The sequence below is a fragment of the Eschrichtius robustus genome, chromosome 20 (assembly GCF_028021215.1).
Source record: "Eschrichtius robustus isolate mEscRob2 chromosome 20, mEscRob2.pri, whole genome shotgun sequence".
NCBI lineage: Eukaryota > Metazoa > Chordata > Mammalia > Artiodactyla > Eschrichtiidae > Eschrichtius > Eschrichtius robustus.
Window position 1 is genome coordinate 56,715,013 of NC_090843.1, and position 144,179 is coordinate 56,859,191.

Here is a 144,179-nt window from a genome sequence, read left to right on the forward strand (position 1 = left end):
TGGAGAAACAAATAGCTTGGTATACAGTATATGATTTTGTCTTTTAGCATTAGGTAGTATTTTTATACCTGCCAATGAGTTCTGAAAGGTAATACTGTACCTGCCTAGAAATGGCTGAGTGACTGCCAATTAAAAGCCACATACATGGTAAGGTGGTAGGTTACAGGTAAGAGGTAAATCAGGTTAGACATGCGTGAGAACACGTGTACACAGACTGAATACAAGTGCAGGAACACTCGTGAAACCCAGCTGACCTTTTCTTTTGTCTTGAAGGGCTAAACACTACCTTCTAAATCAGTTTCCCATTTATAAAGAAAACCCAGTTTAAAGAAGTGTTTCATACCAGAAGTAGAGATTGTTAACAAAACCTAGTCTCAGTTTGGGTTTTTCTAGCATATTTTTCTCAAAAAAGTGGGTTCCAACAATTTGCATCTGCCACTGTAGAGAGTGCTAACAGTTTCCTAATCATGAATTTTATGGGCCCAGGACCGTCTTACGGAGAAAAAAAATCAGCATCAGCAAGGTACCCAGTCTCAGCCAAGCAGTTCCCTGGGAGTTGTAGTTCAGTTCGTTCCGGAAGGTTATGAATTATCCATCTTGATTTATGGTGCCAATTTTAATAATCTGAAACAAATTAGCTTGGAGTTGTTTATCCAAGGGACTAGCCTGACACTTATGTAATTTAAAGTGATTGTATTTTTGGAATTAATAAAATTCCCTGTAACTCGAATCAGGATACATGTTTCCTTTAAAGGAAACAGAGTAAGTAGTACTTTATACAAAGGGACTTTAAACCAACTAAAATAATGTTTCATGCATGCAAGCCTATAGCACTATTTCCATAATTAGTGTTTACTTTCAAAATTCATAATCATGAATGTAAGACTACAGCAATAGCCCAAGGAATGAGGTATGTAGGCCTTACCTTGTCCTGTCCTATGGAAGACAGAAATAAAGATCTTTAGGGCTAGTCCATTATGACTTCATTTATAACAAAGACAATTCAAGTTGTAGCTTTATGTGAGCCAAACAATCTACTCAATCCACTTAATTTCCATATGGTTCCTTCAAGTACTCTGCCATTACACAACACCAATCACAAAAATTTGAAAACAACAGTTTTACTTTGGAACCATCTGTATGATGAATCGCACAGTGTAGTCTTCCACTGGCTAACAGTACTGCAGGTAAACAGTGAATATAAATCCATCCTTGTGCTTTCTGCAACACTTCATAAGGCTACGGCAAAGACAACCTGTTCATTGAAGCTTTATCCACACAGGAAAGGAATCTAACCTCATAGAAATGACAAAGCAGATTTCCAAACTGATCAACTAACTGGGTTTTCCCCAACTTCACCACAAGCATTATCACACTCCAGGTCTAAAATATAAAAGAAAAGTACAAAATAGGCATCTGCCAAACCTAGTTATCACCATTTTTGTATTTGACACTTTTGAAACAAGTACGTACTCAGGCCCACTGACTCGAGTTGAAAATAAAATAAGCAGCAGACTTATAAATTTATACCAGATGTTGTCAGACATAGCTTGTTTTATTAATATTTTTTTCCACTGATCCAATAACTAAACTAAAACAGTTTTCAAAAGAGTAGATGGTGCCAGTTCAGCTTGACCCTGGTACCTGTGAGTCCACGAAACTTACCCAGGTAGCAGGAAAAGTGCTTCCAAACAGCTTCTTGTGCTTTTCCTTTAACCTCAACTTCCAATACATATAGCCCCAGCCAAGTTTGCAAATCCTCATAATTAGTTCGGTTCCAATTCAATTGAATTGGTTGTCTGCCACCGTCTTATGGTTCTCAGGCAAGTTTCAGTAGCATTTAAGGTCCTCCAATGCAAGATAAAATGGTTAAAAAAAAAATACACTGAGCTAGGAAATACAGTCACTAGCCAGTGGGCTGCTCTCAAACTTCATATTTTAATATAAAATATTCATACGGCATACTCCACCTCTGTCTGCTAGCTGAATACTGTTACTGATGAACTCTAGACAACAGAAACAAACTCTCTCTTCCAGCAGCTATGAACAGGAAATGCCATTTCAAACACTACTGGGACGGTGCTGTGGGGCAGGGAAATGTTGACTAAAGCAGGCAAGGAAACAGCACTTCCTCCATCACCAAATCTGATCCCACACTCACTGGAATCAGGTCTGGAGTCTGGTTCCCAGTTGAAAGGTCTTTTCTGCTGCAAATTACCCTGGCTGTTTGCTGCTCCTGCGCTGCACAGTCTGCCCACTAGAATTAAGCATTTCTCCAGTCTTCCTTTTTCTGTGTGTGACTTCTTCTTCAGTTAAGAGTTAAATAATAATTAACGTTGCTCTAAAGATGAGTTAAAAACCCAAAGTGCAGGCTAGAGTCCTGCCATGAGGGTGTCATGTCTCAGGGAGCTGGTTAATGTCTGTCAGTTTGGTATCGTTCAGAATTGCCCGGATTCTCTCCAACGAGTCTGCTTGCCGGATCCGCTCTAATTGCACCTAGAGAAATAATGCAGCGAGGTAAGTGCAGACGGCTCCTGCCTAGACCTTCTGGTTCACTCTGGCTGGTTTAGCTGAGATGGAGATTAACTCACCAGAGACTAGTCACTTCAAAGGAAAAAGAGGCAGCAAGAACAATTAAATTCAAAAAACAATTCTCAAAAGCTGCTGTGTAACAGACCCAGTATAAGGTGCTGGGACTATGGAGATGAATGAGACCTGATCCTTGACCTCTGAGAACCCACAGTTCAGTTGGGGGAAAAGAACAAGCTTATATGGAGTTTTAGCACAATATACTAAATGTCACTATACCAGCCTGCGGACCTAGAGAGGGTTCCACAGGGAGGACAAAGCTAAGCAGGGCCCTGGAAGAAAGGAGCAAGGGGGCCATGCTTCCAGAGGGAACACATGCTGTGGGCAAGGAACCACAAGTAGTTTTTAAAAATCAGAACATAGAATATAAAATGTAAGGCAGAGAGATGGACAAAACGCAGGGATAGGCCTGGCTGGGAAGAGTCTTACATGCTATGCTAAGGACTTTATGTTTTACCCTTAAGGGCCAGCAAGGAAGAGGAAACGGGAAAGAAAGGGGGACAAGTCTGAGGTATAAACCAGGTTTCCAGCTTAAATGACCAGGAGCTGGGGCAGGGGCAGCCATAATTTCTAATCCTCTAGCTATTGTCAGTGGGCCAGTCAGGGATTAGCAAATTCTCCTGGGTAACAAGAACCCCAAAAGTGCCTCCTCGGTGTTCTGTCTAGGGGTTCCCCAAACGCCTCACCTGAAGGGTCTGAGAAAGCTTTACAAAGTCTCTCTGGACTTGTTCACTGACATCTAGTTCTGTCTGCAACCTCTGAGCTTTGTTCTTCTCTTCAAACATTAGTTGTTCAACAGTAACCTAAAAAAATACAAGTTTTGAATGAGGATTAATGCTGGAGAGCCACAGGTCAAATCACTCAGGAAGTCTAGGCACTTGTCGTTTCCTACTACTAGAGAGGAAAGGTGGGTGCCCATCACGTTCCTGTATCCTGTGAGTCTCCCTTTGTCTCTGTCTTTACAGGGCAAGGGTGCACATTGCCTAAGCTACTTGCTCTAGGTCCTAAAATGAACTGAGTATGAGAGCCAAATTAAAAATGAATGAAAGTGCTGCGCTCCACCCCTCACCCCCAGCAGCCTGGTGACAATGATTAATCATCAAAAAGCAGCTGCCGTTAAGATCAGTAGCTGTCATAGCAACAGGACAGGATCTTTAGGGATTTCCTCTGACAACCACAGCAGTCAAGCATCTGCCAGGAAAATTCTCAATGAATATGCCTTAGGCAGCCCCAGCTATCCCCAGTCTTCCTTACAGGGAAACTCTTCAGCAGGACTCCCTGTGTGGGAGCCTTTCTAAAAACAGGACTATTAACACATACACAACATTTTTACACTTCAAGGTTAGATCACAGCCCACCAAAACCAAACTTCCCCCACAGTTAGCCCCATGCACTTTTATTCTAACAGGACTAATCAGAATTTAGGCAGCAAATATGGTTCAGTGCAATATTTCATAAATCAGTCAAATGGAATGACACTTCCAAAGCAGTGCTTCTGGCTATGGCAGTGCCAAGTTTGGTTCGTGGCCTTTAGCTCAATGCCTAAAAAGCCAGTTAAGCCTGTGACACAGACCTCCAGAGCTGGCAGTGTGCACATCTGACCCAACTCTGAAGAGAGAAAGTCATTCCATTTTCTTTCTGTGAGTGGAGAGTCTTGCCAACTTTCAGAAGGTGGCACTATTCAAAGCAGCAGGGTTTTTTTTTTTAAACAGTGAAGATGTGATTCTACATTCTTCACACTTTTTTATGAAACTACCAACAAAAATGTCACCTTAGCAGCAGTTTCTTTCTTTAACTGTTCTTCCAAAGTGATCTTCATCTCCTGAAGGCTCTCAAGCTGTTGAGACTTCTCTCTTAATGTGGACTCCAACTGTGAAATTAAAAAGGGAAAAGCTGAAACACACAGAAACTCCCTACAGGTCACAGCACACCTGCCTGGAGGGGCCTGCAGCCTGGAGAAACGCACCCAAGCTCGCATCCTCCTAGGCCCTGGATACTGGCTATGCTTGGAATGCTCTTCTTACCCTTTGCCATCTGTGGATCTTCTATTGATTCTTCAAGACCTATTCTTTCTCTTATTAAACGTTTATTAGGCACCTCCTATGTTCTAAGGCCTGGGGATGGAAAAATCAGGAGAGACAGACATGTAAGTTAACTATGCCATGTGAACATGGATGAAGCAGCACTTAATTCTGCCAGAAAAGTTGGGAAGGGCTTCCTTGAAGAGATGACATCTGACCCTTAAAGGGTGGTAAGGGGGAGAAGGTGGAGAGAGATACTCCAAAAAGAGGAAGTTGACGTATAAAAAAATGAGTTAAAGAACTGAGGTGAGCTCTTGCTACATTACAGCACAGAGTGCTGGGGCCCTGGAGGCGAAGGCCGGAAAGGCAGTGGTGAGGCATGAGATCCCAGCTGGGCTAAGGAATATAGATAAAGGGAACTACAGAAGGGTTTTAAACCAGACTGGCTCACAGTCAAGTTTATAATCACCTTGGTTTCAATATGAAAATGAAATCTGAAGAGGATAAATTTTGGAGGCGGGGAAAGAAGTCAGGCTGTTACAATGAGCCAGGTGAGCACTGAAGTTGACCCAAACAGTGGCAGAGGGAGTGGGAAAGATGGGACACGTTGGAACACTGGCGACTTTTGCCAGTGTAACCTGATAGCACAGTGGGAGCCAAAGCCAGATTGTAGTGGGCTGAGGAGTGACTGGGAGGTCGGGCAGTGGAGATGACTCTTTCAAGAACTCTGGGTATAAAAGGAAGAAGAAGGACTGGTAGCTGGAGAAAGAAGTACAATCCAAAGAGAAACTTTTCCCCTCTTACCGGGAGACCTCTGAGATTGGTTATGCATAATGGAAAAGACAAAGAGGTAGAAGTTCAAGGCCCATACTGGAAGGGGAAGATGGAGAGGATGCCAGGAAAAGATGTGAGGGACTCAGTCAAAGCACATGTGCAGTGACAGAAGACTAGTCAGAAACAGGTCATCCTTTCCTCTGAAGAAGCAAGAAAGAGAAGGCTGGGAAGAAAAATAAGAGAACGTGTAGCTGAGGAGCCAAGAAGCTGAAGGTAGGTCCTGCTTATGACAGGAGTACAAGGCCATCACGTGCCATCATGAGGAGGTGAGGTGAGTGGTGACTGAAACATCCACCGTGAGGAATGGAAAGGAGCGACTAAAAGCAAATGAAAGGCTACGGAGCAGCACCTGGCAGCGGGAGCACGCAGTGTTACTCATTCCAGTGGAACCAGCAGCTGGCGGCAGAGGCACAGAAGGTGGACACCAGGATTAATCCAGGGTTAGGCGGTATCAAGTGAGGGTAGCACAAGAACAAGCAATCAGGGGGCTTGCAGGCGTTAGTGGGAGACTAGTTGAAGAGGCAAGCCATGTCAGATGCAGCTTAGAAGGAAAGAAAGCAAAGCCATGAAGAAGTTGCTAAAACCAACAGAAAAGGAAAAATTTAAGGAACTGAAGGTCTGAATGAGGTACTCAGACAGACGAACCTATGGGATTAAGGGCTGGAAAGATGGTAGACAGGGGTCAGGGGCATGAGCCTGGAGTGAGATGTCAGAAGTGGGGCAAGGTGCAGGCAGGAGTGTGGCAAGGCAGGGCAGCACAGAAGCAAAGGTCATTGAGTCAATGAATAACGAGGCCAGTAAGCTGAATGGGGTCATCTACCAAAAGGTGTTCATGGTGTCTAAGAGAAGGAGACTCTAAGCCAGCTAGAAAACATCACCTCCTGTTTGTAAAAGATTTTGTACTTATTTCCACTGTAGCTTTAAGTATCTATCACGTCAAGGCCACACCTTGCCTGTCCTCCCACCACAGTGGAAGCTCCAGGCTAAGTCACATCTTAGTCTTCCCTGTATCTCCTCCAGTCAACACAGAGCAGGCGCTCATTAAATGGTCTCTACCACCATCACGCCCGTATTCCACTGTATTTTTCCCAGGAGCTGCTTGAAGGCAGGGACTATGTCCTAACTATATTTTATTCCTTGAGTCCAGCACAGTAGGATTCAATAAATAAATACTGGCTGCTGACAGAATCAATTTGAAACTCATGAAACTCACCTGTCCTTTTTCTACTTTTATTCTTTCTAATTCAGCTTTTAGGCTAGAAATGGAAGCTAGGAGGAAAAAAGGAGGAGACATGTTAGCATTTATTCATTATTTTGCATTTAAGTCTTTTCTTAAAACACCCCTTTCCCCCATAAGCTCAATCTCATGCAATGAAAGTCAAATGTTGTACTGAACAGTGGGCAGAATGGGGGTGCGGGACCAACAGCCCTTTCTCAAAATTATCCCCAACCAATCAGCATCATAATCAAGCTCAGGAAAAGTGAGAGTCCACACGAGAACACCATGTCATAAACTGTCTCTGCATCAAATACCTACACCTAACTCGGGGGGCTGTGGGGGGAGCTAACCCCAGCAGGAGTCTGTTAACACTTCTGAGTTCTGCAAGGAAATGCCATCCATCTACCCATATTCCCCAGCGTCTGGGTTCAAGTCCTGAATTTCCTATCTATTAGTAATTGCCAGAGAGGCCACCAGAGCTCCTAAAAAGATGAGTTTTTTGGTTTTTTTTTTTTTTAACTCCTAATCACTGGATATATCAACATCCGGAAGAAGGGACTGAGTCCTTACTTAGTTCTTTCCTATACTTTTTTGTTTTCTACATTCTAAGACTGTTATAACCAGAGAAAAAGTTTTATTTAGTGCCTTCAATTCTAAACTACATCACTTTTATCTTCACCTATTTCTTCCTTGCAGTTTTCTATTTCTAGCTGCAGAGTTTCTTCGAGGTTTTCTTTTAAACATTGTTCTGCTTGAATCTGCTCTTTCAGGAAAAGTATTTCAGCCTTCAGCTTTTCTTCCATGTGATCGGCTGCTGTCCGCACATTAATGATGTTCTCACGGTATTTTAATACCAACTCCCGGAGCGCCTAGATTCAAGAAACAAATGGATATTGGGTTTATAAGGGTGAAAGAAAATAAACAAAAAAAGCTAAAGATTTTTTGCAACCAGAATTTCAGATGTTGTTTTAGACGGTTCAAAATTTAGGACTTTGAACTCCAACCCACTCTTGGCTTCGAGGGGCAGGTGTTATGCCATGTTATTATTCAGTATGTTAAAGAAATAACATTACTAACCAAAAAATGTGTATTGTGAACTACATATTTTTCCCTCAAAACTGTTTCATAAATGGAAAAATTAAAATTTGAAGTGACTTACAATGTGGGATTCACTATGAATAGCTTAGACACTTCCACTATTACCTGCTTAAATTTGAAGGGAGTTAGTGACTGAGGACCAAAAAGACTGAAACTCAGAAGCAAGTATGAACTCCAAGAGGACAGAATGTACTTCCTTATTCATTTACTCATTCAAACAAACACTTGTTGAACACCTACCACAAAAGCAAAGTACTGTTAGGTCAGAGGCAGGTATGGCAAAGAGAGGCTTTCTAAGGTGATCAGCTGTTTTTCTGTAATAAATTCAGTTTAAATCTTAATTTATTTTTTCCCTAAATTGTAGTTGTCTTCTTTTAAAAATCCTCCTCCACCCCCCCCCCAAAAAATCCTCCCAATTATATCCTAAAGCAACTCTAAAGTAAAAACTGGGATTCTTAGATAACTACCAAATGTATGTATAAATCAAAGAACAGCAGGAAAAAAAAAAAAAGGCAGTTTTTCTTGAAAAACTGTATCAAGAAAAATTTCTTAAGATTTATTACAGAATCAAGGTTTATAAGCTAGACTGGTTATAACCTTCAAGGATTCTTGGAATTTTTTTTAAATCTAGGTACAAAAAGTCCTTATAGAACATGGAAGAGAAGAACCTTTCCTGCCAAGTGAAAAGTTTAACAGAGGTGGGAAGTGGTATGCTGACAGCAAAAATAGACAGGTCCCCAACACTTTCTCCTTGATGAGATCAGTCACCAGTTCAGAAAGGAGAGAGAGCTCTCCAGGGTGTCAGTAACCTGAGCTGAGACCACAAGCTGGGGGAGGGCAGGGAAAGGAGAGGGAGAGCAAGGAGCTAATGGCAGGGTAGGCAACAGAGCCTGTGTAAATGAGCAAATAAAAACAAAAACTAAGAGTCATGTTAAAATTTATATGGGAAAAAAGAACGAGGTCCAAACAGTAGGGGTTGAATCTGCAGGGTAGGATTAGGAAAAACTGTTACTTACAAAACTATAAATCTCTGTAATGTCTGACTTTTAAAAATTTAACAATTATAAATTTCTTTAAAAAAAAAAAAAAAAAACAGAAGGATCTTACAGGAAATAGTTTTTCTATTTCATTTTGAGAGTTGCTCTATGAAATCTCATCTTTGCCTATACTGTTTGTAGTGTTTACTTGGGTTTAGCCTAAGATGATATTTTTCATGACGTTGAAAGGTTTTAAAATGTATGAGGGACTTCCCTGGTGGCGCACTGGTTAAGAATCCGCCTGCCAATGCAGGGGACACAGGTTCGAGCCCTGGTCGGGGAAGATCCCACATGCCGCGGAGCAACTAAGCCCGTGAGCCACAACTACTGAGCCTGAGAGCTCTAGAGCCCGCAAGCCACAACTACTGAGCCCACGTGCCACAACTACTGAAGCCCATGTGCCTAGAGCCCGTGCTCTGCAACAAGAGAAGCCACCACAATAAGAAGACCACGCACCGCAACGAGGAGTAGCCCCCACTCGCCGCAACTAGAGAAAGCCCGCGCACAGCAACAAAGGCCCAACGTGGCCAAAGATAAATAAATTTATAAAACTAAAAAAATAAAACATATGAATATAAAGTCTGGAAAAAGTTAAGGAGATACTTATGAATGTCTCAGGAAACTTCTGGTTTTGCAGCCCTGATTCTCCCAACTACAAAAGAATGGAAGTGAGCAAATGCCATAAAAATTATCAGTAGACAGAAGGAGGCTGAGTGTGCTGTGCCCTAAGTGCTATACAGAAAAACAAATATCACAAGGAGCCAGCATGGTGACCCCCTTCAAATATTTAATTTCTGGTGCACTCTCAATCTGGTCCTGCAAGAATAATACAGACCTTCGATTTGGCAAAGGATTCTTAGATATGACACTGAAAGCATGAGCAACAGAAGAAAAAAATAAACTGGACTTTATCAAAATTAAAAATTTTTGTGCTTCAAAGGACACCATCAAGAAAATGAAAAAGACGATCCACAGAATGGGAGAAAATATCTGTAAATCATCTACTTGATAAGGGACTTGTATCTAGAATATATAAAGAACTCTTATAACTCAAAGAAATAAAAAGCAAATAACCCAATTTAAGAGTAAGCAAAGGATCTGAATAGACATTTCTCCAAGGAAGATATAAAAATGGCCAATAAACACATGAAAAGATGCTCAGTATCATTAACCATTAGGGAAATGCAAATCAAAACTACCATAAGATACCATTTCACACCCACCAGGATGGCTATAATCACAATGTGAGATAACGATGAGTGTTAGTGAGGATGTGGAGAGATCCTCAAAGGATAAAACAGGGCTCTCATACCACCCAGCAAGTCCACTCCTAGGTTTCTACCCAAGAGAAATGAAAACGTTATGTCCACACCAAAACCTATACACGAATGTTTATAGCAACATTATTCATAGTCCAAAGTGGAAACAACCCAAATATCTATCAACAGACAAATGGATAAACAAAATATCCATATAGTGGAGTATTATTTGGTCATAAAAAGCAATGAAGTACTTACACATGGTATGACATGGATGAACATTGAAAACACTAAGATATGTGAAAGAAGCCAGACACAAAAGACCACAAATTGTATGATTCCATTCATAGGAAAGAAAGACAGGACAACCTATACACAGAAAGATTAGTAGTTGCTTAAGCCTTGGGGAGGAAGGGCTGAATAAAAGGTAAGGGGTTTCTCCTTGAGGTGATGAAAATACTGTGGTGAGGGCTACACATCTGAGAATATATTAAAAACCATTGAATTGTACACTTTAAATGGCTGAATTATTTGGTATGTGAATTATATCCCAATAAAGCCTGTATGTATGTATGTATTTGTTTGTTTGCTTGCCACGTCATGCGGCTTGCAGGGGTCTTAGTTCCCTGACCAGGGATTGAACCTGAGCCCTCAGCAGTGAAAGTACAGAGTCCTAACCACTGAACTGCCAGGGAATCCTTTTTTTTTTCTTCATCTTTATTGGAGTATAATTGCTTTACAATGTTGTGTTAGTTTCTGCTGTACAACAAAGTGAATCAGCTCTATGTATATACATATATTCCCGTATCCCCACCTTCCTGAGCCTCCCTCCCACCCTCCCTATCCCACCCCTCTAGGTCGTCACAAAGCATGGAGCTGATCTCCTTATGCTTGCCACTAGCCATCCATTTCACATTTGGTAGTGTATGTATATCAGTGCTAATCTCTCACTTCGTCCCAGCTTCCCCTTCCCACCGTGTCCTCAAGTCCGTTCTCTACGTCTGTGTCTTTATTCCTGCCCTGCCACTAGGTTCATCAGTACCATTTTTTTGGATTCCATATATATGCGTTAGCATACAGTATTTGTTTTTCTCTTTCTGACTTACTTCACTCAAATTGAAGTATAGCTGATTTACAATACTGTGTTAATATATGCTGTACAGCAGTGACTCAGTTATACATACATAAACATACATTCTTTTCCATTATGGTTAATCTCAAGATACTGAATATAGTTCCCTGTGCTATACAGTAGATCCTTACTGTTTATCCATTCTATATGTAATAGTTTGCATCTACTAACCCCAAACTCCCAGTCCATCCCTCCGCCACCCTCCCTCCCCCTTGGCAACCACAATTCTGTTCCCTATGTCTGTGAGTCTGTTTCATAAATTTGTGTCATATTTAGATTCCATATAAAAGTGATATCATATGGAATTTCTCTCTTTCTGACTTAACTTCACTGAGTATGATAATCTCTAGTTGCATCCATGTTGCTGCAGATGGCATTATTTTGTTCTTTTTTATGGCTGAGTAGTATTCCATTGTATATTATGTACCACATCTTCTTTATCCATTCATCTTTTTTTTTTTTGGCTGCGTTGGGTCTTCGTTGCTGCACATGGGCTTTCTCTAGTTGTGGTGAGCAGGGGCTACTCCTCGTTACAGTGCATGGTCTTCTCACTGGGGTGGCTTCTCTTGTTGTGGAGCACAGGCTTTAGGCACGCAGGCTTCAGTAGTTGCAGCACACAGGCTCAGTAGTTGTGGCACGTGGGTCCTAGAGCGTGCGGGCTTCAGTAGTTGTGGCACGCAGGCTCTAGAGCACAGGCTCAGTAGTTGTGGCACATGTGCTTAGGTGGTCCACGGCATGCAGGTTTTCCCAGACCAGGGATTGAACCCACATTCCCTGCGTTGGCAGGTGGATTCTTAACCACTGCACCACCAGAGAAGCCCCCAATCATCTGCTGAAGGACATTTGGGTTGTTTCCATGTCTTGGCTATTGTGAATAGTGCTGCTATGAACATAGGGGTGCATGTATCTTTTTGAATTATAGTTTTGTCTGGATATATGCCCAGGAGCGGGACTGCTGGATCATAAGGCAACTCTATTTTTAGTTTTCTGAGGAACCTCCATATTGTTTTCCATAGTGGCTGCACCAACTTACATTCCCAACAACAGTGTAGGAGGGTTCCCTTTTCTCCACACCCTCTCCAGCATTTGTTATTTGTAGACTTTTTAAAAAAGAATTTGTAGCCATTTCAGAAAATGTACTTGTTTACATTTTTGATCTTATAGAAAATAAGTTACCTCTATAGTGTCTGGGAGAATGAAGTCTTCTGCTTGTTGTAATGACACATGCAAGCTATGCTTTCCCTGAAGACTGTCATTATCTTTCTGTAACCTCACCAGCTCTTCTGAAACCTGTTCCCGTGACTGCATCAGCACTGCCTAAAATAGAAACAGACACTAATCACGGCCAGAAAGGTAAATCCTATCTGCTGATAACTGCACCAGAGAAAGACAAAGGCCAAATGAAATAAGGGCTGAGGATGGATGGTACATGATAAAGCTCTGTAAGACTTAAAAAAAAGCAGCTCAGAGATTTATTGATTTACAGCCCTTACATATATTCAAGGGGACAGGAAATGAAGCAAGTATCTGAGCTTATTCCCCACTGTTTCCACCAACAGCTTAAAAGTAATGAATTTCTTCCCCCATATCCCTAGGACCAGCATCTCTAGCTCAATGGAAGAGGTGGACGTAATCAAGACTTGTATTAAAAAAAGTGTGTACTCCAAGACAACTCCTATTTCCTCACAGCATGCGTTCCACAGGAGGCAGGGATAAACAAAAAGCAGTATCTTCACCTTTCATTAAATATACATACGTTCAAGCTCAGGATCACTGGGAATGGCCCAAGGACCCCAAATATTAGACGCCATCAAGAGGCTTTATGCTTAGAAAATGCAGGACATTTGAGCAGCTCATTCTTAAAATGGAACACGTTCCTACTTCTTCCACTTGCTGATGTATACAACAATTTTAGGTATTTCATATGAATTTATATCAATATAAAAGTTAGTCCAGCTAATTTGAGTATAAGATAAAATTCTGCAAAAGTATTTCTGCTAATTTTTACTACTAACCATTGAACATATACATAAGTGTAGATTACTCCACATCCAACATTTGTTCAGCAGCTACTACTCTACACTAGGTGATTTGCTGCCCATGGAGAATACAGGGATAAAAGGTAGACTTTGCCCTAGAGAAGCACATGGTACAGTGGAGGGAAAGATAAGTAAACCAAAAATTACCCAACCATACTATGAGTGCTGTAACAGACAATGGGTACAGCAGTGATAAAAGGACAAAAGGTACCTAATTAGTGGAGAGGGTTCAAGAACATTTCCCACAAAAGGTGACTGCTGCATCCTGAAGGACAAATAGACTGCTGGTAGGCAGGCAAGGTCATGCATAAGTTTTGGTTAATTCTACTGGCTCTTATTTATTTCAGACCAGAATCAATTGTTGCTTTATGCTCACTTTCAACCCATTTACAACAAAATAATAGCACCCCACTACGTTTTGGACATAAAAGAAGGGAAAGAAGAATATGTTTATATTTGTTTATTTTTGTAAAGAGAAAAACAGAAGGATAAACCAAAAATAAATTTAAATGATCATGTACAGGAGTTGGTGGGAACAGGGTGAAAGGGACAGGGAATGGAAGTGAAACTTCTGAGTGTTTATATACTTTCATAGTTCTGACATATGAACCATGTTGCATGTTCAAAAAACAAAAAAGTCAATCAAAAAAGAAGACAATCCAAAAATGTAATACATAGCTCCATTTGTTTCTGTTTGTATCAAATTGATAACACAACCACAGACAGAAAAATCATTTCAAGTAATTTTTGAACACAGCACCCAGACTGTAAACCTTTACCTGGCATAACATTCTAAGGGTAAAAAGAACTACAGGTGTCTCTTGGTATCCGCAGAGGACTGGGTTCCAAGACACGCTCCCATACCAAAAACTGAGATGCTCAAGTCACTTCCAGTCAGCCCTCTGTATCCACAGATGTGGAAACCGTGGATATGGAGGGCCAACAAAGAAATGCTGAACTTCATTTAGTAAGTCTGCTGTTGGTAGTCATTCTAAAACGACTGTGATCACCTTAACCAAGTGATCAAACTTAACATCACCAACAATGGAACTACCCATCATAACATGCCTCTTGTTATGAACTTTCCATTGCATCATTTCATCCATGCAGTATTCTTCCCAAAATGTCTAACTTGAACCATGTGGAAATAATCAGACAAATGCATTCTACAAGGCAAATGGTCTGGACTCTTCAAAAATGTTAATGTCATAAAAGCCAAAAACAAAAAGTGGGTGGCTGTTCTAGATTAAAGGAGACTAAAGTGACATGACAACAAAATACAATATGTGATCCTTGACTAGTTCCTTGATCAAAAAGTAAAACCACCACTAAAAAACAATCAAGGACTTTTAGGGACAATGGTTACATTTTAAGCATATAATAACAGTATTGTGATTATGCAGAAAAACTTCTTTGTTCTTAGGAGATACATACTGAAATATTTAGGAGTGTCATGATGTCTACAACTTATTTGCAAATGGTTCAGAAAAAGAAACAAATACATATGTAATATAATATACATATATATGAAAGAGAGAGACTGAGAAACAATTGCAAGCAGTAAAAATGTGGCAAAATATTAACTGGTAAACCTAAGTGAAGATTTTATGAATGTTCACTCCATAAACAACTCTAAGTTTGAAATTTTTCAAAATAAATAGTTCAGGGGAACTATTAAGATCCCAACCACTACCATAGCTACTCTTCTTTGAAGGGGCATAAGAAATTGAGTTTATCTTTCTCAGTGTAATAACATTTAAAGGTAATTTCAAGAAAATGGTAAGATGTTAAAGTTCACAAGACCTCAACCTTAATTTCAACAATTCTTCAATGTCACCTGCAATATATTCATTTTAAGTGGAATCAACTTGAAAAATGTTTGCAAAAGCAGATGAGTTTTAAAAGATGAGAAGGAAAAGATGAGAGGGGACAGGGGAGTGTAAGGAGGCTAAACACTATGAAACTTTGTCAGCATTTAACAGTGTCCTTGAGATCAACAATGATTATTTCATATTCTCTAATTAATGAAAAGATATGAAACTCTCTGGTCATTGATTAGAGTGAGATGTTTCTCAACAGACCAGGGCTAGTATTTAGGGATCAGCTCAAAGGCCATTCAGATACTGACCCAATGCCAATCAAAAACAAACCATTACCATACAACTTGGAGTTTGTTTGTTTTTCTGTCAACCCTGGAAGAGCTGGACAAGAGGCAACTCTGTAGGATCACCCCAGCAGGACCAACTCTGCTATAGTTTACGAAGGGCCATCAGATGAAGGGTTCCAACTGTGAGAAAAAGGAAGAGCAAGGCAAGTGGAGCCTGACTGGTGAGGAAGAGGCCCAAAGCTGGAGAACAATTCTGCAGACGTTCAAGGCAGCTCTTCTTTAAGAAGCTCTCTGTTCCTATTCCTCTCAAAATTGACAGCCTTCTGGAAGTTTTCCAGTGCCACAGCAGTTATGGTGCATGTTTTATCGTAAATCCTATGAAATTACTGAGGTTGTTTTAAATAAATTAGCTGTCCAGGAAAAGTACAGTGACTGCTCAAAAGCTGTACCTCCTAGGGCTTTGAGAGATTTCAACTTTTAGCTTGTATTTAGAACTAAAAATTAAATGCTGGTCCACAGTTTATTTTGTTTAGGTTTCTCAAATCGAAGAAAAATAAATTAAGTTAAAGGTGATAATTTTTTTGGTCAAGAGGTAGGGTTAGAAAAAGAATAATGTCTTTACATAATCTTGTCCATTACTAACGTTCTATAGGCTCTGGAGAACATAATGGTAACCACTTTGGCCAGGAAGATAAAGTCACATCAAAGATTATTTCAAGATAGAATATATTTAACATAGCTAATGTTTATTTAAATGTTAACTTACCATCTGTTCCTGAACATCCCTCTTTGCCTGGGAAAACCCCTGTTGTAACTCTTCAAGTAAGATCTCAGATGCTTGGGCTCTTAGGACAAGTGCAGAGATCTTGAAAGAAAAAAAAAATTCATACACAGAAAATTTAGTTAGCAATCTGGTTATTCTGAAACTCACTCTTCCATCTCCTGCTTATTGGATGTCCGGAACTGATTTTTTAATTAGTTCATCAAACCCCACTCATCCATCATTCAACAGATATGTGTGCATCTACTGTGTACAAAGCCTCAGCCTTTCAGATGACATAAGGCAGTACCAAAAGTCCCCAGGGGTCATACGCTGCCATACATGAACAACAGCATTATATGGGCCTCCAGACATAGATATTAATCCATGTGACCCAGTTATAAATATTATTCTTAAAGGAGCTTATTAAAAATCAATAAAAATTTTGAAACTCTGTCCACAAAAACAGTTTAAAGGATAAATGAATCTTCTCTGAACTAGCTGCAGTATTCTAAGGTGGTTTACTTAAGAGCAAAAGACACATGATAAACTCCCTTGAATTAGTTGTAGTGTTCCTGATGAGGGGTTTATGTGAAAGTTGATGACTCATATATAAGTTATAAAATAAATCAAAATAAATCTGTTTAGACATTTAAAAAATGATTATTGTCAGAATTTTGTTTCCAGTAGTGGCAGAATAGGTAATGTGAACCAACCTTCCTGCTAATTAAGAAAACCAGACAAAAATATGAAAGACACCTACATGAAGGCATGGGAGAACAAGGCAAAAAAGAATCACAGAGCCAAGGACCAGAATGAAGACACATGGAGAACTGGGTGCAGCATCTGGAACAGCTCTTCTCCAGAAGCACGTGCCAACTCCAAAAGAAACAGATGCAGCACTGAGAAGCTGAGCAACAGATGCAGCACTGAGAAGCTGAGCAGAGCATCTGAAAGCCCCAGCACAGGGTGGCAAAAGTTAAAGAGTCCAAGACCCAATACACAAAGGGATCCATGGTAAACACCCTGCACTTTGGATTGGGTCTCCAAAGGGACACACCCTATAGTAAGGGAATAATTTAAAATAATCCAACCTTCAAAACTTCATATAATCTCAATTCCCATAAATGAATAAAGGTGATCCAGGATTGTTAGTACAACTAGTTGCCTGCCTCTCATAAGAAAAATGGCTTTATTTCAACAATTTTCACATATAATGTCTAGTACTCAAGTTAAGAATGCACAAGGAAAGACTATGATAGGGACTTCCCTGGTGACGCAGTGTTTAAGAATCCCCCTGCCAATGCAGGGGACACAGGTTTGAGCCCTGGTCCGGGAAGATCCCACATGCCGCAGAGCAACTAAGCCCCGTGCGTCACAACTACTGAGCCTGTGCTCTAGAGCCCGCGAGCCACAACTACTGAGTCCACGTGCCGCAACTACTGAAGCCCGCGCACCTAGAGCCCGTGCTCCGCAACAAGAGAAGCCACCGCGATGAGAAACTCGCGCACCACAACGAAGAGGAGCCCCCACTCACCGCAACTAGAGAAAGCCCGTGTGCAGCAACGAAGACCCAACGCAGCCAAAAATAAATAAATAAATAAATTTAAAAAAAAAAAAAAAAAAGAATCCGCCTGCCAATGCAGGGGACACAGGTTTGAGCCCTGGTCCGGGAAGATCCCACATGCCGCGAAGCAACTAAGCCCGTGTGCCACAACTAATGAGCGTGCGCTCTAGAGCCTGCAAGCCACAACTACTGAAGCCCATGCTCCGCAACAAGAAGCCACCGCAATGAGAAGCCTGCGCACCACAACGAAGAGTAGCCCCCACCTGCCGCAACTAGAGAAAGCCCGCGCCCAGCAACGAAGACCCAACACAGCCAAAAATTAATTAATAAAAATAAATAAAAGACTATGATAAAAAACAAAACAGATAACAAAAACAGATCTACAATGAATCCAGATATGTTATTAGAAACAGACTTTAAAATAACTGTATTTGATCTGTTCAGAAATTTAGAACCACCAGAGAAATGGAAACGATGAAAAATAACCAAATGGAAATAAACTAAAAAAATCAATTATCCAAATTAAAAATACAATGGATGAGTTTAATAGATTAGACCTATTTGAAGAGAAAATCAGTGATATGAAGATAATAAACAAAGACAAAAATGATGGGAAATACGGAAGAGAGATTAAAGAAGCCATGTAGATGCAATGCGAACATCTAACATATACAAATATTTGAAGAAGTAACAGCCAATGGAAATAGCTGGTAGAGCTAAAAATATACCTGTGCAAAAACTCAAAAATTCCGTGATTTCACTACTATGTATACTCAAGAGAAATAAGTCCACATGTCCACTAAAAGACATGTACAAGAAAGTTAAAAAATGTATTCATTCACAATAGCCAAAAACCAGAAACAATCCAAATATCTCTCAACTGTAGAATGGATAAATAAATTATGGTATACTCATGTTATAGAATATACATAGCATTAAAATCTAACTACTGAGACACAGAACAATATGGGTAAGTCTCACAGACATAATGACCCAACAGACCAGATGCAAAAGGCTACATACTATATGATTCCATTTATATGAAGTCCAACAACAAGCAATTCTAAAACATAGCGTTAAAAGTTAGAATACTGGCTACCTCTAAGAATAGGCAGGTGGGGTATTTACTTATTGGTAAAGAACATGAGCGTATTAGAAATGTTCAGGATCTTGATGCAGATGATGATTTATTACCCTAGTAAAATTTTTCACACGTTAAAACTCACCAAATTGTACACTTGAGATTTATGCACTTTGTTTATCTCAATAAAAACAAATTTTTAAAGAGACATATGGCTGAGAATATTCCAATCACGATGTAAGACATTAACTCAGAGATCCAAGAAACCCTGTGAACTCCAAACAGCAGAAATATGAAGAAAAACACACCTAGGTATATAGCACAGTAAAACTGTTAATAACAAAAGCCAAAACGAACATCTTTACAACAGCCACGGAAAAAATAACATTTCACCTTCAAAGGAACAACAATAAGACTTACAGCTGACTTCTCATCAGAAACATGTAAGGCAGAAGCAATGGAATAAGAACTTCGAAGTGCTGAAAGAAAATATCATAAATACTCAGAATTCTATACACAGAGTATCCTTCTTGAATGAAGGTGGAAAGAAAAAGATATGTCTAATAAACAAAAATATGAGAGAACGGAGACCTTTGGCACTGTCCAAGATGGATTAAGCCCACCAAGGCCATTCTCTCCCCTTATTACAACTAAAAACCCTGGAAAAAATACAGAAAGCAACTACCTGAGGACTCTAAAAAATAAGCAAAAGCAGACAGTTTAGGGAGGGAAATCAAAACGGGAAGAAACAATTCATACTGCAGTTTACTGCTTATTTGGGTTTTTTTTCCTATTTTCTGCCAGCATGAATCTGAGAGCTGCCCCAGTTGTGAAGCCACAACAGATGCAGCAGCACAGGACAAACAACTGTTTTTCTGATCACAGGGCCAGGACAGGGTCCCCATGAGCTGACGAGTAGAGTGGTACTGAGAGAAGAGAGCTAGGAAAAGGATCCCCTAATTCTGTGCATGAACCAGAACAAGTCTCACACTCACCCCTGAGCTATATACATACATGGACACATCCAAAGGAGCACTGCAAAGGCTTTTAAAAACGAACTGACATTAGAACTACCTACTACAGAAGGCAAGACAGAACTTATGAACTGAACCTAATCAGGTTAACAGAACTGAGAGTCTCACAGTAAAATATTCATAATCTCCAAGATCAATCTAAAAGTATTTGACATAAAAAGAATCAGGAAAATGTGGCCAATTCTCAAGAGGAAAGAAAATCAACACATGCCAACCCCATGATGACCCAGGTTGGACTTATCAAAGACTTTAAAGTAGCTATTGTAACTACGCTGCCTGGTGTAAAGGTAAATACTGTTGAAACGAGTGAAAACATAGTTCTCAGCAGAGAAAAACTTTTATAGTTTTTAGAAACTATATGTTTCTAAACTTTAAAGTTTATAACTTTATGTTTCATTTAAAGAAACAAATGAAAAATTTACTATAAATTACAGCACAGAATCTGGCACAAAAATAGGCAAATAGACTAATCAAATAAAACAGAGTCCTCAAACTGACCCACACATGTACATTCACTTGATAGTTAACAAAGATGATCTTGCAGAGCAGTGAGAAAAAGGTGATCTTTTCACTAAATGGTAAAGGAACTGACTCTCCGTATGAAAAAATAAAATAAAAATTTACCCATATCTACAGCTTATACATAAAAGTCAGTTCTAGATGGATTTTAGATATAAATGTGAGTGGCTATAAACAATGAAGCTTCTACAAAATACATGAAAATATCTTCATATAACCCCAGGGTAAGAAAATATTCTTTTAAAAACCAGGATAAAAATCACTCATCATAAAGAAAAGATCAATAAATTTGACTACATTAAAATTAAGAACTTCTGTTCATCAAAAGACACCATTAAAATAATGAAAATCTAAGGTACTGAGTAGAAGACATTTGGGACACATCACCAAAAGGCTCTAATAAGATTATATAAAGAACTCCTATCAGAAAAATAAGTGGGGAAAAAAAAAAAAGACAACCCAATAAAAAATCAAGCATAGGACTTGAGAAGTAATTTCAAACACACACACACACACACACACCCCACACAATGATATCCCAATGGCTAACAGACATGGAAAATGCTAAATAACCTCAATGGCCATAAGAGAAACGCAAACTAAGCCACCATGAAATACCATTACACACCCACCAAAATGGCTATAATTAAAATAACACAAAATGAAGTCTGTCAAGACTGCAGACCCACAGGAATTCTTCTCATACATTGCTAGGGAAAGTATAAATTCATACAACCACTTTCTGGCACTATTATCTCCAAAAGTTGACATACATTTTGAACATTCTGACCCAGGCATTCCACTCCTAAGCACATACCCAGCGGCAACATGTGCAACAAGCCCTATACAGAAATTTCAAAGTAGAATTATTCATAATATCCCACAATTGGAAACAACCCAAATGCTCATAACATTAAGACAGGTAAATTACAATATATCCATACAATGGTACGAGTATACAACAATGAAAATAACAACTACCACACACATTTGTGAGTAGGAACCTCACAATGTTGAATGGAGGAAGACAAACACAATGAATGACTGTGTCATTCATTGAATATGGACTATATGATTCATTTGTTAAAATAAGAAAGCAGACAAAGCTAATCTAATGGTGTTAGACGTTAGCACTGTAGTTACCTCTAGGGAGGAAGTAGTAAGTGGAGGGGGAAAGTGAGGGCTTCTGGGGTACTAGCTAATTTTCTATTACTCGATCTTGGTGGGTACACAGATATTAGTTCAGATATGTTCGGTATATCTGTATACGGTCACGTTTTTTCCCATGCATGGTATTTTTCAAAAAGTCAAAAAGAAGATAACTAGCATCTTTCTTGTCAGCAGGTTTCTTGTGCAGCAGAAAAACCTAATAAAAATCAAAGGGGAAAAGAGAACCAGAGCCTCCTGATATTTACTAACCAGTTATTTCAAAAGTTACTTTCCTTAAATCTGTAAAACAGACACCAGAGAAAGATCAGTTTGAGATATTCTTATCTGAGGGAAAATAGAACTGCCAGATCTTCAGGGCAAGAAAGAAACCTTACTAGGTTTTCAGAACGCTTTTATTTAAACAACTCAGTCATCTCCCAGGGGCCACATTCTAAAACCCTCACTTACCTGGTGACTTGAATCTTCAGTGCTCTGCTTTATGAAGTCTTCCAGCTCCTGTTTATCTCTCATTGTCTTCTCTAACTGGTCATTTGCTTGCCTTAGCATCACCTGTAGCTTTTTCACCTATGCAATTTTAAACGTCAATTAGAAGGAAGTACCAGAACTTTCATAAATTAAAAAAAAAATCCCTACCTCCAGAAAATTTTTTTAAACCTAATCTTTTTTCCTGAGAAACAAATTTGTCAATTTGGGAAAAAACTGAGATGAATTACCTCATTCGACAACTATACTGTGCTTTACAGTTAACAAAACATTTTTCATATCCATTACCTCATTTGAAAATATCTGCTTTTCCTCCTGGGTCTTCTAGGCTAGGCACTGGCCTCCCTGACTCTATCTTCTGCTGCCAATCTACAATCCACTCTAACACAATAAATATTTCTAAAATGAAAGTCAAATCATATTATTTCCCTACTTAAAATCCTTAAATGCCTCCCAAAGTCTTCAGGGTAAAATTTAAATCCCTTTAGTCATCACACCCCTCCCTCAATGATCTCATCATGGCCTTCCCTTTGTAGCTTCCTCTCCCACTATTTTCCCCCCACTCTCTCTCCACTCTCTCTCTCTCTCACACACACACACCACCCCCCTTATGCCCAGCCACATAAACTATTCATACTTCCTAGAACACACAATTTTCCTTCATAACTGTTCCTTTGTACACATTTCCTCTCCTTGAACACCCTTTCTCCACTTCTTTTCCTAATTAATTTTTACTCTAGCTCTAAAACAAACTTAGCTGAACTGTTACCTTCCCTAGTTAACAGCCCATAGTTAACTTAGATGCCTCTGCTCATCCTCTAGTTCTACTTGTACACGTACAGGAACAAACCATATTGAACTGATGGCTTGGATTGAACACTGAAAGCTCCCTATGGGCAGTACGGTGTTCTATCTGTATCTGAATACTCAGAACCCAGCGAAGTGCCTGCACAGATGAAGCAAGAGTAAAATGTCTATTGACACGACTATGGAATCCAAGATACCCCATTCCTATACCACACTATCAGAGGCCAACTATTGATATAGTAGCTTCACAAATAGCGTTAGAAATTTACCTCTAAGCCATCTTAAAAAAAAAAAAAAAAGCATATATGGAGAAAATTAATGCCAAAGGCATTTGAAAATATTAAACCATCATTCTAACCTGCTTAAGTTTATTTTGAAGACTAGGGTAACACTCTCCATAACAACCAAAGAACAATTTGGAAATATAAGAAAAAGGTTATTTTTTCCTTACATATGCTTTCACAAGTTTACTCTCATGAAGTTCTACATCATTTCCTAAATGTTATCAGGGAACCCATTATTAGGCACTGTATTTGGAAAGGTACTTGTCAGTTTCAGCATACCTAATCTACCAAATCTTAATTTCTGTGACCCTGCAAACTAAACTTACTTCAACAAATTTATGACAAGAATTAGGCAATAAGCAATGAAGAGTACAAATACTGATTAATGTAATATTCAATTAAGTTTTATCCAATTAGAAGCAACAGTCAACCCAACCCCTTATCTCCCTAAATCTCTGTATCATAAAGCACTTTCCGTGTGCATGCATTCCTGACAATAACACTTCTAGGCCTTGGGCAGAAGGAACAGGTTGGGAGAGGAGATATGCCAGCTGAGCTGACCTGTGTGGTATTGGGCAAGCTAATGAAGCAAAGACACACAAAAGCAAAAATTCTATAGTGTGCTCCCACTGGAAATGTAACTGACGTTGCATGTACCAGATTATTTCAGACTTAAGGAGATGAGTATACTTCATAAAGCAAACTGGGAGGGGTGAAGGGCAATTAATTCAGCACCGCCAGTGAGAACTACAACAGCTCACCAACTTCGCACACCCCAAAAGAAACTCACCTGGTCTCTTGTTTCAGCCTCTTGAATCTGAATTCCTTGTAACTGTTTTTCATAATTGGAACACATATCACAACGTCTACCAAGTTTATTTCCAGCATTATGTACCTGAAGGGCACCAAAATTACCTCTTATCAGGCAGAACAAAACAAGTCTACATCACATACTTGAGGAACACATGCAGTCTTACCTATGTTACTCGAAGTAGAAAATGGAGTAAACAATTTATTCAGGGACTTATGGCAAGAAGTTACAATAGAGAGCAGGATTCTAAAAAATCATAAGTCCAATATAAGTATGACAGGAAAACAAGGGACACAACTTTATCATCAAGAGGCTAAGGGCCACAAAACACCACATTTGAGAGAAACACAAGGAAAGCAAAAGGTACCACACCGTGGCACTCACAATTTAAATCAATACTACCCAACAAGGGAGGGGATGGGGGAGGGTGGAGTGCAAATTAACCATTTCACCAGCTCCAAGCACAAAGGAGGTATGAAACAATTAAACAGCACCTTCTCAAACGTTTTGCATGAGACCAAGGAGAACAGTTTCTTTCAGGCTTAATAAGCTGTTCCACTTGCTAATCAACAGCTTCTTTAAAGAGAAGTAGCCCTGAGTAAAAGAAAGCACTGGAAGTCATAAAACCTGTATCCTAACCCAGGTTTGCTACTTAGTCGAAGGGGAAACTTGAGCAACTCATTTGACCTTTCTGAGCCAGTTTCCTCATCTATAAGTTGGAGAAACTCATGCCCTGATTGTCTCATTATTATCAAGAAGCTCAAAGAGAAGAGGTATGTGAAAAGGCTTTGTAATCTGTAAAGCACTATGCAAATACATATTTAAGTTTTTATCTCCTAATCTTACTTCTGAGTTTGCAAATACTATTAGGAGGAAAATTAACCTCATTAAAGGTTGCCTTCTCTTCTCTCCCATATTTTCCACCCCCTCCTTAAACTCATTCTAAGCATCAACTGCTGAAAAGCATTTGTACTTTAGACCTCAAGGAAAGATGAAAGAATATGCATCTTCGAATACACTGAGATTATAGAAAACTGCAAGGAAACCAAATTCGGGCTACACAAAGTTAGCTATGCTATTCAAGCAGATCGCTCCAACTTAAGAGATGTGACTTCAGGTGGAGAAGTTCACACTTAACACAATCAGCTAGTCAGTTCCCTTCTCTGTCATAATCACCAGGAACAGCCAAAGCAGACAATGACAAGGGTCAGACAATATGGGTTAACACCCATTTGCTGGCAACAAGTGCGAGCATTGACTCCAGGGACCATCTCTTGAATGAACAATAAATCCAGAGCTACCCAGTATCCCCCAAAGTGAGCGAGAGGAGAAGTCAGGAAGATAACTCACCTCTTTCTGCAGGAGATTCCATTCTGTCTCACTGACTAAGCGGTAACCACTGGGAGACACATAAGCACTTTCCATACCCTGTGTGACACTAGACAGGAGGGATGCCGTTTCTTCTTGTTCTGGTGTCATCGCCTTGATTGCTCTTTCCTGATCTTTGGTTAACATAAACCCACTTGGCATTTGCAGTGACCCAAGGGAGGCGGTATCAAAGTTCTCAGTCACCGAATCTGCTCCTACCAACGGTCCAAAATCTGATTCGTCCAGGTTCCCAGCAGATTTTGCTTTGTAGTTATAGCCTAAAGCTTTGGATTGCAGTGAGCCTGAGGTTCCCAAGCTGTCTGTAGACTGTGCTCTCCTGAGCCCATCTTTAAACATGTCATTGTCTGATTTACTGAATGGATCCCCGGATGGCAACAGTAAGTCTGCATCTAAAGAATGGACTGAACCATGGTTGCTATCTAAATGCTCCTGAAATGTGAAAATACATTGCCAGTTAGACGATTCCTGATATTTTCAAAGAGAAAAACTACCATATTTTATAAAGTATTTTGCCACACGTTACACATGACAATCTTCAGTGTGCTGCCTTCATATATTAATTGAACAAACATTTATTGTCTTGTATATCCTGGGCACTAAACCAAGCACTCAGGATACAACTGTGAACAATCTCTGACTTCAAAATGCTTAGTTTCATGAAAAAAATAAACAAGTGAACCAAGTAAACAGGCTATTAGAATATCATATTCAATAAAATGACAGGCTACAGCTATGCACTGAATGCTCTGGGAGCTCAAGGAGAGGAATTCAGCCCAGACATAAGAATCAGGGAAGGTCTCCTGAAATTCAGTATTGGGTATATGGAACACGAGGTGCCTGCTGTATATCCAAGTAGAGATGTCCACCCAATAGAGGGACAAAGAAGTCTTTAGATAGAGACTTGGGAGTAACCACTATACAGTAATAATTAAAGCCACGGCAGCAAATCAGAACACTTAGGATGAATCTGTAGGATATGAAGAAAGCCAAGGGCAAGGCCCTGAGAAACATCAATTTTGTCCATTTTGGGGACGGACAGAGGAAGGAGTACCCAGAATAGAAGGGAAATGAGGATAATGTTGTACACTAGAAACTAAGTTTCAAGCAAGGTGTAATCAACATGTTAAATAAGGCTGCATCAAGTGAAAGAAGCCAGACGCGAAAGGTCACACACTGTATGATACCATCTCTATGAAATATCCAGAATAGGTAAATCCCCAGAGACCAAAAACAAATTAGTGGTTGCCAGAGGTTAAAGGGAAAGGAGAGTAGGGAGTGACTCCTTAGTGATATAAGGGGTCTCTTTTGGGGGCGATGACAATCTTCTGAAACTAGACAGGTAATGGTTGCACAACACTGTAAATGTACTAAAGGCCATTGAATTGCACATTTTAAATGGTTAATTTTTTGTTATGTGAATTCCATTTCAATTTTTTTTTTAATGTGGTGCAGCACACTCCCAAAGTCAAAAAAGCACACCAGTACCATTCTAGCACAGTTTGTAGGAAAATCAGAAAGCAAGGAAAATGTAGCAAGTTTTTCTTGAAACTAAATTTATTCAATTTAAAGAACTGGCTTTTATTTTAAGATACTATCCTTTCTACTTTTTGTTGTTAAATGTCCTTCCTTTTATGAACTGGAAAAGACTAAAATACAGATTTTCTTTCAATGTTTTAAAAATATCCTTACTTGGTATAATAAAAAGTTGACAACTTTTATGTTAATTCCTCCATTTATTTCTTTTTAAAGGTTGTGGGGTTTTGTTAAGGTTTTTTAATCTGTGAAATTCCGATGGCTGAGGAACACAAATCTAGTATATACTGAGCTAGCTATGGCAAAGGTCCCAAATAAGCACCCTAATAAAAACTGGAGAGAGCGCATTCTGTTGGCTTATAAAGGAACACGATATCTAACGCTATCATATATTAACACAATGCTACTGTGACACCAGAGAAGGAAGGGGATAGGGACAAGAAAGTTGTGAGGGCCATTTAAAAAACACCAGACTACCAGGCTGATAACAACACTTACAAGGCACATATACTTGTAGGGGTATGTAAACTGTTACACTGTTTCTGAAAGATGATTCAACAATATGTTTGTTCACGCTCTGAAACTCAGCAGTTCTCTTGCCAAGAACGTATATTAAAGGAGTAATCGGATAAGTCCATGACTTTTATACAAAGAAGAATTATATATAATAGCATTATGGCATTACTCATAATAATGAAAATTTTTTTACTAGTGAAAAATGAAATAATTGACTATCTGTTAGTGTGTTAATCATGCTTATTTTCTATATTTTATGATGTTTTTGACCTTTTGAAGGCCTTGCTGGCTGAGGAGAGACTGCCTCTTCCAAACTAGCTAATTCCTAGAAATAATAAACAACTTGCCTATGAATATGTCTTTCACATCTAAATCAACCAATCTCAAGTCGATACTCCCAACCAACTCCTTCATCTAACTCTTACACACCAAGCCAGTATTTCCCCTGCTCTAAATCAACCCAGGGCCAGGTACCAGAAAACTGAAGATAGACTCTATGCCCCAAAGCCCACTGGATTTATTCAAACTAGCCAGTCCTATGCTATTTACCCTGCCCTATCTTTCCCTCGAAAATCCCAATAATGGCTGTGGTCCGTGCTTTCCCCTTGCTCCTGCTTTTGCTTCATGACCAACTCTGGTGCTTCTCCATGTGACTCTGCACAGTGTACCATGACTCTCATTTCTAGAGGGACTGTAACATTAAACTTCTTGTTCAATGGCATTAACCTCTCTATGTCATCACTCGGTCACCTTTATAAATTAAAACCTGGGCACAAATCAATTTGTAGGAGATTAAGGAATTATGGTACATTTACATGCTGAAATACTGTTAGTCATTAAATATCATTTTGGGGGAAAACACTTACTGATGTGCCAAAACCTTTAAAGACAGATTTAAGTGGGGGAAAAAATGTACATAAAACATCATGTACAGCTACAATCTGTATTATGTTTAAAAAGTACAAATAGAAACACACATATGTTACCTTTGGAAATGGAAAAAGAGGGAAAGGAGAGGTACATACCAAAATGTTAGTGGTGGTATCTCTGGCTAGTAGAATTATCAGTTATTTTTATTTTGTATGACTTTCTGTACTTTCCAAATTTTCCATAATGAACACATATTACTTTTGTGGTGAGAAAAGCATATTCTAAGCATTTAGGTTAAAGAAGATATAGGGTCCTACAAATTTTAAGTGGCTTTAGCAATATATCTAAGTCTCCAAAGCATTCCATATTAACTTTAAATCAACAGGCTAAAGTAAACTGTCACTGCCTCTCAATACAAAACAAGTACATTCAACATTCAAACTGCAAAACATCAGATCTGAAAGGCTATAAGATATTTCAATGTCAGAAAATGTTATGCACAATATACAGTATGAATCTGTTAGGACACTATTAAAAAATTTTAAGTGCTTCACTGTAAATCACAACAAATTTCCTTTTCCTGTTTTCCTGCTAAAATATTTTTTTTAAAGTTTGAAACTTTGCCAAACATTCCTGGACACAGGACTGCATGATGCAGAAACCACATAATATTTGGCAGTACGCAAAAATTGAGACATTCTCTTGGAAGTCTATTTTAAAAAAAAGACAAAGCAGAATCAGGGCAAGGTTCTCAGTGTATGAGCCAAGAGAGAGAATGTACAAAAACAATTACATCATACTTTTCAGTGTCCACTAGGATTTTTTAAAGCATTTTTTCAATGTCAAATAATCCATAAACATGGAAATATGAGCCACCAGCAAGTAGATTTTACATGGCTCAGCGTAAATCTGCAAACTAAACAGAAACATAATACCTTTGAAAGTGAGAAAAGACCCTTATCCAATTTACCTGAAACTGGTTCACCAGGCAGGGAAAGGAGGTAGGGGTGGGGGAGTAAGTATGAATCTCTAAACAGCAGGGACAGTATAAACAATGCATATGAGCATGGACAGCTAGTAGAAACGTCTGGCTGTGATGAAGTGGAGAGTATGCTAAGGCTGGAAGGGTCAATTCAACTCCAAAGGCCCTTGTACGGCAAGCTGGGGACCTTAGTTTTTACCCTAAAGTCAATTAACAGAAGCATTTCCTTCCCTGAAGAAGAGATATCAGCTTGAGTCTTGAAGGATGAATAGAAGAATTCCAGAACTCAGAAAGGCAGAGGGAGGTAAGCACTCCAGGTAAAGGAACCAATGTGCAAGGCAGAGAGTATAGCACAACAAGATGAGCAATGTGGCTAAACCAGAGTGCACATTATGAAGGGTCTTGACTGTCTGAGTGAGGAAGTTGCACTTAATTGTGTAGGTAATGGGAGTGAGTGGTGGTTCTGACTAGGGGAGTAGCCTGACTATAGCTGCACTTAAGAAAAATAAATCTGACAGTAATGCTGAGGGTACAGTGGAATGGGACAGGCTGAAGACAGGAAATGTAATGAGGAGGCCCTTGCCACATGTGGGTGAGAGGCGATGAGGCCATAGGAACACCACTTTACACTTTCCACCTCCAAGTCTCTCTACTCTGCCCATTCCCAATACCTGAAATGTTCTACCCTACTCCATCACAATCTGCCAAACCCCATACACTCTTCTCAGGGCTTAAGATCTAATACTTGATAATACTCAAATACAGGCCATAGAGAATTAAGTGTTTCAATACTTTAGATAAAATCTCTTTTAAACAAAAGTTCAAAGTATTAGAAACATTTATTCATATCAAAAATGATTTTGCAGGGGCTTACCTGGTGGCACAGTGGTTAAGAATCCGCCTGCCAATGCAGGGCACACAGGTTAGAGCCCTGGTCAGGGAAGATCCCACATGCCGCGGAGCAACTAAGCCCATGTACCGCAACTACTGAGCCTGAGCTCTAGAGCCCACGAGACACAACTACTGAGCCCACATGCCACAACTACTGAAGCCCGTGAGCCTAGAGCCCGTGCTCTGCAACAAGAGAAGCCACTGCAATGAGAAGCCCACGCACCACAATGAAGAGAAGCCCCTGCTCGCCACAACTAGAGAAAGCCCGCGCCCAGCAACGAAGACCCAACTCAGCCAAAAATAAATAAATAAATTTATTTAAAAAAAAAAAAAAAAGATTTTGCAGATATTACTTAAATTTTCTTCTGATGTTTTAATTTTGGAACTGCTAGAAAAAAGCACATCTAATTGTTTCACAGACCATGAGAGAAACTGCGTGTTTCAAATTGTACTACCTGTAATACTGTGAAAACAGCTGAAAATAAAGTATTATCACTTTATCTAATTTTCAGCTAGTAGCTACTACCCACTTCCCATATGAACAATGTAACTGACTGATGTAAGAGAAGCTAAAAATGGTTAACACTGTGTATATGATGATTTTAATTATAGATTCATTATACCTCCTCATTTGATAACTGGGCTGAAGATTCTTCATGAGTTAAAGCACACACTACTGGTATTTTTACTTCTTCCTCAACATTTGTTTTTTTGTGATCCTTTCTCTTACTAAGTCTTTGTTGTTCATCTTCCTCCTAAAAGTTAGGAAGAAAAAATACATATTACCCAGGTAATCTATACTTAATGATTCCCACAGTTCTTTAACCACTCAAAACAAATATAAAAGTATACTACATGAAAGGCAAAACAAAAGAGAGCAAATCACCCACCTCTTCTTCAAGTGATTTGAGAAAGAAAATTTACATAGAATGTTCCTTCAGCTTATTATGGAAAACAAATAGGAAAAAGTTATGGCATTACACATCCATTTGAAACATGTACAAATTTATATGAAATACAAATGAATGATTGAAGCTGATGTAATAATTCACTCAACAAAGATCAAAGATACCTTCAATGCCCCCCCACAAAACACTCTAGTGGGGAGGGACAAATACACGATTACATCACTATATAAGTATGTACAAGGTCCTGTAGGAGAGAAGACAAAGATTTCATCTGAGGGAGCTAGAAAGGGGGGCCCAAAGAAGGTAACACTTGAGCTGGATCTTGAAGAATCAGTAAGATGAGTTTGCCAATTGTATGAGAGGAGACAAGCAAGGGTTCCAGGGAGAAAAGAAGTATGTAAAACAGAGAGGGGCACGGAAGAGCAGGCATGTGGGGAATACTGAATAATCTCATGTGACTAAAAAGGGGGCAGGCACATGAGTAGTGAGGTACATGGAGAAGGGGGTGGTGATTAAGTGCTTAGACTCTGGAATCAGAGACTGGTCAACCCTCAGATATGCCATTAGTCCCTATCTCATATGGGAATTTTTGTTGTGTGTTTTTCTGTTTTGAGAACCACATGAGATAAAGCTTTACATATAAAGCCTTAGCACAATGCTGGCGCATAGGCCTTAAATGACCAGTTCTGGAATTTAGACTACTCTAATGGGAAGCAGGAAAAGCATGATTGTATCTGTACTTTAGAATCTAAATCCTCAAGTTGACTGTGTCTACACAAAAGATGAATGAATCAATTAAGAGAAAAGAAATTTAAAAAGGAAGAAACTTCTGAAAAACAAAATCTAACCTAAGTTACACAAGATAGTTTAAAATATTTCTTACAGTACCTACAAAAGCTTCTACACAGCTATCCTAGGGAAATATTTGCACACATACACAACACAGTATAGGATATTAGCTGCAAAACTATTTGAAATGACAAAAAAAAAAAAAGAAGAAAGAAAAACCATCTAGATGCCCACTACAAAGAGAAGGATTAAATCAAATATAGTGCATCCATGTCACCAGCTAACAAGAATGAGATAGATCTCTAAAGTGAAAATATATCCAAGATGATGCTTATGAGAAAAATAAGCTACAGAATACTTATACTATGATTTCAGTTGTATGGGGAAAAAAAAAAAAACGTGAATATACACTTATAAACACATAGAAGTGGTGTGGAATACTACCTTCCAAACTGATTATTCCTGATTATAAAAGTGGTTATTTCTGTGAAGGGAAGTATGTGAGATGTCAAGGGAGATTTTCACTTTATCACTTTATTTTTTCACTTTGTATTTAAAACAAAATATTTTAACATGAGAATGTATTTATGTATTACTCATATAATTTAATTGTTTTTTAAGATAAGGAGAAAACAGGATCCTGGGTATGCAGCCCTCTAGATACCTGTCTTTTCATGTCACTCAGCCTCTCCATCCCCACCCATCACTGTCTAATAAGGCTTTCAGAGCAATGTCACAAAAGACATGGCCTGGATTAACACAATTCAGGAGCCCTAGGAGAACTGGACAGAACTGTAGAGAAAGATTTTCTCAGAAATATGCACTACTGCATCCTGCAGACTGAAGAGGATCATTTCTAAATCAGTTCTTCCCCTTCCCCCCAGACAAGGCCATTTCTAAAGTTGAAAAACAAAATCCCTCAAATGCAGCTATTATGTTTTTTGAAATGGCATACATCAACTTTGTTTCAGGCTTAAGTCAATCTATAATATACATAAAGAAATATGATGTGTCGGGGGGGAGTGGTTTATTAACAAGGCAAACAAGTCCTACAAAACTGGTATTCACCTGATCTTTCTTCTTCAGTTCTTCAACTTGTCGGAGCTGTTCTGAAGTTAGCACAATTTCCATTCGCTGCATGTCCCTCATCAGCAAACGCTGAGATTCCAGGAACTGGTCATTGGCCTTCTGCCACGTGTGTTTCAACTGGTTGTGCTGTTGTCGCTCTTGCTCCAAGAGATGGCATACTGTTTAGGAATCCCCCAACCAAAAACACTGAATTTTAATGGTAGGCAATTTCTTTAACATAGGACTAACTAGACTAGACCTGGCCAAAGGTCCATCCGGTCTGGGATTCTGCCTCTGACAAGAACCCAGGGGCAACCTGCCATAGGACAAGGCAGCTGTCCCCACACCACCTGTCTAAGCAGAGTCTCCCAAAGTGTGTTCCTAGGAAGAGCAACGTGTGAAAAAAAGATTTCTGTGCTCAGTGAGTTTCAGAAACCTTGGGTTAAAAACTTTTTTTTAAAGATTTCTTTACTGCAGGACTTTGAACTCAGGGTCTCAAGTATGTCTATGTTCTCTTGTAAGGAGATATATAATACAATACCTCCCAAATTTATTTGACCAAAAAATCCTTTCCACAGTGCCACTCACGTAACAAATGTTCTAGGGAATACAATTTGGGAAACACTGCTCTAAAGGGAAAACACATAGTAACCACTCCTAATTGTCTTTAATACATTCTGAATAAATCTTGTTATCCAGGAATCCTTCTTGAGTCCATTTAGTTTTGACCTCTCAGGATAAGTCAAAGAATCTTTGTAAATGCTTGTTATTGATATTCATCAGCTCAGCCATCTTCTTTGGGAAAAAAAGAATAGATGGTATCATCTATCAACCCATCTACCCAGTTACCCAAGCCAGAAACCTGAGAGAAAACTCATACTTCTGACTTTTCCTCACCCAACACATTCAACTGTGACAGAGGCCTACTAATGCTACTTCCTGTGTGATATGACACTCCATCTTCTGCCTTCTGCCTTAGATTTAGGACTTAGACAACTACAACAGGAGTTTCTTCATAACCCTTCCTGCCATTCGTCTGGCCCCCTCTATTCTATCCTCCACACTGCTGTAAAACTGAACTCTCTAGAAGGTAAAACATTACCACTCTCAAGCTTAAAACCCTTCAGAGAAGCCAGACACAAAAGGCCACATACTGTATAATCCCATTTATACAGAAGTCCAGAATAGGCAAATCTACAGAGACAGAAAGTAGATTAGTGGTAGCCAGGGGCTGGGGGGAAGAAGAGAATAGGGAATGACTGGTAATGGTTACAAAATTTCTTTTTGGAGTAACGAAAATGTTCTGGAAGTAGATAGTGGTGATGGTGTACGACTTTGTGAATATATTAAACATCATTGAACAGGTACCTTATCTCGGTAAAGCTGTTATTTAGGAAAAAAAAAACTTCTAAATCCTTCAGAGCCTCCTTATTACCAACACGATAAAATCCAGAATCCTTAGCATAAGGTCTCCAGGATCTGGCCCATGTCTACCTCTCATGTCTCACATTTTGCCCCACTGCCTCTTGCATTTTAACTTTGCTGAACTGTATTTCTTACAGTTTCGTTACCTTGTTGCACCACATGCAAATGGCCTTGAATGCCATGCTCCTCTCTGACGACCTGACAAACACCTACCTACCTATCTTTCAAAACTCCACTTAACAACCTCTTTTAAGAAGCCTATTCATGGCACCGTTGCCTCCTAACACACTTCCTAGCACATATGATATGCAACTGCACTGCACTTGGTTGCATATCTAATTTCCTCAATTTAGGCTCTAATTTACACTGCTGCTCAATTTTTAACTATCTTCTTTTCATGTAAATACTACTTTTTTGGTGTGAATGTTTCAGTAGAAATTACTCTACCCCCTTACTCATTTTAATGAAACTTCTCAGATACTTCTCCAGGTATATTAGGAAGGTCTGGTAGTCTTGTACTATTTCTGGAAGGGTTGGGACACATAGGTTAAACAGAAAGTCCTATTTCTTCTGGACACCCTTTCAGAGTTTGAGTGTCTTTTTGACTGCAGCAGCACTTTTGAAAAGCATTTCCTGAGAGCCAAAGACTCAAACACTGGATTACTTTAACAACATTTTATAAAATAATTCTGTAGGCTTATATAATTTCAACTTCCCACTATTTGGGATAAAAACCTAACTCCTATGCAAACCTGAATTATTTATGGAAGAGCTATATTTTCCATGACCACAGTCTTAAATTTTCATATTAAAACATGTTGCTAGTATAACCTGCAACGAATATAAGATTTCAAGAGGTCCATGCATTTAGATGAGGTAAAAATTTAACCTTTATTTTCACTAACCTCTAGCTGAAATTTATCATTTCCTTCAATTATAAAATATAGACAACAAACCACAGTAAGTATAACAATACCCATGACTTGGTCACTAACAGGAGTCATAGATACTTTTGTATCTCAGTACAGTTGTTGCAGATATCTTAATATATTATTTATGCTCATCATACTTCAAAATTACAGTAGTTATTAGACCTGGTACTAGAACTTGTTATTTAATGCATTGATAAAATAGCACATTTATTACTATAAGTTTGCAGTTATTTATATTTTGATAACTGTTTTATAATATAATTGATTTCTTTTATAATTCTATGTATTTTATGTATTAAAAACATTATTCTGAGAGGGCTTCACAAGACTGCCAAAGCAGTCTGTGACACAAAAAGGTTATTACGAATCTCAGGTATACAAGATTCACTAAAAGAATTAAAGACAAATATATATTTTAATGGGAAAGGATGAGCCTATTTCCCCTATCCTGAGAAAACAGAGTCAATTTCTGCATCACTCTGCTACCAGACTAGCGAAATCAAAATTATCTCTTATAAACAGGGGTGCTACTTAAGAACACTAGAATATACCATCTGCCCTCTCTGTCCCATTTTCACTTTTGCTAATTCACCTCCACCAAAATAGGTTTGGAGCAAAAGCAGTTTAAGCAGCAACTTCCTATTATCTTTCTGCCCAGAGTTTGTGTCCTATGAATTCTTACTGGGGTCCTGAAGGAAACAGAAACCATTAACAATCCAAATATCTTTTCAAACCAACTGCAAAGCTTAAACTGAATCACTAACATGTTGGATTGGCATTTTGGAATTTGTTACTGTTATTAATCAATATCACTTTTACTTACATAGTTCTCTTACAGACTGAGATTAAAAATGTAAAGAATATATATTTACCTTCATGCAATTCTTTCCGAAGTTTCTCAGCATCTTCCTGTAAAACAGATTTCTGAGTATTCAAAACAGCTACGTACATCTCCAGATCAGTCCTACAAGATTTCTCAGCTTCCAGATAATGATTCAGTTCTTTAACCTGAAAAAGATGCAATTCCATTAAACTAAAATTTCCAACAGTGTCTACCTTAGGTATAATGGTAAGTTCTGGAGGTGCCTCGAAAAAAGCTTACATTTATATTTATGTAAATTTAAATTTACCCCCAAATTAACATTTATAATTTTTAATTACAAAACAAACATATACTTACTAAAGAAAACTGGGAAAATAACACAATTGACAATAATTAATAGTAAGCATTATCCATAATCATCACCAGAGTAAATATACAATTGAGATTACACATAACAGTTTTGTACCTTGCTTTTAAACAGGTGGTTCCAATTTGTATTCCCAGAGCAACATACACATGTGCTCATTTTATCACATACTCAGTGAACCCAGGTTGCTGTTGTTTTTTATTTTTTATTTTTGTTGTTTTTTAAACAGTATTTTCTAAAGATAAAAATGGTATCATACTCTTGTAAGTTTGCTTTTCTTTGATTTCTGGTGAGGTAATTCCAAATGCCTTCAATTTATAAAAAGGAGACATTTTCATAGACATAAATTCATGGAAGGAAAAAAGAGGAAGCCATGATGGAAAAAACAACCTGTCTCATACTGTAATGAACATAAACTTGAAGCCAAGTGCAGAATACTTTTTAAAATCACATCTTCTTTTTTAATGTCTTATTTCTGTTGAACAATTAAACTATAATTTTCAAATATTAACAATATAGTCTAATATCTGAAATAGTTCTAACCAAAATAAAATGCAATCTTGCCCCAGAAAGTGATTAAAGAATCACTTGCTCTACCCTTCCTTACAAACTGCCCATCCTAAATTGTGGCCATTTAAACTAACTTTCAACTTTTTCAAATGGTTATGTCTAATTTCACTTTCAAGATTATATTTATGCCTTTTATCTTCCCATTTCTTCAACTTGAAATAGCTGGCTGATCTGTTTTCAGTTATCTTTACTCCTAATTACCATTAATACATTAGCACTGGTCATGGACTAAAATGATTATTTAAGCTGCCATTTGATGCTTCACTGGAGGCTGTCAGCCAACCAGAAACATACTGTATACTAACCAAGCATGACAAAGTGCTGACTGTTGTCAGGCACTTTCCCTATCACCTGGAGAGGTGGTAATTCAGTTAATGATAAAGGAAAGTCAATATGTCAGATATAAAATGGTGGTATATAACCACTAACTCTATCAGCTATTACTTCTTAGAATAAATATTTGACTCTATTAATAATGAATTAATTTCTAACATTCGAAAGCTACTGAGCAGAACTCTGGGAAGATGGTGACAGTGAATGTGTGGTACATGGATTTTCTTGAATTCCACACACCCTAACAACAGAACTAATAAGATAACAGAACTCAGAATACATGAACATCTACCAAAAAGAAAAAAAAGCGATAATTAGAGGGTGGGGACAAACCACTGAAAGCTACCTATATGGAATTACATGGTATCAGCGTCTGTGCAGGAGAAAGTAAAGGGAAGCAACAAGGTCCGGAGAACTCCCAAAATATTCAACAGGGATTCCAACTTCACAACAGCAGCTGAAAAGTGGGAAGAGTTTCACACACTCCAATAGTGGATAAACACAACAAATTTATGTTGTAAGACTTACAATCTGGTAAGAGTAAAACGGCATTTGATTTTCACTTACATTTCCTTGATTTCTAGTGAGACTGAATATCTTTTCACATTCCTTAACTTCCTCTTTTGTGAACTGCTTGTTCATATTCTTTACTTGTTTCTCTGTTGGGCCATTTGTCACTTATGGACATGGCAATTTTTATTAATTTTGGACACTAATTTTTTGTCAGGTATAGATAACTTTTAACAGTCTATAATTCTCTTTTCAACTTTTTGTGATATCTTTTAATAAGGAAGTTTTATATTCTAATGTAGGCAAATTTGTCAATCTCTTCTTTCATAGTATTTTTACCTTATTTAAGAAATGTTTTTGTATCTCACATAACATATTCTCCTTTTTAAACATCTAAAAGCTTTAAAGATTTACGTTTACTCTTAAGATTTTAATTCACTGAAATTAATTTTTGAAAAGTGTGAGGTAGAAAGCTAACCTCGCTTTAATCCATATTTATAACTATTTGAAAAGCCTATTTTTAAATAATCCATACTTTTCCCACTGACTTGTAATGCCACCTGTCAAATATCAAATTTCCATATATGTATGGATATATTTCTGGGCTCTCTATTCTGTTCCACTGGTCCATTTGTTTATCTTTAAACCAGCAACAAACTATCTTAATTACAGTAGCTACAGAAATAGTAAAGCTACTGTAAGTCTTAATACTGGTAGGTAGGGCAAGTCTCCATACCTTGCCTTCTTCAAAATTTTGCTGGGTGTCGGGGCTTCCCTGGTGGCGCAATGGTTAAGAATCTGCCTGCCAATGCAGGGGACATGGGTTTGAGCCCTGGTCCGGGAAGATCCCACACGCCACGGAGCAACTAAGCCCGTGCGCCACAACTACTGAGCCTGCGCTCTAGAGCCCACAAGCCACAACTACTGAGCCCGCGCGCCACAACTACTGAAGCCCACGCTCCTAGAGCCCGTGCTTCACAACAAGAGAAGCCACCGCAATGAGAAGCCCGCACACCACAACGAAGAGTAGCCCCCGCTCGCCTCAACTAGAGAAAGCCCGCGCGCAGCAATGAAGACCCAACACAGCCAAGAATAAATAAATTTAATTAATTAATTTAAAAAAATTTTTGCTGGGTGTATTTCTGATCCTTCGCTTGTCCATATGAATTCTAGGATCTACTTATCGAGTTCCTTATTAAACCCTGCTGGATTTTGAGGGGAATTTTGAATTTACAGATTAATTTGGGGATATACTGCCTGCTTTACAATACAGTATTTTCCCACTCAGGAGCACATATGTATTCAAATTTTCATTTATAATGTGTTCCATAAAGATCTTACTCATTTTTATTTAGATATATTCTCAGGTAACTAATATAGGTTTTGTTTGTTTGTTTGCTATTGTGAACAGGAATTTTTCCCCATTGCATTTGTAAGTTGGATATTACTGGAGTACACAAACACTACTATTTTTGCATGTTGATCTTGCTGGAAACAACTTTCCTGAACTCTTATTAGGTCTAATTGTATGTCTGAATATTCTCTTGCTTTCCTATACAGAAAATCAGTTTCACCGCTTTCTTTCCAGTTATTATGCCTCATTTCTTTTTCTCGGCTTATCTTACCACCTAGGACCACATAAACAATCTGAACAAAATCACTGAGCACGGGTCTCCTCATATGTTCCCATCATTAATGGTAAGGCTGCTAAACATTCATCATTAAGTATGATGTTTGCTGAAGGTTTGATAAATAGCCCTTTAATAAGTTATTGGGTGTTTAAATTTATCAAATGCCTTTCTGAATCTAAGATGAATTTATTACTCTTCTCCTATAATCTTTTTATGTGGTACATAAAAATAATAGGTTTTCTGGTGATATACCATCCTAAATTCCTGGGAATATCCCTTTTTGATCATGATGTCTTTTTTGCTTTTTCTTTTCCTTTTTTTTTTTTTTTTTTTTAACTACCCAGCTGAAAATTTTTGTTTCTGTATTCCTAAATGAGATAGATCTACAATTTTCTTTTAATACCTTTTTGTGAGTTTGTTTGTAATGAAGTTATGTCTCATAAAATGAGTTGGAGAGCTTTCCCTCTTTTTCTGTTCTCTAACACAGCTTGTAAAATATAAGGATTACCTCTTTCCAGGAGGTTTGGAAAAACTTGTCTGCAAAACTAACCGAGGCTAATGTCTTTTGGAGGATAGGAGACAGGAGAAAAGGAGATTCTGACTATAAATTCACTTTCTTTAATAGTTACTAACTACATCGGCTCTCCTAATTTATCTTGAGACAATATTGGCTAATTATTTCCTATCAGAAATTTTTTCATTTCACCAAACTTACTTCATTTCAAACTTATTGCTGTGACATTGTCCATAGTATTTATTATTTTTAAGTCTCTACTGATTTGTAGTTATTTCCCTCTTTCATTTCTAATGGTTTAAGTCTTTTTTCTTTTTTCCTAATTAGGCTTATCAGGTTTGTCTATCTTACTACTTTTTCCATTTTTTTCATTATATTCACAATTTTCCTCTTGCTTTTCTGTTTCATTAATTTCTGCTCTTATCTGCATTATTTCCTTCCATTCATACTGTTTGTACTATTGTTCTTTTTTTAGATTATTGAGTAAAAAATTCAAATCACTCTAAATATTTTACAATTCTTTTTTCCATATGAGTTAAATTGTTTTCATTTTCCAGACATTTCATCTTAGCTATGTTTTATTGTAAATAATTTAATAACCTGTGGTCAGAGATTTGGATGTGTATAACATCAAATCTTCAAAATCTGATGACATTTCCTTTGTGACATTATGAAAAGTATAATGTACCTAAAAATAACAATATTTATTCCATGCACTATCCTAAGTGCCTTATGTGTTAACTTATATAATCCTCATGACAGCCTTAAGAAGGAGGTAGTATTATCCCCATTTTACAGTTGAGCAAACCAAAGCACAGTAAGATTAATTAATTTGCCCAAGGTCATCCACCTAATAAGTGTTGAGCTCTTAACTACTATGCTCTACTACTGTATAAAATATAGTCTCTTTCTCACTCTCTTAGTGACAGGATTCTATGTCTATTACATCTAAATTATTAATCAAGTTGCTCAAAACCCCTATATCCCTACTAATATGTTTTTTCTGCTTGCACTATCATTTGCTAAAGGACAGTTTAAATCTCCTCCTATAATTGTGAATGTCAATTTCCCCTCATAATTGTCACTTTTTAGTTCACATATTTCAAGGCTATGTAAGATGCAGTCAAGTGCATGACTGTCATATCTTATTGATGAATTATAAATTAGAAGGGGTCCCTCTTTATCTCTATTAATTCTTTTTTCCTTTCATCCTATCTGTTTCATATTACAATTGCTAAACCAAGTTTCTTTTGATTAGAATTTACAAGGCATTGCTTTAAGTCTCTCTCTTTTTTTTTTCCAATCTTACTTTGTAGTTTTATTTTAGGTATATGTCTTATAAGCAATATAAATTTTGATTTTTAAAATCTAGTCTCTTTTAGTAGGTAATTATCAGCTTACTAGGATTATTGATACATGCCCATTTCTACACTCCTATATGTATTTCTACATTCCTATGTTGTGCTTCTGTTTACTACCTCTAAAATTTTTTTTCTTTCTTTCCTACTTTAATTACTAAAATGTTTGACATCCTTTTGTATTTTTTCTGTTGTGTCTTTATAGCCAACAAATCCAGCCACACTATAGCTACGTCATTTCTAAAAGATCAATTCTGGGGCTGATGTCAGAAAACAAAGTCACCTTTGAAAACTTTATTTTCCTTCATAACAAAACAAGAGAGATCAGGTCTCATTTTGCTAAGAAAATAAACACTGACTTTGTAACAAAGCAGCACAAGCATCACTACTGTCATTATTTTAAATATCCATAAGGGCAAAATCATCTCCAAACATTTTCTTGCATTTTCAAGAAAGCAAGAGTCTTAAGATGCATAGTTTAAATTACAGTTTTTACCCCCTTAGTATTCTAATTTTGCTCATGGCATTAGGGCAAAACCTTGGTTTCAAGCAAATGGATTACAATGTTTCACAACCTTTGAGGCCTCCAGCTCTTTAATCTTGTCTTCAGCCTCTGTCAGTTTATCTTTCAAAGCTGCAATTTCCTTCTCCATAGGCATCACAACAGACCGAAGTTTTTCAGCATCCTCTTGGGCCTATGGTTAAAAAGAATTAAATGCTACAACTTACTGATTTATTGCTTTTCTAAAAAACTCTGACCTCTCCACTTATTAAAATTAGTATTATAAATAAGTCTAGCAGGCACTGTATTAGCACTCACAAAATTGAACCACGTCTAACTTTTAAATGCTGCATTACTTTGAATGTCAAGTCACAATCACAGCTTTCCCAAATATTCCATTTAGAATTTGGGAATAAGTAGCAAAATGGATCCACTAAGACAAATTTGACTTTTTTTTTTTAAGTGAAAGCAGGTTTATTTAGAGAGATACACATTCCACAGACAGAATGCGGTCTGTCTCAGAAAGTGAAAGCAGCCACAAATCTGACTTTTTAATTAGTTGAGCAACTGAGTTGGAAAATATCTATATATAAAAGGAAATGCATATAATAAATAATTTTTATAATTCTGGTTACTAAATTAATAAAACCATAATCTCTTACAAATACTGAAAGGACTAATTAATTTTTTAACATAAAAAATAGAACATTTCCTAAAATATTAGAAAATTATGTTTCTATAAAAGGGCTTCCATCTAATTATTTAAACAGGGTATTTATCATTTTACTTTTGATATCTACATGAAACAAACCCAAAAAATAACCCTTAAAACCATGCTGCTTTCCATCCTTCATTCTCAAAAACATGGATTAAAAGGAAACAACATACATAAACTAGCAAGTTGGTAAGAAACTTAATTTTATTTTATATACACACACGTATATTCACACAGAAAGGCAGACTCAAAAAGTTAGCTTTTTTCCTTCTAGTGAAAATGAAAATTAATCTTATTCACTGAATTTAAAACAGTCCAAGCTTATCCTAAAGTGTTCACGATAGGGAAAATATTTTCTACGCCAAAATGTGAGTGGAGATTTTTTTTAAAAAAATGCTATCTCTCAGAAAAGAGGGACGCACTTTGTTTTCCAGTGCTTGCAAAGTCATTTCATCATTTATTTTATTTTGAACTAAGTCCTGTTTGGAAAAGACATGTGAGCTTAAAATATCTTCAGCCAAGGCTAATTTGGGACGCTTATAGAGGTCTGCTGATTAAAATCATCAGGGAAAAAAAGGAGAGAAGAAGCAAAGAATTTAATACAGATTGAGTTATTTATTAATGCAACAATGACCTCACAATTCCAAGTGATGCATATCATAATAACAAAACTTTTAAAGATGACTTTTTTAAATAACAGAAAGGTCATTAAAAACAAGGAAAAGCTGAGACACTATCACAGCCAAGAGAAGCCTAAGAGACATGACTAAATGTAATGTGGTATCCTGGATGGGACTATGGAACAGAAAAAAGGACTTGGGTATAAAATAATGAAATCTGAATACAAAGAAAGTACTTTAGTTAACAATAATCAATACTGACTTATTGTGATAAATGTACCATACTAACATTAAGACGTTAATAGGGGAAACTGGGAGTGGAGTATATGGGAAATCTGTAGTATCTTCACAATTTTTCTGTAAATCAAAAACTGTTCTAAAATATAAAGTTAACTTTAAAAAATATAATAAATTTTAAAAAGGATAAAAAGTGGCAGACTGCAGAAATTACGATTATGAATATATAAGAAGAATGAAAAAAAAAAAACTATCCTCATGTGAATGGTACTGTGGCTCTGAATAAAATGTCTAATGATAGCATCAACTATGAATTACTCTGAAAAGATCTGACAGAATTGAAGGCTACCTACTTTGGCTAACTATGGTAGATGACTAAGTGACTAGTGATCATTAAGACATTGTCAGATCCTCATGAAGACATTGTCAGATCCTCATGAAGAAGCTGAATTACAATCTTTTCCTGAAATAAGACAATGTAAATAACTATTCCTCAAGGTTCAAGCTTTTGTTTTGGGTGATGAGTTCTCATATGATTTTTACACTATAAAAAAAAAATTAAATAAACTTCTAAATATATAAAAGTAGTCCTTGTATGAACCAAGATTATGATTAATTCAACTGAAAAGAAAAATAAAATTCTAATTATTATTTTATATGTGATTTCAAATATATGTATGTATATAAATTAATAAATTAAAAGTTTCTGTAATGGCCTACGTGGGGAAAGAATCTTAAAAAAGAAAAAAAAAAGAGTGGATATATGTATATGTATAACTGATTCACTTTGCTGTACACCTAAAACTAACACAACATTGTAAATCAACTATACTCCAATAAAAATTTTTAAAACTAAAATAAAAAAATAAACTAAAAGCTTACATAATCAAACTGGCCAAAAAGTTTTTTAAATTTTCTCAATGATAAAATATTTCACCTTACATTTAGCTGTTCTATGTTCAGGCATCTTACGGTAAAATGTTCAAGCATAATGTGCAGTACATTCGTCACACAGGAACCAAGGTATACTGAGAAAGAAGGAAAACTAAAATCTGTTCTCAGGCTTCGGTTTAGACACAAACACCAAGCAACAACACTCATTCAACAAATATTTACTAAGCACCTATGCGTGAGATGCTACTCTAAGCATTTAGGATACACAACAAACAAGACTTCTGCCCTCGTGAAGCTTGCATTCTAGTGAGGAGGAAAAGGCAGCAAACAGTAATAAACATAACAAATAGGTGAACTCTATGTACATTGTAAGGAAATAAATGTTATGGAAAAAGAAAAATTAGAAGAGGATAAGAGCAAGTTGTGGTAGGTGGGGGAGGGAGGTGGGCAGGTTGCAATGTTAAATGGGGTGGTCAGGATAGGCCTCATGAGGTAGAGGCAATGGGTCAAAGATTTGAAGATGAGGGACTTAGCCACACATATATCTGGGAGAAGGTCATCAAATTATTTAGTACTATATTTAAGTCCGTGTCCAAATAATTTCTCTAACAGAAAACAAAAAAGTACAATTTCTATTACCATAATAATATTAGTCAAAGCATTACAACAAAAATATTTGGATTCAAATATTTCTACAGATGAATACATTCCTTCATACCTTTTTCATTTCATTTTCTAAATTTTCCTCCTCTTGACCTTCAGACAGCCTTCTCCTTAAATCAGCTATTTCCCTCTCTGCGGATTCTCGATACTGTGCCCACTGTGTTCGCTCCTGCTCCAGCCTAAGGTGGAACTGATGCTCATAGTCACGAACTGTTTCTACAAAACATCACCAGATATTTCTAAGCATTCTGGAAAAAATGTCCTGGCACACTAAAATTTTAAAAGTAGTTATATAAAGAATTTAAGCCTAGTTTCTGGAAATCTTTTAATTCACTAAAAATAAAAACAAAAGCACTAAACTAACATTTCTAGTTCTTACTACATGTAGAAATTTTGCTAAGGACTTTAAATCATCTCTAATCTTCACAATAAACCTGTGCCATATATTATTTTACAGATGAGGAAAGCTTAGGAGAGGTTAAATACTCTGGCCAATATTTCATAACCAGAAAGAAACAGAGCTAGAATTCAAACCTAAGGCCAACTCTAAACCCTATGTTCTTAGATACAACACTATGACTCCTAAGACAAATATAACGTGTCACCCCAATACAACTATATACCTGAAAGGGTGAGAAAAGGGATATATTTTCAGAATGTTTTTACTATAACCCAAGATTCTAACTTGAGACAAATTCTATAAAGTCTTTATAAAATGACTTTATCTTTAATACAATCTTAAAACATGTGATAAACACTGCTGGTTGTCCATTAATTTCCACTCTTCTTTCTTACTAACAAAACCCCAATTTTGTTTAGGAAGTCAATGGCCCGATTTTAAAACTAGAGTTTCTAGATGCCTTGGTAGTTATGTGTAATCGGAAACCTCTATAAATTGTATGGGGGGGGGGGGGTGCGGGGGGAAATATGCTGGAGATTTCTAAAAAGTTTTTGCTTTACTGAGGCGGATTGGAGGAGGAGCAGTCATTTTTTTCAGCCACAAGGCAAAATGAAGTTGAAAACCACATGCTAAGGGTGAAGGAAAAGAAAAGCTGAAGGAGCCTAGGACACTGATGACATCAGGAACCACTGTACCCAGCCCTAGGTTACCTACCTCTGGATTTCTCATGTGAAAAAAACGAACTCTTACTTGGGTAAGCTGTTATGGTCAGTAATGTAACATGAGGCTTAGAGTAATCCCTAGGTGATAGCCACAAACTCAGAAAACAGTGCTAGTCTTACCTGCCTTCTCACAGAGTACTAAGGCAAAAGTGACACATAACTGCGAAGATGGGAAAAAGAGTCATCACTATTTCACATTTATATTATTAACAAAACTAATTCTGGGAACCCAAAGATTCAGGGGGCAGCTTAGTTCATTATCATTTTCTCAGAAATGCAGGAATTAATAAGCACTAGTGCTAAAAGTTGATAAAGAGACTAAACTACTACTCTTCCTTTGGACCAAGGGTCACCAGCTGGTAGCTCATAAAGCCTATTCTAACCCACAGGCCACTCTACCTCATAGACTGAGTGAAGATTTCACATAAAAATCCAAATTTTTCTTTAAAATGTAAAATTATGGCAACACTGGCCTGGATGGGCAATAATTAGCTGGAACTAATAAGTGTAAATAGTAACTTTACTCTTTGCATGGGAGGTCTTTCCAGTTCAGCACACTTCCTGTGCCCACACACAGCTTCATTCATTGACATTAGTGGCCTGCCTCTCCTATAAGAAAATCCATTTTGAAGCCCTGCTTTAAACCTTATAATGAACTATAGTTTTCATTTCATGCAGTATCTCTGTAACACTCTCATCAATAATTCTCCATTATTAAATTTGTTAAAGATACAGATGATATACCCATTGGCTTCCCTTTTATTTTGAATATGACAGTATATCTTGAAGATGGTAATACATAAAGCCACAAATGAAACATAAATGAAACTCAGGATATATTTTAAGACCTTCTGAAAATGTTCTCAATCATCAGAATCAGTTATATTACAAAATCATAAAATAGATCTGTCTTTATCTTTACCTTTCATAACAGCCTGAAGTGAAGCAACTTCTTCTCTCCACTGTCTTTTCACTTCATCTATAGCTTCTTGCTTGGTATTCTCAGACACCGTGGCAATGGCCTTGATATTTTCCATCTCTGCTTGGGCTTCCCACAGCTGTGTCCGAAGATGTCCCAAATCATCTTGTGCAGCTTGTAAAACTGCATTTTGCCTCTTCAGATCCTCTAGGAAAAAAAGTAAAAGACTTTCCATTAATGAAAAGTTCACCTTCATCAGGCTGACATTCTAATGAAGAAATTAAGCATTACATTTTTAAATGTTAACTTAGAAAATGAAATCATTTTAAATAAAGGTAAGATTTAAGGTATGCTGGGTATCACGAATCAATTATTAACTATCTAACCAAAGAGTGATTAAGGCCATATAGTTTTAGAACTAAATTTAGGCTCTTTCACCCACTGGCTAACTTATTTAACCTCTCTGGCCTCAGTTTCCACATCTACAAAATTAGAATAAAAATACCCACCTCAGAAAGTTGTTTTAATGATAAAACAAGTTATTGAAACACAATTCAAGAAATGGTTAATAAAAGAGGAAAGAAAGCCAGAGTACATGGCAGATAACTAGGTCTAAGCTTTTTTAAAGTTGGGATTAATTTCTCAGCACCCCTTTACCATCTCTTAAATATTAAATTGATCTGATGTGCCTACTACATGATCTAAGCCTAAGTAGGATATCTGGCCAAATTGACTTCCAAAAAAGATGAACCTACCAACAGTATATAGGGGTGTGTCTGTTTTCTCACACCCTTACCAACAGTCACTATTTTCCATTTTTTTAAGTCCTTGCCAACATCATGGGTAGAAAATGGTGAGTTTTTAAATCTATATTTCCCTATTAATAGAGAGGTTGAGTATCTTTTCATACATTTATTAGCGACCAGTATTTCCTCTTTGGTGATATCTTTTACCTGGGATTTCCGATGAATTGTTTTTCTCCTAATTTGGGAGAATATTTTATACATACTGGATATTAATACTATTTTATCTTACAAAACTGTTCCCAGTCTGCTGTTGTTTGTCTCAACTTCCTTTTTAAAAAACATTTATGCAGAAGAACTGTTCATCTTTGCAAAGTCATCAGTTTCCTTTACGGAGCACAATACTACCTCCACCAGCCATGAAAACAATTTGATTTAAGTTCTAACGCTACTACTAACCAGCTGTGTAACTTTAACAGAGTCACAAGGCCATCAAGCCAGAATAATGGCAACACTTTTCTGTATAAACTTCTAAGTACTTGAAAAAAGTCAAATAGATAGTATCAATCAAAGAACTTTTAAAAGTTGTAAAGATATTCATCATTATCAAACAATCACAGGAATTAACAATTTGGTAGTTCAAATAACAGGAAAAAACCTAGTCATACTAATTTTAAGTGAAGCCATTTAAGAAATCTTTACTCTCTCAATGTCAGTTTCCCATCATTTTGTCAACACTATTAAAATATTTTGAAACACTAGCCAGACAGTTATAAGCATTAGTTGCAGAAAGTAACTATCTAAAGTATCCTGAAGGCAAGATGGCTATCTAAGAAATCATGATAGTTGTGTGACTGGGAATGACCCAGAAACTGAGTAAAGACATAAACACGTGAAACCACAAAAGAAGTGGGTGTGTGTATCAACTCTATATTCTAAGTGCTATTTCATAAAATGTGAAATAAAAGAAAAAGCATTATTTCTGGAATACTTTATTAATTTCTGAGAAATTAATACAATTCTGTCAAGGCTCAAGTTTACATACTTAACACCTCCCCGTGCTAATTATCCCTGCTACTTTTGACTTCTTGGAAATCACCCAGAGCTATTCACTACCACATTGTCACTATGAAAAGAAAAACTGCAAATAAACAATAAACCTAAATACTAATTTTGGCATGTTTCCTCATAGTTAAAAGCAGTATAGAGATCCTGGAGGAAGAGTGGATCAAATTTTATTCCTGACTCACTTTATAAATATTTAGATAAGACATAATATACATTATTTATTATACATGATATATAGTATATATGTTAAATATATGTATATGTGTATATTTAAACCAGGAAACAAACAGAACTTAAAAAAAATTTTGTAACAAAGCATTTCAAACATGGTAGCCAATAGTACAAATTATTATTAAAGAACAATTATTTTTTGTTTTTGCATATGTAATTATGAAGATTTTCAAACTCAAAAGTTGAGAGTATTATATTACAACAATCTTCCACATACTTATCACCAATTATAATGATTTTGCCATTTATTTCAACTATTCTTTTTTAAAAGTAAGTCCCAGAAACTGTATTACAGCATCTAATGCACTATATATGCATCTCTAAAAACATGGATATTTTCTTACATATACACAGTGCCACTGTCACACCTAACTAATAATTGTTTGATATACTCTAGTACTCAATCTTAGTGAAATTTCCCCAATTGCCACAAAAATGTCTTCTTGAAGATTTGTTTGAATTAGGATCCAAACAAGACACTTCATTTGGTGATACCAATACTTTATAAAAATATTTCACAGAAACAAATATAAAGAATTCTGTAATGGACACCTATTACCTATCACCTGGCTTAATAATTTTTAATATTATTGCTACATCAGCTTCAATTTCTTTTTAACCTTAAGAAATAAAACATTACAAATACACTACTTTCTTCAGAGTAACAACTATCAGGAATTTGGAGTTATCATTACCATGCGTATTTTACACCTTTATGTTACAGGTTTTTAAACCTTAAGGCTCTCGTAGCATAGTATTCTTCTGCAATTGCCTCACATCCATCAGTTTTTGAGATTGCTAATACATGCAACTACCTCATTCGTTAATTGCAATACCAGAGTACCAATAGATCAGCTATTATGGTTCATGGGCATTCAGGTGTGAGCTAGGAATCCACTTTTTCTATACAGATGTTCCCCTTGTTCTAAACTCTTGCCCCAGTCTTCCCATTTTTATAATTCCATCTATGTCATATATCAAATTTCCACATATATGAGGATCTGATTATGAAACCTCTACGCTATAAATATGGTCTATTTGTCTATTCTCATGCCAATACTATATTGTCTAGTCTAGTATAGCATTATTTATAATATTTAGCATAATCTTGTGTATGTTTAAAATTTTCCATAGTAAATAATTTTAAAAGCCCATGATAGTTTTGAATAAAATGGGGGGACTTGGGGCTTCCCTGGTGGCGCAGTGGTTGAGAATCTGCCTGCCAATCCAGGGGACACGGGTTCGAGCCCTGGTCCGGGAAGATCCCACATGCCACGGAGCAACTAGGCCCGTGAGCCACAATTACTGAGCCTGCGCGTCTGGAGCCTGTGCTCCGCGACAAGAGAGGCCGCGATGGTGAGAGGCCCGCGCACCGCGATGAAGAGTGGCCCCCACTTGCCACAACTAGAGAAAGCCCTAGCACAGAAACGAAGACCCAACACAGCCAAAAATAAATAAATAAATAAATAAAATAAAGGAATTCCTTTTAAAAAAAAAAAAAAAAATGGGGGGACTTGGCCTCCCAGATATCAAAAATTATTATAAGCCTCATGCACCAATCACTCAGATAAAGCAACCATACACCCACAGGCAATCTTGTCCCATCCACCAGTTTGCATTCTACAACTTATTGTTTTGAGATAAGTCCCAGACATTTTTTTTAATTAATAAACCTTATTTTTTAGAGCAATGTTGGGTTCACAGCAAAACTGAGCAGAAAGTACAGAGTTCCCATAAACTCCCTGCCTCCCCACGCACAACCTCCTCTACTGCTGACATCCCCCACCACAGCAGTACCTCTGTCACATTCTCTGAACTGACAGTGACACATCCTTACTAGTCGCAGTCCAGTTTACATCAGGATAACGTATAGTATGTGTCCACCACTCTTACGCAGAGAAGTTTCACTGCCCTAAAAATCCTCTCTGCTTTGCTTAGTCATTCCTCCTATCCTCCTAACCCCTGGCAACCACTTAGCTTTTTCACTGTCTCGATAGTTTTGCCTTTTCCAGAAAGTCATACAGTTAGAATCACACAGTACACTGTCTTTTCAGATTGGCTTCTTTCACTTCATAATACACATCTGTTTCCTCTATGACTTTTCATGACTTGAGAGCTCATTTCCTTTTCACACTGAATAATATTCCACTGTACCACAGTTCACCTGCTCATCTACTGAAGGACATCTTGGTTGTTTCCAAGTTTTGGCAATTATGAATAAAGTTGCTATAAACATCCATGTGCAGGTTTTTGCATGGACATACATTTTCAATTCATTCAGGTAAATACCAAGGATCAAAATTGCTGAATCATATGCTAAGGTATATTTACTTTTGTAAGAAACTGCCAAACTGCCTTCCAAAGTGGCTGTACCATTTTGCATTCCCACCAGCAATGAATGAAAGTTCCTCTTGCTCCACATCATCAGCAGCTTTTGGTGTTTTAGATTTGAGCCATTTTAATAGGTGTGTAGTGATTGCTCATTGCTTTAACGTATTCACAGACTGGTGCAACCATCACCACAATCAACTTTGGAACATTTTAATCACCCCAGAAAGAAATCCAATACTTTTTATCACCCCCCAACCCTCTAACCCGGCAGTCTTAGGCAACCACTAATCTACTTTCTATCCCTATCACCTATTCTGGACATTTCATATAAATGGAATCATACATACTTTGTGACTGGCTTTTGTCACTTACCATAGTTCTTTCAAGGTTCATCTATGTTGTACTATCAGTATTTCATTCCTTTTTATGGAGGAATAACAAAAACAATTCGTTTATTCATGTATCAGTTGACGGATATTTGGTTGTTCGTCCCTTTTTGACTACTATGAATAATGCTGCTATGAAAATTTACATAGAAGTTTACGTATGGACGTGTTTTCTTTTCTCTTGTATATACTTAGAAGTGGAACTGCTGGGTCAAATGGTAACTCTATGATTAACCATTTGAGGAACTGAAAGGCTGTTTTACAAAGTTACTAGACCATTTAACATTCCTGTCAGCAATGTATAAGGGTTTTGACTTTCCACATCTTCGCCAACTCTTGTTATTAATTGACTTTTGGATATAGCCATCCTAATGGGTGTGAAGTGGCATCTCATTGTAATTTTATGCTTCCCTGGTAGATAATGACATTGAGCATCTTAACATGTGCTTACTGACCATTTACGTATCTTCTCTGGATAAATGTCTATTCAGAACTGTTCACCATTTTTAATTGGGCTGTCTTTTTATTACTGAATTGTAAGAGTTCTTTATATAAACTAGATAAAAGTCCCTTATCTGATAAAATATTTGCAAACTTTTTTCCCATTTGGTGGATTGTCTTTTCACTTTTTGGATAGTGTACTTGGGAGCACAAAATTTTTTAATTTTTCACAAAGTCCAACTTATCTAATTTTTCATTGTTTCTGCTTGTAGTGTCATATCTAAGAAATCACTGCTGAATCCAAAGTCACAAAGATTTACCCCTACATTTTCTCCTAAGAGTTTTATAGCTTACTTTTTAAACCTAGGTCCTTGACACTTTTGTAGATGCCAGGGATCCAATGTCATTCTATAGCATGTAGACATCCAGATGTCTCAATACACTTCATTAAAAAGATGATCCCTGCCCTGCTAAATTGTTTTGGCACCTTGCAGGAAATCAATTTTTTGTATATATTTCTGGATTCACAATTCTATTCCACTGAATTACTCCTATCCTTATACCAGAACCACACACTATCTTGATTACTGTTGCTTTGTAGTAAGTTTTGTGATTCCTCCAACTTTGTTTTCCAAGAATATTTGGCTGTTCTGAATCCCTAGCATTTTCACACAAATTTTAGGGTCAAATTGTCAATTTCTACAAAGAAAGCAACTGAGATATTGAAAGACACTGCATTAAATCTGTATATCAGGGGAGTATTGTTAATGCTATATCTTTTGATGTATGAACATGGGATGTCTTTCCAGTTATTTAGACCTCTAAGTTTTTTTTCACCAGTGTTTTGGAACTTCCCAGAGTATAAGTGTACAATAAGTACACTTATTTTGTTAAATTTCTTTATTATTATTATTTTTTTTTTTGGCCACACCACGCAGCATGTGGGGTCCTCCCAGACCAGGGACTGAACCTGTGCCCCCTGCAGTGGTGCAGTGGAAGCGTGGACTCTTAACCACTGGACTGCCAGGGAAGTCCTATTATTCATTTTTGATGCTATTGTAACTGAAATTGTTTCCTTAATTTCATTTTCAGATTACTCATTCCAAGTGTATGGAAATACAACTGGTTTTTGTATATTCATCTTGTATCCTGCAACCCTGCTGAATTCATATATTACTACAAACGTTTTTTTAGTGGATTCCCTATGATTTTCTATATAAAAGAGGTTATCTAAGAATAGAAATAGTTTTACTTCTCCCTTCCAATCTGGATTCCTTTTTAATCCCCCCCCACTCCGTTTCCTTTTGGCCTAATTGCTCTGGATGAATAGAAGTGGTGAAAGTGGACATCACTGTCTTGTTCCAATCTTACGGAGAAAGCATTCAGTCTAACCATTAAGTGTGATAACATTAGCTTCGGGCTTTTTGTAGATGCCCTTTATCAGGTTGAAGTTTCCTTCTGTTCCTAGTTTGGTTAGTGTTTTTATCATAAAAGGGTGTTGAATTTTGTCAAATGCCTTTTCTGTGTCTTTAGAGAAGATCGTAAGTTTTTGCTTTTCATCCTATTAATGTGGTGCGTTACATTAACTGATTTTTCAGGTGTTGAACCAACCTTGCATTGTTAGGATAAATCCAATTTAGTCATGGTATATCATTCTTCTTATGTGTTGCTGAATTTCTTGCTAGTATTTTGCTGAGGATTTTTGCATCTATATTCATAAGGTATATTGGTGATTTTTTGGTTTTGTTTTTTGCTTGTGATGTCCATGTTGTTTTGATATAGGGTAATAATACTAGCTTCATAAAATGAGTATGGAAGTGCATCCTCCTGTCTACTTTTTAGGAGAGTTTGAGAAGAATTAGTGTTAATTATCTGAACATATGGTAAAATTCACTACTTAAGCCATCTGAACCTAGGCTTTTCTTTTCATATTTTGTGGGTAGTTTTTTAATTACAAATTCAATCTCTTCATTTGCTATGGGTCTAATTCAGATTTTCTACTTCTTTAGTCAGTTTTGGTGTTTGTATCTTTCTAGGAATTTGTCCACTTCCTCATTCACAGTATTCCCTTACACTTCTTTTTAATTTCTGTAAGGTCAGTAGTAATGGCCCTGTATTCATTTCTTGGTCCATCTAGCTAAAGATTTGTCAATTTGTTGGTCTTTCCAAAGAAAGCACTATCAGTTTCATTGATTTTCATCACTTTTTCTATTCTGTATTTCACTGATTTTTTTACTTTAATCTTATTAATTCCTTCCTTCTACTTGCTATAGGTTTCATTAACACCTTTTCCAGTGTCTTAAGGTGAAAGATTAGTGATTTGAAATATTTCACTTTTAATACAGGCATTTATAGTTACATATGTCTAAGGGCTGATGTAGCTGCATCTCATAAGGATTGGAATGGTATGTCTAAAATTCCATTTATCTCAAAGCATTTTCTAATTTTCTTTGTGATTTCTCTTCCAGCTATTGACTACTCAGGAGTGTATTACCTAATTTCCACATATTTCTGAGTTTCCCAAATTTCATTCCATTGTGGTCAGAGAACAAACACTGTATTATCAATCCTTTTATACTCAAATCTTCTACTTCCTTGTTGAGCTTCTCCTTATTGTTCTACTCATTAATGAAAGTGGAATACTGAAAAATACAACTCTTATTGTCAAACTGTGTATTTCTCCCTTCATTTCTGTCAGTTTGCTTCCTGTATTGTGGGACTCTGTAGTTAGATGTGTATGTTAACTATTTTGTCTTCCTGATGGATCGGTCCTTTTGTCACTATAAAATGTCATTCTTTACTACCATTTTTTGGTTTAAAATCTATTTTGCCTGATATTAGTATGGCCTTTCCAGCTTTCTTACTGTTGCTGTAGGCAAAATACATTTTCTTCAGCCTTTCACTTTCACTCTATTTGTATCTTTGAATCTAAAATGTATCAACTAGACAGCATATAGTTGGATCTTGTTTTATTAACCACTCTGAAACTCTCTGCCTTTTGTTTGGATTCTTTAATCCATTCACATTTAATACTATTAATATCACAATATTGTTGGATTTAAGTCTGCAACTTCTGTTTACTGTATCTTATGTCCTTTTGCTCCTGTTCTTCTTTCACTGCTTTCTTTTGACTTAAGTGAATAATTTCTAATGTAACATATTACTTCCTTTCAAAATTGTTTCATTATATTTTCTTGTGTTATTTCTTTAGTGGTTACTCTAGGGCTTACCATGTACATCTATTTTATTTTTTAATATTTATTTATTTATTTAGGCTGCGCCGGGTCTTAGTTGCAGCACGCGGGATCTTCGTTGTGGCATGCAAGATCTTTTCTTTAGTTGCAGCATGCGGACCTCTTAGTGGCGGCATGCAAACTCTCAGCTGCAGCATGCATGCGGGATCTAGTTCCCCGACCAGGGATCGAACCCGGGCCCCCTGCATTGGAAGCACAGAGAGTCTTACCCACTGGACCACCAGGGAAGTCCTATTACCATATACATCTTAACAGAATCTACTTCAGATTTGTATAACCCTAATACCCATGAAACATAGAAATGTTACTCCTCTATAGCTCTCTTCCCTTTTTCCATGTCTATGCTATTATTGTTATATACGCTGCCACCTATATATGTTATACACCCAATGATACACTGCTATACTTATTGCTTCATATAATTGTCTTTAAAAATCTGAGAAAAGAAAGGAGACCAAGTATATATTTATACCATCTGTTATATCGCCCTTCTTATATACCATTTCTGGCGTTCTTCACTTGATCTTGTGGGTTGGAATTACTATCTGCTGTCATTTCCTTAGTCCAATATAGCTTTCCTCCCATCCAACTCCTTTGTGCTGATATTGGCAAATATATTAAATTTCCATATGCTATGGGCTCAATAAAGCAAATATAAATATATGTACATATGTATTTTATGCATATATATATATATATATATATATATATATATATATATATACACACACACACACATATATACACACACACACACATACATATAAAAAATACACAATTACCTTTACTGGGGACTCTGTTTTTCTCATGTGAATTCAAATTACTGTCTATAATTACTTGCTTTCAACTGAAGAACTTCCTTTAGTATTTTTTATAAGGCAGTCTGCTAAGAAAAAAATTCTTTTTTTTTTTTTAATCTGAGAATATCTTTATTTCATCTTCATGTTAGAAAGATGCTTTTGCTATATATAGGCTTCTTGGTTAACAGTTTTTTTTCCCCCCTTTGAGCATGTTAAATGTAATCCTACTGCCTTCTTGCTTCCATTGTTTCTAATGAGAAGTCAGCTGTTAATCTTATGATGTGTCTCTGTGTGGATCTCTTTGAACATCTCTATCCTACTTGGAGTTCAATGAGCTTCTTAGATGTGCAGTTTACTGCTTTTCATCAAATTTGGAAATTTTTCATCCATTTCCTCTTCAATTATTTTTTCTTTTCGTCTCTTTCTCTTTCTAGCACTCCCATTACGTGTTTACTGACATATTTAATGATGTCCCACATTTCTACGAGGCTCTTCATTTTTCTCTTTTCTTTCTGTACTTCAGACTGGATAATCTTAACTGACCTATCTTTAAGTTAATAAATTCTTTCTTCTGCCAGTTCAAATCTACTGTTGAGCTCCTATAGTGAATTTTTCATTTAAGTTATTATAATTTTCAACCCCAGAATTTCCACTGGGTTCTTTGTTACAATTTCTCCTTATTGATATTCTCTATTTGATGAAAACACTGTCACACTTTACTTCTTTAAGCACAGTTTTCTTCAGCTCTTTAAATGTACTTATGGGGGCTTCCCTGGTGGCGCAGTGGTTGAGAATCTGCCTGCCAATGCAGGGGACACGGGTTCGAGCCCTGGTCTGGGAAGATCCCACATGCCGCGGAGTAACTAGGCCCGTGAGCCACAACTACTGAGACCGCGCGTCTGGAGCTTGTGCTCCGCAACAAGAGAGGCCGCGACAGTGAGAGGCCCGCGCACCACGATGAACAGCGGCCCCCGCTCCCCGCAACTAGAGAAAGCCCATGCACAGAAACGAAGACCCAACACAGCCAAAAATAAATAAATAAATAAATAAATAAAATTAAAAAAAGAAAATGTACTTATGACTTCCTTGAAGTCTCTGTCTGTTAAATCTGACATCTGGTCACCCTCACACGGACTGCATGCTTTTTTTCCTTTGTATGGGCCACAGTTTCTCCTAATTTTTTTTTGTTTGAAAACATTTTTGGTAATACACTGCAATAACTCTAGTACTGGTTCAGCCCCACTCCCTTACCAGCTTGTTACTGTTGTCTGCTGTTTGTTTGGTGGTTGACTGGATTTTAGTAAAGTCTATTTCTTCTCTCCCACTTCCTTCAACTCCTGTAGTGTGAAACCTCTGATGTTGCTCCTCAGAAGGTACAGCTTTGGACATGTGCAGAGTCACTCTGGGATGACAACAGTTTTTGCAGGGCTCCCTTTTGAGTATCTCTTTCCCTGACCCACATCCATCTGTCAAACTCTATACTTACTTGCTGGTGCTCTTCTGAGTGATATATCTGCTTTAGGAACAGGGCACTGAGTGGCGGGAAATGAAGTGGTAGCCTCTGATCTCCTTGGCTTGCTTCTCCCAGCATAGAACCTCGACCCAACAAACAAGTTAGAGCAAAGGCTATCAGGGCCCCAATATTCTCAGTATGCAGCACCCAAGTTAGAGCCTGCATCCTAAGGAGTAGGGGCCAGAGGGAAGAAAAGAGCTCCAGATCTCTTGGCCACACTCAACTGATACTTATCCTCTACAACAAGTGGCTGGGGTGGGGGGAGTTCTATGGTCCTCAACTGTGAACTCAGGAGAGCGGGAGACCTGTGTTCCCAGCATCACCTGCCTGGAGTGCAGTTTCCATCACACCAGGCTGTGAGGGAAGGAGGAGGAAGTGGTTCATGGAGCAAATGTCCCAGACTCTGTTTTTACCAAGATTTAACAGATTTTCTTGGAAAAATATTTCATTTGCTGTATGCCTTAGGACTACTTCTAGAGACTTTAAATGGTTGTTCTTTAAAATAATTTTCCCAAGTTTTGCTGGGCAGTGGGTCTGTGGAGCTCCTCATATTACCATTCTAGAAATGGACCTCTCAAACTATCATTTACCCATAAATATTTCAGTATGTAACCCTAAAAGATAAAGACCATTTTTAAAAAGTACACATAACATAAAATTTACCATTTTAATCATTTTTAAGTGTACAGTTCAGTGGTGTTAAGTTATTCACCTTGTTGTGCAACCAATCTCCATAACTTGTCATCTTACAAAACTAAAACTATACCCACTAAACAGCAACTCCTTATTTCCCCCCCTCCTCTAAGCCCTTGGCAACCACATTCTACTTTCTTTCTCTAAGTTTAATTTTTCTAGACACCTCATAGAAGTGGAATCATACTGTCTTTTTCTGACTGCCTTATTTCACTTTATAAGGACCATTTTCACATCTGAAAAATTTAACAATACCTGAATATCATCAAACCAGTGTTGAAATTTCCACTTGTCTAATTTTTTAAAAACAGTTCAGCTCTTTGAATCAGAATCCAAGAATGTCCATATACTACAGCTAGTTGATATATATCTTAAGTCTCTATTAATCCATAGGTTTCCCCCTCCATCTCTTTTCTCCTTGTACTTTGTTGAGGAAACTAGGTTGTCTTGTAGAACTTCGCATAGTGTGGATTTGCTAACTACATACCTATAATATAGATGAACTTGTTCCTTTTTTCTTTGCATTTCCTATAAATTGGCAGTTACCTATAGTGGGTCACCATCTTCTTGGGCCTGTTCTTCCTTGTAAATCTGAAGACAGTCTGGAAGATCCATAAGGGAAAAAACTAGATTTTCACTGGAATTGCTCTGAACTTATAGATTGAAGTGAGAGTTAGCATCTTTACCACACGAAGTCTTTCCACCTATGAACATGGTATCTCATTCCATTTATTCAGGCTTTCTTTTATGTCCTTTAACACTGTTTTATAACTTTCCTCTATAAAAGTTTTGCACACCTTTGTTTAGACTTATTCCCAAGTGACTAAGGATTATGATTTTTTTTTCTTTTTGTCTTTTATTTACTTCAGGGTTGCTTTTTCTTCTTTTACTTCCCTAGTTGTTACTGATATGGAGAAACATTATTGATTCTTCTATATTGATCTTCATTCCAACAATGCTGATAACTCTCTTTAGTTCTAATAGTGTGGATTCTCTTGGTTCCTCTATGTTGTTAATCATATGGACTCCACAGAGACAAAATTATCATTAACTTCCCGAATTTTATAACTTATTTCTTTTTATTTTATTGCATTGGCTAGGAGGACCTACAGTACTAAAATGAATTAAAGTACTGACAATAGGCCTTCTTGTCTTGTTTTATCATGAAGTATAATATATTCTATTAGTTTCTAATAGAAACAGAGAGGCCCCCTCAATTCCTCATTTGCTAGGAACTAGTATGAACTCATATTACTAGTGTATTAACTTTTACTGAATGTGCTTTCTGGTTTTTCTCATTTCATTTGTTAATGCAGTGAGTTACATCAATAGATGTTGCAATGTTAAACTATCCTTGTGCTCCTAGTACACATGGTCACGGTATATACTATGTTTTAATACTCTGCTGAAATCAATTTTTTTTAAAAAAATTTTTTACTGTACCGTGTGGCATGTGGGATCTTAGTTCCCTGACCAGGGATCAAACCCGCGCCCCCTACATTGAAAGCACAGTGTCTTAACCACTGGACCACCAGGGAAGTCCCTGAAGTCAATTTTATTTAGGATTTTAAAGTCTATGGTCATAAACAAGACTGGTTTATTGGTACACTAGTATTACTGCTTCCGTTGTACTGATCCCACAAAATGAAGTGGATAGCTCTCTAGTTTTTTCTTGTTACTAACATAGTATATAAAAGATAGGAACAAATTTTCCTTGAAGATTTTTTAAAATCTGCCTATAAAACTTATGCCTGTGACATCCTTTTGTGAGTAAGAATTCTGTTTATTGATTCCATTTCTCTTATGGTTATGGTTTATTCAGTTTCTATTTAAGGTAATTCTGGTAACTCATATTTCCTAGAAAATTATTCATCTAAATTTACAATTTTTTTTGGCATAGACATACAGGCACAGTACTCTTATGTTTTCACATCTCTACTGTACCAGTAATTGTGTCTCCTTTTTATTAGGTTTATTAGTTTTTTTAACCAAAAGATGTGTTTTTTTTTTAAGTTGAAGTATAGTTGATTTACAATACTGTGTTAGTCTCAGGTATACAGCAAAGTGATTCAGTTACATATTTTTTTATATTATTTTCCATTATAGGTTATTATAAGATATTGAATACAGTTCCCTGTTTTATATAGTAAATTCTTATTGTTTATCTATTTTATGTATAGTAGTTTGTTACCTGTTAATCCCATATGCCTAATGTATCCCTCCCCATCTCCCTTTCCCCTTTGGTAACCTTAAGTGTGTTTTCTATGTCTGTGAATCTGTTTCTATTTTGTATATAGATTCGTTTGTATTATTTTTTAGATTCTACATATAAGTGGTATCATATATTTGTCTTTCTCTAACCTACTTCACTTAGTATGATATTCTCTAGGTCCATCTATGTGGCTGCAAATGGCAATAGTTCACTCTTTTTTATGGCTGAATAGTATTCCATTGTGTGTGTGTGCGCGCGTGTGTGTGCGTGTATCTCTATATATCACATCTTCTTAAACCAATCATCTGTTAATGGGCACTTGGGTTGTTTCCATGTCTTAGCTATTTTAAATAGGGTTATCATATTAAGTGAAGTAAGTCAGATACAGAAAGACAAACACCATGTGGTATCTGTAACACTGTAAATCAACTATATTTCAATTAAAAATTTTTTTTTAATTTTTAAAAATATAGTGCTATGAACACTTGTATCTTTTCAAATTAGAGTTTTCATCCAAACATGTGCTTTTGATTTTATTGAGCTTAACTCTTAACTTTGCTTTCTATTTCATTGATTTCTATTTTTTTTTTAAATGTATTTATTTATTTATTTATGGCTGTGTTGGGTCTTTGTTTCTGTGCGAGGGCTTTCTCTCGTGTGTTGTGGCAAGTGGGGGCCACTCTTCATCGCGGTGTGCGGGCCTCTCATTATCGCGGCCTCTCTTGTTGCGGAGCACAGGCTCCAGACGCGCAGGCTCAGTAGTTGTGGCTCACGGGCCTAGTTGCTCCGCGGCATGTGGGATCTTCCCAGACCAGGGCTCGAACCCGTGTCCCCTGCATTGGCAGGCAGATTCTCAACCACTGCGCCACCAGGGAAGCCCTCTATTATTATTTTATTTCTTCTATTTCCTTTGGGTTCACTCTTTTTTCTAGCTTCTGGAGTTGAACATTTAGATCATTTAAGTTTCAATTCCTCATGTCTTTTAAGAAATTAATTTTAATAAATGTTTTTAAAGTTATAAGCTTATTTTCAAAGTACTGTTTTAGCTGCATCCCACAAGTATCTTCATTGTATTCTAAGTATTTTGCAATCTTCATTATGATTTCCTCTTGAACTCATGAGCAACAAGAATGCATTCTTAGTTTCCAAACTTTAAAAAACATTTACATTGTTGCTTAGAATCTTTCTGCGATAGGTAACAAAACATGGTAGTAGCTTGACTTTTAAAATATGTTGAGTATTCCTTTGAGATATACACAATATTTTAAGTGCTCCTTATGAATATAAAAGGATGTATATTTTCAGTTTCTTGGGTGCATCATTCCTAGGGGATCAAACTTTTTAAAATTCCGTTGCTCAAAGTTGTTATATCTACCTACTGCTTGATCTAGCAATTGATATAATGTTAAACACCTCATATGTGTGCAGTTATCAACTTCTTGTAATTCTATTACCTTTTGTATTTTTATGACATGCCATGGCTATTTTGTTAGGTACAGACAAGTTCATGATTATTACATTCTCTTTGTAGACTGTTTCATTCATTGTGAAATACCCTTCTATATCCCTGCAATGCTGTTTGCCATAAGTTCCAATTTTGTTATTATTGCCTCGTTTGTTTTATTTTCTTCTTTTAAAAAATTGAAATGAACTCAGAAGTTTCTTGGTTTTGTTTTTTATAGTCAGATTTATTAGTTTCTATGGTTGGTACTGTTTCTTATATCCTATATGTTCCCTCTATGTTTACTTTTCTTGTAAATGTTATCTTTACTAGTTCTTCTGGTGATTTATGTGGGCGATAAATGCTCTCAGGTTTTGTATGCCTGAAATATCTTATTTGCTCTCCCTCTTAAATAGTTTAGCTGTACATAAAATTTTAGGTTGACAACTGCTTTTTCTCTGCACTCTGAAGATCTTATTTCATTGTCTCCAGGCATCTATTCTGCTTATGTGGTATCTCCTGTCAGCATAATTATTACTTCCCTCTGGTAGTTTTCAATATTTTCTTTTCATTCTTGAGGTTCCACAGTTTAAGATGTGTCGAAGTATGAATTTACTATGATTTACCCTACTTGGTGCTCAGTATTTATGTTGAGGACTCACTTCTGTTTCTTAACGCTTGAAAAAAATCTCAGTTATTATCTCCTCAAATATTCTCTACTACTCCCTCCATTCTCTTCTCCTGGAATTCTTTTTGATGTGTGTTGGAGACTCAACTCATCTTCTGTGTCAATTGCTCTTTGATATTTCTCTCTTTGTCTCACTGGGAGGGAGAACTCCTCAATACCATTTTCTAATTTTTAAAATCTGTGTCTACCATTTAAACCATCTACTTACCTTATTTCAATTTATTTATTGTTTCCAAGATTTCTAATGGTTTTTAATTTTTTAAATATACTCTAGTTTTATTTCCATATTTAAGTACCAACTTAAGGCATCAGAACCATAAGTATCTTCCTAAACCTAGCTTTTAACTATCGCTCTGGTTAGTTAGCATCAGAGCTTTATATATGTTATAACCATGCACAAAATCCTTTTGAACACCACTAGAAAATGCCACTGTCTTCTGGTGACTAACATGAGCTCTATTTCTACTATTCTCCTTCAAATTGAGAACTCTATGGCCTTTTGTTTGCTCCCTCGTGTAACAGGCTCTTACTCATTGCCCAAGATTGAGGATTTCCAAGACACAAACACTGTTGCAGTGCCAATCTTTGTACTGAAATTGGTTAAAGCAGAGAGCTAAATCAAAAACTTTTTTTTGAAAGCTAAATCCCTTTTTCAAGTTCAACAGAAAAGCAACAAAACTTTCAGAAATATTTATAACATTCCCAGTTGAAGACAGCTGGGAAAAGAATGGGTACTAAGGCAGGAACAGACAGTAAGAGGAGTCAAGAGGTAATAATCCCTTTTATTAGCACTCCTCATTACTATTTGCACTTATATTTCAGCCACTCTCCAAATAAATGAAAGCACAGCTATTACAACGCCAAAGCAAAAGCTATTCTTATTGGGAAAAACACCAATGTTTGGACTTCTGGGGCTACTGTGACCTGGTTTGCTGAAAGATAAAACAAAGACTACTGAACACATCAAAACCATGGCTTATACTGTTATCACCTGTGACAATCATAGAAGACTAGATTTATACTTCATGCAATAATATAAGCTGCTGCTTTAGAGGACATCTTTCAATTTGTTTTTTATTATGATACAGGCAAACAGCCAAGCCATAAACTAAATCAACATTTACCTTTTACACACTGTGCAATTTCTTTAGAAATGACACCAAAAACTCTTAAATAGGATCACAGTATTCCCTTTGAAATTTTGTAATAAGTTACCTCACCTGTTCTTTATGGCCAGTTTAAGTTCATTGAGAACATCAGATAGTAAAGATACAATAGTACACATACAGATTATTCATTGGGTCTAGATGTAGTCAAAGCAATTTAACATACCAGGCATGTTTTTGAACAAACCCATATTACAAGCTGCTTAGAGATATAAAACTGCAATTGATAATGTATTTCAGAAATGAGAGGTTCTTAGTCATTTTTATTTCTTCAGAATTTCACAGAAAAGTCAATTTTATAATTTCAAAGAAGAAGATAAGGAAACAAAGGAAACCCTAGCATCTTTATTTGGGGACAGAGAAAAACAGAAAGCAAAATGAACAAACTTTGGACAAGATTAACTTGAATTTATTGGATAAGCAAAGACTGAAAGAAAAAAGTATAGAGAGGATGATCAAGCATCAGAATTATTGGTTGTGAGAAGTGAAGAGAAAAGAGAATGCCACTAGCTAGTATCACAGTGAGTTTGAATTGGTCATCACAGGAAATACTGCCACGACCTCATGCATACACACTAAAATGTATTACACTCACCCTGACAAGAACATACCATTGCACAGAGTTTAAAGTAGTATTTCATCAATTCAAGGTTAAAACGAAATTTAAAAGGGAGATGTTAACAAATTCACATGAACATACTGAAAAACTGGACAGAACTCATTTCTCAGGACAACAACATATATTCAAATAACAATGATAGTGTGCAAAATGTGTTATCTACCCCAGTAGACTATACTTTCTTGAAGACGAAAACCATATTTCATTCATCCCAACCTCCACAGTGCCTTGCAGACTGCCACCATGCCTAGACAGGAACACCAGCTTTCCCAGCTCCTTGTCATCCTATGAAGGAACAAAATTAACAGGGAACAGCCAGCCCTCCTGCAACCCACGAGAAAACAGAATCCCATCCCACACTACAGTCAGTAAACCTTTCTAAGCCACGGGCTGAATTCTGTGAGGCCTAGGAATCTTCCATCCTATTGAACAGTGGCTTTCAAACTGCTTTTACCACAATTCACAGCAAAAAATATATTTTATCACACAACTCTATACATACGTGTGTATATGTAACTGAAACAAAAAATTTTGTTCAATTATATTTACTTAACCTTACCAAGTAAATAATGTGCTCTGTTATTTTCCACTGCATTTCTTTTTAAAACTTGCTGGTCACAACGCACTCAATTTTGCTATCCATCAGTGAGTTACAACATACAGTCTGAATAACACCACTCCGGGACAGCGGTCTTCAAAGTGGGGTACATGTACCCGAGGGGGTACATAAAGACTTTCCAAGGGATTCATTGGCACATGTTGTTTTAAAGGAATCAAACTCTAGATCCTCAACTTCCATAAATAATCTTTCCTAAAACAGAGGGGTATTTATGTGTAGAGTCTCTTTGCCCACCTTCCTTTTCTTAACACCCTTCTCCCTACTTAACAAATGAAAGGCTTTCACCCATCCTGAGTTTTACTATGGTTCACTACCTTACTGTGTAAAAACTTCTCTGTGATGTCAAACCAGAGGAACAATTTAAAATATCAATGTCAGTAACAAAAAAGTGAATGACTGGGCTTCCCTGGTGCCTCAGTGGTTAAGAATCCGCCTGCCAATGCAGGGGACACGGGCTCAAGCCGTGCTCTGGGAAGATCCCACATGCCATGGAGCAACTAAGCCCGTGTGCCACAACTACTGAGCCTGCGCTCTAGAGCCCACGAGCCACAACTACTGAGCCCACATGCCACAACTACTGAGGCCCACGCGCCTAGAACCCGTGCTCCGCAACAAGAGAAGCCACCGCAGTGAGAAGCCTGCACACCGCAATGAAGAGTAGCCCCCGCTCGCCGCAACTAGAGAAAGCCCGCGTGCAGCAATGAAGACCCAACACAGCCAGAAATAAATGAATAAATAAACTTATTTTTAAAAAGTGAATGACTAATAACTGGGTAACAAATCTTTTGGCAGGTCATGTGGATTGCAAAGTCTATTTCAACAAAACTGAAAGAAGATCTATTTGAGTTGTCAGCCTATAGAATAAAAATATTTTTGAAGCTAGAGCACTATGTGATTTAACAAGTAATTCAGAAAGAGTTAAGAGAATAAAAGTCACTATTAAAAAAAAAATACCACTTCTATTTCTGTCTACTTATTTATGAGATCAAGGGCTTAACTTATATCTTTTTTTTTTTTTTTTGCCCCGCTGTGCGGCTTGTGGGATCTCAGTTCCCTGACCAGTGATTGAACCTGGACCATAGCAGTGAAAGCCCAGAATCCTAACCACTAGGCCACCAGGGAACTCCCAACTTATATCTATTAAAAAAAAAAAAACTGAAACATACCTTTTTCTAGACATTAATAATATTCACCAGATGTTAATGACTTAATTGGGAGGGAGAACCAATATATCTCATAAGACCTGCATTTCCAATAATTTTTACAACTTAATAATTATTTTTTAAGTGTGTACAATATTTATGTAATCAATTGTGTACTTTAACTGTAATGATATCTCAATACAAAAGAATTTACATGCATATTTTTATTGCACAGACGTCTGACCAATTTTTTTTAATGGCTTTCAAGCACAAAATATTACTTTAGGCCGGTGGTTCTCAAAGTGTGGCCCCTGAACCAACAATATCAGCATCACCTGGTAACTTTCTAGAAATGCAAATTCTAGGATCCCACAGACCTAGTGAATCAGAAACTCTGGGGGTGCGGCCCAGCAATCTTTGTTTTAACAAACCCTATAGGTAAAATTCTGATGCACACTCAGGTCTGTGTGCTAAAAAACACTTTTTAGAATAAAATTCTGAGGGAGACGTTAAAAAAAAAAACAACACCTAACACAAGGAGGAGAAAAATGTAAAATTCCTTAAGAATTTATTCATGTATTTTTTATTAAATGGATGGTGATGGATATTAAATCACTATGATTGATTCCACTGGATATGTTTAAAAGCATGAAGCTTTAATTTAAATTGTCAGTATTAACAATACGATAGAATTTACATCCTTCGAATTTTTTACGTTTAAAATGAAAAAACTTTTAAGGTGTGAGAGATGTTGATAATCATTTTACAGAGTATATAAACTGAAAAGTTGAAGGATCACTGGTCGATAGTAGTGGTTCTCAAACTGTGGCCCTTGGACTGGCCATACTGCAATCGCCTACAAGTTTATTAGAAATGCAAATTCTCAGGCTCCAGCCCAACATACCGTGTTCCAACAAGTTCTCCAGGTGATTTTCATCCACTTTAAAGTTTGAGAGCTGGTGGTCTATACTAGAACAGTGGTTCCCAAAATTTGGTGTGCATCAGAATTACCTGGTGAGCTTCTTAAAACACTGACTGCTAGACCCTAATCCCAGAGTGTCTGGCTCAATAAGTCTGGGGTAGGATCCAAAATTTTGCATTTCTAACAAGTTTCCCAGGAGATAATAATGCTGATGCTGCTATTCCACAATCATACTTTGAGAATCACTCACTGGTCTAGAGGGCTGTGGAAATCCTATCTATACTTTCCTATGTCAACACCCAAAATGTAAACCCTTTCCCTCATCCTTCAGAGTAGATCTCCCTCGTGATATGCTCCCATACATTTGCCTTATACACTTTGCTTTTTTTTTTTTAAACAACTCACTATTACTTAATCTGTTTTCCTCAGTAGAGTTCAACTCCTATGAGTAAAAGAGCCACATGAATCTTGCCCCTTCTGTATACCCAGCACCTAGGCACAATGCCCACCTCAAAGTAGGTATTAAACATATTAACTGATAATTAACATTTGTTGAATAAATTACATGAAATGTCAGTTTTACTATAACACAGCTAAGGCTATTATTAGAATGCCAACAGTCCTGATTTGCCCGAGGCTATCTCCCAAGTGCTAAGGGGACTGAAAGTCCTGTGTCCCAGGACTATCTAGCCTACCATCTTAAATATCATCAAGGGCAAAAGACAAAGGAATATCTGAATAATGCATTATTCAACTTGTTTTTCAATTTCATTATTAACCCTAGCCTCTAAATAGGCTTCTATTATACTATGCAAGTAGAAATAAAATCAAGATTTATTCAATGATAAAATTAACATTGTACTACCAAGAAACTTGACATTTTAAGGCAGTTTTAGTATGGGGGTTAGGGGAAGACTTATAAACTTACCCTCTTTAGCCAAATACAACTCTTTAAATTTTGCTCTCTTTTGATTAAATTCTTGCTCAAGCTGCTGCTTTGCACGTAAAAATTCTGCATTAATTTTTTCCAATTCTGCTACCCGTTGCTGAAGAGAAACTGGAAAGAAAAATACTAGTTAACAAGTAGTAACTTTTATTCATAAATTAAGTTACAAGAATAAATTAGTATTGCGGCTACACATTTCTATACTGAAACAAGTGGTCAACCTTCTTCCAAAGATCTAATATATTCTAGGAAATCCTACTTTTTCAAAAAAGACACTTCTCCTAGACTTAACACACACATTGTGAATGAATCATGTAAAGTGAAACAGCACGTATATGGAGAATCGCATAAGGCAAATTTCCCAAAAGAAAGCTTCTAAGTTCCTTTGTATAACTGACAGAATGTCAATCCACTTACAGAATCGTTAAATATTGGATTATTTGGGCTACTTACCCCACAAATGAACCCACTACCAATCTTGCTAGCTTCTGTCTCTCTCAAGTGTTATGAGCAAAATCTAAAGGGCACCCTGATTAGGACAGCCATATCAGCCTGAACTACTCTCCCAATTTCAAGATGATTCATTACCATTATACTGAAATCATAATCAAGAAACCTTTCATATAGAAAGGATACAGAATCGTACATTCTGTATGAACTCTCAATGACTGGGAGATTATCTGGTTTTTAGATTAATTTGATTGTGGTATGGCAGGGATTGGGACACATTTTTACTTCAGGGGCTCTATAATTTGGCCACAGCTAAATATATAAACACCTATCCTGACCAAACCCAGAGGGTCTTTTGGTTCAAGAAAGGAGAGGGAAATTCAGGAGTCCAAACCCCTGACCTCCTCCTTTTCCCCAACAGCAACCTAGCCACAAAGCTATGACCCTAATCGCTCCAGGGGATACTTATCAGTACTAACACCTCTGCCTGATCACCTAGGTCAGCAGAGGTCTCAGTTCCCTACCACGAGCCACCCCCAGATAATGATGATTTACTAAAATTTTAACCATGATCTGAGATTAGCTCTGAAGGTCTTCCCCCCACAACCTATTACTCACTTTAATCGAGATTATAATTTTATAACACACAGAAAAAAGACTGGAAAAAATGCACCAATGATTTGTCTATGAGAAATAGAATTATGGCTCATTAATTTCTTCCATGTGCTTTTCAAACTTCTCTACAACTCCTGTGATAATAAACAATTAACTAAAACCACTATTTGTTCATTCCCATGACATCTTCAGACTAGCTCCGCTACAGATCTAACAGCATCGATGCAATCCATGGCAAAAAAAGGAAATGACAGTTGCTTTGAGTTCCATGTCATTAAAGGTAAGGAGTCATTTTGAGGAGCAAACATCTAGGATCTTTAGGTCAAAGCAAAGAATGACATCTGGTCATCTGAACATGTGCTAACCTTCGGAGAAAGACAAGGATGGAGAATCCACTGGAAGGAGGAAACGTGCAGTTATTTCATATTTACCATTTGAAATCATGAAGGAAATGGGTTCTCTGTGCTATTTCCTTGTCTTGGTATTTTTATTGTCCAATTCCAATTGTTAAATAAATTAAGCAAATTTTCCACTTAATATTTTAAAGTTACTGGTACCTACTGATTAATACATGGGTTAAGGAAGGGCACTGGAAAATAAAGAAAGAAGAAAAAGCAGGATCCCTCTGTTCTTACTTTTCCCTAACAACTACACTCCCACCCACTACTACCTTCTACTAAAACACACCCACATACATACACACACACACACACACACACACACACACACACAAAATGTCCATACCTTTCAACATTATATTTATATTTAGGAGCGAAGGCTAATGAATCAATGAAAACTAAAATGCAGCCTTTAAAATTACAGCCAAGAAAGATTAAGTGTGTTTCCAATACTCCCAACGCTGTCCTGGCTCTGACCCACAGTTCAGACGCCATCCACACCCACAGGTCTGGCTGCCTCTCTCCACGATTCAGAACAAATTTCAATTCCAGGAGTCATGATCCCATTGAGGATACACCAAGTAACTCCCTTATTTGTTTTCTTAATAAAAAAATTTAAAATCCCCCCCCAAATTTTTTTTAACTCCACCTCAAGTACTTCTAACATACTGCAATTCTACAACACAAAGGCCAAAACAACTGCTTTTTACATGAATGCCTCTACTGCTGTATGTAGAAAAACCAATTCACCTTGCATAAGACAGTAAGAAAGTTTACAAACAGGCATATCCTATAACATAATGCATGAGCAACCAACCACAAATCAAACTGAAAACAGATCTCATCACACAAAATACTTTATTATTTTTCTAACATGGTGACGAGCAGTTCACAATAACTAGCTAATAGTTCATGTAAAAACCACTTAGCCTGGCATATAGAAAAAAAAGGATGTTAGCTGTAAACTAGTGAGATTTACTGATACTAAATGAATAAGGAGAGACTTCCCTGGTGGTCCAGAGGTTAAGACTCCACACTCCCAATGCAGGGGGCCAGGATTCAATCCCTGGTCAGGGAACTAGATCCCACGTGCCACAGCTAAAGATCCCGTGTGCCACAACTAAGACCTGGCGCAGCCAAATAAATAAATAAAATTTTTTTTTTTAATGAATAAGGGAAAACAGCAGAGTGATCAACTGGCTTTGACAAAAGACCAGAAGTCACTTCCAGCCTCATGATTCTGACTCAGTTCCATGCTTAGACTTCCAGCTCATATCCTTCCCTACTACCATGTATCAACACGGACAAATTGTTAACACCAACTTCAACAATATTAAGCCTGCTGTAACTCACAGCTGAGAGCTATTAGTATATCAGCCTTTGTTAAACATTCCACACATTCTGTATATTGCTACCTTCGTTTGAGTAATAAAAAAAGGGGGAACACTATGTTATGCAATGGCTTCTTTTAATGCTTGACATCCAAAGGGAAAAATTATTACATCATTTATTCAAAATGTCTGCATTGGTGGTACAGGGGTGAGCATAGCTGCCTTCCAAAATGTCTGAATTAAGCAACAGTACAGAAAGAAAAGAATAATATGGCAAATAAATGAAGGAAATAGTCAATAATTCTTAGGTATATCTCCTTCCCTAATTTTGATATGAATGGGAAAATATGTAATAACTTAAAAATATCTTTAAGCCTCAAGCTGCGTCCTACTATTACATTCCTCTAAGTGTACTAAATTTGATGAGACATTATCAATGGGAAAAGAAAAAAAATACAGTCTAGGTCAAATATTACTACAATCAGAATCTTTCTGTTTAAAAATGTTCAAGATCCAAGAAAACACCTATTTCAAGGAAAAAAGAAAAAAGCATAACTCCAGTGGAACAAAAGAATCTGAACAGTTCCTGAAACTCAGAAGTCTTAACCTGTGTATCACTGGCTTTTAAAATGAAACTGTTAAGTATGGTAGGTACGTACACCCATCCAATGGAATAATATCAAGTCAGAAAAATTACATTAAAAGATTAAGACAAAATTAGATATAACATAATATGATCTTTGGAAAATATATGTATTTAAAAAAGACTGGCAAGAATATGCCAAATTATATTCAGAGTGGTTGCCTCTCTGAATCAAAGCATAATTAAAAGGATAAATTAGGGACTTCCCTGGTGATGCAGTGGTTAAGAATCTGCCTGCCAATGCAGGGGACACGGGTTCCACCCCTGCTCCAGGAAGATCCCACATGCCACAGAGCAACTTAAGCCCATGCTCCACAACTACTGAGCCTGCCCTCTAGAGCCCATGAGCCACAACTACTGAAGCCCGTGCGCCTAGAGCCCGTGGCCCGCTATGAGAAAAGCCACCGCAGTGAGAAGCCCGTGCACTGCAACGAAGAGTAGCCCCCGTTCGCCGCAACTAGAGAAAAAGCCCGCAAGCAGCAACGAAGACCCAACGCAGCCAAAAATAAGTAATTTTTTTTAAAAAGGGATAAATTACATTGATTGCGTTTAAATTAAAAGACAATAAGGTGCTTCTTCTTTTTTTTTTTTTAGTTTTACTGATTATAATTTTATCTTATTGCTCCATCTCAATCTCTCTGCTCATAAAAAGTGCACATAACTTACTTCAGTGGTCTTAAAATATTTTAACACACTAAATAGTCATTTTTTAAAACTACACTTATATTTTCCCAGGACAAACAATTTGCTAAAACAGATAAATTTTCTAAAAAAATAATCTCGGGACTTCCCTGGTGGTCCGGTGGTTAAGACTCCAAGCTTCCACTACAGGGAGCATGGGTTCGATCCCTGGTCAGGGAGCTAAGATCCCACATGCCACATGGTGTGGCCAAAAAATAAATAAATAAATAATCTCTTCTGTTTCAGAAGTGGCCTTCCAGCTAGCAAACTACCTTCTCCCTGTACTCTGAAAACTAATCATGTCCAGCCTCTTTGAGGAATTACTAAAAATGATTATAATTTGCAGTAAATCTACCCACTGAATTGTGCTTTGTTGAGAGAATATTAAGTAAATCCACAATTACTTAGCATGCCTCAAAAAGGAAGGGGAAAAGAGAAAGTAAAGTAAAGCAGTCCACAAGCAGGTTAACATTACCAATCACTTTACAATATTAGAGGAAACAGATATGGCATTTGGGAATCACTTTTTCCATAATACTAAAGATAATCATAAATTCTTTAGTATAATAGAAAGTTGTCATTTCACTTCATATAATCCTCCAAACTCTGACTTTAGCAACTTTAAGAAACTGCATCCTTTTACCTTGTCCATTTACTCAGATGAACCATTCTAAAACAAAAAAACATCTGGTGATGAAGCTTACACAGAACGTCTTCTTAGCCTTCCTTATGTGAACCAAAGTGAAAATCCTTATTTTCCTTATTCTTTTTTGCAACTCTCTTAAATAATTACCCGTCATAATATTTCAGATAAAAGATAATAATACTTTTAAAATGATGGGCTTCAAATAAGAAAGTCAATTATTTCTCATGTAAAGATTAGGTGTTTATGTAAACGACTTGAAAATGTTGTTATAAATCCAGGAAAAATATTAAATGAAAGAACAAACTGGCACCAAATTTTAATTCAGGTGGAAAATGAGATAATGAAAAACTAATTAAGAAGAGTCTTCAAAAGGGCAAAAGCAGAATTAAGGATGGAAAAGACTGATTTGGGGGAGAGGTAGCAGGGGTGGCAAGGATAAAGGTGGAAGAATCAAAAGACACAAGAATATTTTCTAATTTTCAGCCTCCCTAGAGATGTTAATGATCAAAATTAACTAATAACCTCTAGCCATTTGCAGTGTGGAATTTTCTGGGTCTAATTTTTAGTTTACATAATTGAGTGGGAATAATTAGGATCATAGTGTTGCAAGGATTTTAGAGATTATTCTAGTCCAGTGTATTTCAAACTAAACGTCAATCCATTAGTGAGTTGTTACATCAATTTAGTGATTAGCAATCTGCCTTTTATTTATTTATTTATTTTTAATTTATTTATTTTATTTATTTTATTTTTTTTTGGCTGCATTGGGTCTTTGTTGCTGCGCGCAGGCTTTCTCTGGTTGCGGCGAGCGGTGGCTACTCTTCGTTGCGGTGTGCGGGCTTCTCATTGTGGGGGCTTCTCTTGTTGCGGAGCACAGGCTCTAGGCGCCCGGGCTTCAGTAGTTGCGGCACGCGGGCTCGGTAGTTGTGGCTCGCGGGCTCTAGAGCGCAGGCTCAGTAGTTGTGGCACACAGGCTTAGCTGCTCCGCGGCATGTGGGATCTTCCTGGGCCAGGGCTCGAACCTGTGTCCCCTGCATTGGCAGGCAGCTTCTTTTTTTTTTTTAAAGATTTATTGATTGATTGATTGCTATGTTGGGTCTTCGTTTCTGCGCTAGGGCTTTCTCTAGTTGCGGCAAGCGGGGGCCACTCTTCATCGCGGTGCGCGGGCCTCTCACCGTCGCGGCCTCTCTTGTTGCGGAGCACAGGCTCCAGACGCGCAGGCTCAGTAGTTGTGGCTCACGGGCCTAGTTGCTCCGCGGCATGTGGGATCTTCCCAGACCAGGGCACGAACCCGTGTCCCCTGCATTAGCAGGCAGATTCTCGACCACTGCGCCACCAGGGAAGCCCTGGCAGGCAGCTTCTTAACCACTGTGCCACCAGGGAAGCCCCAGCAGTCTGCTTTTTAAAGTTAATAAAATATAATAGGAAATATCAGCAACACATTTAATATGGGTATGTGTTATTTCATAACTGGGTTGCAATGAAAAAAGTGTTTCTTACTGTGGAGAGAGGTTAAAATAGTTTGAAAACCACCAATTCCTAACTCATGCAGGAATCCATTTCTATAACAACACAGACGTGTGATCATATGGCTTACACATGAACATAAATCTAATAACTCAGTTCACTGCCTCATGGGGTAGCCAATTCCACCATTAAGAGATTTTAGATTATCTTTCCCCCTTTACTTGGACAATTGGTCATCTGTTAGAAATATCTGTTTTTAGTAACAGGACCCTAAATCATCTTCCTGAGAGATCTTAGTTCTGGCCTACAGAATTAGCAAGGAAAATTTCTAATATCTAACATCTATACTTGCCCTCTCCTTTCTTCTCCAGATGAAACATCTCCTAACCCTTTAATAACTTCTAAATTCTTCATTATCTCAGTTGCTCTCTCTGCACACTACAGTTAGTCAAAATTCTACATAAAATAGGACACACTGATCCTAACACAATACCAGCTTAGTAGAAACATTATATCTGGGGGCTAATGTACTGTAAATTTACCCTAGCTTTTTTTGGCCATGACCTCACATTGTCATTGTTAGCCTGTAAGATTAATGTTAATCTAACACTGTCCGTAAATCCTTTTCACTTAAACTTAAGCCAAGGCTTCCTCCAACCTATACTAGTGTGGTTCAGCCATACTGCAGAGTTTTGTTTGAAAACAAAGTTTTAAGTTAAAGCTAGAGATAGAGCCCTTTGGTGCATCACCCGAGATCTCAGGAGAGGTTGATATTGATATATTAGATTGCTCTATTAGTTACAAATTCATTCCAACTATCCTCAGTATCAGATCACATTTCATCTTATCCATGATTTCATACCAGTATAGTCAAATGCCTTATTAAAATTCAAAAATAAGCCATCTACAATTTCAGAGTCAGAGAGGCTTGTGCTTCAACCCAAACCCAAGCACTTCCATTACATGAACTGGGGAAAACAGTTTAACCTTTCCAAGATTTCATTAAAATAAAGATGATACCCATTTTGCAGAGTATCACATGCAACGAGGATTAAATATACCATCATATAAAAGCAACTCACATATAACAGGCACTTAAATGTTACTATTAACAACTTCAGAATTTAAATAATTTCAGGTTGATAACTGTCCTTAAAAAAAAAGGAGATGTACATTAGGCTCAACTTGTTCTAGAGATTCTTCCTAGTGATAACTACAAAATCATTTTATTTTCTAAAATGTTCATAAATCACTTACTTAATAATCAATTCCTTTTTAAGTGTTCCAGAAATTGTATTTAAGCAAAGTTATCAATTAAGACAAGCAGGTAAACGAAGTTTTGAAAAAAGTCAAAAACAGAGAAAAGAAGCAACTGTGAACAAAAGAATGGGGATTTCAAGGAATGTTCAGTAGATAAACAATGCAGTATAAACTATATTCCAGGCTCTATTCCTATATTTTTAAAGGCTATAAAGCTATATTCCACCATATACTCCCATATGGAATATATATTGACAATGTGAACCATGCAAAGTCTGAAACAAATAAAGATAACTTGAAAAATAAACTATACACACTACTATATATTAAATAGATAACCAACAAAGACCTACTGTATAGCACAGTGACCTATACTCAATATTTTGTAATAACCTATAAAGGAAAAGAATCTGAAAAAGAATATATGCACACACACACACACATAACTGAATCACTGTGCTGTATACCTGAAACTAACACGACATTGTAAATCAACAGTACTTCAATTTTTAAAAAAAGCTAACTATATGGTTGAAATAAACTATGGACATTTTTGAATACTGGTCAAGATATACAATACAGTTCAACCACCATTACATTCATTTTACCAGATAATTTTTCAATCACCTTAATTTCTGATTACATTTAGCCCAATTACCATAACTGTCAAAAGCCTGTGTTAAACAGCTGATATAAATATGCATGGATAAAAATGGATAGTTACCTATTCAATTTGTACAAACTGGTATTATTCTACTTCTCAAGTATATCAAATACCAAATGCCAAGCCAGATGAAAAAGCATGATTGTGTCATTTGCAGAGGCATGGATGGACCTAGAGACTGTCATACAGAGTGAAGTCAGTCACAAAGAGAAAAACAAATATCGTATGCTAACACATATATGTGGTATCTAGAAAAATGGGATAGATGATCTTATTTGCAAAGCAGAAATAGAGACACAGAGGTAGAGAATAAACATATGCATACAAAGGGGAAGGGCGGGGGGTGTGGGATGAATTGGGAGACTGGGATTGACATATATACACTATTGATACTATGTATAAAATAGATAACTAATGAGAACCTACTGTATAGCACAGGGAATTCTACTCAATGCTCTGTGGTGACCTAAATGGGAAGAAAATCCAAAAAAGGGGATATATGTATATGTATAGCTGATTCACTTTGCTGCACAGCAGAAACTAACAAAACATTGTAAAGCAACTATACTCCAATAAAAATTAAAAAAAAAAAAAAACTGGAAAAAAAAAAGAAAAAGCATGACTCTCACTGGACTGATAAGCAGATGTCAGTCTGCTTATACTATTATCAGATAATATTGGATATTTAGATATTTTAAAATATTTTAATATTTTAAAAGACAAAGAAAGCTATTCAAAACTTAAATACCTTAAGTTTAAAACTTAAAGAAGGCTTACTTAAGGAAACAGCCAAAAGAATTCAGTTTTCTGAATAACTGAATGCCTATTAACTCTACTGGCATTCACAAGTAGAACTACATCATGCCACTTCAGGACCTGGCTTGGAACTCTGAGAATTCACTATTAGTGAAGTTGCATTTAATCCTTTTTTTGTGCTTGAATTAACCAAGTGTCAGTAAGGTTGCTGGTGGGAATGCAAAATAGTACAACCACTTTGGAAAACAGTTTGGCTGTTCCTTACAAACACACACCTACCATATGATACAGAAATCCTACAAATGAAAACATATTTCCACACAAAGATTTGTATACAAATGCTCGCAGCAGCTTTACTTATAATAGCCAAAACTTGGAAATAACCCAAATGCCCACTATAAATGGACAAATAACAGTGTATCCATACAATGGAATATTAGACAGCAACAAAAAGGAATGCATTACTAATCACACAACATGGCTAAATCTCAATAACATCATGCTCAGTGAAAGAAATCAGATACAAAAAGTATGATCCCGGGCTTCCCTGGTGGCGCAGTGGTTGAGAATCTGCCTGCCAATGCGGGGGACACGGGTTCAAGCCCTGGTCTGGGAAGATCCCACATGCCACGGAGCAACTAGGCCCGTGAGCCACACCTACTGAGCCTGCGCGTCTGGAGCCTGTGCTCCGCAACGAGAGAGGCCCCGATAGTGAGAGGCCCGTGCACCGCGATGAAGAGTGGCCCCCCGCTTGCCACAACTAGAGAAAGCTCTTGCACAGAAACGAAGACCCAACACAGCCAAAAATAAATAAATAAATAAATAAAATAAAAATAAAGGAATTCCTTTAAAAAAAAAAAAAAAAAAAGTATGATCCCACTTACATGAATTCTAGAAAAGGCAAAACGATAATGACAGAAAGCAGATCAGCATTTGCCCAGAAGTGGGGGGAGGACTTTAACCACAAAGTGTCATGAAAGAACTTTTTGGGGTAAAACGTTCTATAAAACAATTACGGTGATGGTTACAAACTATATAGGTTTTTGAAAACTCATGAATCTATATACTTAAAACTAGTAAATTTTAGCATAAATTATTTTTTAATCAGCTTTATTGTGGTATGTGTTTACAATTACAAGAATAAATTAGTGCTTGGTAACAGCCTAAGTGCTATCCTCATAGCCAATTTTATTATCCTCATAGCACTTATCACTATCTGAAATTATTTCTCTAAATATCTGACTGTTTAAATATTGCTCCATACTCAAGCAGACCCTCAGTGAAAACTGAGACTTTACGTATTCTGCTCGTTGCTACATTTCCAACACCTAGAACTGTGGCTAGCACATGGAAGGTGTTCAATAAACATTTACTAAATAAATAAGTAAACGAAAAAGTGAGCTGGAATAACTAAAACCCACTGATGAAGAGGAACATTAAGTCAGGATTTTAAAAGATAGCAAGGATCTAAAGAAGCAAAGGAGAGAAGAGTATTCAACTGGGAACAATCAAAGGCAAAGGGAGCAAGACAGTGATGCATATCTGTCTAGGAGCCAGCAAGCAAACATCTCTGACATGGGGAAAACTGCGACTTTCCCCACTTTGCACGTTAAATCCCAATGAGTTACTTCTTGGCTTTCCAATATGGTAGCCACTAGCCACATGAGGCTACTGAACACCTGAAATGTGGCTATCTGAATTAAGGTATGTGTTAAGTATGAAATATATATGGAATTTTGAAGACTTTAGTACAAAAAAAATTTTACTATCTCATTAATACTTTCTATAGTGATCACATGTATAAATTGTAACATCTGGAATATACTGGGTAAATAAAATACATTATTAATTACCACAGAAAGTTATACACAAATGTTCAGAGAAGCATTATTCATAATAGCTAAAAAAAGGAAACCCAAATGTCAATCAACTGATGAATGGATAAACAAAATTTGGTATATTCAGACAATGGACTATTATATGTCCAAAAAAGGAATGAAGTACTGAAAAGTTACAAGAGCCTTGAAAACATTATGTTAAGTGAAAGAAGCCAGACACCAAAGGCTACATATTGTAGGATTCCATTTATATGTAATGTCCAGAAAGGGAAAATCCATAGCAACTAAAAAATTAGTGGTTTTGAGTTAAAACCACTAATTAATTAATGGTTTTAATTAAATTAAATGGTTTTAATTAAAATTATTTTGCTATATGAATTAAATCTCAATAAAGCTGTTATTTTTTTTAAATTTATTTCACTTCTCTATTTGGAAGTGTTTGTTTTGATTTTTTTTACTTTTTTAATGCGGCTGCTAGAAAAAACTTAAAGTTACACCCTTTGGCTCACATTACATCTCTACTGGACAACACTGTTCTAGAGAGCTTATGGTGGGGGGTGATACCCTGGATATTTTGAGCTCTCAGTTTTACCTCTATTTTTCTTACACTCTCCATTTTTCCCAATTTGCCAGCCTGCTTCAAGTATCACCATACTTCAGGGCCAACTTAGACACTAAGATCAGTCATCTTAAAACGCTAGATTTCCTTCTCCCCTGTGCTTTTACAGTTAACACAGTGTTACTCTACTATAGTATGCAGACTGTTACTGGTCTAATAAGATAAGGAGTTTGTGTAAGAACATAAAATCAACTAAGACCCTAAGCACATTGCTCAGTTCATCGGACATTTTCTGATGAAGGAAGCAGTACACTAATTTACATTCTGGTGCAAGTTCTTTCTCCCCTTGCAGACCACTGCTGTAGTAGACAACTGTCATATCCATGGCTGCCCATCATTTTTTAGTCTTTCTACATTTAAAGACATTCCATTTTATGAGTTTCAGCTCTCCAAAACAGAATTCAAACACAAATTCCCAGTCTCCCTTGAAACCAGAATGCAGGCATGTCACCTAAGGCTCTCCAATCAGACACACACATGCAACTTCAATTCAGAACTGAGCAGTGTAAAGAAACAAGGTTCCATTCTTGCTGCTGGAAGGCTTCCAGTAGCTTCCCAGTGGTTAGTCCAGTTCCTGAAGCAGAAACGGCATCAGTGAAAGCAGCAATAGCAACTGTATTAAAATGGAGCTTCATATGCTCCTCGGCACCAGAGGAAACAGTCTTTCCTGTCAGGCCAGTTCTGTGGCAGCTTTTAGCCATAGACAGCAGTGATTCTCAAAGTGTGCTTCTGAGACCACAGAATCACTATCACCTGGGAACATGTTAAAAGTGGAAATTCTCAGACCCCATCCCAGACCATCTTGATTCAGAAATTCTGGGTGTGGGGCCCAGAAATGTGCCGTAATAAGCTCTTGAGATGCATGCTACAGTTTGAGAACCAATGGCCTAGAATCTATTTCTCCCTGCTTTCCCAATGACTCTGTAAACTACTTCACATCTTCTCAAAAATTCCTTTTATGCTTAAACCAGACAAAACGTTTGGTTTGCAACAAAAAACACTGAGTGAAACATACCATATTGTCACTCCCATCACCATTCTCTTAAAAACTGCTCATAGAATGCTAGACACTGATTAAAAGAAAAAAAGAAAAAATCCACAAAGGTTAACATTGGTTAGAAAATAGAAAAAACTCTGGAAACTCTGCTTATAATCAACCCGGTTGATTTATTTCATGACAGTATGTGGAGGCACATACTGACTTACTTTCGAAGAGTACACAAGTACAGTACGGAAAGGCGAGGGAGGGAGGGAGAGACACTTCAGTTTCTTGAAACTGTAACAAACACTACCCAGCAGGGGTGATCAAGGCTAGCATCAACATAGATAACACTGATAAGCCACGCTGATAGTATGCATCCTTGATATGATGCAATGAAACTGGCACTTTACCTGTGTGGTCTTCTCCCCAAAACCCACAATCCCAGTCTATTCATGAGAAAAACATCAGCCAGATCCCAACCGACGGACAGTCTACAAAATACCGGATCAGTGCTTCTTAAAACTGACTAGGTCATCAAAAAGTCAGAGAAACTGTCACAGTCCAGAGGAGCCAAAGTACACATGGTGACCAAATGTAATGTGGTGTCTAGATAGTATCTAGAAACAGAAAAAGTTTATTAAGAAAAAGCTAAGGCTTTGCAGCCAATTAAGCCAACCATGCTCTTTTCCCCGCGGGGGCCCGGTGTGCAATGGCTGCAAACAGCAGCCTCCTCCGTAGTGTATGCAGCCTGTTGCCTGTATGGGTTGCCCTAAGAGACCCTGGGAACAGCCCTTTCCAGTGGACATTCGTGGCTGGCGCGCTGTCCCCAATCTAGGCTCCAGACAGGTATGCATGGTGCCTTTGGAAAGCCCCAGGGCACAGTGGCCAGGGTCCACATAGGCCAAGTCATAATGTCCATCCGCACCAAGCTGCAGAACAAGGAGCATGTGATTGAGGCCCTACGCAGGGCCAAGCTGAAGTTCTCTGGCTGCCAGAAGATCCATGTCTCCAAGTAGTGGGGATTTACTAAGTTTAATACAGATGAATTTGAAAATATGGTGGCAGAAAAGCGGCTCATCCCAGATGGCTGTGGGGTCAAATACATCCCTAATCGTGGCCCCTGGACAAATAGCGGGCCCTGCACTCATGACAGCCTTGACACTGTCCGCTCCTTACTCACGCCCACCAATAAATTCTACTTTCCTGCCAAAAAAAAAAAAGAAAGAAAAAGCTAAGGAAATCTGAATAAAGCAGGGGCTTTAGTTAGGAGAAATGTGTCAATATTAGTTCATTAATTTTGACAAATGTACTATACTAATACATCATGTTTTTAACAAGGGAACCTGGATGTGCAGTATATGAAAACTCTATCCTATCTTTCCAACTTTTCCATAAGTCTAACACCATTTTAAAATAAAGTTTGTTTTTTTTTAAGCTATTGGCTAAACTGAATGGTTTTCAAATTCAAATAAATGAATACCTTTACTAAAGCTGTTACCAGAGGTCTGGCACTGTTCACCACGCAGCAAAGAGCAACTAGCCCTCCACACACCATCCCCACCACACTGCTCCGCCTCCAAAAGAGCCTTCAAGCTTAATAGAAATGAAAACCTCATGCATTTGAATGCTTAGCTGAGTAGACTTCCCTTCCCATCTGACTTACTATTATACTCTATAAGATCCAATTTTATCTCCTAACAAACTTAGTTTTGCTTAGAGTCAGAGAACAAAGGATATAGAAAAAGCAGAGTTTAGAGATTAGTGCAGTTTGTTGAAAAGCCCCATAAGTGAGGAACAGATCCCACTGACTGGATGACTGGGTCACAGAGAAAAAATGAAATAAAACAATGACTAGAACTGAACTGGAATTTGGTTACATTTAAAGGAAAAGCAAACAAACCTAATTTTTAAAAATTCAGCAGCACTGGGGAAGTCACCAGTATATAGCTTGGTCCCAAAACTAATGTTCATAATAAGCCATTGATAAAAGATTCAGTGATATCCAGTGTACTCTGTTTAAGAAAACAGGGTAAAAGTGTAATTTATTTCAGAAAAATTGCTAAGAAAAATACATGCTATGCTCCTAGCACCTAGAACGTGGTCTCTAAATACTGTTTCCCACAAAAAGTAACCAGGGTTCCTTGGAAAAAACTCTGATTCCCGGCCTGGGGCAGGAAGTATACAAGATAAACCTGGAACATCTTCGCACCTATTGGGGTTTTATCAAAGGACTTCCCTTTGTAACAAAGGAGTCAACTTACAAGGATTTAATGGGCAAAGATGAGATAATCTGAGCATCAGTGTGGTAGGTTGAACCAACCCTCCCCTCAGATGTATTAATTTCCTAATCACCAAACGTATAAACATTACCTTATATGGTAAAAGATATAATTAAGTTAAGGATCTTGAAAACAGTAGTTTATCCTGGACTATCCAGTGGGCCATAAATGCAATCGCATCTACCCTTACAAGAAACAGGAGTTCCTCAGCAGACACAAAGAGGACTATGCAATGTGATAACAGAAGCAGAAATTGGAGTGAGGAAGCCAAGGAATGCCAGCAGCCACCAGAAGCGGGAAGAGGCAAGGAACAGATGCTCCCCTAGAACCTCTGGAAGGAGCACAGACCTGCTGACACCTGATTTCAGCCCAGTGATACTGATTCTGGACGTCTGGCCTCCTCAACTGTGAGAGAATAAACTCCTGTCGTTTTAAGCCATCCAGTATGGTAATTTGTTGGAGCAGCCATAGTAAACTAATATAATCAGTAACTACAATGAAGTAAAACATATACATTATTTAAATCCATGTGTTCTTGATGATATACGAAGGAAAAAAAAACCTGATTGGTTACCTTTGAAGGGTTCTAGGCAACCAAGTCATTATTTTGAAAACTGGTAACCAAAGAGAAAACTAGTAAGCATTTATTCTCCATTTCCTACACCTTAAGGTAGCAAAATATATAAGGAGAATTTTTCTTTACAGAACTATTCCAGCTAATAACTTGCTATTTTACAAACCCTAATGAATGGAGAAATCTAGGCAATGATCAACAGTCCTAACATCTCAAAAAGAGACAACCAGACACTGTGAGCCTCCTGATAGAGGTACACTCTACCACTTTGAAATATTCTTTTAAAAAACAAAACAAAACCACCACAAAAAAATATAACACATAAAACCATATTTCAAACAAACAAAAACCTGGACCTAATCACTACTTTAGATCAAACTACCAATTTAGAGGAAACACAGAAGGCAGAAGAATATGGAGACCAACACCACATGGATGCAATTAGGAAATTCCAGGTGTGAACAATCTACAGGGTGGATTTCTTCAACAGACAAATTGTAAGGGAAAAAAACAGACAGGACACACCAACCAATCTTAAGGATGGCTTTTATTTTGGATCCTGATTTGAACAAACAATTTTTTTTTAAGTTGAGACAACTGAGGAAATTTCAACACTGACTAGATATTCAGAAACACTAAAGAATTACTGTTACTGTTTTTAGGTGATATAGTAGTACTGCATCTTATGTTTACATACATACTAAAATGTTTCCAAATGAAATCATCTAGTGTCTGAGTTTTGCTATTAAAAATCCAGGAGGAGGAACCTCCCTGGTGGTGCAGTGGTTAAGAATCTGCCTGCCAATGGAGGGGACCCGTGTTCAATCCCTGGTCCGGGAAGATCCCACATGCCACAGAGCAACTAAGCCTGTGGGCCACAATTACTGGAGCCCGCAAGCCACAACTACTGAAGCCCGCACGCCTAGAGCCTGTGCTCCGCAACAAGAGAAGCCACTGCAATGAGAAGCCCGCGCGCCGCAACAAAGAGTAGCCCCTGCTCGACCAACTAGAGAAAGCAACGTGCAGCAACGAAGACCCAATGCAGCCATAAGTAAATAAATTAATTAAAAAACAAAAAAAACAAAACAAAAAACAAAACAACAACAACAACAAAAATCCAGGAGGGGAGATGAGGAGAGGGCTATAGGTGAAACAAGACCGGCCATGCATTGATAATCATGATACATAGAGAGAGGGTGGTGGATCTACATACTAATCTCTTTACTTTTCAAGTGTTTAAAAAATTCCATATAAAAGACTAAGTTTGTTCTTTTTTTTTTTTTTTTTTCTTTAAGTCTTACCATTTCTGTGTTTGAGGGCTTAAGTCTAAATCAGCTGAAAAATAGTGTACCTGGGCTTCCCTGGTGGCGCAGTGGTTGAGAATCTGCCTGCCAATGCAGGGGACACGGGTTCGAGCCCTGGTCTGGGAGGATCCCACATGCCACGGAGCAACTAGGCCCGTGAGCCACAACTACTGAGGCTGTGTGTCTGGAGCCTGTGCTCTGCAACAAGAGAGGCCACGATAGTGAGAGGCCCGTGCACTGCGATGAAGAGTGGCCCCCGCTTGCCGCAACTAGAGAAAGCCCTAGCACAGAAACGAAGACCCAACATAGCAATCAATCAATAAAAATAAATAAATAAATCTTAAAAAATAATGTACCTGTAAAACCAACCCTCCACCATTCCATATAAAGGGGCATTATACATATTCACACATACAATTCACAGTGGAGAACTATTAATTAAAAATTTAATTATTTCTGGTTACCAATTCCTTTAATACAAAATTAAAATTTGCTCAGAATATTCTGAAGATTTTTTTTATCGTTTACATAGGAAAAAGTCAAGCCTAACACAACATATGATACCTCTTAGAACCATGTTTGATTATACTGTAAAACAAATCAAATTCCCTATGTACACACTGTCCTTCATTGTAACATGGAAAACCTAAAATGTAGCTGTAATTTCTTATCTCCCTACACTTGTGTTATAAAAAGACTACAATATAACTACACAGCTGATATTAGAAGTTATTTATCAGAAAAAAAGTTCTTCATAAATAATAAAAAGACAAGCATTATATTTTATTTATAAGGAAAGCTGAATGCATTATTTATGAGCTTTTCAGAAATATCAAAGTCATACATAGAAAGGCATCAGAATTTTGATAAATAGTTATCCTAAGTGTGGATAAATAAGATTAACTATATGTCCCTGAAGGGGAAATGAGAAACCAGTAGGTAAAAAAATTTCCAGGAGAGAGCACTGATGTTAATGACACGGGGAGGGGGGCAGTGGGGGGGATGTCTCTCAAAGCTAGAAAAAAGAATTAAATAACAGGAGCTAACAGTTAAGTATCCCCTATTCATCAGATATTATATGGGAAGCCGTACAGCATAATAGTTGAAAGCACAGGCTCTGGAATTAATGTCTGAATCCCAGTTCTGCCACTTAAAAACTGGTTCCTTCTCTCTACCTGTAAAAATGGGGACTAGAATAGTACTACCTTCTAGGGTTGTAGCAAGAATTAAATAATTTACATATAGCTCTTAGGCAAGTTATTTTATACACTGGCTCATTAAATTTTCAAAACAAACCATAAAGTAGGCATACCATCCCCAGTTATAGGTGAGAAAAAAACATTCTGAGAAATTAAGTAAAATGCCTATTGTTGCACCGCTAGGAAGTGGCACAGCTGGGTTCAAACACTGACCTGCCATGGCCTAGAAAGATTTCCCTGTGACTATAAGTATTTAATAGTGATTAATATAGGACTTATAAACAAGTGTAATACCACCTTCTAGGGGTGGCTCTTTTATTTAGTCACACGTTAATTTATATGTTGAAATATATATACTTAATTATAAGTTATTTTCCTTCACACTGAAGGCATTATACTGTTAGGGTTTGTTTTTTCTAAGTCATTTGTATAACTTTATCAGAATGGTAAAGGTGCATTCTAAAGCATTTTGTTATAAACCAGTGGTTCTCAACTGGAGGTGATTTTGCTCCCCAGAGGATATTTGGCAATGTCTGGAGACATTTTTGGTTGTCACAACTGGGGGTGGGGGTGGGGGGGGTAGGTAAGAGCACTGGCATCTAGTGGGTAGGGGCCAAAGATGCTGCTTATTTAACATCCTACAATGTACAGGACAGTCATACACAACAAAGAATAATCCAGCGCAAAATGTCAAGAGTGACAAAGGTAAGAAATCTGTTATAAACTGATAGCGAGGGTTGAGAACTTCAGATACAAAGTGACACACTAGAAGACAGGTAAAAAGTCCCTTCCAAAAGGAAACTATAAACAAAACGAAAAGGCAACCTATGGAATGGGAGTAAATATTTGCAAACGATACAACTGACAAGGGCTTAATTTCCAAAATATACAAACAGCTCATACAACTCAACAACAAAAAACAAACAACCCAATCGAAAAATGGGCAGAAGAACTAAATAGATACTTCTCCAAAGAAGACATACAGATGGCCAAAAGGCACATGAAAAGATGCTCAACATCACTAATTATTAGAGAAACACAAATCAAATCTACAATGAGGTACCACCTCATACTGGTCAGCATAGCCATCATTAAAAAGTCCACAAATAACAAATGCTGGAGAGGGTGTGGAGAAAAGGGAACCCTCCTACACTGTTGGTGGGAATGTAAGTTGGTGCGGCCACTATGGAAAATAGTATGGAGGTTCCTCAAAAAACTAAAAACATTAGGGGCTTCCCTGGTGGCACAGTGGTTAAGAATCCGCCTGCCAGTGCAGGGGTCATGGGTTCGAGCCCTGGTCCGGGAAGATCCCACATGCCGTGGAGCAACTAAGCCCATGTGCCACAACTACTGAGACTGCGCTCTAGAGCCCACGAGCCACAACTACTGAGCCTGCATGCCACAACTACTGAAGCCCGTGAGCCTAGAGCCTGTGCTCCGCAACAAGCCACTGCAATGAGAAGAAGCCCACTCACCGCCACTAAAGAAAGCCCACATGCAGCAACAAAGACCCAAAAATAAAATAGATAAATTAATTAAAAAAAAAAAAACAACTAAAAACAAAGCTTCCATATGATCCAGCAATCCCACTCCTGGGCATATATACGGACAAAACTAAAATTCAAAGAAATACATACACCCCTATGTTCACGGCAGCACTTTTCACAATAGCCAAGGCACGGAAACAACCTAAATGTCCATCAACAGATGAATGGATCAAGATGTGGTACATATACAATGGAATACTACTCAACCATAAAAAAAATGAAATAATGCTATTTGCAGCAACATGGATGCAACTATAGATTATCATGCTAAGTGAAGTAAGTCAGAAAGAGAAAAACAAATACCATGTGATATCACTTATACATGGAATCTAAAACATGACACAGGGACTTCCCTGGTGGCGCAGTGGTTAAGAATCCACCTGCCAATGCAGGGGACACGGGTTCAAGCTCTGGTCCGGGAAGATCCCACATGCCACGGAGCAACTAAGCCCGTGCACCACAACTACTGAGCCTGTGCTCTAGAGCCTGTGAGCTACAACTACTGAGCCCGCATGCCACAACTACTGAAGCCCGCATGCCTAGAGCCCATGCTCTGCAACAAAGAGAAACCAACACAATGAGAAGCCCACGCACCGCACTGAAGAGTAGCCCCCGCTCGCCGCAACTAGAGAAAGCCTGTGTGCAGCAACGAAAACCCAATGCAGCCAAAAATAAATAAATAAATAAAAATTAAAAAAAAAATGACACAAATGAACTTACCTATGAAACAGAAACAGACTCACAGACATAGAGAACAGACTTGCGGTTGCCAAGAGGGAGCAGGGTGGGAGATGCATGGATTGGGAGTTTGGGGTTAGCAGATGCAAACTATTATATATAGAATTGATAAACAACAAGTTCCCACTGTAGAGTACAAGGAACTATATTCAATATCCTGTGATAAACCATAATGGGGGGACTTCCCTGGTGGCACAATGGTTAGGACTCTGTGCTCCCAATGCAGGGGTCCGGGTTTGATCCCTGGTCAGGGAACTAGATCCCACACGCATGCCACAACTAAGAGTTCGCATGCCACAGCTAAGGGGCCTGTGAGCCACAACTAAGGAGCCCACATGTGGCAACTAAGGAGCTGGCGAGCCACAACTAAAGAGCCCGCCTACCACAACTAAGACCCAGTGCAACCAAATAAATAAATATTTTTTTAAAAACCATAATGGGAAAGAATATGAAAAAGAATATATATACATGAATCACTTTGCTGTACTGCAGAAATTGACACAACACTGTAAATCAACTATACTTCAATTAAAAAAAAAAGTCCCTTCTAATCCTAAAATTCTGTCACCTTACCATACCTGATTAAAACATATCCAGGATATATTTCAAGACAGATAACTATGTAGTAATCAACAGCAAAAGTCCTAAAATTCTGTATACTTTTCAACCCAGCAATTCCACTGCCAAGAATATATCCTAAAGAAGTAATAATGATGAGTATGCATGAAGATTTAATTGCAGGACCTCCCTGGTGGCGCTGTGGTTAAGAATCCACCTGCCAATGCAGGGGACACGGGATTGATCCCTGGTCCAGGAAGATCCCACATGCTGCAGAGCAACTAAGCCTACATGCCACAACTACTGAGCCCACGTGCTGCAACTACTGAACCTCACGCCCCCAGAGCCCATGCTCCGCAACAAGAGAAAGCACCGCAAATGAGAAGCCTGTGCACCTCAGTGAAAGAGTAGCCCCTGCTCACCGCAATTAGAGAAAGCCCACGTGCAGCAACAAAGACCCAATGCAACCAAAAAAAAAAAAAAGATTTAATTGCAAGAATGTTGACTTCTTTAAAGTATCAGAATTCCAAAATGTTAGAAACAAGCAAATGTCTAACAATAGAAAAATGACCCCCCAAATTATGAGGTATCTATACAAGTTTCAAGATGAAACTTTTTCGAAAGAAACCGTAACAAATTCTATCAAATCTACAAGGAATAAATATGTCCTATGCTGTTTAAAATGCCTTCAGCATAATAAAAGATGGAATGTTTCTGAATTTATTTTACTAGGCTAGTATAATCAAGGTACCAAAACCCAAGGTAGTACCAAAATGTAAAACTATAGGCCAATCTCAGTTATGAATGTAATTTTGCAAAACAAAAAAAGTTAAAACATTAGCAAACCTAATCTAGATACATACTAGAACAATCCATCACAAACAAGCTGAGTTTACCTCAAGTATACAAAATCTGTCCCAACATTAGGAAATCCATTGATCAATTCTGTTAGAGATCAAAAAGACCTGAAATAATCTCAATGCATTACAAAGAAAAGGGAAAAAAGTAAAGCAATGAAAGAGGAAACAGCTATGAGAAACAAAGAATGCCCAATATATGGATGATCTATGTGCCTAAAACAGAAAACCCAACAAAGAGAACTAAGAAAATACTAAAAGAAACAAGAAAGAAAATACTAAAAGATTTAAGGGAATAAATACTCCCAAGAGGAAATCAGAAGTGAATCTGCAAGTAAAAAATAATAAAGATGTGTGCAAACAGGCTCACATTGGAGGAAAATAGAAAATAGAAGGAGGACTTCCCTGGTGGTCCAGCAGTTAAGATTCTGTGCTCCCAATGCAGGGCACCCAGGTTTGATCCCTGGTCAGGGAACTAGATCCCGCATGCCGCAACTAAAGATCCCACATGCTGCAACTAAGACCCAGCGCAGCCAAATAAATAAATATTTTTTAAAAAGAAAGAAAAAAAATAGAAGGAACTTGGATCTTGGACATCCTTGAACAACTGAACCAACCTTGGAACGCTTTACTTCTAAACTTGTTACACACCAAAAAACCCTTTACTTGTTTAAGCCACTAGGGATTGCATTTCCAATTGCTATGAGAGGTATTCCTGATACGAAAGAATACATCAAAATGTATATATATCAGAAGTATCAAAATTTAAATGTACATAAATCCTTATTAGTTGTTTCAAAGGTTATTAAGGTAAGTATTTGCACAAATATTTAGAGATATATGTAGCAGGATGTTTACTACAGTGTTAACTGCAATAGGAAAAAAATTTTTAATATATACCAAGAGAGACCTAGTTAATCATGTTATGGAATCCATACAATGGATTACTATACAGTCATTAAAAATAACATTTATTACTTAATTTAAGCAGGAACAACATCCTATAAAAATATTAGAATTTTCATTGAACTTTTAAGAGCTTTTTTCATATATTTTAATATACATATAGGGACTTCCCTGGCGGCCCAGTGGTAAAGAATCCACCTTCCAATGCAGGGGACGCGGGTTCAATCCCTGGTCGCGGAACTAGGATCCCACACACCATGGGGCAACTAAGCTCGCGTGCCACAACTACTTAGCTCAACACACCTCCACTAGAGAGCCCACGTGCCACAAACTACAGAGCCCACGTGCTCTGGAGGCCGCGCACCACAACTAGAGAAGAGAAAACCCGCACGCCACAACCAGAGAAGCCTGCATGCTGCAATGAAAGATCCCGCATACCTCAACGAAAATCCTGCATGCTGCAGCTAAGACCCAATGCAGCCCAAAAAATAAAAAATAAATAATTAATATACATATAAAAACCCTGGAAAGATAACATATCAATAAGTGAATGGATATTATCTTTGGGTAATTTTTTTTATGCTTTTCTACATTTTCTAAATTGTTTGCAATAGGTAGTATTAATTTTATCTAAAATTATAAAATAATTGCTTACAGAAAGAAAATGAATGACTTAATAAAAGATATGGAAGTCCTAACCTGACAAACAGCTCATACAGAAACAACTTAAAAATTCAAATGATATTGAAAAAAAAAAAAAAGGCCAACAATTTCAGAAAAAAACAAAAAACGAAGAAAGTATAAGTGGATATCTAATTGATATTGAGATAAAGCAGGTCTTTAAAGGTATCAAAGCATTATCAAGTTTGTTCAAAAGAATTCTTAGGCTTCTCTATACCATACATTAGCAATAAGAGAAAGAATAAACTTGGACAATATCTGTAACAAATAAAAGACAAAGGCCAATGTCCATGAAATAAAGATATTTATAAATTAATAAGAAAATGGCAAAGGACATGAAGAGGCAATGCACAAAGAAAACAGATGGTCAATACATTTTTTAAAGCCTAATCACACCCACCAAAATGGTATCTTATTGCTGTTACAGGTTGCATTTAGAAACTTAAAACAGCAATAAGATACCACTTTGCCTATGCTATTGGTAATAATTAAGTCTATACTTAATGTTAACAAGGGGGAGGTAACACTAAAAGACATCAGCACTAATGGCAGAAATGTAAAGTAGAACGAGATATCTGGAAAGCAATTCAGCAATATATAAATATATCAAAACCTTATACTTTTTGATCCAGAACTCTCTGGGAAATAATCAAAGATGACATCAAAGACTAATGTCCAAAGATGTCTCCTGTAGAATTATTTACTAATAGCAAGATCTTACAAATAATCAAATAGGCAGTAATAGAAAAATAATTAAGTTATTTTTATAACTTAATGTATAACAAATATATGATAAATTAGACTTTTAAAACCAACGTTTTCTGAAAAACTTACAACACAGAAAAAATTTACATCATAATTAAAATAAAAATAGCAGAATATAAAATCACATGTGCAATATGATCAACTGGTTAAAAATTTTATTTGTTGATATAAAACATGGCCAAAAATACACTAAAATGACAAAATATTCCAAAGGATAGAATTATGAGTAAGTCCAGTTTTCTTTATACTTTCTTTGTACTTAATGGTTTAAAAAAAAAACACACACACACACAACTTGGGGTTTTGTTTTAACTTTGCCCCTTTTTTAATGATCTGAGAGTTTACTTAAATAAAACTGACCTGAGAGATAGTGGGTGGAATGAAAATAGTCATGGGAACCTGGATCCTGAGCAATTTACTAAACTTTCATTTCCTCATTGTGAAATAGGGATAATACCAACCTTAAAGAATTCAGAGGATTAAATAATTAATGCACTTAAAGTGCTTTACAGCACTTTAAAGATGCTTGTTAAAGATACACCTTTCTCCTTAGTTTATAACTAAATCAATGAGGGTTTTTTTTAAGGTCTTTTTTTCTGGGGGTTGAGGGGTGGGAAGGGGGCAGGAGAGGGGAGCATGGTGGGCAGACTTAATGTGATCATTCCAAATTTTATCTGAATGAGTAAATACCTAAGAATAGTTCAGGAAAATTCTAGAAAATAAATAATGAAGGTTTCCTGGCTCTTTAAAATATTAAAACATTAGAAAGTAGGGAAAAAAGTCATTTTAACTATGGGTATAACACCAGAACAGATAAATCAATCTAACACAATACTATTCAGAAACGGACTCAGGTATTCTTGGATATTTAGCATATAATAAATGGTGGCATTTCAAAATCAATGGAGAAAAATGGATTAATCACTACATGGTGCAATAATATCTGGCTAGCCATTTGAAAATAAATAGTAGTAAAAGCTAGATTCCTATCTCAGTCCTTACATCAAAATAAATTCCAAAGTGATCAAAAATTTAAAAGTAAATACTAGAAGGTAACATAGACAAAGAGGTAGAAGGAAACCTAGAAGCCATTAAGGAAAAAACTGATAAACCCATACTCCAACACATCTCAAAATTTAAAAACAAAATGGGGGAAATTTTTGCTACATGTGCTACACACATGATAAAGAGGTCAACTTCCCCATATGCAAACAATTTCTTAAATTAAGGAGCTATAAGCTCTCTTATACCCTGATGGTGAGCCTGTAAATTGTCCAACCTTTCTGAAAAAGAATTTGACATTTGCCATTAAATTTTTAAATGTTTACTTATTTATTTTGGCTGAGCCGGGTCTTAGTTGCAGCACGCGAGATCTTTAGTTATGGCATTCGGACTCTTGGTTGAGGCATGCACGCAGGATCTAGTTCCCTGAGCAGGGATCGAAGCCAGACCCCCTACATTGGGAGAGTGGAGCCTTACCCACTGGACCACCAGAGAAGTCCCGCCATTAAATTTTTAAACGTTCATATTCTTTGACTCAGTAATTTTGGTTCAAGGAATTTATAACACAAAAACACTCACATGAGCATGTGAAGACAGGTGCAAGGATATTAGCTGAAGTTTTATAATAACGGCACAAATATTCATCAATGGGGACTTTAAAAAATTATAGTGTACCTATATTATGCAGCCACAAAAATGATCTATTTCAAAAATGATGACATTATCTATATCAAAAACAAAGTAAAGAAAAAGGAAGGTTGAGAAGAGCGTATATAGCATGATTCCACTTTTAAACCATCAGAATACACATTTCTTTTTAAAAAACTAGAAAAATATCTACCAGACCTTTGTCAGTGTTTATCTCTGAGGGGTGAGCTTATGAGCTTATATGGACTTTTCCCTTCATATTATACATTTATAAATTTTTAACAAACATTTGTTATTTTTGATGCAAAAAATTTTAATTAAGAAATTTAAAATCACATCCATGAAAGAATAAACAAATACATAAATGGAACAGAACGGTGAGCCTAGGAATAGATCCACACGAATATAGTCAACTGATCTATGACAAAGAAGGACAGGCAATTCAATGGAGAAAGGACAGTCTTTTCAACAAATGATGGTGCTGGAACAACTGGATATCCACATGTAAAAATAAAGAAAAAAATCTAGCTACAGACCTTACACCCTTTACAAAAAAAAACTCAAAATGAGTTACAGACCTAAATGTAAAATGCAAAACTATGAAACTCCTAGAGCGAAACATAGTAGAAAATCTAGATGATCTTGGGTTATGGCAATGACTTTTTAGATATTGCACCAAAGGTACGATCTATGAAAGAAATAATTATAAGTTGGATTTCATTAAATTTAAAACTTCTGTTTGTGAAAAACACTGTCAAGGGCAAAGACAAGCCACAGATTTGGAGAAAGTACTTGCAAAAGACATATCTGATAAAGTCCAGTTATCCAAAATATACAATGCACTTTTAAAACAATAAGAAAATTAACAACCTCATTAAAAGTTAAGCAAAAATTCTGAACAGACACCTCACAAAAGAAAATATGCAGATAATGAATAACCTCAACATCATCTGTCTTTAGGGAATTGCTAATTAAAACAATGAGATACCACTACAAATCTACTAGAATGGCTAAAATCCAAAACACAGACACTTGCCAAATGCTGGAAAAAGTGGAACAGGAATGCTCATTTGTGGCTGGTGGGAATGCAAAATGGTACAGCCACTTCAACATACTCTTACCATATGATGCAGCAATCACACTCCTTAATATTTAGCCAAATGAGTGGAAAACTTAGATCCACACAAAAATCTGCATTATAGTAATTTATTCATAACTGCTAAAACTTGGAAGCAATCATGATGTTCTTCAATAACTGAATAACTGGTACATCTAGACAATGAAATATTAATCAGTGCTAAAAAAAGAAATGGGCTACCAAGCCACAAAAAGACATGAAGAAACCTTAAGTGTATATTACTAAGTGAAAGAAGCCAATCTGAAAAGGCTACGTAACTGTATGATTCCAAATATATAACATTCTGGAAAAGGCAGAAACCATGGAGACAGTAAAAAGATCAGTGTTTACCAAGCATTCAGGGGAAAAGAGGGATGAGGAGGTAGAACACGGCATTTCTAAGGCAGTGAAACTGTTCTGTATGATATTACAATGGTCAATGGATAGATGCATTGAATGTTTGTCCAAACCCACAGAATGTACAACACCAAGAGTGAACACTAATGTAAATGATGGACTTTGGTTGATAATGATGTGCAGGTTCATCGATTGTTTAAAAATGTACCACACTGGTGTGGAATGTTGATGGTCGGGGAGTCTGACAGGGAGGGGGTATAAGGAAACTCTCTGTACTTTCTGTTCAATTTTGCTATGAAAATAAAACTACTCTAATTTAAAAAAATACACAACACAGTGCAAGGCATATAACACCTCAATAAATCACAGCTTCCATTTTATTATGAACTCATATGATACAGAGAAATAAAACAAATTTGAGGGAACGTTAGCATACATTAAAAAGAGTTGAGAGTTTTGATCAAAAAAGAACATCTTTGCTGTTTGTTGCACGAGTCACATAGATTCCGTATCTGTAATATTCCACTAACATTAGGGACACCATTTTAGGAAAAGCACTAGCAAACCACATGGTATTAGAACATCTGGCTAGCCAAGCAAAGGAAGCTGCAAAGAATGGAGAGGGTATAGAATCCTCACATGAGGAACTGCCAAGATGGAAGCAAGCTCTTTAAATATCTGAAGACCCCTTGTGTGGAAGAGAAAATAGACTAATTTTGACTCATTCACGAGGCCAGAACCATGGTGTAGAAGTTGTAGGGAAGTGATTTCAGCCCAACAAAATTAAGAATTTACTAATACAGTTACCACAAAAAGTGGCCATGTTCTAGGAAGACTGGATTTCATCTGTTAGGAGTGAATGCAGAACAAATTTTTGCAATAGAGATGGATCTAACCTGTTAATGGCCCTTCTGTAACTGTCTACTGAGGCTTACTAGGTTCACAATAAAATGAAAGACAGAAGTAGTGTCAGGCAGACTCTATTCCATAGTAGCTAAGAAAGCTGGGGATATAAGATCTAGATGGGGGCAGGGGGAGGCCAGGTGGGCAGCAGCAGTTTATTTATAAATAATAAATACAGCAGGAGCTTAGAGAAAGCAATCAAGTAGACATCAATTTGGGACTAAATGGTAACTATCAAGTTTGTATTGATTTTTCATACACTTAACCGATGGAATAGTAACCCACATCATGGTTCCCCCACCCCCACCCCATTGGATTTCCCACAATAAGGACCCTATCATACCCTGTACTTAATATTCTAACAGCCTTTCTCAACCCAGGTTCCATGACAGTTAAATCCTAATGCCTAAGGTATTCAATGTACATAATGAATTAACTTCTCTCCTGTGCATCTAAAATGGTACTGGTTATATCACCTTTAGGATAACTGGGAACATAGCCAAATTACTTTCTGTGTTCTGTGCTTAAGATGAGGAACCCAGCCAAGTATAAACAATCTTATCTGTAATAAAGGTTGTAAAACAACAACTTCCATGAGGACAGGCACCTTGTCTACCTTGTTCGTAGTTCATACTCAAATCACATATGTTGAATAAATGAATAAAAGAATGGAGACTACACTTACATTTAGTCAGTTTCTCTTCTACCTCAAGAGTTTTCTCTACCTTTCTTTCTCACACATCCTTTCCTTTTTCCCTTCTGTTTTGCAGGATGAGATCCCTGTCTCTCCTCCTGACACTCAAGCTCTTGATGCATCTTATCTGCTCTTAATTCCTCAGAGATCTAGTCCATATTTATTTTCTCCTTGATAACTTCAGGTTCTCCCTTCTCAGGGGCAGTTCCTCCAGCATCTACAATTATTGAAAAATAAATAATTATCAAGAAAGTCTCAGGACTCCCCTGGTGGTCCAGTGGTTAAGACTCCAGGTTCCCAATGCAGGGGGCCAGGGTTAGATCACTGGTCACGGAACTGGATCCTGCATGCCGCAACTAAGAGCCCACATGCCACAACTAAAAGATCCCGCATGCGGCAACCAAGATCCCACGTGCCGCAACTAACACCCAGCGCAGCCAAATAAATAAATAAATATTTTTTTAAAAAAGTCTCATGCGTTCTGACTGTAATCAAGTTACATCCTTTCTATGATTCCTTTCTAGCAATGTCATAATGACACACCTAGAGAAAGTTCATTCTACATAAACAGAAGCAGTGACCAGAAGACAGGCAACAACCCCACTCTACTCCTAAATTCTTGTGTTGGCTCTGCTACAATGCAAGTCACTTCTGCTTCTTTAGTCCTTAATTTCCTGATCTCTAAAATGGGGGAAGATAGTCTTTAGGATTCTTTTCAGGGATATGTCTCTATATCTACTACTCTCTACAGGTTAAATACATCTGCAGTGGGTAAAAGTAATGGCGAGGCAAATTTCCACTTAATTAAAGGATAACCAAAACATTAAAACTAGTCAAAACTAGGATGTAGTGAGTTCCTTCTCTCTCCAGAGGCATTCAAACAGAAATCAGTCTACCACTTGGAAGAGATTCAAGTATCTAATGAGAAAACTGAACAAAGGCACGTTCCTTCATAGCTCTCCCTGTTCTACCTGTAGTAAGTTTCCCCTGTGATCCAACAGAGAACTATCTACTATCACTAGGCACCTCCTCATTTCACATTAGTGTGCCTAAGGCCCATTCCCTCCACTAGATCATAAAATTCCTGAAATCAGAACTATATCTCGTTCATTTCTACAGCCCTTCCGCATTACCTGGCACAGCTGTCCTACACAAAAATAAACAGAACAATTGTTTACTAAATATTCCTATGAAGACTAAACTCAATGTAATGACTGATTATACAAAAAGAGCACATGAAATTTCACTGAATAAAAACCTAGTATATGATGTACTCAAGATGTTTTAGAAATCAAAGCCCTTAAGAGTCAAAGGCAGTTCCATCCACAGGTAGTCAGGTAAAACATACAAATTAAAGGATTATTACACAATCCCAGGCTACCGTGTGTTGGGACAGACTGTGTTAGTCTGTGTTAGTGAGACTGCGTTAGTCAGACTGTGGGGTAAGCTCAGGGCTTTTGTGTTTCTGATCAAGTTTAGTAGTTGGGAGATTTATCAAGTAATAATAAACAAACCAAATATATGGATTATTGAATAAATGGTGTTAAAACAATTGGCTTGGGCTTCCCTGGTGGCACAGTGGTTAAGAATCCACCTGCCAATGCAGGGGACACGGGTTCGAGCTCTGATCCGGGAAGATCCCACATGCCGCGAAGCAACTAAGCCCGTGTGCCACAACTACTGAGCCTGTGCTCTAGAGCCCGCGAGCCACAACTACTGAAGTCGGTGTGCCTAGAGCCCATGCTCAGCAACAAGAGAAGCCACCGCAATGAGGAGCCCGCGCACTGCAACAAAGAGTAGCCCCCTCTCACCACAACTAGAGAAAGCCCGTAAGCAGCAACAAAGACCCAACGCAGCCAAAAATAAATAAGATAAATATTTTTTTTTAAAAAAATTGGCTTTATCCACTTGGAAGAAAAATAAAGTTAGAACACTATATCACAACAAAAATAAATTCCAGATGCAGGCAGCTTCCCCCAGCAAGCCAGAAAGCAGCTTTCCAGGAAGTTCTACAGACGTGGTCCCTCAATGATCACTGCCCTTCAGAGGGCCACAGCTGTACCCTCTCCAACAAAGTCTGGATTTCAGTATGGGAGCAGCCTCTTGAAGATTTGTTCCTTCCCTAGGTGCTCTGCCTTAGCCCTAGAGGCAGTAGCTGCTCCCTATATCTACTATTCCTGTATTCTTTAGGGTTTTCTTTTTCTCTTGGGTAATCTCCTGTTTAGTTAATAATTCTTTATATTAAACTTTACCTGTTAAATTTAAAAATAAATAAATTCCAGATGGTCTAAAGTACTAAATATAAGAGACGAAACTATAAAAGTGTTGAAAATGAGATGTTTTCGTTGTTGTTGGGGGTTTGTTTTTTGTTTTTTTAATAAAAAGAGGTCTTCCTAAGAAACCCAGAAACCACAAATTTTTTAAAATGGTCAAGGGACTTCCCTGGTGGCGCAGTGGTTAAGACTCCACGCTCCCAATGCAGGGGGCCCGGGTTCGATCCCTGGCTGAGGAACTAGATCCCACATGCATGCCGCAACTAAGGAGCCCACATGCCACAACTAAGACCTGGCACAACCAAATAAAAACAAATATTTTTTTAAAAAGTGGTCAGGTCTACATAAAAATTAAAGCTTTCTGCACAACAAAAGAAAAAATATATATAATTACTATCAGGAAAGTACAAATTAAAAAGCCATCATTTTACCTACTTGCTTAAAACCCTTCAATGGCTTCCCTTAGAGCTCTAAAGCCCACTCAGGCCAGCCTATACCTATTTGACCCTCTCATTATCTCTACCCAGGCACACTGACCTTTCTTCAGTCATCTTACTCATCCTGCTTCTTCCAAAAAAGGGACTCCTGCTCATCCACTGGATCTCAGCTCTAGGACCACTTCCTCAGAAACCTTTCCTGGACTAACTAACTGGGTCAAATCCCTCAATTATAGCATTGTGTACCTCTCACAGCTGCTCAGCCCAAAAACCTCTGAATGATCCCTGACTCCTCTCTCTTTTGCATCCCATATCTAATCCAAATCCTGTTGGCCATGCCTTCGAAATATAACCTCCACCAATGCACCTTGGTCTCAGCCTCATCATCTTTTTCCTGGATTAATGCCTCCCTTGCCTTCCTTTACTCTACTGCCAATCTACCAACCAGAGTGGTTTGGTTTTTTTTTTTTTTTAATGTAAGTCAGATCACATCACTCCTCTGCTCAAAACATTTTTAATGATTCCCCATAGTGAAAGCCAATCTTTGCAGTGCTTCTAGAGCCCAGAAGACCTACCACCACCCCATTACCTTTCACCTCATATTCTACTACTCTCTTCTCCCTTCCTCTCCCACCTCCTTCCACCCACTGCCCCAATAATTTCATTCTAGCCACACTGACCTCCATGCTATCCCTCAAACATGCCAGACACATTCCTTCCCTAAAGCATTTGCAAGAATTGATCCCTATGTCTGGAACACTCTTCCTCCAGATATCCTCATATTACCTCTTCTATCACCTTCAAGTCTCTGGTCAAATGTCATCTATGCAATAAGACTACTCTGACCACCCTATTTAAAACCAGCCTATCCCCCTTCCTTTTACCCTGCTCTATTTTTTCTTTTTTCCATAGCACTTATCACCTAACAATCCATATGATTTGCTTATGTTTTTTGTTTAGTATCTGTTTCTCCCACACTAGGGCAGGGTTATTTATTATCTGTGTTGCCCACTGATGTATGCCAAATACCAAGAATTGTGCCTGGCAAGTAGTACACACTTATATTTGTTGAGCAGTTTTGTACTTGTCTGTGGGATTATCTAATTAATGGCCTTCTGATTCACTACCTAGGAACAGGGACTGGGTTTGGGTTTCTTCGTCATTTTATTTCCTAGGGCCTAGCATAAGGCTTGGCCTAGACTAGGCACACAAACATTTGTTAACTGAAGAATACCTTTTTTTTTTTTTTCTGTCTATCAGAAGATACAAATTTAAAACAACTGACATTATCCAGGGTTTTTAAGAGTGTAGAGGAAATCCACCCTCTCATATACTATTGGCAGGTATGTAAATTGATACTTTTTGAGAGTAAGCTAGCAACAGCTATTAAAATTTAATTCACTCAGAGCTCATGCCTTTTAATTCATAGTCTTACAGAAGTAAAAGCCAAAGTACCTGAAAAATATGTACAAGAATATTTATTACAGAACTGCTTATAATGAAAAAATTAAAGCATCAATAAAGATACAGGCAAATAAATCGTGTGGTACATGCATGTGACAGAACATTCTTTAACAAGAATGAGGTAGATCTATAACATTGAACTGGAAAGTAGTCCACGATCTAGTAAACAGATCGAGGGCTCTGGCATCAGGTGACCTGGATTGAATCCTGGCTCCCCTCACTTCTAGCCATGTAACTCCAGGCACTTTTAACTTCTCTGTGCTTCAGTTTCCTCATCAATAAAACAGGAACAATATTATAATAGTACCCACCTCACTGATAAGAAGATTTCCTGAGATAATGCATGCAGTGTCTATAGTACATTATATGGCCACATAACCATTTACAAGTATATGATAATTATAGCTAACATTTATAAGCAAAATAGACAAGTTGCAGACCTATGTATGTAAAGCATGTCCATTTCAGAGGGAAAAGGTAGCATGTCTGTGTAACTATAGAAAAAAGTCAAGGATAGAAAACTTAATATTGGTTTCCTTTGGGAGATGGGAGGAGATATACTTCTTAATAGCCACACTTTTTTAATGGAAGGATTTTAGAATACAGTGTTTTTAAATAAAAAAGAAATGAAGTAAAATCAGAGCAAATGCCTCTAAGATAGAGTTTAACTTAGATTTTAAAATATTAAAATTTTAAAAATTTTATATTCTATATAGTCTTTGAATTATCAAGGTAAAATGAAATAATAAGCTGAAATTTGTTGGACTATTAAAGTTACCTTTGTTCTAAACGAGTAAACTAAGATGCATGATCAAAAAAATAGTTTTTGAAAAACTTACAAAAGAAGAAATTAAGAAGAATTAAAAGAAAATTATTACATTTTACCCTGTCAATTTACATACAAATGAATTGTTTTCTTAATCTACGATATCTCCATGAAAAATAAACCTATGTCAAAGAAGGAAAAGAAAACAATGTCAACGTAAAATAAAACTGCCTCTAAAATGGGATACCTGGGAATTCCCTGGAGGTCCAATGGTTAGGACTCTGCGCTCTAACTGCTGAGGGCCTGGGTTCTCAGGGAACTAAGATCACACAAGCCACGCAGCGTGGCCAAATAAATAAATAAAATGGGATAAAAGCTAGATTAAAGTCAAAAAGTAAAAGTTATCTTTTACTGCCAGTTTAACTCAAAAGAATTCTGCAATTGTTTGATTGTTTTTGTTTTTTTTTAATATCAGCAGGGCTAGGAAATTCAAGCGTGCTTAAAGCTAAAGTGTCAAGAAGTGATCTATGTTCAGTTCAGCCAAAGAGAAAAATTAAATCTCCAAGATGAACTTCTAAGAAGACACTGATACAAAGCGTTCAAATACACCGAATTCTCTCTCCTTTTGTAAACAGTAGCTGTGGCTGCTCATTTACTACACTAACTGAAAATAAATACTGCAATCTATGCAAACTAAATCTCATCCCACGGTCACAGGATTTGAAAAATAGGGAATAAACCTGTACTAAGAATACAAGATTTCCTAAAGCTAATTTTTCCTAGCCTCTTTCAAGTGCTTAGTCACTTCTGCCTATTTACAAGGAAGACCATTTCACATCTAGAAAGAGGCAGGGAATTTTGCTTCGAGACTGTCATGTCACCTGAGCCGTCCTAGACGTTTGTTTCCATGCAACTCAAGAGAAGGCAGCTGCCAGCTAGGCATACCTACCACTCCAGATCAGAACCAGAAGCCACTGGGGCTCTCTCTATTCTGCCTCTGTCTGCAAAAACAAAGAGGTGTTTGTGGAAAAGGGAAGTTTTCTTCCCTGACACCAAATGCAAAAGGTGAGGATTAAAATGTAGCCTGAAAACATCCCCATTTCCTCTTAACAGTCCACCAGAAATGCCTCCCTTCTCCTACTGAATGCCTCCCTCTCCAGTTTCCTACTGAAACAGAAACAGCAACCAGATTCTTACACAACTCCAGATGTGGGTACCAGACATGTCTCCTTAGGCAACTAACAAAACCTAAAACTAGAGGCAAACAGGCTTTGGAACACACTTCCAAGAAAGCAGCTAGCATTAAAATCTGGTAACATTGTTTCAGGTTCCTCAAAGGCAACAAAAGAGAGTAAGGTCTTCATGAAAGATTATTTTAAGAGACAACCCTAGGCAAAGGCAGGTTTTTAACCACCTACCAAATCCCGACATTCCATTCACACTTAAAAGATTCTAAGCACACACGCTGATTACAGAAATTCACCTGAAAGAACTCTCTCGCCCAGATACAGCAGTACCTTGCCAAGGACCAGGCACAGTCTTTCCAAACATAACTCCAGGTAGTAAAACCTGGAACCACGTGGTCAATCTCCGAAGCAGAGCTTAAGCCAATTTCCCAGAAGGTCATGAAGGACTGACAACCACCTGGGACTAATTAGGATGGGGCTCTTTTTCCTTCCTTGGATATAACTGCTATAAAAGACACGCTTCCTCGACTTCACCATTCTCATTATTCCCAAAAACCGCCTTAATAATACTAACCGCTTTACATAAATACATGTTGCCTCCTTTATAAGTAAAATATAAAGGCACGAATTTACCTCTTTTCATGAGAATACTCAAGTTCAAAGAGGCTAAGAAATCTGCATAGTGCTTGTTAGTGAAGGCTCCAGGTTCTGCAGACACGCAGGCCCCAGCACTTACCATTAAGCCACAGTGCCTCTCAAGGAACGCTACTAAATCCAGCTACTGATCCCAACCAGTTTCACGCCGCAAAACTGAGCTCAAAGCGCTCAGTGGCATGGATGGGGGCGGGGCGTGGGGAGGGCACATCACCACTACCTAAGCAATTTTTTTTTTCTTTAACGAATATAGCACATGTTCCTGATTTCCATCCTCCCCACGGGCAGAACCCACGTGCCGGCCCCACCGCTACCCACAGCAGCTCCCTCTCCACGCTCCCCAGCTTCTGCCTGGTCCCCCGCAGCCCCCTCACGCCCCTCCCTCCACCCCCACCCAAGCCAGGGCTAAAGCCGGCACCTCCCGCCCCCTCCCCAGCGACGGCCGCCCAGGCCCCCGCACCGCCCTCGCGCGCAGCCGGCGCCGGAACCCGCGCGCTCCCGCCTCCGCCCGGCACGGTCACCCCCGGGGCCTGCGCGCGCCCTTCCCGCCGCCCGGAGGTCTACCCGCGACGCCGGCGCTGGGCAGGCCGCGCCTGCCATGGTGGGCGACTCACCGTCAGGCTGAGGAGCCGGGCCCGGCTGCGCCATGGCCGGGCGGCCGGCCTCGGGGAGCGGGGATGGGCGGCGAAGCGGCGTCCCGGGCTCCCACAGGCTCAGCTGGCGGAGGAGGCGTCGACCGAGCCGCCGCCGCCGCCGCCCAGGGAGGAACCGCTAAGGCTGGAGCCGCCGGCGCCGCCACAGCCGCGGGCAGAGACGGACCCGAGCGCCGACCTCCGCCTCCTCATCCTGACAGCGGGAAATAAGCAGCGCGCAGGCGCGGGGGGATGGGGCGGCACGTGACGTCCCCCTGAGGGGAGGGGCGGGCCTTCGCGAGGGGTTGGGGAGCGCAGCGCGAGGGGGAGGCTGAAGGAGGAGCGGAGCCGGCTGCGGGAGCGCGGCCGGTAGGGTAGGGTGGGGTGGGGGAGAGGGAGGCTGAATAGGGGAGGAGGGGAGAGTGAAGAGGAGGAGAGGGGCGGCGGCGAAGGCCCGGCCTTTTGCAGGGGCCGCTCCGGGCCCTCCGCCCCAGCACAGAGGCAAAGAAAGAATAATAATAAAAAGAAGGGCGAGAGAGGAGGCTAGATGGTGAAGTGACCGCAAATCCAGCCTCTGCCTGTTTCAGCTGTGTGACCTTGAGCGAGTCACTTAACCTCTTTGAACCTCACAGCCTTCGTCTGTATAATGGCTATTAAAAAGTTTAAATGAAGTGAAGTGTGTGGAACTGTGTCTGACGTACTTTCCATTAAGCACCTATATAGGATGTGACTTTTAAGTGCCAGGTACCGTGATAGGTGCTGGGGATACTGCCAGACAGTTCTTGCACCCATGAGGGGAGAGGGGAGATAGGCAGACAAATACCGCCCTTACACCTGTGCATAGGCACCATACATTAGAGGCGCACCTCTACCCCAGCTCTGTCCACATTTCTTCCACAGGTTCTAAGGGACATGCCCACATGGTGTCTGTGTCTCTCCTTCAGGACCAAGTTCTGGGAACTTATGACCCCAGAATTCCCTCCCCAAATGGCTGGGCTCTTCCCAGGTCCATCTTCTCTAAGGCAGAGTCTGGGGATCCCTAGAAGTGGCTAAGGGGCAGCTGTGTTTGGGGCAGGGGGCACATCACATGGACATTAGAGCTTCTGTGTACACAGATCCCTAGTGCAGGAGAGAGAGATGGAAAAAGATGGCAGGTGGGCCAGGGCCAGGGCTCCCACCAGCACCTCATTCAAATGCATAAATCTGAGGAGTCCAGGAATTCTAAATTTGAACCTGGTCTTCCATGTCATTAAAGATGCATGTTTGTCAAGATAGAATAGAATATATTAAGACTAACAGTTGGAGTGATTTATAATTTTAAATAATTTAGGTAGACGTCTTGCATCTGTTTGTACTTTTGCCCCAAACCCTGCTAACATTAGGGAAGGACCTATATACAGACTCGAGTTTTTTAACCAGTTAATATATTCGAATGGCTGGTATGCCTTTGATAGAGCAAGCAGGGTGGCTTCCCCAATCCCCCATTAAATGACTTTCCTGGATAAGCAGATCCATGCTGAACATGGAGACCTTTGTCCAGGATAGGACAGCCCAGTGCACCCTCTCTCTGGTGATGACCAATACAAGGCAGGGACCATAAAGATAGCAGATGCTGATGCCTTCTACAAAAGGGGCTCCTTCTAGGGAGTAAGAGGCATGTTTATTACCATTGATAATCTGGGACTTGAAGCCAGGCCCTCAAGATCAAGGTCACTCAGAAAGGATCAGACTGCTGATCTAAACACATAGAGCTCCCCATGCAAAGGAGGTGGTTGAAAAAGCAATTTGGAAATCACATAGGAGCACGCAGGGGTATGTACATTTTCATATTTTTAGGTAAACCCTAAGACCCAGGAATTCCACCCCCTAGGCGTATGTTTTAAAGAAAACTAGTGTGTGCTCAAAGCCTTTATTAAGCATAAAAGACATGATTCTTATATTTTGAAAGAAATTGGGAGATAAGATTTAAACATGTAATAATTGCTTATCAATTACATTGTACATGTGCCACAGGAGACACAAGAATATCTAAGGTGGCATAGTTTATAATACAATAAATAAATACACCAAGTGTTCATCAACAGAATAGATAAATAAATTTTAAAATATCCATACAATGGAATATGCTACAGCAATAATAATGAACAAACTACAGCTACATATTCAATGGAGATGAACCTCACAAACATAATTTTGAGAAAAAGAAGTAAATTATAAAATAATACATACAGCATGACTCCATTTATATAAAGTTCCAAAACAGGCAAAACTAAACCTCATGCACACATAGTTGGTAAACTGTAAAGATGGAAAGAGAACCACTATCACAGAAGTCATGACAGTGATTCCTGAACCAGGGAGGGAAGTGCATGGGATTAAGGATAGTACCTAAAAGCCTATCTTCTATGGTGCTGACAATGTCATATTTCTTAACCTGGGTCCATTTAAACTAATTGTAAATCTGGGAAGCTGATGTCATTTAGGTGAGAAAGATTTGGGAGTATTTGCCACTTACAAGCTTAAAACGAGCAAATTCGATGCAACTGCTGAGAACTACTCATTCCGTGCTTCATTAATAGCTCCACAGAGACTCTTGGTAGAGTTCACCATTGGAAAAAAAAAAAAAGAGTCACAGTGTGTAAATTACAGGAGGTGATGCCTGTCCTGCACTTTGCCCTGATTAGGTCACATCAGCAGTGCCAGCTGTGTTTGTTCTGGGCACCATTATACGCTGCCGGCTGGCGTGGGCAGAGTCCCGGGGAATGAAGAATCTGAAAATTATTCTCTGATGGAAATGTCAGGCAAAAGTACTCTGGGGGTTAAAAAAAAAAAAAGATGACTTGGGCTGTGAAGACTGTCCTCAAATCCTGGAGGTCAGTGGGTACTAAAGAAGAACTTTTTCTCAGAGTTGACCACAGAGAAGGGGCTACCTTTCAGGGAATGAGTTCCCTGTCACTGCAAGTGTACAATTAAAGCTGGCTAACAATTGGTCAGAGGTGCTATAGAAGGATTCCTGCTACATTTGGGGGACTAGTCTAGACCATCCTTACAGTCATTTTCAGCCTCACGGTTCTATAATGCTACAGCATTATAGAATACTAATGACAATAATAATACTAATGACAATAATACTATAATGATAATAATACTAATGACAATAATAAGTTTGCTGCATTTTAAAGTTTACTAGGCACTTTCTCATTTATTATTTCATTTTACTCCTCACAAGAACCCAGAAGGTGGACAGTAGGCACAGAGTAGATAAACCAAATTTTCCTGGATAAATTCCATGTCAAAATTCTATCCTGTGGTTTCTAGCTAGTACAGGCATAGCTATCAGACCAGGTGTCCCAACTTGGCAATCAGCAGACAGTACACAGGAGTGTTGGGGTTCTCTCTCTCTAGGACCCAGATCCTCAAGGGCAGAAAGGGACCAAAGAGTAGGGTTATGGCACCATACTTCTCTGACTTTCAATAAGAGATAACTTCAGTGCAGGTGGTGGGGGAAGGACAAGACTCAAGGGGCCTCTACCCCAGGGGCCCTGTCTCCCCACAGGCACATGGAGACTTGGAAAGTCCCAGCCTGGGTGCTGGCTTCCTCACTAAGAGTTCCCCAGGAAGAGTCCACCAGGGACAGACACCATTATGTCCTCAGCCACAATCCCCCAGCCTGGTCCCTCTCTCACTGATTATCCCCTTTTGGTACTAGCTTGTAATACTGCAAGAATAGGATCCTCATCAATAGATAGAGACATACAGGAATAGTCATACTACGTCTACAGCATGTCAGTGTCAGGCAGTAGCTTTGAACCCAAAGTGGTGATTAGATGTAAAATGAAATTTTAGCTGACGTAGAAAGCAGACAATGAGGGAATTCCCTGGCAGTCCAAAGGTTAGGACTCCACACTCTCACTGCCGAGGGCCCAGGTTCAATCCCTAGTCGGGGAACTAAGATCCCACAGCCACGCAGCGTGGCAAAAAAAAAAAAAAAGCCGAGCTCCCCTTCTGGGATCTGGAGTGGGAAGACGGTGATCAGTGATCATCGCTGCAATTGGTCCTTGCCCCAATCCCTCTCCCAACTGAGAAGCATATGGGAGAGTGCCACAAACAGAAGGATGACTTCTCTCTCATACTCTCGTGAGATGCAGGTTGATGTCCAGGGAAGAGGTCCAGGCATAGAATCAGAAGACCTGGAATTCTGGCACAGATTAGCTGTTGACCCAGAACACTTCTTTTTCTTTTTTTTTTTTTTTTTTGATGTGGACCATTTTTAAAGTCTTTATTGAATTTGTTACAATATTGCTTCTGTTTTATGTTTTGGCCATGAGGCGTGTGGGATCTTAGCTCCCCAACTAGGGATCGAACCCACACCCCCTGCACTGGAAGGTGAAGTCTTAACCACTGGACCACCAGGGAACACATTATTTAACCTCTTCGAGCCCTTGTTCACTTATCTCTAAAATGGGGATAGTAGACCAGCCTTATGGCACATCAGCAAGGCTAAAGAGATAAAGCACCTAACCCCTAACATATATATATGGTAGTTGCTCTGTAAATGTCTGCTTCCTCTTCTCCTTCTCTCCTTTCCTTCCTTTTTTTCCTAGATCAGTAGTTTCCATCCTGGGGAAGACGGGTCCCTGGAACTTAGAATTCAGTCCATGAAGCTATTCCTAGAGATCCAGGGCAGAAATGTCCAATGTTTTCAAAGCCTAACAGAACTGTCCCATTCACACTAGATAACGTCCCAAGACTAAAATATGAAGTTTCTTTGCTTTGCACAGAAATTATATCACATTGCTTATCTCATGCTGACTAGAAGTTCTTATTCCAGTTCTACATTAACTGGTGATTAATAATGTAGAGGGATTGGGACTTCCCTAGTGGTCCAGTGGTTAAGAATCCGCCTTCCAATGCAGGGGACACGGGTTCGATCCCTGGTCAGGGAACTAAGATCCCACGGGCTGCAGGGCAACTTGAGCCCACGCGCTCTGGAGCCTGAGCGCCACAACTAGAGAGAAGCCCGCACACAGCAACAAAAGATTCTGCATGCCACAACGAAGATCCCGTGTGCCGCAACTAAGACCTGACGCAGCCAAATAAATACCAAAAAAAAAATTTTAATAATACAGAGGGATCCATTATTATTTAATGTATGTATTTTGCTAGATAGACAAGTATGTTTAGATCTGGTAGTTACTCCCTTCTCTCAGAATTCACCTGTGATAACATTGACTGCACAGCAGCATAATTGCCTGGAAATAAAAATGGCTGACATTTACTAGTGTATACCATGTGCCAGGCACTGGACAAAGTGCTTTACTTTGGATCAACTCGTTTAATCCTCTAAACTCGCAGGAACAGTTGTCAAGTCATTTTATAGATGGTGGGACCAAACAGGTTAAATAATTCGTCTAAAGTCATAGAGCAGTAAGTGATAGAGCTGGAAATCAGACCCAGATTGTTTGGTCCAATGCCCAGGTGGGTAACTCCCAAGCTCTGTTGCCAACTACCTATGTGTCTCTTCCTCCCATTGGGGGAAGATGTCAACTCCCAGAAAATAGGGACAGTCATTTATTTCTAATGTATGTCTAGAGCTTAACAAAAGAAGTGCTCAATAAATACCTATTGGATGAATGAGTGAATGGATGGATGAACAAATGAATAACAATAGGAATATATGGAGCAAATAATGAAGAATCCTTGATGGTGAGATGATCTAGTCTGCAGATTAAATCTGTGTGATTCAATTCTATTTGATCACCATTCATCTTCTCACTTCTCGGTGGCTTACAGACCATAATTTTAACCATCAATAATAATAATAATAATAATAATACCCACCACTTAACTGAGCACCTACTATGTGCTAGAGATTCTACCTGTGTTCTCTCCTCGATCCTCATAACAGCCCTTTGCAGTAGGTTCCATTTATTATCCTAGAACTCAGAGAGGTTAAATGACGTGTCCATGTCACATAGTAAATGGAAGAACTAGAATTCACATCCAAGTCTGTCTCACTCCAAAGTGTATGCTTTTTTGCTGTCACTGCTGGCTAACCATGTCTATCAAATACCAGCAAATACCCCTACACTTCTACGTCATTCTCAACTGAATGCATTTTTAGAATTTTCAATGATATCTCCAAAAGTTATGCTTCTTTTTATTTCTTGTTTATATTTTTAAGATTACTGGATTAAAATTCTAGTTATAATTTTTCAAAGATGCAGATAAAGCAAAGCTACTCCCTCAACCTCTCCTCCTCCCAACACTCACGCAATCCCACACCCCTCTCCAGGGCAAACTACTGTTACCAGTTTTGTATTAATCCTTTCAGACATTTTTTAATGCATCTATGAACATGCAGAAGCACGTACCTCTGTTTTATCTTCCTCACATAGATATGATCATATTGTACATTTATTCTGAACTTGCCTTTTTCCTTAATAGTATAGTCAATATCTATGGCTTTACTTCATTCTTTTTAACTCCTGCATAGTTTTCCATTTTGGTCAATGGTTAGGTCAATTATAGTTTTTCATTACTTACAAGCAATGCTGCAAGGAGCATGCATACCTATCTAGGCACTTATATGAGTGATTTTTCAGGAGACTTACCTACCCCCTTAGAACTACTAGATCAAAAGTCATGAACACTTTTTCATTTAATAGATATTGACAAATTACTCTCAAAAAGTATCACACCAATGATATACCAACAGTGTATGAACACATTTGTTTCTGTACATCTGTGCCAACACTGGTTTTTATCAATCTTCTTTATGTCTGCTAATCTGATGGACAAAAGATTATAGTATATTAATGTCATTTTATTTTTTATTTTTTAAAATAAATTTATTTATTTAGTTTGGCAGCATTGGGCCTTTGTTGTTGCGTGAGGGCTTTCTCTGGTTGCAGCTCGCAGGCTTCTCATTGTGGTGGCTTCTCTTGCTGCAGAGCACAGGCTCTAGGCACGCAGGCTTCAGTAGTTGTGGCACACAGGCTCAGTAGTTGTGGCTCACGGGCTTAGTTGCTCCACGGCATGTGGGATCTTCCCGGACCAGGGCTTGAACCCGTGTCTCCTGCATTGGCAGTCAGATTCTTAACCACTGCACCACGAGGGAAGTCCCTAATGTCATTTTTTTTTTCCTAATGTCATTTTAATAAGCATTTCCCTGAATATCAGTGAGGTTAGGAATCTTTTCATATTTTTATTAGCTGTTTGTATTTCATCTACAATGAATTTTATATATCTTTTGCCCATTTGTATTGGCTGTTTGTCTTTTTTTTATTGATTTGCAGGTGCTCTTAAGTGTTCTGGATAGTAATTTTTCGTATGTTATATATGGTGTATTTTCTTCCAGTTTGTTATTTTTGTCTTTTAATTTTAATAACACTAATAGTGTTATTTACTTACAGAAGTTTTACATTTTAATTGTCAACCTATATATCTTTTCAGAGCTTCTGGATTTTTTATCTTGTCCAAGAAGGCCTTTCTCACCTCCAAATTCATAAATGTATTCTCAATAGTTTTCCAATATTTCCCTAATATTTTTATGGTTTTGGTTTTTCTTTTTTTTTTTTTTCTTTTTTTAAAGTCTTTATTGAATTTGTTACAATATTGCTTCTGTTTTATGCTTTGGTTTTTTGGCTGCAAGGCGTGTGGGATCTTAGCTCCCCAACCAGGGATCGAACCCGCACCTCCTGCATTGGAAGGCGAAGTCTTAAGCACTGGACTGCCAGGGAAGTCCCTAGTTTCGGTTTTTCATGTTTAGTTTTTTAATCTACTAGGAATAGCATTTTATATCATAAGAGATAGGGGATCTGACTTAATTTTTTCAGATAAATAGGCAACTGTACCCAAATCATTATTTCCCTACTTTTATTGTTGATAAATTTCTATAAATATATTAGCTAGACTTATTTTTGTTGCAAGAGGGAAAAAAAACTTCAAATAGGTTTTATAAAAGACAGGGAATTTGGGCTTCCCTGGTGGCGCAGTGGTTGAGAATCTGCCTGCCAATGCAGGGGACACGGGTTCGAGCCCTGGTCTGGGAAGATCCCACATGCCGCAGAGCAGCTGGGCCCGTGAGCCACAACCACTGAGCCTGCGCGTCTGGAGCCTGTGCTCCGCAACAGGAGAGGCCGCGATAGTGAGAGGCCCGCGCACGGCGATGAAGAGTGGCCCCCACTTGCCACAACTGGAGAAAGCCCTCGCACAGAAACGAAGACCCAACACAGCCATAAATAAATAAATAAATAAATAAAATTAAACTTAAAAAAAAAAAAAAAGACAGGGAATTTGATTGCTTATATAACTGAAATGTCCAGAGCAGCAGCTGGTTTTGGAAGAAGTTTCAAATAAAACTAACTAGAGCAATAGAGGATGAGGCTACTTTGGAGGAGACCTGAGTGCAAAGATGGAGGCAGCCATAGGAAGACGTGGAGAGGAAGAATATTCTTGCAAAAAGAGTAGAAAAGTATAAAAGTCTTAAGAGTATAATAAAGTTGTAACATTCAAGAGACAAAGGAAAGCCATGATGAGTGGAGCAAGGTGAATGAAGGCCAGAGTGGTGGGAAACACCTGGAGAGGTAGGCAAGGGTCAAATCCTGTAAGACACTGAAGCCACAACAAGGATTGAATTCTATTCTATTTTATTCCTTCTACTGTGGGAATCCACTGGAGAGTTTTAAAGAGAAGAGCTACAGGATTTGATTTACACTCTTAAAAGAGATCATCCTGGGGACTTCCCTGGTGGTCCAGTGGGTAAGACTCTGCGCTCTCAGTGCAGGGGGCCCGGGTTTAATACCTGGTCAGGGAACTAGATCCCACATGCCACAACTAAGAGTCTGCATGCCACAACTAAGAGGTCCACATGCCACAACTAAGAAGTCCACATGCTGCAACTAAAAGATCCCGCGTGCCACAACAAAGACCCCGCATGCCACAACTAAGACCCGGCACAGCCAAAATTAATTAATTAATATTTTTTTAAAAATGGAAAAGTTTAAAAAAAAAAAAGAGATCATCCTGCTCACTATTTGGGAAAATGGATTATGGGGGAGGGGAGAGGTAAAGATGGAAGTGGGGAGAACTGTTAGGAAGTGCTGCCATAGTCAGAGAGGTAAATGATGGTGGCTTGGTCGGGGTTATTTCAGAGAAGATACAGAAAAATGGTCAGATGTTGGGTACTGAGATATATTTATTTATTGAAGTGAGAATTTACTGAGGGGGAAAATATAGAGTTCTGTTTTTGCCATGGTACATGTAAGATGCCTATTGGGTATCTGAGTGGAAGTGTGAAGTAGACAGTTGGAAAAAAAAAAGTAGATAGTTGGATATGCAAATTTGGAGCTCAGGCATGGGCATATGGTTTAGGAGTCACCAGTTTACATGATATTTATAGTCAATAGCTAGAATATATAAAGAGCTCTGTAAAAATCTAGAAAAACAAGCCCAAAAACCTGATAGAAAAAAATGGGCAAAGGACATGGCAGTTCATTAAAAAAGACATAGAAAGTTCTTTAAACATATCAAAAGATGTTCAACTTCACTCAAAGTAGAATTCAAAATGAAACTATAGAGATACTGTTTATCACTCATTGATTGACAAAAATTCAAGAGGTTGACAACCTACCCTTTTAGTGAGGCTGTGAGGAAAATAGGCACTGTCTTACACTGCTGTTGGAGGAACAAAATAGAACAAACGCTATGGAAGGAAAATTTGGCAATATTTAACAAAACTGTATATTCATAGGCATTTACCTCTTGACTCAGTAATCCCTTTTAAAGGAATTTACCCAGGGGATACATCTGCAAAAAATAAAACAACAAATGCACAAGGTTATTAATTGTGGCATTATTTTTAATATCAAAACATTAAAAACAACCCAAATGCCAGCTACATAAGAAACTTGTTGGGGCTTCCCTGGTGGCGCAGTGGTTGAGAATCTGCCTGCCAACGCAGGGGACACGGGTTTGAGCCCTGGTCTGGGAAGATCCCACATGCCACGGAGCAACTGGGCCCGTGAGCCACAATTACTGAGCCTGCGCGTCTGGAGCCTGTGCTCCGCAACAAGAGCGGCCGGGATAGTGAGAGGCCCGCGCAACGCGATGAAGAGTGGTCCCCGCTTGCCACAACTAGAGAAAGCCCTCGCACAGAAACGAAGACCCAACACAGCAATCAATCAATCAATCAATAAGAACGTGAATTTCTAAAAAAAAAAAAAAAAAAGAAACTTGTTGAATTAAAGATAGTACAGCTACACAATTGAGTACTACATAGCCATAAAAGAGAATGAAGAGTTCTAAGTACTAGTATGAAGAGAATGCCAAGATATAGTGTTAAGTGAAAAAAAAAGCAGAGTTCAAAAGTATAGTATGGTACATTTTGTTAAGAAAAAAGTGGGTAAACAAGCCTATATTGTCTATATTTCCTAATTTTTATTACAGCATTATTGAGAAATAATTCATATAATGTAAAATTCACCCTTTTAAAGTACACATTTCCTGGGTTTTAGTATATTCATGAAGATATGCAATCATCACCACAATCAATTTTAGAACATTTTCATTAACAGCAAAAGAAACCCTTTGCTCATTACAGTCACTCCCTATCCCCCTTTTCCTGCAGCTCCTGGCAAACATTTATCTATTTTCCATGAATATGGATTTATGGACATTTCATATAAATGGAATTGTACATACAGCATGTTATCTTTTGGTTCTGGCTTTGTTCACTAAGCATAACATTTCCAAGATTCATCCATCTTGTAACATGTATCAATATTTGGTTTCCTTTTGTGGCCAAATAATATTCCACTGTATGCATACACCACATTTTGTTTATCCATTTATCAGTTGAGGGACATGTGGGTTATTTCCATACAACACTGCTGTAATATACATGTACAAATTGTGTGGACACATGTTTTCATTTCACTTGTGTAACTGAATTGCTGGCTCATATGGCCACTCTATCTCTAGAATTTTGAGGAACTGTCAAGCTGTCTTCCAAAGTGGCCGCACCATTTTATAGTTCTACCAGCACTGTATGAGGGTTCCAAATTCCCTACATCTTTGCCAACACTTGCTGATTGTCTACGTTTTTTATTTTAGCTATCCTAGTGAGTGTGAAGTGGTACCTCATAGAGGTTTGGAATTGTATTTCCCTGACAGCTAATAACGTTGAATATCTTTTCATGTGCTTATTGCTATTCTTTATTTCTTTGTGTTGATTTGAGTCTTTCATTTCAGCCTGAAAGACTCCCTTTAGTGTTGTTTTTAGGGCAAGTCTGCTAGCAATGAATTCTCTTGGTTTTTATTTATATGGGAAGGTCTTAATTTCTCCTTCATTTTGAAGGATAATTTTGCTGGATATGGAAATGCTTGTTGACAATCTTTTTCCTTCAGCACTTTGAATATGTCATCCCACTGCCTTCTGGTCTCCATGGTTTCTGATGAGAAGTCAGCTGTTAATGTTATTATTTTCTTTTATGTGATGAGTCACTTTCCTCTTGCTGCTTTCAAGATATGCTCGTTGGTTTTTGTTTTCAACACTTTGACTCTGATGCAGCTAGGTATGCATCACTTGAGCATATCATGCTTGGAATTAGTTGAGTTTCCTGAATGTGCAAATGAATGTTTTTCATCAAATTTGGGAATTTTTCTGCTATTATTTCTTTATTCTTTTTCTCTCTCCTCTCCTTCTGTGACTCCCATTATTCGTAAGTTAGTATGCTTGACCATGTGTGTCCCACAGTCTCTTAGGCTCTGTTCATTTTTCTTCATTCTTTTGTCTTTCTGTTTCTCAGACTGGATGATCTCAAATGACCTATTTTCAAGTTTGCTGATTCTTTCTTCCAGCTCAGATCTTCTGTTTAGCCCCTCTAGTGAATTTTTCATTTCAGTTATTATACTTTTCAACTCCTGAATTTCTACTTGGTCCCCTTTTTTAATTTCCATTTCTTTACTGATATTCTCTATTTGGTACAGCATTGTTCTCATACTTTAATTTAGTTTTTTAGATCTGGTTTCCTTTAGTTCTTTGAACACATTTATAATAGCTGATTTAAAATCTTTATCTACTAAGTCCAATGTCTGGACTTTCACAGGGACAGGTCTTATCGACTGCTTTTTTTTCCTATGTATGGGTCATTCTTTTATGTCCAGACATGAATAATGCCTCATTATGAATCATAATTTTTTTCTTGAAAACTGAACATATTAAATAATATAATGTGGCAACGCTGGAAATCAGATTCCCAACTCCCCAGAATTTATTGTTGTTCCAGTCTGTTGTTAATGCTGTTGCTATTTGTTGTTTAATGACTCTCCTGGAATAATTCTGTAAAGTCTGTATTTCTGGTCTATGCAGCCACTGAAGTCTCTACTCAATTAGTTTAACAATCAGCTAATAATTGGACAGAGATTCCCAGCCTTTTCCAAGGGGCTCTGTATGTGTGTTTGGTCATGACATCAATGCTTCAGCAGGTAGTTTACAACTCTGCCTTATCCGTCACTTCCTGCTTGTGCAGAGCCTCAAGATTGGCCAGAAGTGAGAGGTTGCGGCCTCTCAGGTCTTTCCTGGACATGCGCACAGCCCTGCACATGCAGGTGTCCTTCTAGAGTTCCAAGAATAAGTCAGATATTATCAAAGCCCTCTATGGACATCTCATTCCCCAGCTTTTCCTTTCAAGTTCTTTGGTCAGCCCCTTGTTAGCCCCAACTGGTATTACCACCTCTGGCAGCTGTGATGTTAAACAATTACTGCTGATTTTTTTTTCCAACAAATCCCCTGGTGATAGGGCTGTTTGCATGGAGTGAGCTCTGAGTCAGTTCAAATAAAAACAAGTCCTAAGAGTGGAGATTCTTAGAGAGCTACCAGACAGATCAGATAGTGATAGTTCTCTGACTTGGGGATTTTGCAGGGAGATTCAAACCTACTCTGTCCCCTCCAGGGGCTTCTAGGCTGCTTGTTTTCATAGCTACTAGTTTCATGTCTACTGCAAAGCTAAGGAGAAGGGGAGGAGAATAGAGTAAGTTAAAATGCCAGAAAGCTTTCTGTTCTTACCTAGTTTTAGCTGTTTTTCTTGAATAAATCCTTCTCGAATTTCAGCAAGCCTTTGGTTAATTTCCAGAGTTCTGAAAAAGTTGATTTTGACCTTTTTGCCTGTGTTTTTGTTGCTTTCATGGAGGACCAGATTTGCAGAGACATTTATTACGCCTTTCTGGAAGTGCTTCTATCTGTATTCATTTTTTCACAAAAGGAAGGGATAAACCACAGGCTAATAAAAATCATTATTGGGGAGTAATCCGCAAACCATTTTGGATATATTATAGGGTAGAACAAATGCACAAATATATATTGCTTTCATTGAGAACCAGGATTCTCACTGTGTGAGAAGGAAGATACAAATATAGAAGGACAGAGATCTAGTGGTATTTGTTGAATTTGAGTTGGTGGTATTAGGATTTTTTCAAATGCATATGTTTTTCAAGAGATCATGATTTTTGCTCTGTCAACTGAAAGGGCTTAGAAGCAATGATACTCTAGTAGCAATGAACATATCTGACACCCAGTTCTTGGTTCTAAACACTATGCCCCATAAAAAAAATTTTTTAAGAAAAGGAATATTTGGAGAAATAGATGATTCCAGGGCAGGGGCTGGGAAAGTAGAAGGTGAGCCTGGGACGTATTTTGTGCCAGAAAGCAAAGAAGACTAAGACGGCTAAAAAAAAGGGTGGAGGAGGAAAGAAATAAGTGAGAGAGACTAAGAGGTACAAACTTCCAATTGCAAAGTAAATGAGTCATGGGTATGAGATGTACAGTGTGGAGAATGTGGTCAATAACTAGGAAAAGTAAAAATAAAAATAATAAAGCATCCTTTTAAAAAGAAAGGAAGGGCTTCCCTGGTGGCGCAGTGGTTGAGAGTCTGCCTGCCAATGCGGGGGACACGGGTTCGAGCCCTGGTCTGGGAAGATCCCACATGCCGTGGAGCAACTAGGCCCGTGAGCCACAACTACTGAGCCTGCGCATCTGGAGCTTGTGCTCAGCAACAAGAGAGGCCGCGACAGTGAGAGGCCCGCGCACGCGATGAGGAGTGGCCCCCGCTCACCGCAACTAGAGAAAGCCCTCGCACAGAAACGAAGACCCAACACAGCCAAAAGTAAATAAATAAATAAATTTAAAATGCATTTTAAAAAAATTAAAAAAATAAAAATAAAAATAAAAAATAAAAAGAAAGGAAGACTAAAGAAAGCTCAAAGACTAAGGGAAATGTCAAAAGGACATAGGAGACAGCTTAAAGTGACTCCCATTGGCCAAATTAGTGGCAATTTGAGCATCGAAATGCGTTAACGATGATAATGGTTTATAATATGTTAAATTAAAATTTCCATTAGTCCATAGTAATAGTAAAATGAAAAAGAAAAATAGAAATGAAAAGCTCTTCTTTACAGAAGGATCCCAGCTAAAAATCATAGAAGGAATGATAGAATAAAAGAAAACAACCATTCTGAAATCCCCCACGTAATAGTTGGTTCCGGCAAGGATTATCAATGGATGCTAAATTATTGGGTAAAATATTTGGAGGCAATAGAATATTCACAAGATCTCCAAGTATCACCCCAAACTACAAACTATCCCTTTGTAGTTTTTACTAAGTACAAAGCAGGAAAGGTAGCTTTTCAGTTGAGAGATTCAGCAGTCTCCACTCTAACCAAATGATCAGACTTAGGGACCACCAAGAGGGACAATTTGACAGGAAGAGCCTCCTGATGAGATTTACTAAAAAGCCACAATATCATCTGTGTAGGTTTCTCACCAAAAAAAGTGTCAAACCTGAACCCAATCATAAGTAAACAATCAGATAAATCTGGACCAGGGTTTCTCAACCTTGGCACTACTGACATTTTAGGATGGTAATTCTTTCTTGTGGGAACTGCTCTGTGCATTGTAGGGTGTTTAGAAGCATCCCTGTCCCCTACCCACTACATTCCAGTAGCACCTTGCTATAGATTGAATGTTCGTGCCCCCCACCACAAAGTTCATACGTTGATATCCTAATCCCCAAGGTGATAGCATTAGGAGGTGGGACCTTTGGGAGGTGATTAGGTTGTGAAGGTAGAGCCCTCATGAATGGAATTAGTATCCTTATAAAAGAGGCCCAACCCGGGTGCAATCCCTGGTCAGGGAACTAAAATCCCACAAGCCACACGGATTTAGAAAAAAGAAGCCCAAGAAATCTCCCTTCCTCCTTTCACCATTTGAGATTATAGCAAAAAAAAAGTCTATGAACCAGGAAGTGGGCCTTCACCAGACACTGAACTTGCTGGCACCTTGACCTTGGACTTCCCAGCCTCTAGAACTGTGATAAATAAATGTCTGTTGTTTATAAACCACCCAATCTATGTTATTTTGTTATAGCAGCCCAAAAGGATTAAGATACACCTCCCAAGTTGTGACAGTCAAAAACATCTCCAGACATTGCCAATTTTCCCATGGGGGTAAAAATCACCCAAGCTGAGAAACACTGATCTAGAATGCATTCTGCAGGAGAGGGCTCTTCCAAAAAGTCAACAATGGCAGGGGGGTAGGGGAGAGGCAGGGAAGGGGGTGTCTGTTTTACTATAAAAGAGACTAGAGATATTGAAATGGAGCAGGGCCCTATGGTCTATGCCCCACCATGTCCTCAGCCTGCCTTTTGTCTGTGGAAAAACTTTAGCCAAAGAATAAGTTTAATCAGAGAAGTGAGAAAATGCAGAAGCAAAGAAAGCAGTCCAACAAGACTAAATAATAATAGTTTAGTCATTAAGCATAGTCAAGGTTCTTTAGTTCCTACTCAAGGGCTATAGATAATATTCTGAACTGTATCCTGTGAGCTGTCTTACAGATTCTGAAACCCCCAGCAGGTGGAAAAAGTTAACTACACGATGACCAGACTGTAGCTATGACATAAGCTCCCACAATTCCAAGAACTGGGCTCAAGGAAATGGGAACAAACTGATCATGGAACTGAAGATTAGCTGTACCTAAAACTATCAAGATGACGCTGGTCAGACCACCGATGATCAATTTCAAGATGACTGTCAGAGCTGACTGTGCTGTTTCTGCATGCAGACCCCTCCCTCTGTCTATAAAAGCTCTTGCCCCCTGATTGTTGCGGCTGGTGGCGGGGGTGCGGGTGGGTTGGCCTTTGGACAGGTGTCTGCCCTCCACCCTCCCACCCCCTCAGTTGCCAGCATCTGAAATAAAGCAAACTTTCCTTTCCACCAACCTGACCTCTTTAATGGCTTTTGAGCAGCGAGCAGCCGGACCCCACTTTCGGTTACAATATTAATGACCACATGTAATAGGTAAATCTTGATTGGATCTTGGACTTAAAGGAAAAACTTCTATAAAAGTTATATATCAGAGATTTGGGGGAACTTTGAATATGCACTGCATATTAGGTGGTACTAATTTATTCTTAATTTTCTTAGATGTAATAATAGTACTATAGTTACTTAGGAAAATCTTTATTCCAGTCTAAGAGTATACATGCTAAAATATTTAAGGGAGAAGTATCATGCTGATTGAAACTTGCTTCTAAATGGTTCAGCAAAAAAATAAAGTGTGTGGGGCAGGGGGAGAGGTGAGGGAGAGAGGAAGAGAGGAAGAGAGAAAGTTCACACATAAATGTTGGCAAAATGTTAGCAACTGATGGGCTTCATGGAAGAGTTCATAGTTACTATTCTTCCAACTTTTATTTATTTATTTATTTATTTTTAATTTATTTATTTTTGGCTGCATCCAGTCTTAGTTGCCGCACAGGCTCTTCGTTAGTTGTGGCACGCGGGCTCAGTAGTTGTGGCGCACAGGCTTAGTTGCTCCACGGCATGTGGGATCTTCCCGGACCAGGGCTTGAACCCATGTCCCCTGCATTGGAAGGTGGATTCTTAACTACTGGACCACGAGGGAAGTCCCCTAACTTTTAATTAAGCTTGAAATTTTTCAAAATAACAAGTTGAGTGGAAATATGGTAAAATTCGTGGAGAAACAAAATAGGTTCAGGAAAAAACTGAAAGGATTCATCTCATCTCTGGTAGACCTGCACTGTAAGAAATATTAAGGGACTTCCCTGATGGCGCAGTGGTTAAGAATCCGCCTGCCAATGCAGAGAACACGAGTTCAAGCCCTGGTCTTGGAAGATCCCACACGTGGTGGAGCAACTAAGCCCATGTGCCACAACTACTGAAGCCCGTGCGCTCTAGGGCCTGTGCTCAGCAACAAGAGAAGCCACTGCAATGAGAAACACACGTGCTGCAACGAAGAGCAGCCCCCGCTCGCTGCAACTAAAGAAAGCCTGCACGCAGCAACAAAGACCCAATGCAGACAAAAATAAAATAAATAAACTTATTTTTTAAAAAAGAAATATTAAATACTCATGAATGCTTTGTGGTTTTTTCCAGTCATTTTTCTGTGTTTCATTTGTATAGTTTCGATTACTATGTCTTCAAGTTCAATAATCATTTCTTCTCCAACGTCTAATCCATCATTAATCCTACCCAGTATGTTTTTCATTTCACACATTGCAGTTTTCATCCCTGGAAGTCCAATTTTGGTCTTTTTAAACATTTTCTGTCTTTACTTAACATGTGCAATATTTACTCTAGCTTTTTTTTTTTAATAAATTTATTTATTTATTTATTTTTGACTGCGTTAGGCCTTCATTGCTGCACATGGGCTTTCTTTCTAGTTGCCACGAGCAGAGACTACTCTTTGTTGCAGTGCACAGGCCTCTCATTAAGGTGGCTTCTCTCGTTGCAGAGCACAGGCTCTAGATGTGTGGGCTTCAGTAGTTGTGGCACATGGGCTCAGTAGTCGTGGCTCAAGGGCTCTAGAGCGCAGGCTCAGTAGTTGTGGCGCACGGGCTTAGTTGCTCTGTGGCATGTGGGATCTTCCCAGACCAGGGCTCAAACCCGTGTCCCCTGCATTGGCAGGCGGATTCTCAACCACTGCGTCACCAGGGAAGCCCACTCTAGCTTCTTAAACTTAGGTAATATAGTTACAGTAATTGTTAACTTTCCTGGTTTACAAAATTCTATCTTCTGTGTCCCATCTGGACTGGTTTTGATTAATTGATTATTTTCTCCCTTTTATGGATCATAATATCTTCCTTTTTTGCATGCTGATAATTTTTTATTAGACTTTATTAATTTTATCTTGTTGGATGCTGTATATTTTTGAATTCCCATAAATACTCTTGAGCTTTAAAAAAAATTAGGCAAAGAGACTGGAGAAATCACTGAGGGAGAGAATTAGATGGAGGAGAAGAGACTACGAAGGAGAGGAGTCCTGGGGAAACAAAGCAGGTTGAGAAGGAGGAGAAAAACCAGTGTGAAGTCCTGGAAGCTCAAGAAGAAAGTGTTTTAAAAAGGACAGAGCGTTCAACAGTATCACATGCTGCTGAGAAGTTCAATAAGATGCCAACAGAAAAATCCAACAAACAAACATGGGCTTTGGCAAGAAGTAGGTCATTGGTGACCTTGATAAAACAGTGAGGACAGAGCCTGACTGAAGTAGTTTGCGGAAAAACTGGATTTGAGGAAGAGTGAGAGCAAGGATAGACAATTCTGATGATGAGGTTTGTTTAAGAAAAAGGCCAGAGACACAAGGCAGAAGTTGGAAGGGGACATGGGGTTGGAGCAGGTTTTTGTTTTGCTTAGACAGCATGATTTTGAAGATAGGGCATGTGAATACATGTTTCCATGCCAGTGGGAACGATCCAGTAGACTGTGAAAAAGGGGAGAGTTCAGGAGCAAAGGAGTTGAGTAGGTGAGAGGGGGTAGGAGCCAGAGGACAAAGGGGAAGGGTTTTGGTTGGTGGGAAGAGAAGATAGCGCTCCTCTAACGTGTCTGTTTTCTCGAGGGATCACTAAGCAGAGACACTGCTGGGCTGAGGGAGAGATGCCGCAGGTTTGAGGAGAGAAATATGAGATAGTGTGTCAGAAAGCAGAAAAATGAATGTGCTAAGAAACTAAAGCAGAATAGTCTGGCAGTGTTGCAAACTCATTTGATCCAGTGGCCATACGTCGAAAGTGAGTTCAATCAATATGGGGAGGTGATGTTCTCACAACATGCACTTGTGTGGGCACAGGTGCAAAGTAAGGGGAGCGTTGAAGTTAACCAGTTATGATGGACTTTATATTTTTTAGTGGGGACTTCCCTGGTGGCGCAGTGGTTAAGAACCCACCTGCCAATGCAGGGGACACGGGTTCAAGCCCTGGTCTTGGAAGATCCCACATGCGGTGGAGCAACTAAGCCCGTGTGCCACAACTATTGAAGCCCGCGCACCTAGAGCCCGTTCTCCACAACAAGAGAAGCCACCACGATGAGAAGCCGGTGCACCACAACAAAGAGTAGCCCCCGCTTGCCGCAACTAGAAAAAGCCCCTGCACAGCAACAAAGACCCAACGCAGCCAAAAATAATTAATTAATTAATTAATTTTTTAAATCATGTGATTATATATCTTTTAATGACTGCTTAGAACCTGAACCCCTTTCCTATATCGGAATCCCATTCCTATATTTGGAACCCTTTTCCCCATCTGGACGGTCTTGGTGAATGGTATACCCTTCTCCCAGCGTAGAAGCTGAAACTGCCAGATACTTAGTTTCCCAGTCTCCTTTGCAGATGGGACTGAGCACATGACCTAGGTACAGCCAATCAAATGCCCAGTCCTGAGTTCCAAATTGGGAGCTAAGGAATAAATAGAGACACTGGAGCATCATTACTGACAGTAATAGAGATGGTGGCAGCAACATCCAGCTTCTGGCATCAGCAGTGGCAACAATACCAGTGGCAGCCTCCAGTTCCCAGTGCCATCAGCAATGTCACTGCACGTTTACCCCTCTGGGATGGCAGCAGAGGTGCCCTCTCCAGACTGGTTCTATGCCAAAATTTTGGTTGTGGGTCTCAGCACATAACCTCAAACCTGGTTCTCCAGCCCTCCCAGCAACTCTTTGAGCCAATCAACGTGTATGCAACACAAATTACTTCACTTATAAAATAGTACATTAATTATCACAAAACCATTAAGTTCATTTGCGGATTAAGGGAGCAAATTCAGCTTCCTATAGCAAGCATATTCTGTGGCCTAAATGAACAAATACAATCTGTCATAATAAATATACTTTACAAGTTTTATCGTTATCCCAAGCCTTGTGGTTAAAGGTTACATTCCTGTGAGATTAAACAGAAACAAAAAAAACCTCTTATACTCTAATAGATGACTATCTCATGGAAAGTCTTTAGTTCCTCCTTTTTAAATACCAGTAAGCACATTGCAAAGAACTGTTATGACGATGACAAGGAAGCAAGCATGTACAGTTTAATCATAAATTAGATCTTTGATGACACCTGGCTGGTCCCCAACAGTGCTAACTTTTTCTTCCTTCTCTTGCTAAGATGACAATAACCAGCAAAGCATCTGCATTCTCAAATAATTTTGGCAAAAATATATTTCCTTTTCAGCCTCGCCTCAAATACCCTTGTGACCAATTGTTTCTTTTGATTTTAACTAAGGCTAGATTCAAGTTTTCTGCTTTATAATTTTGACTATATGTTTCTAGCAATTGTACCTTTTGTGTCTTATTTTGGTCTCGTTACATTGGCTAAAACTCTCAAATCATTATTCAGTAGTAGAGGTGAGATGAGTGTGGTTATTTTTTCAATCATGCAGGTGACCAGTGTAAATCAATTCTCCAGCGTAGCTATAACTCCAGACTTTGGGAGGGGGTAAGATGGGAATCTGATGTGTATATCTCCGTCTAATCTCTCATTTTACTTTTCGTGGCTCTTTATTTTTCCTTCTGCCTACGGTAATCCCACTTTTTTTTTTTCCTCATTTTTTTGGCTGCACTGGGTCTTAGTTGCAGCATGTGGGATCTTCCGTTGTGGTGCGCAGGCTTGTCTCCAGCTGTGGCCTGCAGGTTTTCTCTCTCTAGTTGTGGCGCACGGGCTCCAGAGCTCGTGGGCTCTGTAGTTTGCGGCACGCGGGCTTAGTTGTCCCGCGGCATGTGGGATCTTAGTCCCAGACCAGGGATCGAACCCGCGGCCTTTGCATCGGAAGGTGGATTCTTTACCACTGGACCACCAGGGAAGTCCCGGTAGTCCCACGTTTGCTTCTCAGATGTCCTACATCAGTTTTTCTGTTAATCTTCATTTTGCAAATGAGGAATGGGAGCCTCCAAGAGTTTGAGTCTGAAGACACACAGTTAATTAGTGACTGCCAAGTTTATGCTCAGATTTTTGTGACAACAAGTCCAATCCCTTTTCTGGGTATTCCACAGCTGCTGAATTCTGTGAGTTTGGTTTTTGTTCTAATTTAAGTTCCTAGAAGATAGTAATTGTATTTTTCTATGTTTATATAATGTAAATCACTTAGCCAATGAGGACAGACCTTCAATTAAATTCAATAATAAAATTAGTTAAGAAAAAGTTTTTCATTGAGTTTTTAAAAACACTGATGCTTTGTAGAATAACTTTTTCTCACTTATACAAAAATGTTTATTTTGGTAAAAGATTCAAATATCATAAAAATGAACAGCTAAGACTGTAAGAATGCTCTAAAATCATCATATCTTCCAGAGAAATGGGAATATGCTTTACACGCTGCTCAGCAAATTGCTTTTAATTTAACATATATTGGGAACTTCCCTGGTGGTCCAGTGGGTAAGACTCTGAGCTCCTAATGCAGGGGGCCCGGGTTCGATCCTTGGTTGGGGAACTAAATCCCACATGCGTGCCGCAACTAAGAAGCCCACATATGCTGCAATTAAACATGCCACAATGAAGATCCCGCCTGCTGCAGCTAAGACCCAGCGTAACCTAAATAAATAAATAAATAAATTTTTTAATTTAACATATATTGGACATTTTTTCATTTCACTAGTTATGGGTCTAACTCATTTTTGTAACATTTTAATATATAAATAATAATTTTTTTATCCATTACCCCGTTGATGAATATTTGACTTGCTTCAATTTAAACCAATGCTGCAGTAATGAATAGTAGCTTCATAAATAGAGCTTTGGCCAGTGAATTTCAATAAACTAGATCCCTGTAAGTGAGGTGTACTTAAAAAGCGGGGGTGTTTTTAAAAATATTTTTCATACAAATTGCCAATTTTTTCTCCAAAAATATTTTGCCAACTTACATTTCCACCAACAGTGTATACGAGTACCCATTTCCCTACACCCTCATCACCACTGTTTATTATCAGTCTTTTAAATTCCTGGCAATCTGATAAGTAAAAATGGATACGAAGTTTTATTTTGCATTTCTCTTGTTACTGGTTTATTCGGAAGTTAACTGCCCATTTTTATTTCTATTCTGCAATTGCCTATTCATATCCTTTTACCTATCTTTATCACTGAATAATAGTTTATTGAATGGATGTACCACAGTTTGTTTATACATTCTGCCTGAGTTTCTTTAATTGGTTTGTCTTTTTATTTATTAATTGGAGCTCTCCATATATTATAGCTAGTAATCCTGTGTCTCTTTTTATGTGTTACAAATATTTTTTCCCAGACTCACGCTTATCTTTTAACTTTAAAATGTCTATCCCTGTATGGAAGATTTTGTTTCTTAATATATAGAGAGTCAAGCTGGTAAATATTTTCCGTATGGCTTCTAGTCTTTATAAATTTGTGCTGTATTCTGCAGTTCAATTAAATTGAGCTCAGTCTTAAATCGTGAGTAGAAGTTAGGCAAGTGACGGCAAGGAAGAGTGTTCCAGATGGAGAGACCAGAAAGGCAAGCCCACAGAAAGGAGCAGTTGGCTCACTTCCCTAGGCTGGCTTCCTTCCAGATTGCTTCATTTCTGCCTCAGGGCCATGTGACTGTCAGTGCTGGGCTCCAAGTACCCTGCTGTGGAACTGCAGGGCAGAGAAACGGAAGATGACTGAGTTTGAGTCTTAGATCTGCCCTCACTGGGTGGATTACCTTGGCCAAGTCACCAAGACATACCAGAATGTTTTTATGTCACATATCCATTCATTAATCCATCCATCCACCCATCATCCATCCAATATTTAAAGAGTGACTACTACCTACCAAGCTCTGTTTTAGGTACTGAGGATACCCTGATGAAAGAGACAATGTTCCTCCTCTCACAGAGCTTACTGTCTAGCAGAGAAGATATGATATATATGCAAATAAACTAAAAGGTAATTCCACACAATGACAAGTGCTATTTTTAAAAACAGCATGAGGATACAGTGGGAACGTGTGGCATGGTGGGAGGCTGGAACAGGGTAAGGATGCTACTTAGGGTGGTTGGGGAAAATTTCTCTGAGGAGGTGATATTTGAAGTAAGAAAGGAATGATGGGCTTCGCTGGTGGCTCAGGGGTTAAGAATCTGCCTGCCAATGCAGGGGACACGGGTTCGAGCCCTGGTCCAGGAAGATCCTACATGCCGCGGAGCAACTAGGCCCGTGCGCCACAACTACCGAGCCTGCGCTCCAGAGCCTGTGCTCCGCAACAAGAGAAGCCACCGCAATGAGAAGCCCCAGCACTGCAACGAAGAGTAGCCCCCACTCACCGCAAGTAGAGAAAGCCCCGGCGCAGCAACAAAGACCCAACGCAGCCAAAAATAAATAAATAAATAAATAAACAAATGAAAGGAACGATGAGAGGGACTCAGCCATGTAAAACGCTGGAGGGACCAGCAAGTATGTAGACCTGGAAAAGAAGAAAACCTTGGCACAGGACCAGAAAGAAGACCAGAGTGACTGGAGCTTCGTAAAGGACGGGGAGCTGCAGGACATGTGGTTGGAGAGCTTGGGGTCATGTTTCAGAGAGGCCTTTCATCCCAGTTTTCCTATTGCCTGGCCCCTTTAAAGTTTGTCCTGCCTTTTTCACTCTCAACAGTGTTTGGGTTTGGACAACAAATAATACAGTTGCCCTTACTTGAGAGCCACAGTGAAGGATTTGGATATTTTCTCAATGCAGTGAGAAGCCATTGGAGGGTTTTCCGCAGGAGTATCAAGGACCCCTTTAGGGACTGGATGCTTCCTGTAGGCTACATCAGAGCTTTCTCCTCTTTTGAAACAAGAAAGAACAGCTGCTATGGACCTGGCTTTTATTTCCAGGGATCTACAAACTGATCTGAGTGTGACTTTGTGTGAAACCTAAAAAGTTTGAAATACATCACACATGGCTAACATATGCAACTTGGCCCTGGCTTCTTGGTGCATAGATAAGATCCCCACAAGTCCGGCAGGATGCACCAGGTGTCCTGGTAGAAGGGGGGAGGGGACTTCCCTGATGGCGCAGTGGTTAAGACTCTGCCTGTCAATGCAGGGCACACGGGTTCCATCCCTGGTCTGGGAAGCTCCCACATGCCGGAGCACCCAAGCCCATGCGCCACAACTACTGAGCCTGCGGTCTAGAGCCCGGAGCCACAACTATTGAGCCCGCAAGCCCGCGAGCCGCACAACTACTGAAGCCCGCGCGCCTGGAGCCCATGCTCCACAACAAGAGAAGCCACCGCAATAAGAAGCCCACGCACCGCAACGAAGAGTAGCCCCCCGCTCGCCGCAACTAGAGAAAGCCCGCGCGCAGCAACGAAGACCCAACGCAGCCAAAAATAAATAAATAAAAACTTTAGAAATAAATAAACTATACTCGAATAAAATATTTTAAAAAATAAAAGAAGTGGGGAGGCCCACCTGCAGCTTCTGGGGGCCGGGGGGAGGGGGAGCACAGTGGCAACTACAATCTTTGCTTCCAGCTTATTGTGATGTGTTGCAGCTTAAGTGGGCCCAGTGAAACAGGTTTTCTGATATTATCCACTTTGCACTAAACCAGCTCTCCAAGACTGGACACGTGCCTTGCAAAGATACACAGATTGGAGATAAAGCAATAAAACCAGTACAAGCCCCAAACAAGGAAACAGCAGACCCAACGCCTCTCCTACTCCTGGCAGAAGTCCTTCTACAGCCATGTTATGAAGGGAAAACAATGATCAACTAATCAGATCTGACAAAAATCTGGCAAATGAGCAAGAGAGAGAGAAATTATCAAAAAGAATATTTGAAATACATGTTTATATCCATGATAATTAATGCCTTTGACCCTGAGTGTATGGTCAGTTTTGAGAAAATAATAACAGTATTTTGAATATTTATAAATAACTGGAATAATTGGTAGCATGTGCTCAAAGATGTGTTGTTGTTAATGGTAGAATCACCTAAATCTGGAGATCATTTCATGAGAACAAATTTCTCAGTAGATCCGGGACTGTTCTTAACCCCTCAGCACAATGTCTGACCCAAAATAGGTGCCCCCAAAAAATATGTGTTCAAAGATATTTGATGGAGGAGAATCAGTTTCCTGCCTATAAGATGGGGATGATCGTACCTGCCCTTCCTAGGGCCCTGGGGCTGATGTCCAGATCAAATTCTACCCATTTCGTGTCTCTCCTCTTATTCTCACCACAAGTGCCCAGCTCAGGCCTCACCTCTGACACCTGGGATGCCTGCATCACCTCCTTGTTGATTTCCCCACCTTCCCCCAGCTTGCTTACCTCCATTCCACTCTGACTCTGAATGATCCTTCCAACATGCCTAAAACCTTGGGTGGTTCCCTGCTGCTAGCTGGATACAACCCACATTTCTTAGCCAGGTATACAAGGCCTCCAAGAACAAGATCCCAGCTTTGCCTCACCTCACCTCACCTCGTCCCAACACCTCATCCCATCTCACCAAGCGCCCAATAGCCAAACTATCAGTACATATAGTTCCTTGAAGGTGTCTCCGAGGTCATCGGTCCCACCTCACACATTTCTCTCCGTTTATTCCTTCTAACCCTTTGGATTGAGTCTAAATAGGATCTCTTCCAGCAAACTTTCCCTGACTCATCCCCTCCTAGATCTGGGCTGAAGACCAGGCCTCTTAGGGCCCTTATCATAGTGTTTGTTATTTCTGGGTTTGTTTTTTGGTCTCCACTTCTTGAAAGCAGGATGTAGGTCCACAACCAGAGCTTCGATGAAGAGGCTTCAATGAATATTTGCTGCAAGGATAACTAGATGAAAGAATGAAACACTTGGGCTTCCCTGGTGGCGCAGTGGTTGAGAGTCTGCCTGCCAATGCAGGGGACACGGGTTCGAGCCCTGGTCTGGGAAGATCCCACATGCCGCGGAGCAGCTGGGCCCGTGAGCCACAATTACTGAGCCTGCGCGTCTGGAGCCTGTGCTCCGCAACAAGAGAGGCCGCAATAGTGAGAGGCCCGCGCACCGCGATGAAGAGTGGCCCCCGCTTGCCACAACTAGAGAAAGCCCTCGCACAGAAACGAAGACCCAGCACAGCCATAAGTAAATAAATTAAATAAATAAATAAATAAATAAATAAATAAATAAATAAATAAATAAAAAGAATGAAACACTTGGTTTGGGGAGGGTGTTCAGACAGGCGTTTACTATTAGGACGTCAGTCAAAGGCTTCCTGCAGGTTCCCCACTGGGGAGGATGAACCTGGCAGGAATCCATCCCTTAGGGATGTTAGTCACTCTTCAAGGCTCTTCACCTTGCCTCGAGGTTTGAGTTCGGCCCCCACCTTTCTCTGGCCCATGCTATCTTCCACACGCACACCTGCTCTTTCCCTCCCTGTCATCGGATTGCAAACTTGTGCCCTAAGCGCTCTCCCTGCAGCAAGAGTCTGGATCTGCAGGCTTGGGGAAGGCTCACGTCTTGGTCTTTTGCCCTGAACACACACAGGAAGTGAGCCAGCCAGGCAGCCAGCCACAGTTATATTTAGATTTCTGTCACCTGATGGAGTCATCCATTAATCAGGGCACAGTGGCAGCTGTGGCATTTTGGGAGTAAACTGAGGTGGGACGGGGGGCAGTGAGGAAGGGGGCAGGAAGTCTGGGCATTGACTCCGGATTCATTCAAGCAAGACGTAGGGCAGAGATGAAAATGTGTGGTTCACATGAAAGCTGGAAAGATGGAGGTCAGACCCAAGAGGGACCAGGACTTGAGGGAGAAATCAGTGCCTGGCTTGGGCAGGGGAAAGGCAGCGCCTGGGAGATCAGTAGGAAGAGTGGCTCAGTTGATGGGCCCCTTCACTGCCCTGGAGGGCAGGATCTCGGGCCCCTTCCTGCCGGGTGAGCTGTGGCTGAGTGAGTGGCTGACAGGCAGTAACACCCAGCTGCGGTCAGCAGAGAGAGCTGCGGTCACCAGAAGCCATCCATAAGGGAGAAACCGGAAAGAAGCAGACATGCAGGATTTTTTTTTTTCAAGCCCCAAAGGCCTTTCTTGCCCAGATTTGGTTTATTAAATGACTGCCCTGGGAGCCAGGGAATGAGCCCTAAATCATCACTGATCCAGTTGCTTCTCCTTCCTTTTATCCTTAGAATCCGTCCCCACCCCTCTGGTGGGGCCTTTACTGTACAAGGATCTCCTGCCCTGGCTTTGCCCCCTCCGGGCTATTCCAGACCCTGCCCACAAGGGTTGGCTTCCCACAACCAAAGTCCATCTGAAACACCCAATGCTGCCCATCACCTCAGGGTCACCCACACTCCTCAGTATGGCTTTCAAAGTCCACCATGTTCTGACACTCAGCCTTCCCTCCAGATTTTTTTTTTGCAACAGCTTTCCTGAGGTATTAGTGACATAAAAGAGACTGCATATTTGAAGTGTACAATTTTGGGAATTCCCAGGCAGTCCAGTGGTTAGGACTCGGCGCTTTCACTGCTGAGGGCCCGGCTTCAATCGCTGGTGGGGGAACTAAGATCCCACAAGCCTCACAGCGCGGCCAAAAAAACAAGTGTACAATTTGGTTCAGTTTTGACATATACACAAATATATATCCCAGAAACCAACATCAGAGTCAAAATAATGAATATATTTATCACCCCCCAAAGTTTCTCATGTCCTTTTTCATCCCTTCTTCCCACTTCTCCCCTCATCCCCACACAACAACCGCTGATACACTTTCTGTCACTGTAGATTAGCTTGCAATTGTGGGTGTCTTATGCATAAATGGACTCAGATAGTACACACTCCTTCTTGTCTGGAGTCTTTCACTCAGCACAATTATTCTGAGAGTCGTCCCTGCCGTAGCATGGATCAACAGGGCCTTTCTCTTTATTGCTGAGTTTAATATCTTCCATAGTATGAATGTACTGCAATTTGTTTACCCATTTACCTGTGGACAAACATTTAGATTGCCCGCAGTTTTTGACTCTCAAATAAAGCAGCATTGAGCGCTTGTGTACAAATCTTCGCCTGGACATATACTTTCATTCCTCTCAGGTAAATACCTAGGGGATTCATGCAGGGAGGGGGTGTCATAGGGTAAGTGCATGTTTAACTTTTTCAGAAACTACCAAACTATTTTCCAAAGTGGTTGCTTCATTTTACGTTCCCACCAGCAGTGTACGAGAGTTCCAGATCGTCCACGTCCTCACCAAGACTTGAATGGTGAGTCTTTTTCATTGCTGTCATTCTGATAGGTGTGTAGGTACCTCACTGAGATTTTAATTTGCATTTCCCTAACCACTAAAGATGTTGGAGATGTTTTCAATTGTTTAGTTGCCATGTGTCTATCTTCTTTGGTGAAGCGTCTGTTCAAATATTATTTTCCCCATTTTTATAAATTTATTTATTTTTTATTTATTTAATTTTGGCTGCGTTGGGTCTTCGTTGCTGTGCACGAGCTTTCTCTAGTTGCGGCAAGGGGGGACTACTCTTCGTTGTGGTGTGCGGGCTTCTCATTGCGGTAGCTTCTCTTGTTGCGGAGCACGGGCTCTAGGCGCTCGGGCTTCAGTAATTGCAGCACGTGGGCTCGGTAGTTGTGGCCCATGGGCTTAGTTTCTCCACGGCACGCGGGATCTTCCCAGACCAGGGCCCGAACCCGTGTCCCGTGCATTGGCAGGCAGATTCTTAACCACTGCACCACCAAGGAAGTCCCCCATTTTTAAATTGGATTGTTTGTTTTCTTATCATTAAGTCTTGAGAGTCCTTTATATATTCTGTATTCAAGTCTTTATGAGATATATGATTTTCAAATATTGTCTTCCAGTCTCTGGCTTATCTTTTTATTATCTCAACACTATCCTTTGAAGAGAAGTTTCTAATTTTGATGAAGCCCAATTTATTGATTTTTTTTTTCTTTTATGGATAGTGCTTTTGATGTAGTATCTAAGAGATCTTTGCTAAACCTAAGGTCAGAGAGATTTTTCTCCTGTGTTTCCTCTAGAAGTTGTATAATTTTAAGTTTTACATTTAGTTCTATGATTCATTTTGAGTGTTTTGGTTTTGCTTTGTTTGTTTTGGTTTTAGGTCGTTTTTGTTTTGTTTTGTTTGCCTATGGATGTCCCATGGTTTCAGCACTATTTTTTGAAAAGACTATTCTTTCTTTCTCCGCTGAATTGCCTTTGTACCTTTGTTGAAAATCAATTGACCGTATATGTGTACATCTATTTCTGAACACTCTATTCTGTTCCATGACCTATTTAAGGAATTGAAAAACTACCCTTTCTCCAGTGAATTGCCTTTGCATCTTGTTAAAAAACAACTGACCATATACATGCAAGTCTATTTCTTGACTCTGTATTCTGTTCCACAGATCTGTTTGTATATTTGACGTATTTGTACTGATAACACATTGTTTTTATTACTCGAGATTTATAACATCTTGAATCAGGTAGTATTAAGTATTCCAACTTTGTTTTTCTTCTTCTGTGTTATTTTGGCCATTCTACATCCTTTGCATTGCCATATAAATTTTAGAATCACCTTGTTCTACTAAAAAAGCCCACTGAGATTTTGATTGGAACCATGTTGATTTTGTAGATCAATTTGTGGAGAATTGACACTTACCAATATTGAGTCTTTTGACCCATGAATATAATATAGGTCTCTATTTAGGATTTCTTTTAATTTTTCTGTAGTCTTCAATGTGCAGGTCTTACATGTCCTTGGTCCTTGTCAGATGTCTCCGCAAGTATTTAATATTTTTATGGTGTTTTGAAAATTTTCAATATCTGATTGATCATTGCTATAATATAAAAATACAATTTAGTTTTGTATTGTATCCTACAACATTATTAAACTCACTTATTAAGTCTAGCATTTGTTTTGTCATTCTATAGAATTCTAGACTGATAGGGGTTTTTTTGTTGTTTTGTTTTGTTTTGTTTACTTTTAGTATTTTTAAAATGTTTCTCCCCTATCTTTTAGATCACCTTGATTCCAACAAGAAGATTGCTGAAATATGTGTTTCTCTAGCCGTATTGTGCCCTTTTTTCCTCTGGCTGCTTTTAGATTTTCTCTTTATTGCTAATTTAAATTGTGATGCACTTTGGTGTCTTTTTCTTCATGTTTCTTGTGCTTTTGGTTCATTGAACTTCTTGGATCTGTGGGTTTATAGTTTTCAACAAATTTGAAAAAAATGGTGCCTATTATTTCTTTGAATACTTTTTCTGCACCTCCTCCTTTTAGGACTCATGTATATTAGCCTTCTTGAAGTTATCTCACGCTCGATGTTCCTTTACTTTTAGCCTTTTTTCCTCCTTGTTTCTTTGTGGATAGTTTCTCTTACTGTAACAAGTTCACTAACCTTGTCTTCTGCAGTGTCTAATCTGCTGTAAATGCCATTCAGTGTATTCTTCATCTCAAGAAGTTTGATTTGAATCATATATATCTTCTACATTTCTACTTAACATGCTCTTGTCCACTAATTCCATCATCTCTGTCATTTCTGGGTCTGTTTTGATTGATTGATGCTTCTTCCCATTATGAGTTGTAGTTTCCTGATTCATTGAATGCTTGGTAATTTTTCATCAAGGGATGTTATTTTATTTTCCATTATGGTTTATTACAGGATATTGAATATATTTCCCTGTGCTATACAGTAGGACCTTGTCATTTATCTGTTCTATATGTAACAGTTTGAATCTGCTAATTCCAAAATTCCAATCCATCCCTCCTCCATCCCCCCCTCTCCCTTGGCAACTACAAGTCTGTTCTCTATGTCTGTGAGTCTGTTTCTGTTTCGTGGATAAGTTCATTTGTGTCATATTTTAGATTCCAAATGTAAGTGATATCATATGAAATTTGCCTTTCTCTTTCTGACTTACTTCCCTTAGCAGGATAATCTCTAGGTCCATCCATGTTGCTCCAAAAGGCATTATTTAATACTTTTTTATGGCTGAGTAGTATTCAGCCATTGTGTATATATATATATATATACCACATCTTTATTTTTTCATTAATTAATTTCTTCATTTTTGGCTGCGTTGGGTCTTCGTTGCTGCACGTGGACTTTCTCTAGTTGTGGCGAGTGGGGGCTACTCTTCATTGCGGTGTGTGGGCTTCTCATCTCGGTGGCTTCTCTTGTTGCAGAGCACAGGCTCTAGAGTGCAGACTCAGCAGTTGTGGCATGCGGGCTTAGTTGCTCTGCGGCACATGGGATCTTCCCAGACCAGGGCTCAAACCCGTGTCCCCTGTGCTGGCAGGCGGATTCTTAACCACTGTGCTACCAGGGAAGCCCCCCACATCTTCTTTTGTTTGTTTGTTTGTTTGGGGGTTTTTTGGCAGCGCTGCACAGCATGTGGGAGCTTAGCTCCCTGACCAGGGATTGAACCCACACCCCCTGCATTGGAAGTGCAGAGTCTTAACCACTGGACCACCAGGGAAGTCCTATACCACATCTTCTTTATCCATTCTTCTGTTCATGGACATTTAGGTTGTTTCCATGTCTTGGCTATTGTGATTGGTGCTGCTATGAACATAGGGGTCCATGTATCTCTTCTTTTTTTTTGAAGAGTTATTTTTAATTAATTTATCTTTGGCTGCGTCAGGTCTTAGTTGTGGCATGTGGGATCTTTCGTTGTGGCACACAGGCTTCTCTCTGGTTGTGGCGTGTGGGTTTTCTCATCTCTAGTTGTGGCGCTCAGGCTCCAGGGCGCGTGGGCTCTGTAGTTTGCAGCACGCAGGCTCTCTAGTTGAGGCACGTGAGGTCAGTAGTTGTGGCACGTGGGCTTAGTTGCCCTGAGGCATGTGGTATCTTAGTTCCCTGACCAGGGATCGAACCCACGTCCCCTGCGTTGGAAGGCAGATTCTTAACCACTACGCCACCAGGGAAGCCCTATTTTGAATTTTTTGAGGAACCGCCATGCTGTTTTCCATAGCAGCTGCACCATTTTACATGCCCACCATCAGTGCACATTTCTCCATACCTTCACCAACACTTGTTATTTTCTGTTTTTTGTTTTGTTTTGTTTTTTATAGTAGCCATCCTAATGGGTGTGAGGTTCTTGATTTGCATTTCCCTAAATGATTAATGATGCTGAGCATCTTTTCATGTGATGTTGGTCATTTGTATATTTTCTTTGGAGATATGTCTATTCAAGTACTTTTTCAATTTTTTAATCCAGTTGTTAGTTTTTTGTTGTTGAACCAATGAATTTTTAATGGGTGGAATTTCAAACTTTGTGGAAAGTGAAGTGAAACAATAGAAAAAATAAGAGCAGTGTGTGGTGAGGAGGATTGGAGACAGAGTTCTGATCAGGATCTTCTTTTCCTGTCTGGGTTCTCAGCTCTCCAGGCAGTACCTGCTTTCCTCTGCTCCTCCCCTGAGCCCAAAGACTAGAAATTCCCATGGTTTCTGTGCCGCGCCAGGGGAGCAGATTGGGTTGGGTTCTTCCAGGCTCCTCTGTAAGTGTGAGAACCTCTTATCTGGTCTAACAATTAGCCAGTGTGGTGGTGAGTGGCGCCATCTGGTGGTAGAGATGAGAATGTTTCCAGACTTTCAGCAATTTATCATTTCCACTGAGAATCCCAGAAAGAGGCTGGATGGAGGAAGAGGAAGGGTTTAGCCACACCAGCCAGGATTTAATTTCTTGAGAATCTCTTCAGTTCAGTGGGTGCTGACGTGGTTCCTTCCCTCCACTCAGCTTTGGGGGTGCCAGGGCAGCAATCACAAGCAGAGTTCCCTATGTTGTGTTCATAGGGACTCCAGACTGTTCCATGCCCACAGGCAGGAATTCCCTCACATTCTCAAAATTCTACCTTTAGGGGTAACCTTGCCCTTCCCACTTCTGGAATGCACACCCCTCCATTCAGGCCCGGGCCTCAGGGCCACTCTGGCGTGGAGAACACCCAAGGCTGCACCTGGTCTGAGAGGTCCAGCCTTGGTCAGACTGCCTGTGTGGCCCTAGTGCCATTCCCCTGCAGCTTTGCCTTCATTTCAACACTGCGGGTCTCCTGCCCATGAAGGCTCTGGGGTCCAGCCTTGCTTTGTGGTTTCCCCTTCCTGGCTGTCGCTGAAGCAAACCCTCAGCTCTTTGACACCAGAGTTTCACTGCAAAATTCAGCGGTGTCCCAGGCAATGGGTAACAACGTAACAACTGAAGCTCTAGTATCTTCCAGAAATACGTGGACTCTTTTCTCTACTCCTGAGGCCCTTCTTCTCTCAGAAGCTCCACTGATCTGCTCTTCTTTTTAATTCCTTCACCTCTCAAGTAGAGAAAAAATTTGTTCCAGTGGGAAACTATGCATTGTCTAAACTCTAGAGGTCATCCCTGTGAGTTTTCTGATTCTGGTTCTCTGTAAAGTGTAGAGATAATTGATAGCAAGACAAAAATAATTCTTATCTATGGATATGGAAATTCTGTCCTATCCTGCAGAGGTTGGAATGACTTTCCTCCCACCCGACCCTCTCTACGGAAAAACCAGTTTGGCTCACATTTGCACATTTATTTCAATACTCCTAACCTATAAATCTGTCCTTTGGATTTTCTTTTAAACCTACTCTAACATCTGCCTGGTTGCCTCATTGATTAATTAGTAGAATAAAAACTTGAACAGGTGCTCATTTTTATATCTGTATGAGATTCATGATTTTATCTTTCATTGAAAATTATCTTTTAACACTAAAATGGGTAGGCCCTGCACCCAGAAAAGCCCAGATCTCCGGCATTGACACCTGGAGGGGTACCCTTTCAGGGGGAACAACCAGGGTGACCTGTTTCCCCTTCAATTGCCCTCTGGCCTCTGGTGGAGATCTCACTTCTGTGTCCTGTCCTGCTCCCCACGTGGAGCAGCACAAGTGGTTGGTGATCTTGTCTTGAAGGCAAAGTTTCTGGAGTCGTGGGAGGAGGCTTGCCTTGAAGCTTTCTGTGTAGTTTTGCCCTAAAACAGTTCCAGAGCCTGGCTAGCCAGGAGGTAAAATGGTTGGCTTTTGACGGTTTTAACATTCTTTAGCCTTTTTCAAGAAAAAGTTGCTACCAGGGGCTGGTGGGAGGGGGAATGGGGAGTTTGAAACCGAGCAGGACCCTATGGGGCTCCCGGGCACAAAAGCCTTTCAAACAGTTGCTAATCAGGGAAGGGAGGGGATGCAGAGACAAGGGAGGAGCAGCCAAGAAACAATGGTGCAGCCTTGGGGCAGGGTCCTGGGTCCTCCCCAGGGGATACCCTTAACAATATCTTTGAGCTCTTCACAGAACTAAAACCCCCAACAAATGGAAGATGTTAGCATTCTTCATTCCAGAGAGGACCACCCAAGGCCAGATTAAAAGAACCAGAGAAGCTCATCAAGAGAACTACCTGAGAACAGATTAAAGGAAGGCAGGCCCTGCACACACCCTGATCCTTATCAGCAAACCCACCCTTGAACCATTGCTATAAAACTTAAAACTCCTCACCAAATCCTCCCGGGTTGGGACGTACAGTTTTTCAGGGCACCAGCCACTGTGTCTCCCTTTGCCTGGCAAAGCAATAAAGCTATTCTTTTCTACTTCACGCAAAACTGTCTCCGAGATTTGGTTCGGCACCAGTGCACGCACAGAGGCTGAGTTTTCGGCGTCAAGTTCATGTTTAACAGGGACAGAGTTTCACTTTGAGATGATGAAAAAGTTCTGGAGCAGGATGGTGGTGATGGTTGCATGACAGTGTAAATGTCACTGAACTGTACACTTAAAAATGGTTAAGATGGTAAATTTTATGTTATTTACATTTTATCTAAATATAAAAAAAAAAAGAGTTGCTAATTTGAATACTTTTCTGGGTGGGTTCCTGTGGGTAAAGCTGAAATTGGACATGATTTCACAGCTTCTCAGAGACTGAACTTCGGTGTATGTGCATATGTGATTTTTAAAAATAAACCTGCCTCCTCCCACCAAACCCCCTTAGTTCTCAAACAAACAACGAACAACAGCTGTGAGCCACCATCTAGAAGGTTCCGTGGAACAGAATGGAGGCGGTAAAAAGAAGGAGCTGACAGTGTGAGGGGGAGACATCTGTCCGCATGATGCTTGCTGCTGTTCTGACAGGATTGTTTGGGTAGCAAATGACCTTGAAACCATCCTTGAACTGGCTTAGACATAAACAAGAAGGCTTGGTAGGATTCTGGAGATGCTGGAGGAGTATTAGTTTCCTGTTGCTGCTGTACCAAATTACCACAAATTTAGTAGCTTAAAACAACACAAATTTAATCTCTTATAGTTCTGGACATCAGGTGTATAGAATGGGTTCGCAGGGCTGGTTCCTTCTGGACACTCTCAGGGAGAATTTTTTCCTTGCCTTTTTTTGCTCCTAGGGGTTGCTGGCCTTCCTTGGCTCGTGACCCTTCTTCTGTCACTCCAACCTCTTGCTTCCATGGTCCTTTCACCTACCACTGACTGACCTTCCTGCTTCTCTCTTGGGAAGACCTCTGTGATTGCACTGGGCCCACCTGGATAACCCAGGATCATCTCTCAATCTCAAAATCCTTAACTTAGTCTTCTTACCGTGTAAAGAACATATTCACAGGTTCTGGGGATTGGGACGTCTTCATTCAGCTTACTGTAGGTGGCTTAGTGAGGCTCATGTGGACGTGCCTGGACATCCCCATCAGGGCAGGAATGCTCAGTGATCCTGAACTGGATGTACTCAGATGTGCCTTTCACATTGCTAAACATACTCACACCCCATATTCCTCCGCACATCCTGCCTGGAGAGGGGTGTCTCTGGCTCCTTCTGGGCTTCCTGTGTGCTTTGTACAACCCTTTCATGCTTGCTCTTTGGGATGTTGTGACAAAGGTCTTTCTAGTCATTATTATGCCCTTTCTGTGCCCCTTTGATACATCTCTATGTCCATATCCTTGAAACTAAGTAAACCATTCATCTTCATGTGCTGATGTGTAACCCAAGGACTGGGGAATATGTGGAGGATCTCATGCAATTAGATCTTTGAAGAGTTAAAGGACCAAGCCTTGAGAAGGGAAGGAAGGCCACTGGGCCTTAGGGACAACTGAGCCAGGGATGCAAATGCCACCAGGCCATAAAAGAATGGATGAAGAAATGGAAAGACAGATGTGTGACAGCCACAACTCTGTTTCTCTGTGTGTGGTTGCTTATTCCTCTCTAGTTGCAGATCCACCTACAACTCCTGAACCTCACATTCCAGTGGAGGAAGATTGCTTCTCTCTCTCTGGTCCAGTTTCCAAAGTCCCAGGGAAGTGCTGTGATTGGCTCGTCTTGTACGGCAGATGCTGTTGGTGCCCCACCCCCACCCCTCTGCTTGGCACTCACAGTTTCCCTGTAGACCCAACAAGCTTCCTGCCCACAGGTTGTGACTCTTGGCCTGGCCTTTCTCTGGCCACCAGAGTGAGCTCTGCCTCAGGCTGGAAATGCTGGGAAGTTAACCTTGGATAGTTCAAGTCTAGGAGACCAGCTCTCAACCAATGGCTGACTGGACTTGGTAGACACCTGAGCTCCCTCGCCCCCTGGGTAGGAAATGTCTACAGTGCTCCCCACACAGTTCCCAGCAGGACTGAGGCCCAGTTACTCACAGTGGAAACCCGCTCTTTGCTGCTCCCTGTGTTGACTTCCTTCTCTCCCCCCATCTCACTTTCCCATGCCCCTACTGGTGCCACCAGATAAACTACTTGCACTCAAATCCTTACTCAGGGTCTGCTTCTGGGGCATCTTAATCTAAGACACCTTGTGCCAGGTGCTCATCCCTGGACCAAACAATCATGGCAGTTGGTCCAGGAACCAACAGTTGGAGTAGGAAACAAGAGCAGCTCTGACTGGAAAAACATGGTTGATATGGGGGGCAGGGGCAGAGGGGGACACTTTCCAAAAGAAAGGGTTGTTAGTCACAAAAGAAGGGGTGAAGGCTTGGGAAGACAAAATAACAGGCATCCACTATAGCTGTGATAGAGAGATGGACAGGTACAATGTTTGCACAAAGTAGGGAGTTATCTTTTCCCCCTGGAGGCATGGGGGCGGCGGCAGCGGGGTAGGGAGCTGGCTTTCCCCAGAGTGAGTGTCCGGAAACGACTGGGCAGAAGCTGCAAACCTATTCTGACCTGGCCTCCTAAGTTACGCAACCTCACTTTCACTACATGCTGTGGGTGACACATGAGTCACTAAGGCCACCCAGTTTCAAGTAGAGGGGACAGAGACCCCTTCTCAGTGGGAGGAGTGTCAAAGAATCTGTGGTCGTGTTTTAAAACCACTGCAAAGTATATCTAGGGAAGGATGCCCAGCAGAGAGAGAACCACGTTGAATTGACAGGACACATACAATTTCTAGGTATTATGAACAGAGCAGGCCCAACTTGACCCCAGTCAGAGTTGAGTGGCACCAGGGCTCGTGAACTAGCATTTGGGAATCAAGAGAAGGAGTAAAGGTCACGGGTGAGAACTGAAATCACTGCTGTCTCCACATAGCTGTCCCAGGGGGGCATCCATTCCCTTGCCTCTTTCAGCTCCTAGAGGCCACCTGCCTTCCTGGGCTCAGGCCCTTCCTCCATCACTCCAACCTCTTCCTTGCATGGTCATATCTCCTACTGTTGACTCTGGCCCCCTGCCTCCCTCTTGGGAGGACCCTGGTGATTACCTGGGGCCCACCTAGATCATCCAGGGTACTCTCGCCACCTCCAAGTCCTTAACTTAACCACATCTGCAAAGTTCCTTTGCCCGTATAAGGCAACATATACCACGGGTTCTCTCATGGGGCTCTTCGCCTCCAGAAATGGGGAGAAGTGGGCAGGGACCCCTTTCATTTGTCCCCTGCCCACCACACCCCCCAAATATCTACACGCTGACCTTCCATCTGGGCCGGGAAGATCTCCCCTCAGTGACCTCAGGGAAGGCATGGGGGCCGGGGAGAAGGTGCAAGGCCCGCATGGCAGTTGCTGTTGGGGGAGAACAGAGCAACATGGTGGACTTCAAGACGACTCCCAGTTCCACCCACATGCTCTGGCCTCCCATACCCCGGTCAGAGCCCTTTAAAGAGGCGTTCTTGTTTTTGTGACTTATAAACGTACCCAAACATCCTCAGACAATGGAAAGAAGACAATTTCAATCTCTAAGAATCCCACCAACTCAGAGGGAGCCACTGTTATACTGGGGTACATCTCTCTTGACTTAGATTTAAGTGTACAAGTTTACAAAGTCAATACACATGCTGTTTTATAATCTGCTTCATTCATGCAACATGTTGTGATTGCTTATCTATGGCCATAAATATAGAATTACATCTCCATTTCTATTGGTTTCATAGTATTGTATAGAATAACATTTTTAACCAATACACAACTGACTACGAGATTGCTTCTAATTTTTCACTATTATAAACAATACTATCCTGAACCTCTTTGCTTTTCGTCTAGGTATCTCCTGAGAGTAAATTTCTAAATATGGGATTACTGAGTCACAGGTATGTTCATTTTACATTTGGATACTATTATGGGTTAAACTGTGTTCCTCAGAAAGGTATGCCAGGGAATTCCCTGGCGGTGCAGTGGTTAGGACTCCACGCTTTCACTGCCGAGGGCGCAGGTTCAATCCCTGGTCAGGGACTAAGAATCCCACAAACCGCGTGGCGAGGCCCCCTGCAAAAAAGTATGTCAATTTCCTAACCCCTAACATCTGTGAATGACCTTATTTGGAAGTAGGGTCTTTGCAGATGATCAAGTTAAGACGAGGTCATTAGGTTGGATCCTAAACCAATATGACTGGTGTCCTGATATAAAGGAGAAATTTGGACACAGACACTGACACACAGAAAGAGAAGACAATGTGAAGATGGCCATGGGATGACAAAGGCAGAGATTGGATGGATGCAGCTGTAAGCCAAGGATTGCCAGGCATCACCAGAAGCTGGAAGAGGAAAGGAAATGTTCTACCCAGAATCTCAGAGGGAGCATGGTCCTGCTGACACCTTGATTTTGGACTTCTAGCCTCCAGAACTATGAGACAATAAATTTCATTTTAAGCCACCCAGTTTGTGATACTTTGTTACAGCAGCCCTTGAAAACTAATACAGATGCATGTTGCCAAGCTGCCCTTCAGAAAGGCTGTATTGGTTTAAATTCTCATCATAATAAACTATGGTTATATACATTTCTTTTATTATTGGTGAGATGTAGTCATCTTTCATATGTTTGCCAACTATTTGTATTTCTTCCATGAATTGCCTTTTGCCCATTTTTCTATTGACATGTTTAATTTTACATCTTATTAGCTTATAAAAGACATTTTTAAATTAGAAACATCGATCCTTCCCTATTTATGTAACAAATATTTTTTCCTGTTCAGTCACCTCTCTGGTTTCTCTTATCCTTCAGAAACCTTTTAAAAATATAATCCAATTTATCACTGTTTTCTTTTATGGCTTCTGGTTTGTTTGTTTTTTTTTTAATATATATATTTTTAATTTTATTTATTTATTTATGGCTGCGTTGGGTCTTCGTTTCTGGGCGAGGGCTTTCTCTAGTTGCGGCGAGCGGGGGCCACTCTTCATCGCGGTGCGCGGGCCTCTCACTATCGCGGCCTCTCGTTGCGGAGCACAGGCTCCAGACGCGCAGGCTCAGCAATCGTGGCTCACGGGCCCAGTTGCTCCGCGGCATGTGGGATCTTCCCAGACCAGGGCTCGAACCCGTGTCCCCTGCGTTGGCAGGTGGACTCTCAACCACTGCGCCACCAGGGAAGCCCCTGGCTTCTGGTTTTGCAGCAAACTTAGAAAGTCTTTCCCCACTCTTGATAATTTTAAAAAGAAAATGATCCATATTTTCTTCTGGCGCTCCTGTAAGTTCATGTTTTAAAGTTAAATCTTTGCTGCAACACCCTGGAATGTGTTCTCCTGGGAGAGGTGAGACTG

General features: G+C 39.0%; 1 protein-coding gene and 1 non-coding gene across 3 annotated transcripts; one reads left to right on the top strand and one right to left on the bottom strand.

Annotated features, from left to right (window-relative positions):
- Positions 1-1,523: 1,523 nt before the first annotated feature.
- Positions 1,524-104,250, bottom strand: RABEP1 (rabaptin, RAB GTPase binding effector protein 1). 2 transcript variants are annotated; one of them, XM_068530620.1, is made up of 18 exons: positions 104,022-104,250; positions 68,130-68,258; positions 46,936-47,139; positions 44,947-45,107; positions 41,836-41,955; positions 36,027-36,162; positions 32,798-32,976; positions 30,656-30,787; positions 25,202-25,669; positions 23,831-23,935; positions 21,914-22,030; positions 16,102-16,200; positions 12,366-12,506; positions 7,343-7,532; positions 6,658-6,713; positions 4,361-4,459; positions 3,276-3,392; positions 1,524-2,496 (listed from the first exon to the last, which is right to left on the bottom strand). In XM_068530620.1, exons 1-18 carry the CDS (start codon positions 104,053-104,055, stop codon positions 2,395-2,397), a joined length of 2,589 nt encoding a protein of 862 aa, XP_068386721.1. In that variant the 5' UTR covers positions 104,056-104,250; the 3' UTR covers positions 1,524-2,394. The 2 variants fall into 2 exon arrangements, with proteins under 2 accessions (XP_068386721.1, XP_068386722.1); XM_068530621.1 differs by lacking the exon at positions 68,130-68,258.
- Positions 81,154-81,288, top strand: LOC137755642 (small nucleolar RNA SNORA70). Its single transcript, XR_011072038.1, has one exon. It is a non-coding gene; the product is annotated as a small nucleolar RNA SNORA70 (small nucleolar RNA).
- Positions 104,251-144,179: the final 39,929 nt, after the last annotated feature.

Bases quoted from the DNA above. Each gene is read 5' to 3' on its own strand.
- RABEP1 (XM_068530620.1), bottom strand. From the start codon at position 104,055: ATGGCGCAGCCGGGCCCGGCTCCTCAGCCTGACG. The intron at 68,259-104,021 runs GTGAGTCGCCCA...TTTTCTTTCCAG, and splicing joins CCCGGCTCCTCAGCCTGACG to TTTCTCTTCAGCAACGGGTA. The intron at 45,108-46,935 runs GTAAAGATAAAG...GATGTTTTGTAG, and splicing joins ACTTCAGGCTGTTATGAAAG to AAACAGTTCGTGACTATGAG.